Here is a 141,032-nt window from a genome sequence, read left to right on the forward strand (position 1 = left end):
CTGATCACGGGTGATGATATATTGACATTCATGCACTCCAAAGTATTATGCCCTCAATGACACAAATAGAATTCAAAATGCATAGATGATCAGAGTGAGAAGAGACTTTAGAGCACGAAAGAGAGAAAAAGAGAGACTTGTCCCTGATTTTGTGAGCAGCGAGAAGCATTGCCAAGAGTGATCTTCTCAGCACTCATGAAGGCTGGACCTCTTCCTTAGGAGTCAGCCCCTCCCGCACCACTGCTGCCTCTGCTAGTCTACTGTCTGAATTATAGATGCAAATGCTTACTAAAGCTTGAAGAAACACGCGAGGGTTTTTTTAATCTAACCCCAGGGCAATCAGGAAGGTGCTAACATTATCAGTCATTCTCACAGTCAAGTATTATTCTTTTTTTTTTTTTTTTTTGGTGTTTTCGAGACAGGGTTTCTCTGTGTAGTCCTAGCTGTCCTGGAACTCACTCTGTAGACCAGGCTGGCCTTGAACTCAGAAATTCGCCTGCCTCTGCCTCCCAAGTGCTGGGATTAAAGGCATGCACCACCATGCCCAGCCTCAAGTATTATTCTTATTTAACCCCAAATTCATTGCTGTTATACAGTGTGCCTGAAAAAAGAGACGTCCTGATATTGGATTATGTGAAAAATTCAGTTGTCCCATTCATGTCTGAGAACTCTAACTTGATTTTCTCTCATCTGTCCAGTGTTGATCAGTTTTGAACTGGGCTTGTACTTGCTGTAATCCAAGATCTTCATTAGAGTATTTAAAGATCAGTTACCTCCAAAAAATGAGTGTACAGAAAAAAATGTGGGAAATGTTAGAATTTCAGTGTCTGGGACACTAGCAGTCTGAGCTCATTAGCTGAGGGTGATAACCTTGACCTCTGTTTTTTGTTTGTGTTTGTTTATCTTGGGATTGTTTGTTTTTCAGCCTCTTATCCTGATTGTCCTTGTAATTACTTTGTAACCCAGGCTGCCCCTAACCTTGCAGTAATTCTTTTGCCTCTGTCTTCTGAGGGCTGAAATTACAGGTGTGAGACACTGTTTCCACCTTGACCTTGAACTCATTCGTTTGTTTGTCTGGAGACAGGGTTTTTCTGTGTCACCTGGCTGTCCTGGAACTCACTCTGTAGACCTGGCTGGCCTTGAACTCAAAGATCTGCCTGCCTGTGTCTCCCAGGTACTTGAGCCAGCAATGCCCTGACCTTCAACTCTTGACCCCCTTTTTTCCAGCAGCCCAGTGCTGGGAACACAGGTGTGTGCAGCACTGTGCTGGCTAGTTTTTGTCAACTTGACACCTAGGAAGCGAAAACCTCAATTGAGGGATTGCCTCCACCAGATTGTCCTATTGGTGAATTTGAGGGTCATTGTGTGACTACTGGAAGGCTTAGCCCACTGTGGGCGATGCCACCCAGCAGGTGGTCCTAACCAATAAAAGTAAGTTAGCTGGTTGAGGCCAGGGCCAGCTAGCCAGTAAGGACAGCATCTCCGCTTGGTCTCCGTTTCAGTTCCCTCCTCTAGGTTCCAGTTTGAACTCCTGTGCTGGCTTCCCTGGATAACATAACAGGTTAGGTGAAATAAACACTTCCCTTTCTAAGTTATTTTTTGTTTTTGGGTTTTTTGTTGTTGTTGTTGTTGTTTGTTTTTTTGTTTTGTTTTGTTTTGTTTTGTTGAGACAGGATTTCTCTGTATAGTCCTGGCTGTCCTGGAACTCACTTTGTAGACCAGGCTGGCCTCGAACTCAGAAATCTGCCTGCCTCTGCCTCCCGAGTGCTGGGATTAAAGGCGTGCGCCACCACGCCCGGCTTCTAAGTTATTTTGATGGTGTTTATCACAACAACAGCAACACTAGCCAGGGCTTCATGCATTCTAAGGAAACGATTTGGCAAACGAACTTCATTCCCAACTAAGTTGTTTTAAATTTCAAACCTAGGAAGAACAGACTATAATGTACATTTCACGAAGTACTGTCTTAGATACTTCATAAATGCTATTATTATTTATAATGATATTTTTGCACACACCTCCCTACTTTACAGCATAAAACAACTTTACAGGTGGCACTCTCCTGGCTAGGGACCAAAACACAGTCCAGATCCACCCAAGGCTCAGAGACTTAAGGCGGCGGCCGCCCCCTTCAGGTCTCTTTGCTTCAGACACAAGAAGACAGGATGAAGTTTTCCCCTCACAGGTTCCCGTCGCAGGACGGAAACAAGGGGTGGGACAGGAAGTGGAGCCTGGCTGAGTTCCGGGTGCAGGGCAGCCACTGGAAGAGAGCAGGCTGCCGCTCTCGCAAGCTTTGGAGGCAGAGCCGCCGCAATGTTCCGGATCGAGGGTCTCGCGCCCAAGTTGGACCCGGAGGAGATGAAGCGGAAGATGCGTGAGGATGTGGTCTCCTCCATTCGGAACTTCCTCATCTACGTGGCCCTGCTGCGAGTCAGTGAGTGTCCTTCTGGGCTGTGACCGTGAGGCCACGCGTCCACACCCAACCCTGCACGCGGTCGTGGGGCCTTGAGATGAGCATCCTGGGGAGAGTGGGGTGCTTGCACGTCCAGGACTGCCCAACTGCGCGCACTCTAGGGGTCTGCGGGTCCTGGGGATGTGCCCAGTGCACGTGGTGGCGGAGGACGCGTGGTTAAGTCACCTTTGCTCGCCCAACGTTTGTGCTTAAGAAGCTCCCACGTGTTACCCTCGGAGCAATACCCTCGTTTTGCAAACCTAGAAACGGTCCCCGGGAGGTGGCTGACCCAAGGTCATTTGGCCGTTCAGAGAACGAATACAATTCCTGCTGCGCTCTTAATAAGGTACCAGGCGCTTTCTCTCTCTGCTTGCCTTTGAAGTACAAGAGTTTAGCTTTCTTTATGTTTGTTTGTACAGAGCGTGAAGTAAATAATTGGTTTTTCTTGGAGAATATCTGAATCATTTGATCTCAACATTAACAAAAGTTGCTTTATCAGTGCCACCCCACCCCAAGTGAGAGCTTGAGTTCACAGGACACATACGCAAGGTTAAAGCCATACTGTCAATTTAAAAGTCAGGGGCTGGCTTGGTGGCTCACTGAGTTGCCTGAGCCGGATCCACACGTGGTGGCAGGAGAGAACCAGTTTCCAGAAGTTGTACTCTGACCTTCACACCTGTACCACCCCACAGAGTGCACACAAAATAAGCAATAAAAAAAAAATATATATATATATATATATATTTTTTTTTTTTTTTAAAGCACCGAGCAGTTTCTAGCTCGTTTCCCAAATAGTATAACTAGTGACAGACCCCTCACACATTCTTAGTACAGCGTACTTCCTGTTGTTCAGTGCTTGCTTGCCTGTGGGAGTCTTCTGGGCAGAGAGAGGCAGGAGCGATTCAAATAATTGAAGAACATACCAACATTTTTAGAAGACTGGAGTTAAGCTTGGCCTGGCACTCACTGAGGTGGAGGCCTCCCTCATTTGGGTGCCTCTTTTGCTGTACTCTCTGTATTGCTGGCTCCTCCAGGACAGGACATCTTGGGGAAATGGAAGCACCCAAAACATCCTGCTTACCCTTTAAACTTTCCCATCCTTCTCTTATAGGCAAGAGCTGTCAAGGAGATGTTAGCTTAGTGCACTGATTTATTCTATTTAATGATTTTTATTTAGAACCGGGCATCATGGTAGCACACACTTTTAATCCCAGCACTCGGGAGGCAGAGGTAGGCAGATTTCAGAGTTCGAGGCCAGCCTGATCTACAAAGTGAGTTCCAGGACAGCCGGGGTTATACAGAGAAACCCTGTCTCAAAAAACCAAAAAAAAAAAAAAAAAAAGACTAGCCTGGTCTGCAAATGGAGTTCCAGGACAGACAAAGCGGTTACACAGAGAAATCTGTCTTGAAACAAGAGACTTTTGTTATGTGTTTTTCTGCTTGTCTATATGTGAACTGCAGTCCAGAAGGGGGCTTTGGAACGCCTGGAACTGGAGTCACACTGGCAATTAATTGTAAGCTGCCAGGGATGGCTGGGCTGCTGGGATCTGAACTCAGGTCCTCCTGATTGACCGCAGACACTCTGAACTGCTGATTCATCTCTCTATCTCAGCAATGCCACTTTAGTACTCCAGACAGCTCTGCACGTCATTTATCACATCAGCACAGTAACTGGTGTGATGACAGAGTCATAGAGAAACCAGAGTAGGTGTCTGTTCCTCTGCTTGCCTTCCTCAGGGATACACACACACACACACACACACACACACACACACACACACAGACGCGCGCGCCGCGCGCGCGCGCCTTCTCCTGGCCCCTGTTCTCCCAGCGTTGATAATGAAACCTAATGCCCATTTGATTCCTCTTGCATTTCGTCTTGTTTGGGTTAAGAAGGAATCTGCTCCACCTCCCACCCCCCCTCAAGTGTACCTTGGGGGTAAAGTCCTTGCCTGGCCCGTGCAAGACCTGGATTTAACTTCCTGTAGTGCAAAATAGGTCAAAGATGCCCACAGTGAAGGGCTGTTGGGGTTACGTACAGCCCTGGAGGAAAGATGCCGGAGTGTGAGGTTGCTTGCTCTGTGTGTGCGATGGTTATTGAGTGACGTGGGGGTGGGCAGCTTTGCAAGGCAGCGGATCCCTTCTTGTGGTCAGACACAATTGTTGGATAACAATTTGGAAGTTTCTAGAATCGTATTTCATAAAGTCAGTGACATCCACCACCGCCACCACCTCCATTATAATTGTGCAGTATGGCCTGAGGACTTGTAGAATAAAACCTAATTCAGGGGCTGGAGAGATGGCTCAGTGGTTAAGAGCACCGACTGCTCTTCCAAAGGTCCTGACTTCAAATCCTGGCAACCACATGGTGGCTCACAACCATCTGTAATGAGATCTGATGCCCTCTTCTGGGGTGTCTGAAGACGGCTACAGTGTACTTATGTATAATAATAAATAAATCTTAAAAAAAAAAGAGCAAACCTAATCCAGGGTTTTTGTTTGTTTTTGTTTTTTTTAATTTTTAAATATTTTTATTACATATTTTTCTCAATTACATTTCCAATGCTATCCCAAAAGTCCCCCATACCCTCCCCCCGACTCCCCTACCCACCCATTCCCATTTTTTTGGCCCTGGCATTCCCCTGTACTGGGGCATATAAAGTTTGTGTGTCCAATGGGCCTCTCTTTCCAGTGATGGCTGACTAGGCCATCTTTTGATACATATGCAGCTAGAGTCAAGAGCTCCGGGGTACTGGTTAGTTCATAATGTTGTTCCACCTATAGGGTTGCAGATCCCTTTAGCTCCTTGGATACTTTCTTTAGCTCCTCCATTGGGAGCCCTGTGATCCATCCACTAGCTGACTGTGAGCATCCACTTCTGTGTTTGCTAGGCCCGGCCTAGTCTCACAAGAGACAGCTATATCTGGGTCCTTTCAGCAAACTCTTGCTAGTGTATGCAATGGTGTCAGCGTTTGGAAGCTGATTATGGGGTGGATCCCTGGATATGGCAGTCTCTAGATGGTCCATCCTTTCATCACAGCTCCAAACTTTGTCTCTGTAACACCTTCCATGGGTGTTTTGTTCCCAATTCTAAGAAGGGGCACAGTGCCCACACTTTGGTCTTCATTCTTCTTGCTAATCCAGGGTTTTTCTTTCAGCTCCATATATCTTAAAGAAGCTGGATAGCATCTGAGGACGGGCAGTCGGGTGGATGCATGGCATGAAGACCTGGTGACCGCTTCTTCTCCTGTCTGCAGCTGAATTGGCCCAGAAAGGTGTAAGGCTGATTAAACGGACATATAAACTACTTGTGGAGAACAAGTAGGACTTTGAGAACTGACCTCCATAGCTGAAATATAAAGCCACGTGGGAAGTGCAAAAAGATGTCTTGTGTTCATGACGCCTAAGGGCACCATGAACTCCACCCCTGTGAGGGTTGATGGAGTGGTTAATAATGTCAGGCTCTAAGGGGAGTCATTTCTGTTTACCACTTCTGTTCAAAGTGTTATTTGTGAAGTCTGTTTGGAAGTCAGCATACACCCACAATGACATTTAAGCACAGTCTATATTTTTAATAAACATTCTGATGAAGAAAGCGTGGTTTTGTGTTTTTATCCCACTTTGGTCATGGCCATCTTTGGTGGGACTATTACAGCACTGCGACTGTTGCTCCTGGAGTTTGGTTTGAGCTTGAGAATCTGTTAATCCTGCTATGTGGAATTATGCTTCTTGGCCAAAGTCTTCATGAACTGCAGATGACTGACTGCTTAGCGCTAGAAATACAAAGACCATGAAAGTGGGGCAGGGGAGGCTGCATTTTAAACTCAAATAGTTCTCTAAGAGTGTTGGCTGAAGGGGGCTATCAGTTCTCCAGAGCAACTGCCCATGCTCCCCTCTGTTTGGCTAATGTATATGGGTTTTGTTTCATTTGTAAGATTGTTTTTTATTTGATGTCTATATGTGTCTGCCTGCTTGTATGTATATGTACCATGTGTGTGTGTGTGTGTGTGTGTGTGTGTGTTGCTAATGGAGACCAGGGGAGGGCATTGGATTCTCTGATATCGAATGCTGGGCCTTCTGCGAGGGCAACAACCGAGCTGTCTCTCCAGCAACACCAGTGTTATCTTGTAACATGATGGTGCTGTCGTTATTCTTTGTACCCGTCGTGCAGATGTTTGTTTCTTGTCACCTGTCTTCCTGTATGCACCTAGTGTGGTTTTGGGTAGACTGATGGTCTTCTTTTCCTACATAGTCCTATCATCTCCTAGATTTTATTTCCCTATGAACTTCCCACTAAATTAACTTTTCACTGGATACCAAAATGCATCATTTGCTTTGGTCAGTCACTGCATCTTCTCGCCTTGCTGAGGGAGTGTTCCCCGGAGCCTCTGCTGGCCCCTCTGGACTGTGTGTCTGTCACCTGGGAACAGTGTTTTCCTACCCTTGGTGTTGTTTGTTTTCCTGGGGCCCTGACTGGTGGCATAGGAAGTGGACATTTTTAGATCTCACTGGTCTGAAAGTTGCTTGCTCTCTGGTCTCATGATTAATCTTTGCTGAAGTTAGAGTTCTGGTTGGAGTCCTCACCCTCCAGGGTTTTAAGACATTATGACGTTGGCTCCAGCTTTGAGTGCTGCTGAGAAATCGGAAACCTTTTGACTCCTAGTCTCGCTGAGAGGCCTAATTTTTCTTTCTGAGAAACAAGGATCTGTTGTCCTGGTATTCTCTTCTCTTCCATTATACAGTGGGGTGTGTGTGTGTGTGCGTGTGTGTGTCTGTCTGTGTCCAGGTCACTGTGTGGGTACTTGATCACTTCACTGTCTTAAAACTTGGATTGCGTGTCCATTAGGTCTCATAAATTTTGTGTTTTAATTGATGGTTTCTTTCCCTATGTTCCCTTTGTAGAATATACAACTCTTTATTTTCTTTGTCTTTCATACTGTTGCCTAAAATGGCTTTCATCCATCTTTCTTTCATGTTAGACACTTCACTTTGTGACTGGGTAAAACCTGTTGGTGTTGGACTCTCCCTAAGGGAGATCTTTGAGGCATTTAATTGGGAAAAGGGTTTGTGTCCCTATCTTTAGGTATTTTGTATTAAGCTGAACATTCTTCTAATCTTGTAAGGCCTAACTAAGAAGTCTTGCTAGGCTTCTGAGAGTCATTAACAGTGAAAGGATTTTTTTGTTTGTTTTGTTTTGCCTGTTTTAAGGTTAAAATCTAAAAGGTCAAAAGCTGAGAAGGCTGTCTGTCATTAGGCCCAGGGGAGAGGTGTGTCCATCTTGCAGAGGTTGCTTAGCCCTGTGGAGGTGCAGGCAGCATCTGAGAACTTAGACCTTCTCTAAGTAGTTCTTGGTTTGGTTTCTCCTCACTGCTCAATTGCAGAGGCACAGGGATCCACCAGTTCCTGAGACTTGGGGATTCTGTACTGTGATCTCAGCTTTTGACCTTTTAGATTTTAACCTTAAAACAGGCAAAACAAAACAAACAAAAAAATCCTTTCGCTGTTAATGAATACAATTTCAAGAGAGTTGACATACCATATTTATTCATGTGTCTATTACCCCACTATCTTTACCCAGACAGCATATATGTTTTTAACCCTGTTATTCTGTGTCGTGTGCTAATAATTTACACCCACTGCTTGGTTACAGAGACAAAAATACACACAAAGAAAATACTCACAAGCAATACATTCTTAAGATATTTAGACTGTGTGCTGTATTGCGAAGAAACCACAGCAGTGCTTGCCTATAGATGGGAAGCAGAGGGCCTCGGTGATCTTGTTTCCTATGAGAGCCGTCACTGCACGCCAGCCACCAGAACCTCCCTGCCTCCCCAGCTTAGATGCTCGTGCAGTGTGTCTCCCCGGCACAGAGCACACTTCCCTTAGGTTTCAATGACCCTGGTCCTCTTTGAGGTATTGGTTGAAAGGGTGTTTTCTCAGTGACGCATTATTACCCTTTATAGGCAATAGGGTATTTCAGTCTGTGAAGACTACACCTGTGATAGCTGTACACCTATCCCAGCTAAAGTGGTGTTACGTTTCAGATTTTTAAAAAATTACAGCAGGGGTGGGGTAGGGTTGGCTTTCGGGCTGCTGGAGAGTTGACTGGTCAGTTTAGAGCACTTGCTGCATGGTCGTGGTTTGGTTCCTAGCGTTCATGTCAGGTGGCTCACAGCAGACCGTTAATCCCAGCTCTAGAATATCAAGTACCATCTGGCTCCCCTGTGTGAGCATGGCCCACGCACACACAGTCAGATACACACATTCACATGAACTAGAACGTTTGAACAATGACAGTCTGTGCAATCTACTCCATCTTCCCCCCTCCCAGCTTTATATTTCTTGTCACTGTCACTTTGAGAACTGTCTGTCTCTCCCCATTAAGAATGTGTTCCATGAGGGCAGGGATTTCTGTCTCTTGTGTTCACTCTGTATCCCAGGACCTAGGTCTCCTGGCATCCAGCAGGCACTCAGTATTTGTCCAATAAACGAATGAAGGAGTGGGCAGGGCTAGAGAGACGACTTGGTTCAGAGCACTTGTTGCTTTTGCAGAGGACCTGGGTTCAACTCCCAGCATCCACGTGGTGGTTCACAACTGTCTTAACTCCAGTTGAGGGTAAGGGATGCCCCCTTTTGCCGGGCGTGGTGGGGCAGGCCTTTAATCCCAGCACTTGGGAGGCAGAGGCAGGCGGATTTCTGAGTTCAAGGCTAGCCTGGTCTACAGAGTGAGTTCCAGGACAGCCAGGGCTACACAGAGAAACCCTGTCTTGAAAAAACCAAAACCAAAAAAAAAAAAAAAAAAAAAAAGGGATGCCCCCTTCTGACCTCTGCAGGCACAAAGCGCATGCAGGCAGGCAAAAGACACAAAAAAAATTTTAAAGGATCCTTTAAAAAAGAGTGGAGGTGCAGAAGCATGAGGTGAGGTAGCCATGAAGGCCGGACTCTGAGGGCGCCTACGGCAGGCAGGGTTAATATCTGTCAGGAATTTGCAGTCCCTGATAACGGAGTTTTCCGTCTAGCAGAGCTCTACTGCCCAGAGGCAAACCTGTAGAAGACAGAGTTGGATTCAGCCATGACTGAGGCTGTGACAAGTGGATCCATGGATGGACAGAGGCAGAGCTCACGGGATCTCAGCCATGTGAGGAAGAAAGGGCAGGGGGAGCTGGCCAGGAAGGACCTGGCTCGCTCAGTCCTGCTCAGGCCAGCTTCAAGAGTGGGGCCGCTGGACAGCTAAGACCTGACGCCCTGAGTACCTTTGACATTCAGTACAGAGAAAAGTTCCCATTCTGATAAATGCAGGACCTATTCATTGTTTCGTTTCCCAGAGAGAACAGTTGTAGCCTTTCAGGCTATCACCAAGAGAAATGGTAACTTAGATAATCTGTTGTGTTCAGAGCTAGGTGAATATGTGGCAGTTTGGAAAGGACCTTGTCTGACCTACCACTAACACTATGCTGTTCATTTAGAGGCTGCCTCATGAAATCAAGAGCCTAGTTTTTATGAGACTACGCTGGATCAGTGGGGAGATAGGACACAGCAGTGTGGCTTCTGAGGGGCGTCTTTCCCCCTCCCTCCCCTCTGTGTTTTTATACACATAATTGTGCCCATACACACACCCGTGCCCACCCAGAGCAGGATGCTGCGTGTCTTTCTCAGCCGTTTTGTCTAGATGCAGAGTCTCGCTGAACAAGAGGTTTTTCAGTTTCAGCCCAGTTTTTTATGTGGATGCTGGGGATTTGAACTCAGGCCCTCATGTTTGCAGAGCAGGCTCTCTTACCCATCTCCAGCTTTCTCTAATGCTTTACTTACTGAGATCCAAGTATCATTGCACCTAATTGCTTGAATTGATGGCCAACAAGTCGTATGTGATCAGATGATAAAGATTGTGAAGAAAAGCTTTTGGAACTGTGGTGACTAAGAGTAAAAACCACTTTACCACTTTGATTGGCTCCTTCCCGGTTCCACAGGAAAACAACACAGCACATTTTATTTTACATCACTTAGTTGTTTTTTTGAGGCTGGTCTTGGGCATCCTAGGTTGGTCTCAAACCTACTGTGTAACCAAGGAAGATGATCATGAACTTCAGATCTACCTCTCCAGTGCTAGCTGACACTCAAGTGCAGTGTATGCCACTGCATTGTTTATGCAAGGCTGGGGGTGGAACCCAGGACTTCATGCACTCTAAGCAAACACTTTACAGGCCCAGCCCTAGTATATTTAAATACTCATGTTTCTTCGTTGATAAAGAACTCTATGGCAAATATATCTTTGCTTTGACCTACATAATGGATCTTCTGATCACATCCTGCTAACAGTAAATAGCCATCAGAGGCCATCCATATATCCGCACATCAACGGCTACATCCTCCGAGGGAGTTGGAAGGATGGCCGTGCCCTGCTGCACCTAATGGTATGCTCCCGTGAGAGGAGAGGCTCAAGTGTAACAAGGAAGATGGCACCTGTCCTGCTGTTACATAACTTTCAGACGTCATGTGCTCAGGTGCCTTCCAAAACAAACTGCACTCTAAAGTCACCTGGGCAGCTTTGTGACAAAAGGCCATTGAAGCCGAATCAGTGTAGATGAGCCCCAGATGATCTCATGGGCTGGGGATCTGCACTGGATAACTAATAAACTTATATTAGCTTAAGGTCTTTCCAATTATAAAATTACATAATTGTTTAGGAATAAGAAGCAAAAGGAAGAATGTGAGTGGTTGTAGGTTTCATAAAACCATAGCATGGCGGGGCTGGAGAGGTGGCTCAGCAGTTAAGAGCACTGACTGCTCTTCCAGAGGTCCTGAGTTCAATTCCCAGCAACCATAGCAGCCCTATTTATAATAGCCAGAAGCTGGAAAGAACCCAGATGTTCCTCAACAGAGGAATGGATACAGAAATTATGGTACATTTACACAATGGAGTACTACTCAGCTATTAAAAAGAATGAATTTATGAAATTCCTAGCCAAATGGATGGACCTGGAGGGCATCATCTTGAGTGAGGTAACACAATCACAAAAGAACTCACACAATATGTATTCACTGATAAGTGGATATTAGCCCAAAACTTAGGATACCCAAGATATAAGATACAATTTGCTAAACGCATGAAACTCAAGAAGAATGAAGACCAAAGTGTGGACACTGTGCCCCTTCTTAGAATTGGGAACAAAACACCCATGGAAGGACAAACAAATCAGTGGCCTTTCTCTACACAAAGAATAAACAGGCTGAGAAAGAAATTAGGGAAACAACACCCTTCTCAATAGTCACAAATAATATAAAATATCTTGGCGTGACTCTAACTAAGGAAGTGAAAGATCTGTATAATAAAAACTTCAAGTCTCTGAAGAAAGAAATTATAGAAGATCTCAGAAGATGGAAAGATCTCCCATGCTCATGGATTGGCAGGATCAACATTGTAAAAATGGCTATCTTGCCAAAAGCAATCTACAGATTCAATGCAATCCCCATCAAAATTCCAAATCAATTCTTCAACGAATTAGAAAGTGCAATCTGCAAATTCATCTGGAATAACAAAAAACCTAGGATAGCAAAAACTCTTCTCAAGGATAAAAGAACCTCTGGTGGAATCACCATGCCGGACCTAAAGCTTTACTACAGAGCAATTGTGATAAAAACTGCGTGGTACTGGTATAGCGACAGACAAGTAGACCAATGGAATAGAATTGAAGACCCAGAAATGAACCCACACACCTACGGTCACTTGATCTTCGACAAGGGAGCTAAAAACATCCAGTGGAAGAAAGACAGCATTCAACAAATGGTGCTGGCACAACTGGTTGTTAACATGTAGAAGAATGCGAATCGATCCATTCCTATCTCCTTGTACTAAGATACATATGCAGCTAGAGACAAGAGCTCCAGGGTACTGGTTAGTACATCATGTTGTTCCAACTATAGGGTTGCAGATCCCTTTAGCTCCTTGGGTACTTTCTCTAGCTTCTCCATTGGGAGCCCTGTGATACATCCAATAGCTGACTGTGAGCATCCACTCCTGTGTTTCTGATGACATCATTATATAAACTCCCATGAGAACCAAGTGAACCAAGGCAGAGGTGTCTGAGGAAGACAGGAGGCATTGTGACTGAAGTGAACTGTTGAGCAGACAAGCAAGGCCTTCACAGGTTTGCTGCTTTCTGGTTTCATGCTTTGCTCTGAAGGTCCCGTCTGCTGCCATCTGCTGGGTGGTCAGTGCACTGCAACCCTAGATTCCACCATACAAGCCATCCCCAGTAAACCTCCACCAGTCTTTGGCAGTCTTTATTAAAGACTGCAGCAATACATTCGTAGTGAAACAGTTTTTCAGAGTGAGATGGCTTGGGAGTAAAGACCCTTGCCACCAGGTCTGAAGGACGTGAGTTCAATTTCCAGGACCTAAATGGCGGAAGGGGAGTACTGACTCCTGGTGAGTTGTCCTCCACACACATATTACAGCACTCCCTCACATGCCCACAAACACATGAAAAGGGAAACTTAAAATGCCATACTCTCCCCCTACCCTCCTTTGTGGCCCTCCCTGGAGACTAAGTAGTCACTACTTCCATAGGATGAAGATTGTAAGTATGCTTGTGTGGTGCCAGTTGTATAGTTAGTGAAAACTCACAACAACATAAAAGGCACATAAAGGGTGCAAAGGCTCGCTACTGCAGCATTAGAACACTACAGAAGCACTCACACACCCTGTCTTTTTTTTTCTTAAGAATGTGTGTTCAGGGGCTGGAGAGATGGCTCCGTGGTTAATTGTACGACTTTCTGCTCTTGTAATGGGCAGGAGTTCAGACCCCAGCTCACAAACACCAATTCCAGCTTCAGGGGATCTGACAACCTCTTCTGGCCTCCAGAGCACCTATTCTCACAGACATAAATAAAATAAAATCTTTTTTTTTTTTTGAAGTATGTTTGTACAGCGTGCATGTGTGCGTGGTTTGTGTGTGTGTGTGTGTGTGTGTGTGCATGCTTGAGCACATGTGAGCACAGGCCTGTAGCAGGATGTCTTCAGTTGCTCTCCACCTCATATACTGAAGCAGAGTCTCACCGTCCTGGAACTCAGTGTTTAGGCTGGTTCTGTGAGCTTACTCAGGAGAGTGCACTCTAGGTCAGCAGGTGCTGCTTCACCCCTGAGCCACCTTCCTAACCCATCTTTTAGTCTGATATGATTTTCTTAAATTGTCTCTTTAGAAATAACACATGAGCTAGAGAGGTGGCCCAGCAGTCAACAGTGTTTACAGCTCTTACAGAGGACCCAGGTTTGTCATACAAACCCCATGTCATACAGTTTACAACCAGTTCCAGGGAATCCTGTGCCCTCTTCTGGACTCCACAGGCAACTGCACTCATGCACATAGTCATAATTAAAACAACAAGTCTTGAGAAATACAATATGCAAGGCCTGGCATGGTGGTGCACACCTTCAATGCCAGCAATGAGGAGGCAGAAACAGGTAGATCTCTGTGAATTTGAGACCAACCTAGTGTACAAATTCCAGGACAGCCAGGGCTACTCAGTGAAACCCTGTCAAATAAACTAAAAATTAATCAATTAAAAAAAACACACACACACAAAACAAATCCAAAAAAAAAGGGGGGGGGGCATCTGAGTCAGGTTATAGCTCGACTGTCATGCCCAAGGCCTGGCTTAATCCTCCACACTACAGAGAGGGAAAAAGCCATTTTATTCTGCTAAGGCTAAAGCTAGGCCTTAAGGTGCCTACAGTCCTACTCAATTTCTCAGTTATATTAGTAGTTTTCATACTCCACTCATGTCTTTAGAGACAAGGAATTAAAATACAAGGTTTTTTTTAGATTACATAAACGAGGGCTGAGGGATGAGTGTGAGCTGTAATGAGCACCTGAGCTCAGATTTCCCGCCATCACCTGCATAAAAGTTGGTATGAGTGGCAGCTTGCACCCTGTAGTACAGCACAGGATAGAAAGAGGCAGGAGGATGCCAGGAGGTCAAGGGTCGGGCAGCCTAAAAAACAGTAAGCCCCAGGGACAGCGATGATGCTATGTCTCAAAAAGTAAGGGTGAGGCGCTCTAGCCAGAGAGGCAGGTGGGCTGACAGCGGACCTGCACCGCCCTCTCTGCTCCTCCAACTGCTGTCTCCAAGGCTCATCCTCAACTTGGCGGCAGAACGCCTGCTGTAGCCACCCTCTTCCCCGCCCGCCCCCGCTCCACCCACCCCCGCTCATCACCAGTGGATCGCAACGGCATCCTCAACCCATTTTACTGTCTCAGCCCCCAAGTCCAGCAGCAGACTTTCTCAGGGAAACCCACAGGTTCTGCTCTCTTCATTCAGCCAAGTCCAACCCCCAGGCTCATCTCCAGGTCTATAGCAGACCACCAATTATGGCCTCTCCTCACTCTTTGCCTCCATTCCTAGGGACTAAGCAGTTAATAGTGAAACATCCTGCTTTCCTCCCTCCTGTGGAACCCCTCACCCTGCCCCAGCCCATCCCCATTCCAAAGTGTCAGCTTTCAATACCCAGAAATACATTTTACCTGGAACCCCCAGTGACCACACCTTTCAGGATCCCAGAAGAATTTTCTATCAGGCAACACACAGCCACTTCATTCTCCTGAGAGCCAGAGAGGGCAACAGAAACTAAGGAACAACACGTGGACCCAACAAAGACAAGACCAAATATCAGCACCTAAAATTACAACCTTCCCAATCCCAGGTGCTTAGATGCCATCGTAAAAACACAGTCAATAACAGCCAGGACACTATGTCTCCCTCCACTAGAGCCCAGCAACCCTACCATAGCAGGGCCTGAGTGTTCCAACATAGCTGAAGCCCAAGGAAAAGACCTTAAAGAAGCCTTATGGATATGATAGAGGCCCTTAAAGAGGACATGAGTGGGTCCCTTAAGAAATCTATACAAACACAAACAGTGGAACCATTCGAGACCTGAAAATGGAAACTGGATCAATAAAGAAAACCCAAACAGAAAACTTAAGGAACTCTAACAGGAGCCACAGAGGTAGCCCTCACAACAAAATACAAGAGATGAAAAAGAGAATTTCAGGTGCTAAAGACAGGTTAGAAGAAATGAATACATCAGTCAAAGAAAATGTTAAATCTAAAAAACTCCTGGCACAAAGCATCCAGGGACCCTGGGTCACCATAAGAAGACCAAATCTAAGAATAATGGGAACTGAGGAAAGAGAAGAAACCCAGGCCAAAGGCACAGTACATATTGTCAACAAAATCATAAGAGAATAATTTTTTTATCCTAAAGAAGGAGATGCCTTCTATCAGGATACAGGAAGCATACAGAGCACCAAGTAGACTGGGCCAGAAAAGAAAACCCCCTTACCACATAATACTCAAAACACTAAATGTGTAGAACAAAGAAAGAATATTAAAAGCTGCAAGGGAAAAAAGACCAAGTAACATATATAAAGGCAGGCCTGTTAGAGACTTGACTTCTCAGTGGAGAGTGTAAAATCCAGAAGGGTCTGGACAGATGTGCTGCCGACTCTAAGAGACCACAGGTGCTAGCCTAAACTACTATACCCAGAAATACTTTCAATCACTATAGTTGGAGGAAATAAGACATTCCACGATAAAACCAAATTTTAGAAACTTTTATATACAAATCCATCTCTACAGAAGATGCTAGAAGAAAAACTCCAACCTAAAGAGGATACCCATACTCAAGAAAACACAAGGAATAAATAATCCCAGACTAGCAAATCAAAGGGGGAGAAACACACACACACACACAATACAATAACAGGAATTAACCATCACTAATCGTTGATATCTCTCAACATCTATGGTCTCAATTCCCCAATAAAAGACACAGACTAACAGAATGGATGTAAAAGCAGAATCCATCTTTCTGCTGCATCCAAGAAATACACATTAATAGCAAGGGTAGACATTACTCCAGGGTGGATGGAAAAGGATATTACAAGCAAATGGACCTAAGAAACAAGCTGGTGTAGCCATTTTAATTTTTAAAATAACACACTTCAGACCAAAACTAATCAGAAGAGATAGGGAAGGACGCTGCATAGTCATCAAAGAAAAAGTCCACCAAGAAGACATTGCAACCTTCAAGAGCTATGCACCAAACACAAGGGTACCCAAGTTCATAAGAGAAGTACTGCTAGGGCTTAAAGCTCATATTGAGCCTCACACACTGTCAGTGGGAGACTTCAATACTCCACTCTCACCAATAGACAGGTCATCCAGACAAAAACTAAATAGAGAAATGCTGGAGCTAACTGAGGCTATAAACCATAAAGACCTAACCTATTAACAGAACCTTTTACACAAACATATACTTTTTTCTCAGCACCTGAGAACTTTCTCCAAAATTGATCATATGCTCAGACACAATGCAAGTCTCAATAGATAGAAGAAAATCCAAATAGCGCCTTGCATCCTATCTGACCACAGTGGATTTAAAGTGGGATATCACCACCAGCAGAAACCACAGAAAGTTTACAAACTTACAGACATGGAACAATTCACTACTGAATAAAAAAAAAAAAAAAAAAAAAAAAAAAAAAGGGGGCCAAGAAAGAAATGAATGTGCTGGCTAGTTTTGTGTCAACTTGACCCAAGCTACCATTGTCTGAAAGGAGAGCACCTCAGTTGAGAAAATGCCTCCACAAGATCTGGCTGTAGAGCATTTCCTTAGAAATTGGTGGACGAGGGCCCAGACCATTGTGGCTGGGGCCATGCCTGGGCAGGGGGTCGTGAGTTCTATAAGAAAGCAGGCTGAGTAAGCCACAAGGAGCAAGCCAGTAAGCAGCACCCTCCATCAGCTCTGCCTCCAGGTTCCTGCCCTGTGTGAGTTTATGTCTTGACTTCCTTCTGTAATGAGCAGAGTGTAAGTGAAATTAACCCTTTCCTCCCCGAGTTGTGTTGGTCATGGTGTTTCATCACAGCATTACTAATCCTAAGACAATTAAAGGCTATCTCAACACGAATGAAAATAAATATGCAACATACCCAAAATTATAGCATGTAAAGGAAGGCAGGCTTTTTTGTTTTGTTTTGTTTTTTCTTTGTTTGTTTGTTTTTTTCATGACAGGGTTTCTCTGTATAACTCTGGCTGTCCTGGAACTCACTCTGTAGACCAGGCTGTCCTTGAATTCAGAAATCTGCCGCCTCTGTCTCCCAAGTGCTGGGATTAAAGGGGTGCACCACCACTGCCCAGCTAGGAAGGCAGTCCTTAGAAAGCAAGTGCATAGCATTAAATGCCTACATTAAAACAAAATAAGACAAAAGAAAAGAAAAAGTTGGAGAGGTCTCATACTAGCAACTTAACAGCTCTAATACAAGAAGAAAGTGCACCCAAATGAGTAGGTGGCAAGACATAATTAAGCTCAGGGCTGAGACCAATGGAAACAAACACACAAATAAAAATGACACAAATAGTCAGCAAAACAGAGTTCCGTTTTTTGTTTTGTTTCGTTTTTTGAGAAAAACATTAAGATTGACAAGCTTTTATCCAAATTAACTAAAAGGCCTAGAGAGATGATACAATTAGCAAAGTCAAAAATGAAAAGGGGCACAACAGGAGACACTCAGAGAATCCAGAGAATCCTTATTTAAAAGACTGTACTCCACCAAGCTGGAAAGTCAAAAAGAAATGGGTAACTTTCAGGATACATGCTATTTATGAAAGTTAAATCAAGACCAGGTAAGCAATCTAAACAGACCTATAACCCCTAGAGAAATAGAAGCAGTCATTAAAAGCCTCTAAAGCAAAACAAACAAACAAACAACAACAACAACAACAACAACAAAAAAAAAACCAAAACCCAAGCCCAGAGTCAGTCATTTTAAGTGCAGAATTCTCCCAGAATTTCAAAGAAGAGTTAATGCCAACACTCATCAAATTATTTCACCAAATAGAAACAGAAGAAACGTTGCTCCATTCATTTCATGAAACAACAATTACCCTGCAGCCCAATTACACAAAACCCCAAGAAAGAAAGAGAATTACAGACCAATTCCCTGTTTGAACATAGATGTAAAATTTCTCAATAAAAATACTTGCAAAATAGATTCAAGAAAACAGTAAAGAGACCATCCACCATGATCAAGTTAGGCTTCATCCCAGAGATGCAAGGGTTGTTTAATACACTAAAACCAATAAATGTGATCCACCATATAAACAGACTAAAGACAGAACCCACACGATCACCTCATTAGATGCAGAAAAGGCCTATGACAAAACCCAGCATCTCTTCATCATACAAGTCTTGGAGAGATCAGGGATATTAGAGACAGACCTTAACTTTTTTTAAAAGGCAGTTTACAGCAAACTCATAGCCAACATCAACTTGGAGAGAAATTCAAAGCAGTTTCACCAAAATCAGGAACAAAACAAGGTTGTCCACTCTCTCTATACCTATTCAATATAGTACTTGAAGTCTTCTCTAGAACAATAAGACAATTGAAGGAGATCAAGGAGATATAAAGATACAAATTGGAAAGGAAGAAGTCAAAGTATCTTTATTTGTAGGTGATGCGATAGCATATATAGATGGCTTTAAAAATTCCCCTGGAGGAACTCCTACAACCGGCAAACACTTTCAGCAAAGGGGCTGGATGCAAAATTAACTTACCAAAGTCAGTAGCCTTCCCACATAAAATGACAAATGGACTGAGATTGAAACCAGGGAAACAATGCCCTTCTCAATAGCCTCAAATAATAGAAAATATCTCAGGGTAACTCTAGCCAAGCAAGGCAAAAACTTGTATATAAAACTTCAAGTCATTAAAGAAAGAAATTGAAGATGTGAGGAAAAATGGGGAAGATCTCCCATGCTCATTAACAGCAGGATTAATATAGTAAAATTGGCCATCCCCCCCAAAGCAATCTACAGATTCAGTGCAACCCCCATCAAAATTACAGCACAATGCTTCACAAATCTTGAAAGAACATTTTTCAGCTTAATGTGGAAACACAGAAAACCCAGGATAGGTAAAACAATCCTGAAGTACAAACAAACAAACAAACAAACAAAATAAAAACAAACTGCAGAAGGTACCACTTCCCCGATTTCAAGCTGCACTACAAAGCTACAGTAATAAAAACTGCATGGTATTGACACAAAAACAGACATGCTAATCAATGGGATTGAATTGAAGACCCAGGCATAAATCCACACATCTACGGACACATGATTTTTGATAAAGAAACCAGAAACACACACACTGGGTGGAAAAAGTGTCTTCAACAAATGGTGCTGGCAAACTGGATGACTGCAGGTAGATGAATCCAAATAGATCCACACTTCTCACCCTGCACAAAACTCAACTCCAACTGGATCAAGCACACCAACATAAAATCAGACACATTGAATCTGATAGAAGAGAAAGTGGGAAGACCCTTGAACGCATCAACATAGGAGACAACTTCCTGAACAGAACACCAATAGCACAGGCACTAAGATGATAAACAACTAATAAATGGGACCTCGTGAAACTCAGCAGTTTCTGCGTGGTACAGGACATTGTCATCCCAACAAAGTGGCACCCTACAGAATGGGAAAAGATTCCAACCAACTGCACATCCAAAGGAGGGCTAATATCATAGGTATATAGAAAGCATTTTTTTAAAAACCTAGATATAAAAAACAATCACCAAATAACCTAATTTTAAAACGGGGTAGAGACCTCAACCAATCCTCAGTAGCGGACACAAACTGCTAGAAACATCCTTAGCCGTCAGTGAAATGCAAATCAAAAGTACTTTAAGATTTAATCTTTGTTATTTTTGTTTTGCTGTATTTTGTTTCGTTTCGTTTTGTTTTTGAGACAGGGTTCCTCTGTGTAGCAAGCCTTGCCTGTCCTGGACTTGCTCTGTAGACCAGGTTGGCCTCCAACTCACAGAGAACAGCCTGCCTCTGCCTCCTGAGTGCTTAAGTTTATCAGAGTGGCTAAGATCAATAAAACAACTCATGCTGGCGAGGATGTAGAGTAAAGGGAACATTCCTCCATCGCTAGTGGGATGCCAACTTGTACAGCTACTATGGTAATCAGTGTGGCGGTTCCTCAGGAAGATGGGAATCGATCTACTTCAAGATCCAGCTACACCACTTTTGGGCATACACCCAAAGGATGCTTCATCCCACCACAGAGACACTTGCTCAACCACGTTCATTGCTGCTCTATTCATAATAGCCAGAATTGGAAACAGCCTAGCAGTCCCTCAAGAGAAGAGTGGATAAAGACAATGTGCTACATTCACACAATGGAGTACTCTTCAGCTGTTAGAAAAAATAACATGCTGAAATTTGCAGGTAAATGGGTGGAAATAGAAAGAAAAATCTCCCTAGGGAAATATAGCTAATTATGGATGCACCGGGGGAGGCGCTGGAGTGAGTGGACCAAGTGGAGAGGAGGAGAGAGGAGAGACAGAGAGACAGCTAAAATCAAGGCCCTCTGACAGGCAGAATGAAAGCCTAATGCAATAGAAGCTCCCTGAAATGTATACAGATATGGAGGTGATTAAATAATGGGGAGACAGAGCCCCAACTGTTCATATCACCACCAAACGAAGCCTCCAGTACTGGGATTGGGTTACATCTAATTGGTTGTTGGCCAAAGGGGTCTCATGGGAATCCCCAGACATCCCAGGCTGTTGCCAGGACTCTAAGGCTGCGCTCCACAAACTGACAACAAGGCCCCACGGCTGAAGACAAAACCTACACAATCCACTGGACATGGAGAAGCTGAGCTGAGACCTACAGAGCGTTCACCTCTATGTTCCAGCGGCTTTGGTTACAGGAAGGTACTCTGCCTGCCACCAAAAAAGACATACGAACAAACACCAAGCCAGCCACAAGCCCTTTGATGGCCAGTGGGATTCTGGAAGATGTGCCCGGCAGGGGTGGCACAAAGCTTATGGGAGTAACCAACCAAATAGCTGGTTTCACTTAGGGCCCGTCCCACAGAAAGGACCCATATCTGACACGGCTTGGGTGCCCAAGAACCAGAGGCTAGATATAAGGTAAAATAGAATGCTACTAGACTATTAAAAACTGTAGTCATAAAATGACTCCTGGGAACAGTCTGCTATACTTAGCTCAGTGTCTGATCCAGCCACCGGGAAAGCCTCCTTCAGCAGCAGATGGAAACACATACAGAGAGTCACAGACAGACATTATGCAGAGAGTGAAAGACCTTGGAACACTCGGCCCTGAGTGGGATGTCCCCACCAAATCCTGCCCCTCTGGTCCTTGGTCTTAGGGAACCCCTCAGAAGAGGATGCAGAAAGAGTGTAGGAGCCAGAGCAGATGCACCAGGAAAACAATGTGACCAAAGCTTCTATGAAGGCTGGAGAGATGGCTCAGTGGTTAAGAGCACTGACTGCCCTGCCAGAGGTCCTGAGTTCAATTCCCAGCATCCACATGGTGACTCACAATTATCTGTACTGGGATCCAGTGCCCTCTTCTGGTGTCTGAAGACAGCCACAGTGTACTCATGTACATAAAAATAAATAAATCTTTCCTCCTGTCCAGCTCCAATGTGATAGATAGGGTTTGTTTTTTTTAAGTTACTATATTTTATTTTGTTATATTTTATTATTGTCCCTTAGGGAGAAAAGCCTGTTTGTTGATGTTGTTGTTTATTATATAAGTGATTTATCTATTTTTATATATGTGAATACACTGTCACTGTCTTCAGACACACCAGAAGAGGGCATCAGATCCCATTACAGATGGTTGTGAGCCACCATGTGGTTGCTGGGAATTGAACTCAGGACCTCTGTCAGGGCAGTCAGTGCTCTTAACCGCTGAGCCACCTCTCCAGTCTGTTGTTGTTGTTTTTAATGAGAGACAAAAGAGAATGGATCTGGATGGTAGGGGATGTGGGAGGAATTGGGAGGAGTAGCAGGAGGGGAAACCAGAGCCAGGATATATTATATGAGAAAACAATCTACTTTCAATAAAGGGAGAAAAAAAATGAAGGCGAAGAGCTTTTGAGAAAGATGCTCAACAGTGACTTCTGGCCCTTTCCCCTCCCATGGACATGTACATACATGTACAAACAAACACGCACACATACATATACCACAGAGACATAGAGAGAAAGAAAAAAGATATAGCAGATGTACAATGATATTTCTGCTTTTGAAACTGGATGTTCTATTGGCAGCTGCCTCCCCAGGCAGCCACTCAATGTGTTTATTTTCAGCTTCCATAAAAATTCAGTTAAGAAACTGATACGGAGACATGGATACATAATGTAAATATTGTGGGTTGTTGGAACATAGAGATATGGATGTGGAAAGAACACTAAAATCTGGAGTTCACAGTCCTGAGTAACAGCTTCAGCTTCCTAATATAAATTATGGGAGTCTGAGTTTTTAGTTGTAAACATCAAAATCCAACTTTGGCAGTCGTGAGGAAAAATATTTTATTAGAAATATAAAGAGAATTTGAGGATCACCAGGAAATCTAGAGAATCAGGCTAGGATGCCAGGTAACTGGAACACCACTATTTGCTGACCATTGGATACCACTGGAGGGATGCAAGCTCACAGCTTTCAGGGTACCCAATGATGCTCTAGTCAAGCTGCTGGCGTTGCTTTGGAGCTGTTGTTACATAACATGTAGGTCTCAGTTCTGCACAGGGAATATTTATTTGTACAATTAGAGTTACGTGGGAAGACAGAACCGATCTAGAGTTTCAACTTCCATAACAAAATACCTGGTTTGGTTCTCAACAAGCTCATCATTGAAGACCCCGGTCAAGGTAGGAAGAGAGCTGAGACCCGCAGGCAGCCGAAAAGGATGACAGCTGTTGGGTTACCTGTGGCCAAATGACTCTGCCTGAGTCTAATCTCTCTATAAAGCAAAAGTCTACATGGCCGTGGAGACTGCATGTGCCCTCGTTCATTTGCTATAAATACAAATGACGTGCCAGGCTGCTAAGGTGAGCAAGCCCACTCTAGTCAAATGAAGTAGAGAAGTCAACAGACAAAAGCATTACACACAGGGTGGGATGGAGGCCTGCATCAGACAGATGAGGGTAAGAAGAGAGGAGCAACCAGTCACTTACAAATACTGTTCTTGTGCACAGACATGCATGTAGCCAAAGCACACTTACGCATAAAATAAAAATAAGTAAATCTTAAATAAGACGCCACTGTCTTGATGTTTAAATGCTTATACAAGAAATAAAATCCCCCCCCAGCCCCCGTGGCACCTTTGGACAGATGAAGAAGACAGACAGCATGCTGTGTTAGACGGCCCCACTGTTGTCCTTTGAATGTCCTAACCTTTTTAGAGAAATGCCAACACAAACAATAATGTTTGATAGCACAAATCCAGGAACTCAGGCTTTTAACTGGGTATTGAAATTCATATTCAACCTGCTGGTTTCATACAATGGGCCACTTTTCAAAGGATTAGACTTGTGATTGGTTTGCCAAACGTAAGCAACATCTAAGCATGGCCTTTCCACTACATCTGTGCGCTTGCTGAACAGCTCTCGGTCAGTCTCAATTGTTGGGTTTGGGGCTAGGTGTTTTGTTTGGGGTTTAAACAAATGAATCGTTGAAGGCTGGGATGTAGGGGGGTACAGGGGGTAGCACTTGCTCAGCATGTGCAAGACCCTGAATTGCCTCAACCACTGCATAAAACAACACCCCCCCCCCAAATTTGACTTTACTGCAAAACTGTCTCAGCTCCGTGTGTGTGCCCCCATATCCACTTCCAGTACTTCAGGCCAGTCTCTACTTCTCTTGTCTTCTCAGCACAGAGTATCGAACACCCGAATTCTCCACCCCTTCAATGGCTTCCTTTATCATGGCTTATGAAATACAGATGACCTCTAATGCCCTTTTATCTAACACCTCGGGATGGTGGGATACCGGGTCAGAGAGACAGCTTAATAGTCAGGAGGTTTATTGCTCTTGCAAAGGATCCACTTGGCGGCTCACAACTGTCTGTATTCAAGTTCCAAGGGCTCCGACTCCCTCTTCTGGCTTCCAGGGCCCCCTGCGTGCACAGGGTGCACATAAATCAGGTGCATAAAATACGCATAAAAGTTTAAAAAATCTACAAAAAAAAAAAAGAGAGATTTTTCTAAGGAGTCGTCTTGTCTCCCTCAGCGCAGGAGCTTTCTCTGGCCTCTTTCACATAGCTACTCTCATGAGGTCATCACATTCCTCAAACCCTAGTTATCAACCAAAGGGCTCTTTTCACGTACTTCATATAATTTTAAATACATATGGGCTTAAACAGCTTTTCCGGTTTAATCCTCTCCGCCACAGAGTGGATTTCAGAACAGAAGCCACCACCGCTTTGTTCTCTTGGGCCCATAACTAGTAGTTGGTGCAACAAGTAGTACACACATCATTTGCGTTGTGCCAAACGTTTTCCACACAACCCACCCATGGCCCCAAGTCCTTCCTGACTTCTAGCCGGACTCAGGGTGAATCCAGCTCCTATGTGCTCATATGCACGGAGCCCAGGGTGCTGTTAGGCTATAGTGGTGATGGGAAGGATCCACCCGCTTCCCGGCCCCTAGGAACCTCCCGCAGTTCCTGCCCACGATGCTGTTCCCACCCCTTCGCCCTCCGCTCGCCGAGCCCCGCTCGCCCCGCCCTCCTTCCAGTCTCACGGCCGCGCGCGCTCGCAGGCCAGCCCTACACCCGCGTCACGTGACAGCCACCGGGGGCGGGGCTCGCGGCGAAGTCGGACCCCGCTGTGGCCGAGCGCCGCAGTCCTCCGGCAGCCCTGCGGCTTCCAGGGCGTCGCGGCCGCGGCCGGGCAGCGCCGCTCCCTGAGGTAAGAGGCGCAGGAAGGAGGCTTCTCGGGAGCCCGGCGGATGCTCCAGGCTTACGGGCCGCTCGGTCCCTCCGTGGGCCCAGCGTTTGGCTGGGGTGCGGGGACCCGGCCTGGGGGCACTGCGGGAGGTGGGGGGCCTCGGCTACCGGAGCTCCGGGAGAGCTGTACCCCCGTCCGCCCCCACCCCGGACCCACCCGCGGTCGCCTCCAGCCCCAGGGCTTTGCGAGTGTCTGAGAAAATGAATGCGACTTTGTGGTTTGCTAGCCTTCGCCTGGGATGCAGGAGAGAGCGTGCAGTCGCGCACCCAGTGGGTCTGGTTTTAACAAGTCGCGGAGACTCGGCTTCCGCAAATCTTTGAAGGAAGAGGGATGACCCCCTGCCCGGCCTCCCTCCTGCACTGATGGCAGAGCCGTTTGGAGAGCCAGGACTCCGGAGTTGGCCCCCTTTGCCTTCTGTTTCATATTGGCATGTGAACCTGTTGTTCCTACTGAGTGAGTCAGGCAGGATGGGAACGCTAATTTACTTGAGCAGATGGGTATCAGATTCCCTCTGAGGGGGAAAGAAAACTGTCAGGCATGTGCTATCACAAAAACAACCCCCCCCCCCACACACACACACAGTAGGGTGATTGACTGTCTACTGGAAGATGCCTAGGGGCCCATGGAATCCAGCCATCTCCTGCACACAGAGAAGCTAGACCAAGAACGAGGCCAGGACTTTGATTTTGCTCAGCCATCAACACTGTTGGCCCTGGGTAGTAGAAAGAATGCTTGAGCTTGCCTATGTTCTAACTCAACTGTTCGTTTATTCTGGCTACAAGATCCAGACAATGGTGTCTGCCTCCATGGAGCTGTTTGCATAGCTAGCTATGTTAGTTATATAAAAGTCTGTATGTGCACACACAGGTGTGTGTGTGTGTGTGTGTGTGAGTCCATGTCCGTGTGTGTCCGTGCCCCTCTGCTGGTTCTCGGTATGTTTTATGATAACAATAAGCTTTCAGCTCCCAGAGAGCTGGCCTCAGAGCATCTGGCCCCAGGAGACTAGCACATAGGAGAGGCTTGAATTGTTTCATGATCCCTGTCAGGTCTCCAGTCCTGGTGGAAGCTTGCTGAGATTTGGAGACGGGAGAAAATGGCACACTTTGTCAGAGCTTTTAGGAAAGGATTTCCTCTGGCTTGGAATGCCTTGATTTCTTTGTCTCTCTGGTCTCTGGCCTCTTATTGTTTTTAGATATCTAAAGAGAGCAGCCCTCAACACGGTGCCTTCATTTTGGTTTCCATGGTTATCAGGGGAATTACGTTTACATGATGGCACCGGTAGCTATTGAGCTGTGTGGCCAACCACCAGTCACTCGTCCGTCATTCTGGCTTGTTTCATTTTTTTTTTTTTTATTTCAGTTGCAGTGCAGACATATTCTCCCTTTTCTTATTTCCTCCTTTCCTCCTGCTCTTCAACAAGTGACAGTGTGAAGAGGGATGGGATGGGAATGAGAGCCAATGAAATAATGATAGACATGGGAGAATGTAGAATCCTTTTATGGCCCATCCCATTGGTGGTGGTGATAATGGTGGCAGCAGTGGTGGTGGTGATGATGGTGGTTGATGATGCAGATGTGGTGCTGTGGCATAAGACTAAGGGTATCGTCAGGTGCGAGGGTCAGGTCCGTGGACCTCTGGAAAGATGCAGACGGTGAATCAGCCTGAGCTCACAGAGGCAGACAGACAGTGTCCTGGGCAACAAGAATGCCTCACCTGCTTTTCAAAGGAGATGCGAGAGAAACGTGTTCCTTTAATGGGCTGCAGTCACAGAGGAATTACCAGATAGCACAGTAGCATTCGTGCCCTGAGTTTCCATTAATGGATGAGCCTCCTCTTTTTGGTGGGGGGGGGGTGAGGTTTCGAGACTGGGTTTCTCTGTGTAGCCCTGACTGTCCTGGAACTCTGTAGACCAGACTGGCCTCAAACTCAGAAATCCGCCTGCCTCTGCCTCCCAAATGTTGGGGTTAAAGGTGTGCGCCACCACCGCCCCACTGATGAGCCTCCTCTTGAGTCGCCTGTCCTGGGATTCGTGTGAACGAGCTACGGAATCTCCTGTCAGCTTGGGGATTTGTTTCCCTGCTCACCTGACGTAATGGGGTTGTTAACATAAAGGGGCACTAGAGAAACACCTGTGTAAGAGCCATCTGTTTCGGGTGAGATGTTTAACCCGTGTGTCTAATCTCTCAAGTTGGCCACTGACTGACACAGTCACATATTGGTTTATTTTTTTCAAGTATTCTGCCAAGTAATCCAAGGCCTTCATTAGTAAGGATTCTAAACTCTCTGGAGGCTTCTGTAGCCCAGAGGGGTCCTTCTTGTCACTCTCGGAGTAGAGAGAGCAGTGAGGGCTGCACCCAACTGTTATCTCTGACCGCCGTGTGATGTCACTGGAAGAGCTGCCCCGCACAGTCCAAGGATGTGCAGTAATTGCTGCTCAGTGTCCTTTAGGGACCAGATCCCTGCCAGTCAGTCAGTCAGATCCCTGCCAGTCAGTCAGTCAGATCCCTGCCAGTCAGTCAGTCAGATCCCTGCCAGTCAGTCAGTCAGATCCCTGCCAGTCAGTCAGTCAGATCCCTGCCAGTCAGTCAGTCAGATCCCTGCCAGTCAGTCAGTCAGATCCCTGCCAGTCAGTCAGTCAGATCCCTGCCAGTCAGTCAGTCAGATCCCTGCCAGTCAGTCAGTCAGATCCCTGCCAGTCAGTCAGTCAGATCCCTGCCAGTCAGTCAGTCAGATCCCTGCCAGTCAGTCAGTCAGATCCCTGCCAGTCAGTCAGTCAGATCCCTGCCAGTCAGTCAGTCAGATCCCTGCCAGTCAGTCAGATCCCTGCCAGTCAGTCAGATCCCTACCAGTCAGATCCCCTCTGGACTCTCAGGTTGGAGCTTTCTTTAGTTCCCAAAGCATCACTTCCTGGGCCTTGAATTGAGCTTGCTCCTAGGCTGACTTCTTCTAGCCTTCTGGGGTCACCGCACGTCACCGAGATGTCCTCCCGCCCCTTTCAAGCCTTTTATCTGAATTTAAGGGCTCCATCGCCCTTCCTTTTCCTATGCTTAACCAGAGTGAGTCCCTTTGGTAAACTAGTTCTGCTTTGTCATGGGGTTTTACCTAAGCAGAGATCCTCAGGAATGGCAGTTTTCAACACGCCACCCAGGTCGTTAGGTACCTCTTTCAGCCTTGTTCTCCCAAGTGCAAAAAGGGTCTTCGGGTGATTCTTGGCAAAGCATACATGTGTTCCCGGCGACTTTCCACCTGCAGTCTTAGGTGAGGCAATTGCAAACATCCTCAGCTCACCCCCTGCTTTAGTGGAGGTGGGCATGCTTGCAATCTCATCACTCTTAGGGTAGCAGGAGGATCAAGAGCTTAGGTCCACCCAGGCTTCATGAGACCTTACTGAGAGAAAAATGAAAAAGAATATGCTCTACTGAAAGCAAAGTGTGTTTGGTATATGCAGTGTTAGGAGTTTGGGAACCAAGGTTTTAAATTGAAGACAAAGGATTGCATGCAGGCAAGGTGACACGATCATCCCAGCTCTTGAAAGACTGAGGCAGGAGGATTTCTTGAGCCTAGGAGATGGCAAGATCTCAATCCAGAAACAAACAAAAGCCTGGTTAGGAGGGTTTTTGTTTGTTTTGTTTTGTTTCGTTTTATTTTTAATGATGGTTTTTATGTTCTTTCAATTTTTCTAAGAATCAGTATGTTTATTTCACTATCTTTGTTTTGAACATTTTTTACTCTGAAAGATAATATATACAGATGTGGCACAGATGTATAGTTTAGCAAATAGTAGTGAGGTAAGTCACAGTGTAAACACTGCAGCCTTAAGAAATGGAGTGTGGTCAGAGCCTCCTTCCAAGCCTGCGCTCCTCCCCCAGAGGCTGCCATCTTGACCTGTGGATGGCCGTCTCTTTGTCACATGCCTTGTGCGTGTGCATCTCTACACAGTGCCATTTAGTTTAACTCCATGCGTGTGAGATCACCCTGTCTGTATCCTGGGTTCTGCTGCTTTTGCTCAGTGTGTCACTGGTGTGACTAGGTCACAGTAAATTTAGTCAGCAGTGGGTGGGCACTGGGTTACCAAGGACATTTGCAGACATAGTCTCTTTCTTTTTTAAAAGATTTATTTATTTCTATGTATTTATCTGAGTACACTGTAGCTGTCTTCAGACACCCCAGAAGAGGGCATCAGATCCTGTTACAGTTGGTTGTGAGCCACCATGTGGTTGCTGGGAATTGAACTCAGGTCCTCTGGAAGAGCAGTCAGTGCTCTTAACCACTGAGCCATCTCTCCAGCCCTAGTCTCTCTCTTTTAAATTGCATTTACTCATTTGTTTGTTTAGTGGTAGGAGACTTGCATGAGGTGGGTTCCCGGGATGGACCTCAGATCATCAGGCTTGCCTCCTGACCCCTGTCTCTGGCCTTCCTCAGGCATAGTCTGTCATGTATACCAACAAGCCTCCTAGGTTAGTCATCCAGACGGAATTGCTTTGTCTTTGATGGTGGCTGATTTTGGTTTTCCTTGTTGGTTTGCTTTTTGAGACAAGAACTAACTGTGTAGTTCAAGCTGTCCTGGAACTCAGTATATAACCAAGACTGACCTGGAGCACACAGCAGTCCTCCTGCCTCAAGCTTCTATGTGCTGGAATCTACAGGTATGAACTACTATGCCGGTTCTAAGTTTCTTCCCTACTAGCAGTTTGTGAGTTATGTTTGTTCCCAGTCTTGGGAGATACTTGCTTTGGCCAGTTGTTTTTTATTATTATTATTATTATTTTATGCCTGGAAGCTGTATGATGAGAGTCCATACAGCTTCATACAGAGATGTGTGTGTAGCTTTTTTAAAAAAAGATTTATTTATTATTATATCTAAGTACATTGTAGCTGTCTTCAGACACACCAGAAAAGGGTGTCAGATCTCATTACGGATGGTTGTGAGCCACCATGTGGTTGCTGGGACTTGAACTCAGGACCTCTGGAAGAGCAGTCAGTGATCTTAACCACTGAGCCATCTCTCCAGCCCCAGTTTATTATTTTTATGTGTATTGTGTGTCTCGAGGCTTTAACTTACTTTCCTTGGTTATTGCTGATATTGAACACTTTGCTATGGTTAATGGGATGGCCTCTGTGAAATACCCAAGTCATCAGACCTGTTTTTTAATGTGGTTCCAGGTTGGCAGGGTTGTCGGGCACTTTATCTACAGGTCCATTCAGCTGGTCCTGCAGGTACATTGTTAAGTGAAGCCCACGCTCGACTCGACACTGTGATCCACATATCAGTGAAAGCGTGCAGAGTCCGTCCGTCCGTCTAGGTCTGTGCGGCCTCACTTAGTATCTATAGTTTTCAGGCTCCTCCATTTACCTTCGTTGTATGTAGGTGCCATGCTTTCATGGTGGATGGACATCTAAGTTGTACTCATGTCTTGTGTTGTCAGCAGGGCAGCAGTGAACATGAGCAAGCAGATGTCTCCAGTAGGCTCTGGGGGTCCTCTGGGTATGCCTGGGAGTGGTCTAGCTGGGTCGTGTGGTAGACACATCTCTGGCTGTTTGAGGAACCGCCACACTGGTTTCATAGTGGCAACACCACTCTGCTCTCCCAGGAGCAGTGAATGAGGGCTTCTCTCTCCCACATCCTTGCCGAGGCATTTGCTCTCACTTGTTTTCTTATGGTTAACCATTCTGACTGGTCGAAATGAAATGTCAAAGTGGTTTTCGTTCACATTTCCCTGATGGCTAATGCAAATGTTGAGTACTTTAAAAGATAGATCTTAGACATTTGTGTTTAAGGTTTGTTTTTTTGTTTTTGTTTTTGTTTTTTTTAAAAACCGTGTGTGGGGGCTGGTGAGATGGCTCAGTGGGTAAGCTCACTGACTGCTCTTCCAGAGGTCCTGAGTTCAAATCCCAGCAACCACATGGTGGCTCACAACCATCTGTAATGAGATCTGATGCCCTCTTCTGGAGTGTCTGAAGATGGATACAGTGTACTCACATATAATAAAACAATAAATCTTAAAAAAAAAAAAAAACTGTGTGTGATCCTTTTAGGAGGTTCCCCATAATCTCAGGCCTTTGAATACTTGAGGACCAGTCAGTGGCACTGTTTGGGGGAGGTTTAGGAGGTGTGGCTTTGTTGAAAGAAGTATGTCACTGGAGGAGGGCTTCGAGAATTTAAGGTTCCTGCTCTCTGCTTTCTGCTTGTGTTTAAGATATGTGCTGTCGGGCTGGTGAGATGGCACAGTGGGTGAGAGCACCCGACTGCTCTTCCGAAGGTCCAGAGTTCAAATCCCAGCAACCACATGGTGGCTCACAACCATCTGTAACGAGATCTGGCGCCCTCTTCTGGAGTGTCTGAAGACAGCTACAGTGTACTTACATATAATAAATAAATAAATCTTTAAAAAAAAAAAAAGATATGCGCTGTCACCTTGATGTGTGTCCCTCCATCACTCTACCTCAGTGGACTCTGACCCTATGGAACTAGAAGCCCAAGCAAACTCTCTATAGTCAAGTTGGTCATGGTGTTTATCACAGCAATAGAAATGTAGCTAAGACACTGGGCTTCACTGTGTATCCCAAGCTAACCTGGAACTTGCTGTGTAGACCAGGCTGGTCACGAATTAATAGAGATCTACCTCCCTCTGCGTCTACCTCTGCGTCACATTAAAGGCACCATGCCTACTTAGTCACCATCGTCTTCTTTTTGTGTGTGTGTGTGTGTGTGTGTGTGTGTGTAGACACACGTGTGGAGGTCAGAAGACACTTTTTAGGTGAAGGTTCTCTGCTTCCGCCTGTGGGTTCCAAGGATGGAATTCAAGTTGTAAGATTTAATGGCCATTTTGCGGGCCCCCTGTCTTTCTTCTTTCGAGAAGTCTTTAGTTCCATTAGCCAGTTTTTTGGTTTTTGTTTTGTTTTGTTTTGTTTTTTGTAATTGTGTAGTGTGTTTTCTTGGTGTTTAGTTTTTCTGAGTTCTTCGTGTATTCTGGCTAGGCACCAATCCTCTGTCAGATGCAGATGGCAGAGATCCCCCCCCCACCCCGATATTCTGCAGGCTGCCTCTTCAGTGTCTTCTGCAGTTCAGAAGCCTGTTAGTTTCATGAGGTCCCACTTGTTGGTCGTTGGCCACGGGGGCCCCATTGAGAAAATCTTTACTTAAGTATATCCTGAAGCATATTCCCCACTCTCCTTGTGAATTTTCAGAGTTTCAGGTTAACATTGAGATTTTGACCCATTTGGAATTTTGCAAAGGGTGACAGATAAAGGAACAATTTTTTCCACAAGACTCAACATCTCAGAAGAGGGAACAGAAAGATTGTAAGGGCCAGAGTTTAGGGAGGACTAAGGTGAAATAGTATCTTCTGGATAGGATAGGGCTGATGAACAGCACAGGATCGAACCGGTCAGTGTCCTAGCATGGAGAGAGGGGCTTACACACCCACACTTAGCTGAGGAGCCATTGGCAGTTGATGGCTTCTGCAGGAAGTGAGTCAGTTAAGAGGATCCTCCAGTAGTTGGCCCTGCCTGCTGCAGCGGGCTGTCCCACACCCATGCATGCGTGTGCAACACAAACATCACACTATCATGCCTCTGCCTCCCCAGTGCTGGGGCTCAGTGAGTTATAAAAAATAATTGTTTGCAAAAAGACAACAAGGAGTTAGGTGGCGAGTAGAAGATGTATCTGGGAGGAGTGGGGATGGACATCACCAAGATACGTTTGTCTCAGCCACTGTTCTGTTGCTGTGAAAAGGCACATGGCCAAAGCAACTCTTGTAAGGGCCTGCTTACAGTTTCAGGGGCTCAGTCCATGATCATCATGGTGGGGAACATAGTGGCAGGCAAACGTGATGCTGGAGAGGTAGCTGGGATGATCTCCAAGCTCACATCTGATCTGCAAGTTGCAGACAGACAGACAGGCAGACAAGAGGGGGTGGGGGGAGGGAGATATCACACTGTTCTGTCTGGTATGGGCTTTTGAAACCTCAAGCTCACCCACCACCTCCTTCCACAAGGACATACCTCCTAATCCTTTTTAAACAGTTCTCCCACTAAGCAAATATATGAGTCTGTGGGGGCATTTCTCATTTAAAATATAGCAATGCTATATACATGTATTACATTCTCAAAGAACTGATAAAAGTATGAAAAGAATAAAGAAAAAAAATCCCAGGCTAGCAAGATGGACCAGCAATAAAAGGTGCTTGCTACCAAACCTAACCATCTAAGTTCAATCCCTAGGATCCACATGGTGGAGGGAGAAAACTGACTCCCACAAACTGCCCTCTGACCTCCACACAGATGCTATGACAGGTGCCTCCCTCCAAAATAAGCAAACATTAAAGAAAGAAAGAAAGAAAGAAAGAAAGAAAGAAAGAAAGAAAGAAAGAAAGAAAGAAAGAAAAGGAGAGGGGAGGGGAGAGGAGAGAAGAGGAGAGAAAAGAAAAAGAATCTCTTTGTCTCTCTGGATCCCTGTACTGCTTGCTCTAATTTGGCCATATTCCTCCATGCCTCAGGTGATCTCTCCTGAATTTCTTCTGGTCCTGACAAAGGGGCATGCATATTGTCTACTTTAGGTCAAATATCTATCCTGTGTGATATCTTTGCCCTGGCTAAGGCACTGTGAATGACATCCTATCAGGTTAAATGGACTGGGAACACAGCTCTAAGGGCAAGGAAAGTGCTAGGCTTGATGTCACGGGCCAGTAACCTCAGCTGCGTGAGAGGCTAAAGAGGAGGATCACAAGTTCAAGGCCTGCCTGGGCCTCAGAGTGAGTTCAAGAGCAACTTTGGCAATTTAGTAAGACCATATCTCAGAATAGAGCTGGGGATATAATCTAGCACAACTAGGATTGTTGCCAGTGCCAAAAACTAAGTACATAAAAATAAGGAGGAACAGACCCCACTGGGGCTTATGTGCACACAAGTAGAAAGTTTGAGGCCAGCCCAGGCACCATAGCCAGCTCCTTTGTAAAAACAAACAAAAGCAAAAGTAAAGGGCCTGGCTTATAGCTCAGTGGTAGCCAGCTTGTTTGGTGTGCACAAAGCCCTGGGTTCAATCCCCAATGCTGTGACAAAGATTGTGTAGACTGAAAGTGAGAGGGAAAGGCGCAAGTCCATGTGTGGCAGGGCCGTGGGCTTCGATGGATCCAGACCTCCCTCCTCATTCTGGAAGGACAAGCATCCGGCCCTTAAGAGCTTACCATTTGCTCCCTTGTTTGCACTTGAAATAGAAAAGCTCCCTAGAATTTGATATTTGGAACACGGAGGCCACACACCTCGTGAATTTCTGCTGCCCATGCTGTTCTAACCATCCTGTTCTGAATATAAACTTACTCTCTTTGCCAGACGGTCAGGAACCCGAACCCTGCTTACCTCTGTTACCATAAGGGCTCATCGGGGCAGGAGAAATGGGTTCCTGCGCTTCCTGAGGATCCGAGTTCAGAGGCCCTTAGAGACTCCAGCTCCAGGAGATCCGACACCCTCTTTTGACCTGTTTGGGTAATTTCACTCAAGTGCACATACTTATGAAGAGACACATAATTCAAATAAAATTCTAAAAAAAGAAAGGAAGAAAGGAAACCCTTGGCAGCCACTGCTAGTGAGCTGCCGATCATAGACCAAGGAGGTGGGCACTCCCCCACGCCCTCTGCACTTCAGACTTTTTTTTTTTTTATTCCTAAGATGCTGGGAAAAGTGGCTCAAAATTCGAAGAGGAAGAAGGGATTTGCGTCAGGAAAACATCACAGGAGAGAACCTCTTCCATTTGCTCTGTGTTTGCTGTGTGCCAAGCTCAGCGTTAACCGTTTCCCAGACAGCTCTCACCCACCTAATGAGCCTCTAAGGTAGCATTACCTCCATTTTTATAGATAAGGACGAACAGCCAGAGACCAGACTGACTCCATTGAATGCTTAATGTCACCGGTAAAGTAGCAATTCCTTGGTGTGGAAATTGCCTCAAGCTGGGTGTGATTAAAGAGAAGTGGCTGGAGCGGTTTGTGCCTAGCTGGGAGGCAGAAGGTGACAAGAAGGACGAGAAGGACGCTGTCTTGTTGATAATGCTTGGGTGGTTGGGGTTTACTTGCCAGATAAGGTGCCCTGGATTTTGTAGATTTTTTTAACTTGAAAAGCGTAAGTCTTCAGGCCTCCCAGCTGAATGCTGTCAGTCCAAATTAGACGGTTTCTGAGGCTTCATAGTAACTGCAGGACCTGGGGCTGGAGAGATGGCTCAGCGAGTAAAACTGCTCTTCTGAAGGTCCTGAGTTCAAATCCCAGAAACCACATGGCGGCTCACAAGCACCCATAATGAGATCTGACACCTTCTTCTGTGTCTGAAGACAGCAACAGTGTACCTATTTATAGTAACCTTTTAAAAAAAAGGAACTGCAGGATCAACTTCATCTTCATGGTCAGTGAGGCCAAGGGTCCTGTACCATCACCAGCTGTGAAACCTAACGCTGTAAGGAAGGACCTGGGTGGCAGGTGCTTGGTTGTACGACAGGGACTTGGGACTTAGTCCAAGTTAGGAATCCATTTTCAGATATATTACTGCCAGACCCTAGGAGTGAGGTTTGCAGTGCGGTCTGTGTTGTGAGTTCTCACTGAGGTGACACAGTAAGTCCTCAAAATACCCTCCTGGTGGGTGTGGTCATCCATGCCTTTAATCCCAACACCCAGGAGGCAGAGGCAGACAGAGCAAGAGATAGAGGTCCTTGTGTCTACTTATTGACTTTTCCAGGCCAAACAAGGCCATACAGTGAGAATCTGCCTCAAAACAAAACAAAACAAAACAAAAAACAAGCAAAAAACCAAAAAACAAAAAACCCAAACACTCCCTTCCTTAGCCTTTCATGTTTGCTTATTAAATGTGTGAAAATCGGAATTAAGGGCCAGTTCAAAGGCTTCCCTGATGCATATCCCTTCCTAGCTGAGCCTCGGTGAGCAGGCCCTGGGCTGACAGAGGAGGGCAAAGGGAGGGCCTATCTGAACCTCTCAGAGCCCCTGACATAAGCACATAGTGTCTGGATTATAGTATCGGATTTCATCGCTGACAGTACCGTCTCTCAGGCTGAAGAGGACGAAGGCTCGAAGAAACCATGGTGTGTCCAGCTGCAACATTTAAGGTTTCTCTCCTTTCCAGAGTCTGTGGATGTGTGGGTGCAGGCTTTGTGGCTCGTATTTTATTCTCTTTTACTTTAGGATGGATTTGAACTAAAACCCGCAGAAGTAGAGACAGACGCCTCCTTTCATTTGAGACGTTAAATCATTAACCTGTTAGCCTTGTTCCGCCAAACAGTGCGTTCTCGTTTCACTGGTGCCTTGTATGCTTCATGGTGTGGGTAGGGAAGCTTGTGTCCCCTCTACATGGACACTAAGAAAGGCCTGAGCTGCCCTAGATCCTTCCTTCTTTTTTTTTTTTAAAGATTTATTTATTGATTATATGTAAGTACACTGTAGCTGTCTTCAGACACTCCAGAAGAGGGCATCAGATTTCGTTACGGATGGTTGTGAGCCACCATGTGGTTGCTGGGATTTGAACTCCGGACCTTTGGAAGAGCATTCGGCACTCTTAACCACTGAGCCATCTCGCCAGCCCCAGATCCTTCCTTCTTAGTGATGTTTTAAAACTAAATCTAATCTCCCGCCACCTTGCAACTAAGATGTCCTCCTGTAAGTAGGAAGCAGTTGGTTTTTGTTGTTTGGATTTGGAGAAGACACCAGGTCTTGCTGTACAGCTCAGACTGGCCCCAGCCTCACTATCCTCCTGTTTGTCACCACCCAGGCTCTGGGATTGCAGGTGTGTGCACCACCATGGCTGTTTTGCCATTATCTGATCATAGAAGACGAAAGCAGAGTTCAGCCACCTGTGAATGCAAGCCAGTATGTCCTTCTTGCAGGAGTCCATTCACCATGACGTGTAGAACCTTTTGTGCAGCGACTCAAAGCAGCTCCCAAATGAGCTAGTAGCTCAGGTCGGGGCCCACGGGAACCGGCTGGCTTTTCTGGCTGACCCTGGAACTGTCTCAGTCTGACTAAGAATCAGCCTAAGCTTAGCTGCAGCTTCCCCTCAGAGCTTGTCCTGACACCCGCCTTACGCCTGTGCTCATCTGAGGTACTCGCTCCTCCCTGAAGCCTGCTTGCTGTTCTGATTCTCGCCTCGCTTGGGCAAGTCATTCAAGTGCTCTCAGGCAGAGCTCCTTCGTGGATCTGTGAACTGAGGACTGGACCGCCCTCATTTACTGTGTCGCAAGCTTGGAGTTCACACGCGTTCTCGGGGGGGGGGGGTCTTGTTAAAGTGCCATGTCTGGGGCTAGAAGAGATGGCTCAGCAGCAAAGAGTACTTGCGGTTCTTGGTTGGGCATGCCGGCTTATGCCTGTAATCCCAGCACCCAGGAGGCAGAGGCTAGTCTGGTCTGCAGAGCGAGTGCTCTTTTGAAGACAGAGAAACCCTGTCTCAAAAAACTAAAAATAAATAATAGGTGAAGTACTCGCTGCTCTTGCAAATCATCTGAGATTTGGTTCCCAGCACTACATGGCAGCTCACAACCACCTAGAAGTTCAGTTCCAGGGGACCTGACACCCTCTTCTGGCCTCTGTGGAAACCTTCACTCAGGAGACATATATTTACACACTCTCTCTCTCTCTCTCTCTCTCTCTCTTCTGGCCTCTGTGGAAACCTTCACTCACAAGACATATATTTACACACTCTCTCTCTCTCTCTCTCTCTCTCACACACACACACACACACACACATAAAAAAATGCCATATCTGATGGCACCGAAGACTTAGTGTTCTAACAAACTACTAAATCCTGGGATACCTGGAGCTATGTGGCTATTTCCAGTGGGAGGTAGAAGACCACGGAAACCACGTGCCACCTTCAAGAGATGTGAAGAGAAGTGATAAAATAATACATTGGAAAGTGACCTTTTTTTTTTTTTTTTTTTTTTTTTCTTGCATGCAGCCTAGGTTGGCCTGGGTCGGTCCACTGCTCCCCCTTCCCTGATGGGCTCTCAGGTGTGCCTGTCATCCCAGCAGGTTCTTATTATCTGAACAAGGGCTTTCTTCTTGAGACACTGAGTGCTTTCCCCTCCATTGTGTTTGGTTTTGGTTTTGTGATGGGTGGCATTGTTTTGGTTAGAGGGGAATATTACTATTATTTTTGGTAGCTGAATCTTTGTCTTCTGCTGTGTAGGAAAACAGGACCCGTATCTGCTCTCCCACTGAACTGTGAGGCCTACCACATGGTCTTAGACATGGCGAGTGTTGAACACATACTTAGGTTTTATTTGCTTGTTACACGGGGCTCTGCACCATAGCAGGGAGTCTGTGGTGAGGATTTGAAGTCTCAGCACTGTTAGTCCGGTAAGGATTTACTCAGTGCTAAGAACCCACAGTGTGCTGGGCAGAATTCTAGACAGACTACACACAGCAGTACAGTGTTTCTGGCTTTAAGGGGCTTACATTCTGCTCCAGAAAGATAAAGAGGGGGAGAAAGACTCTTGGCTCTCCGTTCTGGTGAGAGTCAGTCTGAGTGGGCGTGCTGGGGTCAAGCCCTGAAATCCCCCAGATTCTGAGGCTGACAAAAATCAGTTGGAAGACAGATAGACAGACAGACAACAAAACTAAACTGCAGAACCTTCATCCTAGCACGGGGAGAGGACTACAGTGCTTGAAGGATGTTATGTGCACTTTGTCCTTTGGAGGCCTGTCCTTACAGCGTGTCCTGTGCCTGTCGGGCTGGCAGAGCACGTGGTCAGCAGACTTTCTCTGTCTTCACTCTGTTGCTAGCATCTCATTGTGTGCCAGGTCTGTATTCACGGACACTTTCCTAGAGACCGTCCCTGACGGCCTGTCTAAATTGGTCCTCAGCAGTTGTTCATGCATGCATGCACACATGGATGCACACATGCACACATGGATGCATGCATGCAAGTCCTGCTTCATCTCTCTGTAGCATTTGTGGTAACATTTGCTTGCTTGCTTTCTCTTTCTTTCCTTTTCTTTTTGTTTCATTTCTTGCCTGTCTGTGAGGATAGGAACTTCGCCTTTATTGCCTTTCAGTACTTGGAACAGTGCTGGGCTCACAGTGGGCAAGCAAATATTTGTTAACTAAATGTCACTTTTCTTTAGAAATTGTTAAAAATCTGTACACTATGGCAGAAGGGCCATTTGGTGAGAGATCTTAGTCTTACTTCAGAGATGGGAATATAGACTCAGAGAGGTTTGGGGACTTGCTTTCAGCCCCAGGGCTGGGAAGCAGCAGTTCATACTTGCTGAGAGCTAACCTAGGCTCACCTCCCAGGAGGAAGCCTCTGCCCCTCTTACTGAAGTTGGGGATACCGAGTGGCCTGGAGTCATGTGACTCTCTCCAGTGGGGTGGGGGGTGGGAGACCACAGAAACGCTGCCCTCACCTCTCAGGAACATATTAAATATGGAGGTGTTGGGGCCACCTCAGCACCTACTTTCCCACACTTTGTTTTTCCAGTTCCTACTGACGTCACACTACAAGCGCACAGGCCCAGGGGATAGTTGTTACTTTTTAATTCCATGCTCAGAGGCCCCAGTGGCAAAAAGGAAAGGCAGAAGTGTAGAGTGCTCTTCTAAAAACTGTTACCTAGTTAGAGAAATCCCCGGCTGCATGGATCCCCGTGGACTAATGTGAAGATCTTGTAAATACAGCCAGATAGAACAGCAGGGGACTGGCAGGGCAATGAAGGAGGCCTTTATCTGAGCTTAGAGGAATGTTGAAGGGAGAAGGACTGGCCTCAGTCTGTCTGCACCCAGACTTCTGGAATTGGGGGCACAAGTGAATCTGGAGAAAGGGTAGAAACTAGCTGCCTCCTGACAGGCCAGAAGCTAGGACTATCTGCTTCCTGGACTCAGAACCCGAAGCCACGGTGGATTCTTTGTGAAATGTGGTCTTTGTCTTTTTTCCACTGCTGTAACAAAATATTTGAGCACAGGAAATGAAGGAAACAAACAAACAAACAAAAAAGGGCAGCCAGGCATGGTAGTGCACACTTTTAATCTCAGCACTAGGGTGGCAGAAGCAGGTGGATCTCTGAGTCGGAGGCCAGCCTGGTCTACAAAACAAGTCCAGGATAGCCAGGGCTACACAGAGAAACCCTGTCTCACAAAACCAAAACCAACCAACCAAACAAACAAACAAAATGGACTGGAAAGATGGCTCAGCAGTTAAGAGCACCGACTGCCCTTCTGAAGGTCCTGAATTCAATTCCTAGCAACCACATGGTGGCTCACAACCATCTGTAATGAGATCTGATGCCCACTTCTGGTGCGTCTGAAGACAGCTACCGTATACTTATAAATAAATAAAATAAATACATCTTAAACAAACAAACAACAATAAAAGGAAATTTTATTTAGCTTAGGTACAAGAGTATGAACGCACATGGGGTGTTCCTATAGTCCTAGCTACTTGAGAAGCTAAGACAGGAGGATCAGCTGAGCCCAAGAGTTCAAGGTTACCTTGTATAATTCAGCAAGACCCTATCTCAAAACCAAACAAACAATAAGTAAAGCTAAGAGCACGGTGGGTATCAGCATCTGCTTGGCATCTAGGAAAGGCCTCTTGTTCCATGATAAAACCGCAGAGGCCATTGCATGCTGAGACGGCCAGTGAACTGCCACTAATGGCTACATCATAGGCGTCCTGCTCTAACGTCCTCATCTAATGGTAATTAGCTCCCAAAGGCACCTTCAGATGCCCCTGACACATGACTTTGGAGATTAAGTTTCTAACACATAGATTGTTGGGAGACACACTCAAATTATTACAGATGTTTTTGCCCAAAATTTCCCAGATAACCCCACAATCTGAGGGGAAAACATTTTCACTTAATATTTGCACAGTTGTGTTGTGACTTCTTGCTTTTACTGTCCACTTAGCATGCCTCTTCTGCATCTCCATAAAACAGTTCTGGGCAGGCCACACTCCTCCTGAGAAACCTGCACCAGTGTTCCAGCTGCTGGGCCTGTCTGTCACTCAAGGTCTCTGCCAGCCTGGACTGTGTAAGGGTGTAGAACTTGAGTGGCTGATGGGAGGAGGAAGTGAGACCGACTGAGGAAGTAATTAAGAGCCAGACACCTGCTCAGCTTTGAGAGGAGCACTGTCATCACTGTGGAGCATCCATGGAATGGGCCATCTCAGGTTCCTAGAGGTATCGCCTCACGTCTTCAGAACAGTGGCTCTCACCTTCCTAACGCTGCAACCCCTTAATACAGTTCCCCATGGTGCGGTGACCCCCAACCATAGCATTATTTTGTTGCCACTTCATAGCTGTAATCTTGCTACTGTTATGAGTCATAATATAAATATCTGTGTTTCCCAGTGGTCTTTGGGGTCCCCTGTGAAAGGGTTGGGTTGTTCAACCCCCAAAGGGGTCACAACCCACAGGCTTCCTGTGCTCTGCTGGTTGGGAAGCACTGGGCTTTCCCACAGTAACAGACTAGCCCCAAGCTCTTAGCTTCTTCACTCAACTAACTGACTTCCTTCCTCCCTCCCTCCCTTTCTTTCTTTCTTTCTTTCTTTCTTTCTTTCTTTCTTTCTTTCTTTCTTTCTTTCTTTCATACAGTCTCACTGTGTAGACCAGGCTGGCTTTCAGCTCACAGAGGTCCTTCTATCTCTGCCTCCTGAGTGCTGCGACTAAAGGTGTGTGCCACCACTGCAGGATTTTTACTTTTTGACTCCTTATTTACATTATTACTGGAAGAATTTCTGTTCAGATATTTCTAGATCAGTCTCACTATGCATGGAAGGGGGTTCTGAAAGCTGTGCTTATATGGTAAATTTACATCCGGTTGAGGAAACAATTATTTACCTGAAAGCTGGGGCGGAGACTGATGGAGACTCACCTCTACCTGTTCAGTTAGTTCCAACTAGTGCGGTAAGCTTGCATTTTGTGCTCAGTTTTAGATGGGTTTTGCTGTAGTCGTTGGATTGTGGCCCAGGGCATCCTTTCTTAACGGGCTGCTATCCTAACGTTGAGAAAGCCACCTGGGACAGGTGACAGGGGGTCTGTAGTATATCACATGGTCCACACAGTGGGTGGCCTGCCTGCATCACACGCCTTTATAGTAAGCTAGGTTGAAGCTGGAATCTGGGTAGTTGTAACTAAAATGTCTTTTAACATCACTCCTAGGATGGCCTATCAGCAATAGATCTCAGGGGACTCTCATGAACAGATATGGGAGGCTCCATAAATTAGGGCTAAGTTCATACTCTGGAACATCTGCCAGTTGTCTTTTGTAGAAGTGAAGAAGGGCTTGATGGATAATGCATCGTGGGAAGTGCACTCCTGCCATGTACTGCCCCCTGAAAGAGCAGTGCACATTCACTCCGGAGGACCAGTGTGAGAAAGTGGGACACAGAGACAAGGAAAGCATGGGTGTAGAAGTAGGTCAGAGCCCTTAGGAATGATCATAAGATATCCCCTGAGCTGCAGCACTTGGTCCTGATTCAGATGAACACAGGCTCTTGGAGATGTTTGCATATTTCTTATAAGCAATTTATGGGCATGTGGTAGCTCTGGTGGTTTTAAATTGAAGTCATAGGTAATAAAGGAAAGGGAAGTGAAAAGCAGTTCGTGCAGTCTTGTAAGTGAGCCTCTCACAGGGAAGAAAGCACTGGAGAGATCAACTGGAACTGAGCTGGTGTGACAGGGAGCTGTTAAGTGGGAGGGGGAGACTCGATCTGAACAAGGAAGCAAAACTGTAGTCTGTGAGTGTCAGGGCTGGGTAGAAGAAGTGTAAAAGTGTGATCCCAGCTACAGGAGGGTGGGAGGCAAGAGGTTGCAAATTGGAGGCTTGCCTGGGCAGTTTAGTGAAACCTGTCTCAAAATGAAAAACAAAAAGGAGATTTGGATTAAAGCTCAGTAGTAGATCACTTGCCTGGATTGTGTGAAGCCCTGAGTTCGATCCCCAGGATGGGGTGGGGGGAGGAACATTTGGTATTCATAACAGAAATTGGATATGGTCAGCTTATGCCAAAAGGAGAGTATTTATTTATTTGTGTTAGAGGCCCATGCTGGCCTTGAACTCCTGATACTCCCAAGTGGTTGGATTAGAGATGTGGGTGACTACACCCAGTCAAAAGGGGAATTGGTTAGAGAGGCATGGAGATTACTGGTAACATTCAAAGGCTAAGGGTGAAGCTGAGCTTGGAGACTGGCCAGAAACTGGGATGCCCTTGCTTCCATTGCTTTTCTGATTCATTCTCTCAGTGAGGTTCATCTTCTACCTCCTCTCTGCCAGCACCTACTCCAGAGTTTATTGCTTAGGAAAGAAACCAGCAACCAGGATAGCGTGTACATCTAGAGAAGGGCTCAGTGGTCCATTTGTATCAGATGCAGCCTATGGAGGGCCGGCTGTCATGTTGCTATGTACTTCTCTACAGGGGCCCCCGTTTCTGTAATTATGTGGTATAAATTGTTGGTAAGGGGCAAGAATGTTCCCAAAGAAAGCAAGGTGGCAGACAGTGATGCAGCCAGCCCAGCAGATGGCTAGGATTACACCAGGGAGTAGCCAAGCCAGGACCAAACCCCACAGTCTTTCTTAGGGAAACAATAGTAATTAGCTGATATGAGAATGGTAAGGGGGAGACAAATAGATACTTAGTTTTCATTTGTATCTAGGACCGCTGCTGCCAAAGATGGCCTCTCTCTGTATGATCCAAACTCTTTTAGGTAGATCCCAGGGGCATTTCAGGGATCTAGATTCCATAGTCCCAGGATACATGCACCTGTCCTCACCTTTTTTTTTTCTTTTTTTTTGCCTTGACTTCATAGTACATCTCTACTCTTTTTTGCACAGTTGTTACACTTGTAGTGATTTGAATGAAAATAACCCCTCATGGCACTGCTTGGGGAGGCTTAGAAGGTGTGGCCTTGTTGGAGGAAATGTGTCATTGAAGACAGGCTTGAAAAAAAGAGTGTGGAAGACTGGAGTGCTCAGAAGGGTTCTGTCTGTGGAGGCCCAGCTCAAGAGGTTTCTGAGGGGAACGATATTGGCAACTGGGATAGCGATCTTCCTGTGACATTTTGGTGAAGAGTGGCTGGATGGCCTGTTAACCTTCACTTTTACAATGCTTAATGGCTTTTCTGGTCCAAAGTTCAAAGTCTTCCACATGCCTCAAAAAACCAACACGGTCAGGTCTGTCACAGCAGTGGTATTAATTGCTTTTCTTGCTGTGGTAAGACACCATAATAAGACAGCTGATAAAAGGAAGGGTTTATTTGAGCTATGGTCCCAGAAGGGTAAAAGATCCTCACTGTCATGGTGGGGGAGCAGGCAGGCAAGATGGCAGGGACAGCGGAGAGCTGACATCTTAGAGTGCAAGCAGGATACAGAGTGAACTCAAGATGTCCTGACTCTCTAAACTCTCAAGCCCTCTCCAGTGACACATCTTCTCCAACAAAGCCACCAACTCAAGACCAAGCATTGAAGCCTCTGAGCATACAGGACCCAATCTCATTCAAACTACCACATTCTGCTCTCTGCCCCCACCCCCACCCCCAGGCTTGAAGCCACATCAGAATATAAATGCATTCAGTCCTACTTCAAAATCCCCATAATCTTTCAGTCTCAACACTGCTTAAAAGTCCAAAGTCTCTTCTGAGACTTAAGGTGATCTCTTAATTGTAATCCTTTGTCAAAGCAAATTACCTGCTTCCAACATACTATGGCACTGAATAGACATTACCGTACTGGACCAAAGCCAGACAAACTCCAGCTCCTATAGCTCCATGCCTGGTGTCAAAGGCTTAGATGGCTTCATCCTTCCTGCTTTACTGCCTGCAACAATACCACAAGGGTTTCTCCACAGGGTTGGGGCTCTGGCTGATACCACAAGGGTTTCTCCACAGGGTTGGGACTCTGGTTAATACTACAAGGGTTTCTCCACAGGGTTGGGACTCTGGTTGCCAGGAGTCCTGGGATTGTATCCTTAGAGTCTGACTGAAGAGGGTAGAGACTAACCTATTGGGTGAAAATCCCTGAGAAGTCGGTACTAGTGACTTTTCTTGTCTTCCTGACCAAATGTGTGACAGAAATAACCTTAGAGAATTACTTATTTTGGCTCAGAATTGATAGTCCCTTTTAACTATATGTGTTTGGGCAGATACCAAACCAAGAGAGTACGTGGTAGAACAGGTTTTGTTGTAGTTTGTTTTGGGTACAGGGTCCCACCTTGTAGCTCTGGCTGCACTGGAACTCACTGTATAGACCAGACAGACTTCAAACTCAGAGATATGTCTGTCTCTGTCTCTTAAGTGCTCAGTTTAAAGGCCTGCACCACTATGCCTGCCTCATAGAAAATAGTTTTTTTTAAAAATATTTATTTTTATGTTTAAGTGCATGTATTAGTTAGAGTTTTACTGCTGTGAACAGACACCATGACCAAGGCAACTCTTATAAGGACAACATTTAATTGGGGCTGGCTTACAGGTTCAGAGGTTCAGTCCATTATCATCAAGGCAGGAGCATGGCAGCATCTAGGCAGGCATGGTGTAGGCAGAGCTGAGAGTTCTACAGCTTCATCTGAAGGCTGCTGGTGGAAGACTCACTTCCAGGCTGCTAGGATGATGGCCTTAAAGCCCACACCCACAGTGACACACCTACTCTAACAAGGCCACACCTCCTAATAGTGCCACTCCCTGGGCTAAGCATATACAAACCATGACAGTGTGTATGTATATGTATTCATGTATGTTCATGTGAATATGTTCATGTATGCCATGCCATGCCATACAGGTGCCTCTGGAAGCCAGAAGAAGGAACTGAATCACTGTGGGGCTGGGATTACAGGTGGTTGCCAGCCACCTGAGTGGCTTTATGCTTTTAATGTCTGAGCCATCTCTCCATCCCAGAACTCCATTACCTCACAACATATAGAAGCAGAGAAGAGGGTAATACCAGGTGAGACCAGGGCAGGATTCAGCTCCAAGGACAGGCCACCAGGTCCTGCTTCCTGTAGTTAGGTCCCATTTTTCATTACTTCCTGACAATGCTATCATATTATGACACATTGATTAGGCAGAGTCCTCCTGACCTTCTTATCTCTGGAACTGCAGCACAGACTCACCCAGAGGTGTGCTTCACTAATCCCCTAGGTGTTTCTTAATCTAATCATGTTAACAATCAAAATTAACTGGCACAGATTCTGATTGAGGAAATGGAGTCCTCTGATTGGCTGTGCCTTGTTCACTTGCTCATCTCTGGGGTCAGGAGGTGTTATTTTTAAAAAGGGAACAATAAAATAAAGTGAATAAAGACAATCTTCTTTTGTGTCTTTCTCCAGGTGACCATGGAAACGGGTGGCCTCCCCCTGGAGCTGTGGCGTATGATCTTAGCCTACCTACATCTCCCTGACCTGGGCCGCTGCAGCCTGGTTTGCAGGGCCTGGTATGAACTGATCCTCAGCCTGGACAGTACCCGCTGGCGGCAGCTGTGTCTGGGCTGCACTGAGTGCCGCCACCCCAACTGGCCCAACCAGCCTGATGTGGAGCCCGAGTCCTGGAGGGAGGCCTTCAAGCAACACTACCTTGCCTCTAAGACCTGGACCAAGAACGCACTGGACTTGGAGTCCTCCATCTGCTTCTCTCTGTTCCGCAGGAAGAAGGAGCGACGCACCTTGAGTGTTGGGCCAGGCCATGAGTTTGACAGCTTGGGCAGTGCCTTAGCCATGGCCAGCCTCTATGATCGAATCGTGCTTTTCCCAGGTGTGTACGAGGAGCAAGGGGAGATCATCCTGAAGGTGCCGGTGGAGATTGTGGGCCAAGGGAAGTTGGGCGAGGTGGCCCTGCTTGCCAGCATTGACCAGCACTGCTCAACCACACGTGTGTGCAATCTTGTCTTCATGCCAGCCTGGTTCTCACCAATCATGTATAAGGTGGGTGTACACCTGATACCATCCAATCCTTACCCCACGGCCTTGGTCTCAGTGCCTTTCCCTTTAGGTTAGACTTGAGAATTTAGTATTTATTCCTGTACACATACTCCTGAGAGCTGAACTAACTGAGAAGTGGGCACACAGGTCAGTATGGTCCAGAGTTATGCTTGGTGCCTTAATTCCTTCAAAGCTGCCTTAGAAATGAGAGGTGGGCTAAGGACAACATTTTGTGCCTCTTCTATTCCTAACAAGATCAGCAAGAGCACCAGGTTGAGTGGTGAGGTGGCGGTCATGCAGTGTCACGGTGACAGGACATTAGCTGAGCAGCATGTGGGGGTGGGGGAGGCAGAAACCCTCAGTATCTGAACCCTCATCCTGTGCAGGAGTCACTGCTTCTCAAGACTACCTGGAGGGAAGTCAGGAAATACCAGTCCAGCACAGTACTCATTAGCACAGAGCTGGTGGCCCTGTAAAACACAGAGCCTATGCATTGGCTGGAAGTGGTCCTGTTACTGCCAGCAGCAAGTCCTTGTCTTTATTGGTTTTGTTTGTTTGTTTGTTTGTTTTTGTTTTGTTTTTCGAGACAGGGTTTCTCTGTGTAGTCAAGGCTGTCCTGGAACTCACTCTGTAGCCCAGGCTGGCCTCGAACTCAGAAATCCGCCTGCCTCTGTCTCCCAGAGTGCTGGGATTAAAGGCGTGTGCCACCATGCCCGGCTCCTTGTCTTTATTGTAACGATCAGTACCTCACTGGCCATTCGAGACACTCAGTATGTGCCCAGTGTGTGCTTTACGGCCACACCTGAGTTCCTCTCCCCTGGAGCTCTCAGAGGATGTTGTGTCACCTGGTTTTATAGATGAGAGACACTGAGGCCCAACAACAGCAGCATAGGCAAGGTTTCAGGCTTATGGGCAGAGCTTGGATCCAAAGCCTAAATAATCAGGATAACCTCCGTCTAAGCAGACATCTGTGGTGGTCAGTAGCTGTGGTTCCCTTGGGCAGATGAGGGGCATTGAAAGTCAGAGATGCTAGTAAGTTTCTCAGATGGGTAATTAGTGAGGTTAGAGCTCAAATCCAGGCCCTCTGATTTATAAAATTACATCATACCAAAGTCGTTGGGAGCCCGAAAGGCTGTTTCTTAGTTCGAGAATGTTTTATAAGGACTAATGGATGTCCCCGTGCTGGTCTACAGACCTGGAAGTAAAGTTTGCTTCTAGAAACAAGGCTCCAGACCTTCTGTGCCTTGAGTAAGTGCTCACTGGGCCTCTGCTGCTGCCTCAGAAGCACAGCTGTAGCTCCTCAGGAGACAAGCCTGACCACAGGCTTCTTTGTCCTCAGACATCTGGTTTAGTGCTTCACGTATTCGAGTGCTAAATCCACGATGGCCTTTCAACTAAAAAGGCACAGAGATCTGACAATGTCCCAGAAGTTTTCAGTGACCTCCTAAAAGAACTCTAGCGTAGACTGCATCTCCAAGAAACTGAAAGGGCCAAGAGGGCAGATGGGCTTCACTGGCAGCAGGAAAGTAGTGGAGCTGTAAGGTGGCACCTGCAGCAGCTGGGGCCCCTGTTCACCCTCCTCTGAAAGCCATCAAGGCTGGCCACTGGTAGAGAACGGTTTAATTGCTCAAGGACAGGTCTGTTGGATTTGACTCCTGAGGTGCTCCTTTGTGTTATGGTGGAGATACGTCTGGTGGAGTTCACCTGTCACTCAGGCCTAGGGTCTCAGTGGACTTAGCAGGTTCAGCACGTTCCCATCCTACCCCAGACTCCCGAGGCCCTTGTGTCTTTGACCTCAGATAATAATAGCTGTCTGAGTCTGACTCAGGTACCACTGAGCCTGAGAACCAGCTTTGTGATTTATAAACTAGCAAGCCTCATGCTACAGACGGGGAAAGTGGGGTTTAGAGAGATGAAGCCATTTGTCCTAGGTAATGCACTTGGAAGAGGCAGAGCCGTGGTGAGCCATCAGAGCCTACCCCCAACCACTGACAGCATCCCCTGTCTTTTCTCTTTGAAGATGAGACCTGTCCTTTGCATTGCAAACCCTCACACCAGTAGCTGCACAGACTGGGCTCTCCTAATGCCTGGCTGGGCCATAACCTGTCCTGGTCACAGAAGTCTTAAATCTCTTCTTGCCTGTCCTTTACTGTGCCAGCAATCTGGGCCCTAGCATGGCCTAGCTCTTTTGGGTACTGCAGGCCAGCAGGCTCAGGTAGAGAACACACCTGTAGGCACAAGAAAGTGTGTGGATGAAGGAAGAGTGCTTTTTAAAAGGTACGATCAGGAGAGACTTGTGCATGGTAATCATATGACCCAGACACAAGCAAGGACTCTCCTCCTTTCAGAGGCCTGGTGAAGTCCAGCTCAGACCCCACGCAATGCCCTTGGGATTGCACTAGCTCCTATGTTTGTGAAATCCAAAGCATCCCCTAGGTTAGAGTGGCCCTCCTCCACGCTCCCCTTCTCCAAAGTTGTATCAGTTCCATCTCCCCGGCCTCCCCGTGCTGCAGCTTCTTCCTGCCTGCGTGCCAGGCCAGCACTGTACTGCTGAGCTGTGTCTCCAGCCCTTCCTCCTTCCTAGTCCACCAAAACCAAAAGGGAGCAGAGAGTGAGGTTGGGGGAACGACAGTAATTCTCACTTAGCGTTTCATGAGTATCAGAGAACTTATTTAAGACTTGAAATACACACTGGGCCCCGCTGTAGCATGTGGGCTTTTCTTCCTTATCTTTTAGAATTGGAAGGATGCAGTGGTTGGCAGCTTTTCTTGTGCTTCTTTGATGCGGACCTACTTCCCAGTTCCTTTGAGTGACATTCTGGCCTTCCAAGGAAAGGGAAGAAGTCAAACCAAGGGCCCTTCTGTCTCTGCCCTCCTTGAAGAGCAGCTCGGGTGATAACCATCAAAACAAAGTGTAGGCTCCTGACTGAGTCTCCTCTTTCTTGTCCCCAGACCACATCTGGTCACATCCAGTTTGACAACTGCAACTTCGAGAACGGACACATCCAGGTCCATGGCCCGGGCACCTGCCAAGTGAAGTTTTGTACCTTCAAAAACACTCATGTCTTTTTGCACAACGTGCCCTTATGCATGTTGGAAAACTGTGAATTTGTGGGCAGCGAAAACAACTGTGTGACTGTGGAGGGTCACCCGTCGGCGGATAAGAACTGGGCCTACAAGTACCTGCTGGGCCTTATCAAGTCCTCACCCATCTTTCTCCCCGCAGAGGACCATGACTTTTTAATGTCCTTGGATTTAGAGAGCCGGGACCAGGCCTGGAGCCCAAGGACCTGTGACATTGTGATCGAGGGCAGCCAGAGTCCTACAAGCCCAGTCTGTAGCTCTCCCAAGCCAGGCTCCAAGGAGGCAGAGGTGGGCAGCGATGGGGAGAGAGTGGCCCAGACTCCAGACAGCAGCGATGGTGGCCTGAGCCCCAGCGGGGAGGATGAGGACGACGAACAGCTCACATACAGACTGTCCTACCAGGTGCAGGGCCCACGCCCAGTCCTGGGGGGCTCATTTCTGGGCCCTCCACTACCTGGAGCATCGATTCAGCTGCCCAGCTGTCTAGTGCTGAACTCACTGCATCAGGAGCTGCAGAAAGACAAGGAAGCCATGGCGCTAGCCAGCTCTGTGCAGGGCTGCCTTATCCGCAAGTGCCTCTTCCGGGATGGGAAGGGCGGCGTCTTCGTCTGCTCTTATGGCCGTGCCAAGATGGAAGGAAACGTCTTTCGGAACCTGACTTATGCAGTGCGGTGTATACACAATAGCAAGGTACTGTCCCAGGGACTTATACTCTAGACTGAGGCCTCACTGGGTGGTCATTGCCAAGAGCATAAGCCTTGCTTTTGAGAGGGCTTCTGTGGCTATGTGTGGAAAGGGTGTAATGAGCTATTTGCATTTTTAAAAGATTTTTCCTTTCCATCATCTGACTTGGATAAGACAATCTCTTCCCATTTCCCAGAAAAAAAAAAAAGAAAAATAGAGACCCAGAGCGGGAAAGAGTCTTACTTGGGGTCACTGAGCAAGTTGGAGGCAGAACCCAGGTCTTGTACCCCGACTCACGTGTGTCATTCTGCTTCTCTTACCTGTTACGTAGGTGTGCTTAGAAGAAAGACATGATCACTGCCTTCATTTTAGACTCCAGTGGGATAGTTGGGAAGGGTTTCTGCAGAAGCTGGTTTCTGAGCTGAGGGTGAATAGAGGGTACAGGGCAGGCGGAGCATACATGGTTGGAAAAGAGGGTGTATCCTAGAAGCAAGTACATCCCACACTGAGCTGTTTGCGAGGCTGAGTCACCCACGCAGCTGGAACACATTTAGAGGCTGTGGGACTGGGGAGATGGCTCAGAAGTTAAGAGCACTGTTGCTCTTCCAGGGGACCCAGGTTGGTTTTCAGCACCTACATGGTGGCTTACAACCATCTGTAACTCCAGTTCCAGGGGATCCAAAGCCCTCTTCTGAACCCCATGGGCAACAGGCAAGCATATATATATATATATATACACAAGCATATATACAGGTAAAATACTCATACACATAGAGGAAAATAAATCTTAATTTTTTTTTAAAAGACAGAGCTATAGGTAGTAATCAGGAGCCATGCCCAGAGTCTAAAAAGGTGGGCATCGCACGGAGAGAGCTCCCCAGCCGCTGATGAAATTACTCTCTTGCAGGAGAAGTCTTACTGAGCGCTGTGGAACAATCCCCATATCCATCACGGTTGGTGCCACAGAGGGCTCTGAAGGGTGAGCAGGCCTTGCAGAAGAGAGCATAGCCCTACCGTGGCCTTGGGTCTCAGCTCTCCATCATTCCCTGTAGTTACCTGTACTTCTATACCGTGAGAGAGTGTCCAGTGTGGCTTCTCTCACTGAGGTCTGAGGGCCTGCTGCCTCGACCATAGCAGAAGTGCTCAGTAAGCTAATAGGCATTGCAGAGACTGCTGTGGGTCTTCAAGGCATCTAGCATGGTTAATTACAATTGTATTTAATTGTATATAACATGCCTACATTTTGTTTGTTTGTGTTTGTTTGGTTGGTTGGTTTTGGTTCTTCCAGGGTTTCTCCATGTAACAGAGCCCTGTGGGGCTGAAACTTGCTTTGTAGACTACACTGGCCTTGAACCCAGCTGAGATCTGTCTGGCTCTCAAGTGCTGGGATTAAAAGTTAAAAGTGTGTGCCACCACACTCAGCTTCCAGGCCCATTTCTAAGGACAATTTTAGGTGCTGTTACCATGAAAACACAAGACTATACTATATTGTAAGGAGAAAATAGAATTTTTTTTTTTAAAGGAAGAGGCCTAGCTTGGTGGTGCCTATCAAGAATCTTTGTACATGAGAGGCTGATGCAGGAGGATCACTACAAAGCTCAGGCCAGCCTGGGCTAGTGAAACCTTGTCTCAGAAGGAAACAACATGGAAGGAGGCTACTTAGTAAAGTGTGTGGGTATTTATGTGGGTACCACAGTGAAAGGGTCAGGTCTGGCCCCTGCAGAGGACTTTTCTCTTCACACAGTTATCATAGGCATGGCTGTTGAGCAAACTTCTGCCTCTGCTGCCCTGCCCGTGGGTCTTTAAGGGATGGTGAAGGTGATTAGCAAAGGTTCCATATGGAAGTACTAGGTTGGTCATGATGGTATATGCCTGTAAGTCAAGCACTCAGGAGGTTAAGGCATATCACAAATTCAAGTCCAGATTAAGATAGGAATCTAGACCTTAATCTGGGGTGGGGGTGGGGGCGGAGGGAAGGGAAGGGAAGAGGAGCTTCATAGTGCATCTGGTATATAGCAGGCGCTTAGTTATTAGCCTCTGTGAAGGTGGTGACAGTCTACCCGAGAGGTTCTCTGATAGATGTGCCAAGGGTATGGCACACGAACCCATAAATGAGGGCAACTGACAAGGAGCCAGGACAGTCTCCTAAAGTAATGCCCTTGGCTCAAACCATGCAGGAGGAATAAGAGTTGGCAGGTGAAGACTCCCAGTACAAGAGGTGAGAGGACCTGGAGTCAGAGAGGACACAGCACACACAGGGAGTTGTGAGGTCCTCAGCAGCCATAGTGAGAGGGGAAAAGGCAGGAGGAGTTGGGGAGGGGTCAGTGGAGCTGCAGAGGGTGGAATTCTGGAACGTGACTAAGAAGCACAGAGAGCTCTCATGGTCAGATCTGCCTCAGAAAGCTCAGTCTGAGGTCCCAGGGATGGAGAGGGGAACACGGGGCGACCTGGGAGAGAAGGGCCAGGGCGGGGAATAATCAGGCCCTCGAGGCTTCCATCTCTAGCCTGAGTGCATGAGGCAGTGGAGGAAACATGGAGGTTACTGTGTGAAGAGAGATGAGCTTAGCCCTGGGCATGCTGGTTTAGAACACTGACACTCAGCGGAGCCGCCATCTTCTCAGGCTGCAACGTGGAAAGGTGTGTGCTCACACGCTGGGTGCACACGGGGACTGTCATCATGCAGGCCAACAAGGACCAACAAGAACTTGCACAGCCTGAACTGTAGCCGTATTGGACAGTTGCCTCAGGAGATGTTTGGCAGGAGTTATGTGGCCAGAAATGCATGGTGGTTAGTTTCCAGCAAAGAACCTGGGTAAGTGATTTTCAGGGATTTTGACAATAAGGAAAAGAAATAACATGCGTTTGGAAGTCGCCATTATGAGTGCTGAGTGTCATGAACACAAGCCAGGGTTTTATGTAGGTGGGAGTGTGGAGCTTGCTGGGCAAGTTCCTTAGGTGAGGGTCAAGGTCTTGGTCTCTGGCCAGAGGGCTCCTACTTCCCAGGTCCTAAAATATCCCAGCTGACAGAAGCAGCCTGGTTCCTTGGGGCTCCAAGAAGCCTGGTGTTTTCGCGTGGGTTGTAATTCCTAGCTGGAAGTTAGGTGCACTGGGTTTAGAAATGGGCACTCCCCTGTGGTCGTTCAGGGGTCAGACCTGGCAGGACTTGAGCTGGTATAGATGATGGTGGCATTATGATTAGCCTCAGTTTCCTTCATCTTTGCCTTCTGCTACTATTCTGTCTGGATCTTCTTTGCGCCTGCTCCTCTGAGAGGCCCCTCTCTCAGCTTTCAGCCTCCCTCTACTGTACATGACTGGTATTTGTCAAGCTGTGCAGGAGAGCCTGGCAGTGACACAGTTCTCCAGCCCTGTGCTTCCTCCTTGGTCTGGGCAGGTATTATGTCCCTGGGTCCTTGGGGAGATCTGTCCAATTCACAGAGATCCTCCTGCCTCTGCCTCCCAAGTGCTGGAATCACATGGGTGATTCCTCCCACATTCCTCCATACTCAAATATGCTGGAATTTTACTATGATGAATAATTTATCTTAATATACAGTTCTTTAAAACAATATGTGTGTGTTTATACTTATTACATATAAGAAGCTAAAGCAGAAAGCGCACTCCTTTAACATGTATGAGTTGTATTGTGCTACCCTGTTTGAAGAGACTTCTTAGCGCACAAACTCCTGACACTCTTGTTGGAGTATTAGTAGCCTTTGCACACTAGTGACTACACCAAGAAAGATTCACAGTTTAAAAAAACAGGCTTTTTCAAAACTAAACAAGCAAGATTGTGTGTGCACGGGTGTGCAGGTATATGTGTGTGCACGAGTGTGCAGGTATATGTGTGCGCACGTGTGTGCGGGTATATGTGCACCTGAAGACTGAGCTCACTCAGGTCCTTTTTTTCATGCACTTCACTGACAAAGCCATTTCCACATCAGATAACTATTTTGTTTTGTCTTGTTTTAAATATTTTTTTCTTAACTAATGGTTGTTTCCTGCTTTTCTTTTGTTTGAGACAGGATCTCAGCACATAGCCCAGGCTAACCTCTGTTCTCCCACTTTCCTGCCCTGTCTCTCCAGTGCTGGACTAGAGGCATGTGTCACCATACTCCAGATTTAACTATAGTTTTTAAATTAAGAATTGGCCTTGGGCCAGAAGTTGTAGCCCATAGCTGTGACTCCTGGCACCTGAGAGGCAGGAGAGACCATGAGTTCCAGATAAGGCTGGGGGTGTGTCTCAATGTTAGAGTACCTGCCTAACAGGTGCAAGGTCCTGAGTTTGAGGCCCAGCACTGCAAGGTCTTGATTTTTATAGTGGAGGGAAGCTGGGGAGGAGAACCTTTAGCTCTTAGCACTGGCTGTGTGACCAGCACGTGCTTGGGCTTAGCACTGGCTGTGTGACCAGCACGTGCTTGGGCTTAGCACTGGCTGTGTGACCAGCACATGCTTGGGCAGGTGGATTTGATGAAGGGCCAGTGAAAGGGACAGATCTGGAATTGCATTGGAAGGAAGTTGCTGTGGGCTAGGGCTATGCTTGGAATGCCGGGTTCGGAACCCAGCACTGTACAGTGCATGGTGCAGCAGCTCAGAATTCAGGACTAGGGAGGCAGACATAGGTGGGTCCCTGGAGCGCAAGGTCATTGCTGGCTACACAGTGAGGCTGAGGTGAGCCGGGGCCACCTCACACTTTTTTGAACACAAGCTCTAGAACATGAAGTTTGAAGACCTGTCTGTAAGCATCTCTCCATCCCATCATCTCTGGATTCTAGTAGAGAGGCTTGAGCCCAAGACCAGGCTTCTGAGTTTCAGTAAGGCCCTGGCATGAAGTAAAGAGCCCACAGGGCAGGGTCACGCTGGGTACGGGAGACTGTGTCCTCTGAAGGGTGCACAGAGAGGTGCCCCCTCCAACTGTGAACTGCTGGGACTACATGGCAGGGAAAGATGTGCATGCTTTTCTTGTAGGGTTTATTATTATTATTACACATTGTGTGTGTCTGTCTGTGTATCTGTATGTGTGTATGTGGTGTGTGTATGTCTATGTGTGATGTGTATGTGTGTGATGTGTATGTAAGTGTACGAGTGTGTGTGTGTGGTATGGATGTGTGTGTGTGGTGTATGTGTGGTGTGTATGCGTGCGTGTGTGTGGAATGTGTGTATATGGATGTGTGTGTGTGTGTGGAGTGTGTGTATGTATGTTTATGTGGTGTGTGTATGTGTGTGTGTGTACATGCACCACAGCCTGGGTATGAGGTCAGAGGACAACCATGGGGGTTTGGTTCTCTCCTTCCATTGGGCCCTGGGAATTGACCTTAAGCTGTCAGGCTCGTCAGCAAGTGTCTTTGCCCTCTAAACCATCTCCCCTGGTAGTTTTTGAATATCCTTTGACCAAAAAAAAATTTCCCCCCTCTGTTCTGTTTAGATCGTCATGCTCAGGAATGATATTTACCGCTGCCGGGCATCAGGCATCTTTCTTCGACTGGAGGGTGGAGGCTTGATTGCTGGCAACAACATTTACCACAATGCAGAGGCCGGTGTGGACATTCGGAAGAAATCTAATCCACTCATCCTGGTAATTCTCTCAACGTCCTTTTGCCGTTCCGTTTGGCTGTCCTGTTCCTTTGTAGAAACTTTGTAAGGAGATGTTTAAGTACTGCAAGTTAGTTCTTGCCCATTTTTGTGTGTCCTCAAGACTCTCTTCCTAGGTGATTAGTGGACAAGTCGTATCCTGAAACTTTCACACCAACAGAAAAAAGTGGGACCTGGACAGGGACATTTCTCAGGGTCCCTCAGAACTCATATATGTCTTGCTTTGAAATTAATTCTAGTAAAGAGATATTATTGTCTTCCCTATATAACAGGGCAATCTAACAACAAAAATCTCGTCAGTCCATTCCTTTGAGAAAAGGACAGGAATAAATTGCCCTCAGGTGGTTTTGTAGACATGGGAACATAAGGAGTTTGGTTTTGTTTTATTCTTATTGAAAGATACAGTTTTCTTGCAATATAAACTGACCTCAAACTTTTAAACCTGAAACTGGCCTTGAAGTCTTAATCCTCCTGCCCTGGGGATTACAAACCTGGCTTGCAGTTTGTGTTTTATCAGCATGAAAATGACATACAGTGCTTGACTATGGGTCTGGGGAGATGGATCAGTTGATAACACGCATGCTTGCCATTCAGGCATGAAGTCCTCTAAGTTCAGGCTCCCAGCATAAAAAAATAGGCATGGGGGCCTGAAGAGAAGGCTCAGCAGTTAAGAGCACTTACTACTCTTTCAGTTCCTAGCTGCTCATACAATGTCTGTAATTCTACTTTCAGGGAATACGCATGCATGCATATGGTATACACACACATGCACACACATATACACATACCTCCCATATACACACCACACACACACACACATACACACACACTCACACTTAAAAGAGGCATGGTGGCACACACTGTAATCCTAGTGCAGGAGGTAGAGACAGGAAGATTCCTGGGGTTTACTGGAGAGCAGGTCTAGCACAGTTGGTGAGTTCCAGGTCACATCAGAGGCCAGGCCTCAAGAGATAATGTATAGAGTGATTGGGGAAGACACTCAACGTTTGCCTCGGCCTTCATACACACATGCATATTTATACATATACACACACAAACACATGTATACTACATACACAAAACCCTTGCATATGTGACTAGTATATGAGATACTGACTCCCTCTGTTTGGCTTTTCCTGAGATTTCCAGAAACTGGGGAATGGTGAATTTAGAAAAGTGGTGGCCATCCTTAGGTGTAATAAGCATTTATATGCCAGTGCTTCTAAAGCCCTCTGTGGGTTGTCCTTAGTCATCCTGGGAAGCACAGTGATTTCCCAAGTGAAGACATGGGGCACAAAGGGGTAAAGGACTGCAGTGTGGCCCGTGCTTGATGTTCTTAGAGCTCACTGTATCCCAACTAGCCATGATCATCTAGAGAAGAGAGTTCTTAACTGTTTAAAAAGACACACCCAGCCAGTGAGTCCCACCCATCCCTTCCCTCCCTGGGCCTCTGCTGTGCAGCTGGTGGGCGATACACAGCCTCACTAGGAAGTTCCCAACACTGTTGCCAGAGAGACATGAGGAGTGCTGGCAGTGGGCAGGCTAATTCTGCAGGCAGATCTCTGTGAAATGTGTCATGGCTACCCATGTCCCTAAGCGTTTCAGTCTTTTCAGGGGTGCCTCCTGCATCTCACGAGCTAGCCAGCCCCCTCAGAGATCTCAAGAGAGAGTGAGACTTATGGCAACTTGTAGCTCTGTAACCTGCTGTGGTGGTTACCTCTCAGTGTACAAGGTCAAAACAAATGCAGCCAGGGCACATGGGTAGAGAGGGGCTGAGTGTGGCAGGCCTGGAGTGAGCTTAGGGCTTTACTCAGGACAGTGCACATGCACGGTCATGGAGAAGGCACTAAGGGATGGGCATGCTCTTGGGCATGCTCAGTTAGGATGCATTTTGGCTCAAGGTCATAAGAAAAAAAATGGTGAGCACACTTGGACACACTTAGGTCAGGGTCATAGACCACATGTTCAGAAGGTCAAAATGATGGAGAGGAGCTCCTGGGCATGCTTTGGTTTTGTCATAGCTGCAGTTGGAGAGAAAGGGTAGAGTACTTTGAAGGTGCATTAATTAATATAGGAATTTCCCTGCCTCAATTAACGGCTAATAACAAAAGAGGTTTCGAGTCTCTGTGACATCATTGTTTTGTTGATTTCTTTGGTTGGTTTGGGTTTTTTTTGGGGGGGGTTGTTTGTTTGTTTGTTTTAAATAGGGGTTTATTATATAGCTCAAGCTATCCTTGAACTTGGGATCCTTCTGCCTTAGTGCTCGGATTACTGCTATGGCCAAACTGGGCAACCTGGCATTATTTGGAAGATTGTATAATCTCAGCACTGGGGAGGCAGAATCAGGCAGATCCCTGAGGCTCGCTGGCCAGCCGGCCTCACCTGCTTACAGAGTTTAAATCGAGTGAGAGACTCTGTCTCAAAAAACCAGGGTTGGTGCTCCTGACAAGTGACACCTGCAGTTGTCCTCTAGCCTCTGTGCTCACATGCACACACACATGCACACACACAAACAGAATGAGAAAATTTTACCAAAATCTTTGTGATCTCAAACTATTAAGTCTCTAACTACCATAGGAAACAGAAACACTAGGTTTCGGATCGGCTCTGGCATACATTCTGTACAGGCTCGTGCCTGTTCCCCATCTGTACAGAGGTGACAGAGTGACTCTCCTAAGCACCCTGCTCTCATAAACCTCCTCTGGTCTTTCCCAGTGAAGCAGGCCGCCCCCCAGTACCTATAACCTTTCACAGGCCTCCCTTGGAAGAGGACCAGAAGCCAAGTGGTCCTTACCCTCTGTGGAGGCAGCTTCCACAGGCCTGTCATTGGCCCACACTATCTTGTACTGCATTGATGCCTTCCCTGAGGAGTGGGCACACAGGGCCAGGTTTGTGTGGCCTGGTTAGATAATTTTATACTCGGAGGTGGGAGCTTGAGAGAGACTCAGACACTTTCCATAGCTTCCTGCTTTGGAAAAAAGGCACAAAACCCCTTAACATCAAAGGCCACTGTCTTAGTCAGGGTTTCTATTCCTGCACAAACATCATGACCAAGAAGCAAGTTGGGGAGGAAAGGGTTTATTCGGCTTACACTTCCATGCTGCTGTTCATCACCAAAGGAAGTCAGGACTGGAACTCAAGCAGGTCAGGGAGCAGGAGCTGATGCAGAAGGCCATGGAGGGATGTTCCTTACTGGCTTGCCTCCCCTGGCTTGCTCAGCCTGCTCTCTTATAGAACCCAAGACTACCAGCCCAGAGATGGTCCCACCCACAAGGGGCCTTTCCCCCTTGATCACTAATTGAGAAAATGCCTTACAGTTAGATCTCATGGAGGCATTTCCCCAACTGAAGCTCCTTTCTCTGTGATAACTCCAGCTGTGTCAAGTTGACACAAAACTAGCCAGTACAGTCCCATAGCCAGGTCCCAAGGCTGCAGGGAGGGCTTATTCATCTTCATATCCTGTCTACTATTTTACACACACACACACACACACACACACTTATGCAAGGAAGGCAGCTGCATAGCTTAGTCCCTGTGCTGTGTGCTCAGGAATGGCTGGTGGTGTTTTGTCCTGGCTGTGTCCGTCTTGGTACAGCTGTGAGGCAGGACTCAAGCACTCTGCTCCCCACGTTTGCTGTCTCCCACCTCTCCCTTTTGCTTGCAGTGTAACCAGATCCACCACGGTCTTCGATCTGGCATTGTTGTCCTTGGCAATGGGAAAGGCGTCATCAGGAACAACCAAATCTTTTCAAATAAGGAGGCTGGCATTTATATCCTGTACCATGGAAATCCAATTGTGAGGTAGGCACTGCCCTGCCCAGACTATCTGGCACTTCCACGGTCCCTTACACCCCTTCTCTGTGTCTCTCTTCTATTTAAAAGCCTTTGTTTGCTATAGCTGTGTTGCTCCCAGCAAGAGAAAGAGTCTCCTCCTGTAATCCCACCCCAGGAACACCTGCCCGGTCTCCTGTCTTCTCTTCCAGTTAGCTGTGTGTGTGCGGGCATCCCGTTTGGCAGACACTACTGTGCACTTCTAACAGAGACAACAAAGGCAACCACGTGCCTCCTGCTCCTCAGGAGATTACTCTAGTCTAGGATGAGGGAAGGCACTTGCTACCAAGCCTGACGAACTGAATTTGTTCCCAGGACTCCCAGGGTAGGAGGAGAGAACCAACTGGTGCAGGCTGTCCTCTGACCTTTACAAGTATGTTGTGCATATGCCTAGACACACAATGAATGAATATATAAAATAAGCGACCCAGGCCTCTGAGTGAATGCACGCTATGCTCTTTATGCACTGTAGGTCTCAGTGGGAAGAGAAGGGCAGTACTGGGCAGATCTGCAGCAGTATGGGCAGACTGTGATAGGCACCAACCATGCTGTCAGGAGGAAAGAGCCATTCTGACTGAGAGCATGTAGGAAGGCCTTTCACTGAAAGTACCATTCGAGTTGCCTTTGAGGGCCAGGGGAGCTCATGGAAGACTTGCCCAGCATGCACCGGCCCTAGAAGGTTCAGTCTACCACACTAAAGAAGAGGGGGAGGAAGAGGAAATAGCTGAGCCTTTAAATGTGGGTAAGGCATGGAACTCTCTTGGAGCTGTAGCAGCCGTTCCTAGCAACAAGAACAGCAAGAGGAGAAGTGCCAGAGCAACGAAAAGCCAGGGGTCCTGGTGCTTTCAAATTGAGGCTGTCTCAGGAAATCATTGCCCAGTGGGCACTGTAGCATGACTCTCTATACCCACAGGTAGGCCTGCCGTTTTTGAGTGAAAAGAAATGGCTGAAAGCTTCAGGCTGCCGGAGACAGGCCTGTGCCAGCCAAGCCAAGGAGAGTGGCCTCTAAGGTTTGGGGCAGAAGCCTCAGTTACGTCTGAGCTTTAGAAAAGCAGCTGGCATCAGTGTGCAGCAGATGCGCCCGCTCTAGGGAGCTTGGCCCTGCACTTTTCCTTAGGAGTTTTTCTAAGTGTTTTTGTGTGGTGCTTACCTATGCCTGGAGAAGTCCCAGGTCATTCCATATCACTCTTCTCCATGTTTTATCTAGTCTACTACTTTTAGGCATAACACTCATTGCTAAAGATGCTACATAAGCATAACATGTAGTCATGGTACACCTTGTGTGTGCTAGGAAAACATTAAAGAGCTTTGAATGAAGGCTGACAAGTCTGTGTTGCTATTTAAAAAAAAAAAAAAAACAAAAAACAGCCATCCTGAGAGGATTGGCAGTGCTTTTATTCCTCTGTGTTTCTATGATTTAGGAAGGAGGTGGGGGCAAGAAATGACACAGAAAAAAATCTGAGATTCCTGACTGAGACACCACAACACCGAGAGCGCAGAGCTCTTATTATTCTAAAAAAGCTTGGTACAGCATCTTAGGAATTCTTCATGCTGCCAAGACTTGCCCCATGACGCATGCGCCTTGGTGACATTTGTGTAAATGTCTCTGTGTTGACTGATACAGTCCAGAAAAGCCATAGAGAGTTGGATAGTGTTGTGCTTATGTCCCAGTGTTGTGAGTTCCAGGGACAGCCAAGGGTTTCCAAGTGCCTAGATTATGGGATTTCAGAAGGTGGCTGTTCCCCGTGAACTTGGGCTACTGGGAAGCTTACTAAGGAAGGCAGTGGGGGCCAGCGTGATGGGTCTGTGGGTAAAAGTACTTGCTTTGTAAGCCTGACAACCTGAGCTTGATCCCTGGAACCCGTAGTGGAAGGACAGGACCAACTCCCGACAGTTGTGCTCTGACCTTCACATGTATGCTGTAGCACATGTCACACACACACACACACACACCATTTTTAAATGTTTTAAAGGAAGATACCTAAACCATGACATAGGTGCCTCGGTCTCATGTCTTTCCCTGTCTCTTCTGTCTTAGTGGAAACCACATCTTCAAGGGGCGCGCAGCTGGCATAGCAGTGAACGAGAATGGCAAAGGCCTCATCACAGGTATATGATAGGGACTGCTGGAGCCACAGCCAGCCAAGGCAGGTGGCAGCCAAGCCACCATCCCCTGGCATCAGGCCCTTATGCCACCCTTTTACTTACCCTAGACCTGCTGCTGTGGTTAGCAGGTGGGCATTCAGGGTGCTGGTTCTATGGGTGAGCCATGCTTTTCATAGGAGGGCCCAGTATCGCACAGTGGAGCCTCTGGCTGGCCAGATCACACTTCCAGCTGCACCATTTAAACAAGTGTCTGAGCTTCTCCATACTTTTGTGTGGGCTTCTGCTGCTCTGCAAATCTGTCTGCTCAATTCTTATGTATCTTTTATCCTTACTCCACTTCCTGAGGGAAGCCTGCCCTAACTCCCCCGAATACAGACAATGCCCACAGTGCACAGGACACCTCCTCTGCTGAACATTGTACAGAGTTTCTTAGCACTTTCTTTTGTCTGTCTCCTCTGGTACCTCCTCAGGCAAGGTTCACATCTGCCTGGCACATTCTTGCAGCCTGGGATCTTGAGTACATATAACCATCATTAGCCAAGTATCTGTAGCTCAGCCGCAGGCCACTTGCGCAGCATGTATGTGGCCCTAGGTTAGATCCTAGTGTTGAGAAGAAGAAGAAAAACCAAAACACTTACTGAGCACCAGCCGTGGGCAGCCCGTGTCTCAGGAACTGGTCATGTAGCGATACAGGAAACAGACACCAGCTCTGCTCTCAGGGCCTGACAGTGTAGAAGAGAAAGCATGGAAAGAAATAAAAGCAAAACCTGCCTGGCTGAGAGTGATACGGCCATTTGCAGAAGGTGAGCTCCTGAGGCCCTATGATCCTGATAGATTCTCCCTCAGGGATACTCGTAATCCAGACCCTGAGAGGTGGAAGTAGTCCGTGAGTCAGCTCTGCAGGGAAACCTGTGAGAACAGACGTCCATACCTGAGCAGGACTGCTTGTAGGGTGGACTCTGCAGGCAAGGGGGGGAATATATGAGATAGGGTTGCAGAGGCAGGAAGGGCCCATCGCACAGGGCCTTGTCAGTACCCCAGCCCCTGGAACCAAGTCTGCCTTGCCACTCACTGGGCTGAGGCAGAAGTGCCTAGGACCACCCACCCTTCTGATGTGAGACTCTTACACTAGGCATGGAGCAGGGCAATGAGGTCAGAGGGCAGGGCAGTGAGGTCAGAGGGCAGGGCTGAGGCTGAGGGCAAGCATATGGGAAGGAGAAGTTCTGCCTCATAGGTCTCAAGGCTGCTGGATATAGTGGGTGTGGAGACACAGGAGTGTACCACACGGACACAGACTTTGTCCTTGGGAAAAGAGATGAGTCCCTGAAAAAGCCAGTGGGTGAGCATCAGGGTGCTAGCTGCCAGCAGCATGGGTGCTGGTGTCCTGGTCTGAGCGAGTGTTGGGAGTGCCTTCTACTTGCTGTTCTAGTCATCATGGCCTGCACTGGAGGTGGCTCTTGGGTACTGACCTCTCCACATCTCCCCATAGAAAACGTCATCCGTGAGAATCAATGGGGAGGTGTAGACATCCGCCGCGGTGGTGTCCCGATCCTCAGGAGCAACCTCATCTGCTTTGGCTACTCCGATGGCGTGGTCGTGGGGGATGAAGGCAAAGGACTGATAGAGGGGAACACCATCTATGGTGAGGACAATGCTCCTGGGCAGGGACCTGCAGCCCAGCCTACCTGGGGACAGAGAGCCCAGGTGTCAGCTCTGACTAGTGGGTTCTCACAAGATCTCATCTCCTCTAGGCCTCAAAGACTTCCATTTGTAGAACAGACACAGTCTCAGGCCTCCTCTTCACCTCTGGACCCACTCTGAGCCCAGAGGTCAGCAGGTAGTGCTCTGGTTCCATGGAAGATAGTAAAAGGCAGGGTGCTGTCTGCTGCAGGCGGCCCCACCTCAGGGCCACCTTAACCCATCCTGTCCCTTCTCTTCCCATACAAACAGTGGAAAAATATGATAATTATGGAAAATACTGTTCTTGCTGTGTGACTTTAATCAAAGCCTTCCCCTTTCTGGACGTATCTAATGATGTCTGGGGCTTGGGCTACTCAAGCCTACCTCTGCACGTTGTCACATTTAACCTTCAAGACTGCCTTGTGCAGTAGTCACTGACCCCATCTTCATGCTGAGGACACCGAGGCACTCACTCTGGGTCACAACTAGGATATGGTAGGGCTGGGGAATCACACTGAGCCTGCTCCCCTGCAGAGAGGCAATGGTGCCCCCTTCGCACTGCCAGGTGGGGCTCTGCGGACCTCAGAGCACTTCAGACCCTGAGAAAGATCTAGCTGATGAGGTGAATTGGTCATTGTCCCTGTGTGCGAAGGAGAAGCCCATAGCCAGAACTGCGGGGTGACTTGTCTAATAGTTTTTACATTTTGGGGTAACACTGGGTGCTGCTTCACCTATTCATGGGTGTCGGTGACAGGCTCTTTGTCACTGTCCCAGCTAACAAAGGATGTGGCGTGTGGATGATGTCCTCTAGCCTGCCCCACGTCACCAGCAACCATGTGAGCTACAATGGCCTGTATGGAGTGGCAGTGTTCAGCCAGAAAGATGGCGAGTTCCCTGGAGGCCACGGGGCCCAGGAGAACTTCAGTGAGGACGGAGATGCCATCCTCTGGGAGGCGGAGCTGGAGAAGGAAGATGACCCACTGCGCCGGCCCATCACCGTAGCGCTCGTGGAGTCCAACAGTATTAACCACAATGGAGGTGAGTGTGCCCACCCTCATTGGCACCCCACATGTCTCCCACTGCCCCAACTCTCTGTCCCAGCCTGTCCTTCCGGCCTCATTGGATGCTCTGTCCACTTACTGAATAACTAAGCCCCAAACATTTCCCATTTCTTCTTACCTCTGCCCCACTGACTTCACTAACGTTTCCTTTGCCTGGAATTCACTTCCTTTATATTGCACACCGAGGAGGACTTTCTAAGTTACTATAAACACAGCCCCTCATCCTTTCCTCCTTGGATTTGCGCCCTGAGTCAGACCCAGGGACACGGCGTTGTTAGAGGTCCTAGTTGGCTTTCCTTTCTGAATCGTTTTTAGATGCATTTATTTTATATGTATGAGTGTCTTGCCTGCATGTATATCTGTGTACCACATTCATGCCTGATGCCCATGGATGTCAGAAGAGGGCATTGGCTCCCTCTGGAACTGCAATCACAGATGGTTGTGGGCTGACATGTGGGCATGTCAGCTCTAACCACTGGCCCATCTCTCCCACCCCATCCAATGACATGTTTTATGGGATATGACTCTCAAGTTCTGTTGGAGTAAAAAAATAGATTCATGGGCCCTGGGGACTCTTTCCTCTGGAGTGATGTTGGGCAGTGAGCTCAGGATCAGCATCCCTGCCCAGGGTTGGGGGGGATGGGGGTGGGGATGAGTTCCGCCAGCACACTCCAGTAGCAGACTTCCTTTTTTGTTTTTTTAAAGATTTATTTAATTATTTTATGTACATGAGTACACACTGTAGCTGCACAGATAGTTGTGAGTCTTCATCTGGTTGCTGGGAATTGATTAGGACCTCTGCCCACTCTGGTCAACCACGCTCGCTCTGGCCCAAAGATTTATCATTATTATTATAAATAAGTACACTGTAGCTGTCTTCAAATGTGCCAGAAGAGGGTGTCAGATCTCATTATGGATGGTTGTGAGCCACCATGTGGTTGCTGGGATTTGAACTCGGGACCTTCAAAAGGGCAGTCAGTGCTCTTACCTGCTGAGCCATCTCACCAGCCCAAGTGGAGGACTTCTTTATGAGGCCCTGCTGCCTGATAGCACAGGCCAAGGCATGAAAAGTGGCTCACCCTTGCCGGGCGTGGTGGCGCATGCCTTTAATCCCAGCACTCGGGAGGCAGAGGAAGGCGGGTTTCTGAGTTTGAGGCCAGCCTGGTCTACAAAGTGCGTTCCAGGACAGCCAGGGCTACACAGAGAAACCCTGTCTCGAAAAAAAAAAAAAAAAAAAAAAAAAAAAAAACAGAAAAGTGGTTCACCCAAGCTAGGGAAAACAGCATGGGCACTGCCAAGAGGCTGGCTCCAACCACTCTTGAGGCAGCCTGGGGCCTGTCTTCACACTGTTGCTCCTAGAACCCTTTCAGTCTTTACTTTACTGCTGCTCTCCTGCCACTGAATAGGATGAGGCTATGAGAGACCTGGGGTGGAAGTTTGGGCCAGAGGACTAAGACTAAGCCTTACAGCTGTGTCCCTGGCCACATCAGCAGAGACTTGGTGCCTCTTCCCTACCACCCTGGAGTGCACACTTGTGGTGAGGCTGTTTCTCCCAACTGGCATTGTCAGAGTTGACCTGTGCCCTCCCATCCCCACCCTGTAGCATCAGGAATCTTTGTCCAGAGCAGCGAGGCACTTCAGGTCGTCGCCAATGTGATCCACGCCAATGGGGACAGAGGCATCACCATTGTTCAGAGCAGCCAGCTCACACGGGTGGCCAACAACAGCATCTCCTGCAATCGCCAGAGTGGGGTCAAGGTGGAATTTCAGTGCAAGGTGGAGCTCCGGGGCAATGGTATATATGACAACAGAGGCCATGGCATCATTACCAAGGGTGATGGTACCGCCGTTGTGGAGAATGACATCATTGGCAACCGCGGTAGTGGACTGCAGTTGCTGCCCAGGTCTGACACTAAGGTAAGTGTATAAAGTGCTTGATGTTGGTGGGGCTCAGGCCTGGCTTGCACACTCTGCTGAGAAGCAGCTGTCAGCACTCAGAGCTATATATAAGGAGAATCAGAACTCTGTACAACATGGCTATGCTTCACGCAGGGGGAATATATAAACTGGGCCCCAAAGGATGAACAAGAGTTCCTCAGCAGGAGGCCAAGAGTGAGAGAGTGTTACATAGATTCATGGCGCTGGGAGCCCTTGGGTGCCTTCTTGGTCTCTAGCTAGGTCCTGGCTATTTCAGCTTTTTCACTGGCAGAATAAGCTTGCACTGGGCCATTATATAGCAGATACTTGACAGGAGAGAGCACCAGGGCCTTAGCACCCACCATGGTCTGTTAGGCAGACTCCCTGAGTCCCCCGTACTATTTGAGGTGCTCTCTTTGGACCTTTGGGGCACGACCACCACCCTACTGCCCTGCTTGGCCTTCTGAGTGCATCTCTTGCTTCCTTGCCTGTCCTGGGGCCATAAGCTTTGAGCAGCTCCTAGGTAAAGCAGTACATGCTGCTAGGACTTCACAGGCGCCACCCAGACACAGCCACTGCATGCGGGCTATCCCAGAGGTCCTCGGCTCCAAGCATCACAAGTCAGCCATGTCCGTGAGAAAAACCTGGACTCTCCCGAGTCCTTAGGAACAGGGACAAGAAGGGCACACCATGGGCTCAGCTGGGCTGCAAAAAGGCGTGGCTCTGGCACAGCATCCCTTTCTGTTCCTTCTTCCAGGAAGAACTGTCCCCAGCTCGGCACCTGCTGACCTCCTGCAGCCTGCCCATCAGCTCTAGGACACCTGTGGGTCCCCCAGGGTGCCCTCTGTGCCCCACCCAGAGCTCCTCTTGCTCTGTAATGACCTCTCCAACACACTCAGACTTTATGGTTTTAAAACAGTCACTCGCTAGCCTGACTTGCACCAGCCTGTGGGTCTCTGAGCTATGACAAGCCCTCGCTGCTTCTCCTAGGTACTGAAGAACCGGATCCACTCCTTCCGGGCCTATGGCATTGCAGTGCGGGGCCGTGTTAAGGCCCTGGTACAGGAGAACATCATCTTCCAGGGCAAGACCAACAAGACCATCTTCCAGCAGATCACAAACAACAGAGAGTGCATCATGCAAAACAACAAGTTCCTTGTCTTCAAGAAGAAGTGAGTGGGCTATGGAGGCGGTCCCTGGGTAACGCACTTCCTGTGTGAGCACAGGGACCTGAGTCTAGATCCCAGCATCCACACAGGTGCTGGTCCTATTGTCCATTGAGTCTGGTCTTTCATTTAGGCACGTGCCGTTGTAGTTGGCCTGGAACTTGCTTGTGAGTGGCTCGTTCTTCTTGTTCGGTCTTTTAGGTTAGCATATCAAGCTGTGGGTTTACTGTGGCATTTTCACACTTGTGTGATTAGTACAGTGTTCTTCCCACTGCCCATCCTTATTCTTCAGCATCTCTCTTGCTGGCTGTCCTCTGTCATCCAAAGTAGTCCCCTTCCTTCCTTCTTTTTTTCCTGGATAATTTATTTAGTCATTTAAGTCCTCTAGTGCCACGGACCACCCCAGTCAGGTATGGGGATCCCTGGAATGAGGGTCCTCAAAGCTAGGTGGGTAAGGATTCAGCGGTGACAAACAGAAACAAACACAGAGGCAGTTTGAATCTTAGTGTATTTTGCAGCTCTCAAGTAGGGGGGGTTATACATTAAAAACCAAACATTACATCTCTTAGCAACTATATCCAGTGAAACAATCACAGATACCAACAAAAATCACTTGACACAGTAAAGCACAAAAATCATCCAAGCATTATAACTCTGAAACTATGCATTCAGTGCATCACAAACAGAACAGATAACATCATTATAAATCATCAAAATATAACAATTCTAAAAGGATGTATTCAGTGGGGGCTGTCGTCCAAGGCTAGTTGCATATTTCCAAGAGCAGGTTAATAAATCTTTAACGGTCAGTACTCTTAACCGCTGAGCTAACTCTCCAGCCCCATGCGGTCAATTATTATTCAACATCTAATTTTTTATAAATCTTCAATGCATAAATTTAAACTATTTTAATTCTTTCTAATTAAGGGTTTCTTTACCATATACCAAAACCCACCTCTGATGACACACGTGCAGCCATATGAAATTTTATTGTTGGGAAAGTTTTTATCTGTCATAATAGTTTTGTAAATGATTTAAAAAGTAAAGCATCAGCCGGGCATGGTGGCGCACGCCTTTAATCCCAGCACTTGGGAGGCAGAGGCAGGTGGATTTCTGAGTTCGAGGCCAGCCTGGTCTACAAAGTGAGTTCCAGGACAGCCAGGGCTATACAGAGAAACCCTGTCTCAAACCCCCCCACCAAAAAAAAAATGTAAAGCGTTGGTTTCCCCAGGGATAAGGTTGTGTTAGTGACCTCATATCTAGGGGTTTCTTACCCATTATTCTCGCTTAAGATCTTGGCCTAGGCTATCAGGAACATGTAAATAAGAAAAGGAATAAGAGAAAACGAAACAGGTAGATTGCCAGGAGAACAATATTTTTTCTCCGGCAAAGAGTTCCACAACCGATTCCAGGAGGCCTCCCCACTTTGAGGTCAATCGTCTCAGTCTGTGGAACTTGTCACACAGATGCTACTGGAGGTGGTGTGGCACTCTAGATGAGGAACATAAAAGCGTATGGTTGATGGCTTTAGCGAGCATTTGGGAGCTACTTCAGGATGATCACCCAGTTTGAGGTCATTTTGGTACTGTGACTAATGCTGTCTAGTTCTCAAGGCCTGAAGTAGATCCGAAGGGTGGCATTGTTACTGATTCTCTTCTGTTGCCACTGTGTGAATGGCCTCTGAGAAACAGTAATTATTTTAACCTTATAAATGTTTGCGACTATGTCGACCCTGCACATTTTAGTGATATCCCAAGTTCATCATTCATCAGTAAGTTTTATTGGAATATAGCCATGTTCATTTGCTGATACATTGTCAAAGTCTGTCACACACAAGTGCAACACACTTGTAAAAACACACACTATAAACCTAACATATTTACTATCTGGGCCCTTATAGGGACTTCATAGACTTAAATAGCAATGTTGTAAACTTTCTGGAATGTTCTGAGCTATTCCAGGATGGCTGCTATCCGAAAAACTGCTTTTATTTTTTAATTAACAAGTATCTAGCCATAAGTAGTACACAGCTATCATCTAACACCTCTAAAAATAATAGCTGGAGGTGTAGCTCCGTGACCCTTGGCATGAGTCCATTGCTGCCCTATCCCCCAAAGTGTAAGTGACCTTTACAAGCATTCTCTAGCACTGCATCATAGCTCTCCGTAATTCTCTACAACAGTTTTAACTTTTCCTTTCCATCTGAGCTAAACTATTTTAATTAGGACTGCACATGAAAGGGACTTTGTACATTACTCAACAGAACATGCTGTTGTCAGAAACCTCAAGTCCTCATGGAGCAGTTTTCTCCTTGAGATCTGAAGAGCACACGTGCACACTGCTGTGGACTAGTGCGTCCTCCAGGGGTGTGATGAGCACTGTCCTTGAAGTCATCCTGGGCTGGCATGCGTGGGAGTTCCACAGGGCACAATCGCCCAGGCAGAGGCCACCAACGAAAGGCCCCTGTTTGAGTTCACCTGTATCTCTTCCTCCTACCCCCTTCACATGGTTTCTTTCCTTGTTGATGTGCAAAGTGCCTAATGAAAGCCACTCAAGGAAGGAGAGGGGTATTTCACCTCACAGTTTAAGCATGTGGCACACCACGGCGGGGAAGGCATGGCAGTGAGGTCAGCTCTAGCTGTGGCAGCAGGAGTGGGAGACAGCCGGTCACATCGTGTCGGCAGTCGGAAGCCAAGGATGCTGGTGCTGTCTTTGCTTTCTCCCTTTTCCAATCCAGAACCTCAGCCCTTAGGATGGCGCTGCCCACAACCAACCTGTCTTCCTTACACCTCAGACTTGTCTGGGAACATGCCCCTCGTCGATACACTCAGAGATAGGTCTGTTTCCTAGGTATGGTGGCTAGTCTTGGCTGTCAACTTGACTATATCTTGAATTAACTAAGACCCAAATGGCCAGGTACGCCTGTGGGGTCTTTCGAAGTGGGAGGATAAACTATGAATCTGTCCTGTGCGCAGCTTACCGAGGACATGGAGAAGGAAGCAAGCGTTTGCTCTCTGCCTGCTTGCTCTCGCTCTCCAGCAAGTCCATCCTCACTGGCATTAGAGATTCCTTTGGGATCTGGCATATACTGAAGACCAGCTGAGGCATCCATCCCCATGGACTGACCAACACTGAGTTTTAGAATTTCTGGTAGTAAATAGACTAGCCGGACTAGCTGGACCACAGCCTGTAAGCCAGTCTAACAAATCCGCTTTATATATAGAGAGGCCACAGAGGAAATGAATATATATTCAGTCTATTAAGTTCTGTTCTTCTAGAGAACCTGAATACACTAAATCGTTCTAATCTAGTCAAGCTGACAATGAAGGAGTCTCACAGTCTCTTTTCTACTTTCATGACATCATCCCCCATACACACAGATGCACTTTCAGTCTGAATCTAGATTCTGCACACGAAATGTGCCGAGTCTGCACTTAATCACCTTCCTGCACTCAGTGATTCTCTCCAGGTTCCATCCATTTTCTACAAGTGTCAGGGCTGACTCATGTGTTGACGGAGGTCAAGGCTGGTTGTCTTCCCTGGCTTTTGTTCTCAGTGTGGCAGGGAGCACGGGTGTGCGAATGTCCTGTGGGGTGGCGAGGAGTGCTGTGGCAGTTCTGGTCTTAGTTGTTTTATTTTATGCATATGCATGAGTGCTGACGCGTACATCATGTGTGTGCCTGGTGCCTGCAGAGGTCGGAAGAGTGGTTGGTTCCCAAGAAGTCAGTTGCTCTTTCTTTTTGTTGTTTTTGTTTGTTTTATTCCGACGGGGTTTTCCTGTGTAGCCCTGGCTATCCTGGAACTCGGTAGACCAGGCTAGGCAGAGCGCTGGATTAAAAGCATGTGCCACCACGCCCCATGCATTCATTCCTTTCCACGGCCACAGCTGCAGCAGCTTGTCTGTCTGCTCTTCACTTCAGGTGCTTTCAGGTCCACGGCCACAGCTGCAGCAGCAGCTTGTCTGTCTACTCTTCACCTCAGGTGCTTTCAGGTCCACAGCCACAGCTGCAGCAGCTTGTCTGTCTGCTCTTCACCTCAGGTGCTTTCAGGTCCACGGCCACAGCTGCAGCAGCAGCTTGTCTGTCTGCTCTTCACCTCAGGTGCTTTCAGGTCCACGGCCACAGCTGCAGCAGCAGCTTGTCTGTCTGCTCTTCACCTCAGGTGCTTTCAGGTCCACGGCCACAGCTGCAGCAGCAGCTTGTCTGTCTGCTCTTCACCTCAGGTGCTTTCAGGTCGTTTCTAGTTCGGGATGGTGACAGGTGAGGCTATCCATGCTCACAAAAAGCTGCTGTGGCGGTGGGGGGAGGAAGGCCCCTGATTCATAGCCAAATCTAGGAAGAGGAGGAAGTTGAGGGCCTAAGAGGAAATGTGACTGTTGCTTAGCCTCATCAGCAGTCACTGATTCAGGAGATAAACCCACACCTAGATTTGAACTCTGAGATCCAGAGAACTAGAACCAAAGGTGAGACGCAGCCACTCACAAGCACCGTCTCCATATTCATGGCTTTCCTTTGCATCCACAGGTCTGACACCTGGCGCCTGGTGAACCCACCGGCACGGCCCCACCTTGAAAACTCACTCAGGGGCTCCTCTGCAGCCCACAGTGGGCATAAGGTGGCAGCCATGGCGACCAGGATCACAGCCCGTGTGGAAGGTGGCTACCATAGCAACCGCAGCATCTTCTGTACCATCCTGTAAGCAAGAAGGCCTGCCTCAGGCCCAAGCCCCGGTGGGTGCTCAGAAGAGCTACAGGCTGACTGTTGAGGTGGAAGTTATGCCTGGGAACATCCCAGACCCATCCCCACGTTACACACCTGAAACCCTAGGCTGCCTGGGGACTAAGAACCAGGTTCCCCTAGAACCCTTTAGCTCCACAGCCCCAACAGGAAGGACCTTGGGAACATTTCCCCAGGAGAAAGGGAACAGTAATTGGAGTGCTCTAGTCACTCCGGCACTTAGAGGTTATTAAGAGCCGCGGAGGCTCAGACAGTACATGCAGTTTTTAGGTCACTTGTTCCAAGCTACAGAGAACCTCACTTCACGCAGACCAAAATCAGACTCTTCTCAGGGAAGAGAGCACTTCTGAGCAAGGGAAGTGACTGTGGTGAGGTGGAGACAGCCGCCCCTTTCCTGGATCTTGACCCTCTGGTCCCTCTTGGGCCCGTACCAGCCTCCCAGCTGCCCCTGGGAGCTGCAGGGTTTCTATTAAAGACAGTTCTCCCGGACTAGCTCATGGCCCTGTGAGCAAGGAAGGGGCTTGGAACAAGGACTTCTTCCTGAAAAGCTGCCCCAGGAATGACAAGTGGACATGCTATAAATAAGAGGGGCAGGGGACTGCCTTCAGGTGTGAGGCAGGTGCTGGCCTGGGCCCCGTGAGAATGAACAAAGTTCCACTGTCCCCAAGGGGAAGTTCAGCCCCCGTCACAGGATTCTGACTGTGTGAACACACACATTCCAGCTGCCCCTACAGAGTCCAGCCTGTCTGGATGGAGGCGCCCTGACCCCACCTCACCCCACCCTACCCAACCCGATCCGATGTGCCCACGTCCTTGTGGACGATCAGCTGCCTTGACCAGCCCTACCAGATCCCCCACTCTGTGCCTTGGCTTGAGCTTGTTTTTCTCCCTGGCATGCCCTTCCCGGACAACTCCATCCGTGCAGATCTCACCCTTTCCTCGAGGGTTAGCTCAGACACTGCCGTCTCCACGTGACTCTCCCCCGGCTCCAGGTGATTGTGTTGCTCCCCACCCTCAGCCTTGCCCGCCCTCTTGCTCCCTCAGGCTACTGAGCACTTTCTGCCTTGCTTTGGAACTCTGGGTCCTTACATACCCTGTCCTGCCCATTTACCTGTGAACTCTGGGAAGGTAGAGCCACCTGTCTGTGTCCTTTTGTCCCAGCCCAGAGTCAGAGTGGAGTTAGCAGCCAGCTCCCAAAGGGCTTCACTAGACTGTACTAGAGTGTGGCAGGCTCTGAGAGCCAGGTGGGCTTGGGTCTGCATGCAGGGCCAGCTCTGCCTGGACGAGCCCGTTCCCACTGGCCTTTACTGCAGGGCCCTCACCAGCCTTTGGGGTCACTGTCCTACACTGGGCCATATCCCCTGCTGGTTCTGTGGAGCCCTAGGTGCTGCTCTGTTAGGTGGGTGGGAGGGGGAGCTCTGATTTCTCCCTAAGCACTCTGGGGAAAAGAACACTGGCCCTTCCCATGTGTAGCACTGTTCACTGCACTTGTTTGGTGGCCCCAATGTGAGTCGCTGTATAAAAATGCTGCCTTTGTTATTTTGTAAGAAATGACTTTTCTGTGAACCAAGTACTTACAAAAATCTCAGTAACCAAAATAAAGTTCTATATTTTAAAGGAGGTGCTTCTGGGGTCATAATTTGGTCCACACATTTGCTGGAGGTTCAGTGACCAGTAGGCCTCCCCACTGGTACCACCACTTGCACCGTGAGACTGCAGAACTCAAGACTCTCATCAGCTTGCTCCTGCTATGGCTCAGAATTCAAAGTTGAAGGGCTCCCTCTCAGGGTCTCCATCTCATTCAGAGGCTGTTCCTCTAGCCCTGCCCAGGGGCCTCTCTGAAGACAGTGACACTCCTTCATTGAGGTCACCTGCTGAGCAAAGGGTCTTGAGATACAAGAGCACACCTTCCTGGGTGTGGGTTACTCGCTCAGCATCTTGGTTTTTGCTGTACTCACCTGAGGGTTAGTCCTGTTTTAGTATTTAGACTTTTTACATTCATTTTGTGTGTGTACATGCAGGGGGCAGAGGACAGAGGGCAGGGGGCAGAGGACAACCTTTGGGGAAGTTGGCTCTTCTCCCATGTCGTCGGTTCCAGGGACTGAACTCAAGTTGTCAGGCTTGGTGGCAAGGGCCTTTACTGAACACTGACCCATCTCCTGGCCCTAGTATAAATATTTCTGTCAGTATTCTTAGTCTTAAATTGATTTCCATAGAAAATAGTTTGGGCTGGGCGTGGTGGCGCACACCTTTAATCCCAGCACTTGGGAGGCAGAGGCAGGTGGATTTCTGAGTTCGAGGCCAGCCTGGTCTACAGAGTGAGTTTCAGGACAGCCAGGGCTATACAAAGAAACTGTCTTGAAAAACCAAAAAAAAAAAAAAAAAAAGTAAAAGTCTGGTTTAACCCTCAGCAGCCCACCCCTAGGCTAAGGTAAACTTGCCTTTTAAACTCCTTCTTCTGGACAAGGGACGTTCAGGGACAGTTGCCTCTTGCTAACTTATCTTGTGGGCTTCTTGCTGCTTTTTCAAGTGATCATGTTTAGCCGAGGCCAGCCTTGAGCTTTGTCTCTCCTTCCTCTCCCTACCAAATGCTGGGATTGCAGGCATGTGCCACCATTCAGCTTAGATTGCAGTCTGTTGCCACGGGCTGTTTTATGTTTCTCATCATCCAATGTGGCGCTATTTCCTCGGTGGCGTGGGCTGTGTGTAGAGAGACCAGAGTATCAGGTGTCTTCTAGTGCTCCCTGCCATTTTCCTTTGAGGCAAGGCTTCTCCTGTAATCTAGCCCGGCTGGCGGCCAGGAAGCCTGGATGGCATTCCCGCCTTGGCTTCCCAGTGTTGGGAATGTGGATGCTGGTGTTTGTGGGACCTTTAACCTCAGAGCTCTCTCCAGCCCTAAAAGGACAGTTTTTGTTGTTGTTGAGCCTGTTGATATGTATGTGTACATGCCACAGCTCTCTAGTGGAAAAGGGACCTACTAGTAGGCGCCAGGTCTCCACGTTCACATTTTGGACCTATGAGAGGCTTCTTGTCGACTTCTGTCTTAACCTCCCTTGCAGAACCATGGCCACAGATCATTTGGTACTGTTAAAACCTCCAGCCTCTATCTGCAGTTCCCCTTCCAGATTCCAGAAACTTTATTACCAGCAGTGGGTCTGTCAAGGCCTGAATCCAAAGCCAAGTGAGGTGCCAAGCTGACGGTTTGTGCTCGCCACATGCACTCATCCCCAGTCCCCACTCACTTGGCCAACGTGCCTCTCCACGTGGTCTAAACAAGGAGGAAAAGCCGTGGTTATCACTTCCTGACTTGGCCATGCCATATCAGAGTAGGCTGTTAAGTTAGATGGTGCTGCCAACCCAACAGAGCTGTAGCCTCCTCCTCTCCCTACTAGGCCTTCAAGGTCCTCCCTTTTGTTGTTTCGAGACAGGGTTTCTCTGTAGCCCTGGCTGTCCTGGAACTCACTCTGTAGCCCAGGCTGGCCTTGAACACAGAAATTCACCTGCCTCTGCCTCCTGAGTGCTGGGATTAAAGGCGTGCACCAACACTGCCTGGGTTCCAGGTCCTGTTTATAAACTTTTGGCTCCAAGTTCAGTCTGATAAGATCTTTTGGCTTTAACTTCCACAAGACCTTCCCAATCCTGCACATGACTCCCAAGGAGAAACATCTACCACTTCTAACCACTGCAACATGAAAGGAGGGAGATGAAGTCAAACCTGGGCCATCACTTTAATTTCTGCATAAGAGACGCACAGCTGGAATGCTGGCTTCTGGCATGATAACCATGCTAAAGTAAGGCCTCAGGGGTGTGGTGGAGCATGATGGAGTCCCAGAGAGGCTCAGAATTCACAATCCTCCTGCCTCAGTCTCCTGAGTACTTTGGGTTATAGGTTTGTACCACAAGGTCCAGTCTACTTTCTTTTTAAAAATAAAAATAAAAATAAAAATAAAAATGGAAGTGAACAGAAGTGGCTGTGGAAAACATCTAGTTCATTTTCTTCCGCTTTGACTGTCGATCAGAGTTCTGGGCCGGAGGCAGTGGGACAGACAGAGTGCCCAGTCTGTGACTCTCTTCCCTGCCATCTGCCAGGGACACCTTTTGTTTGGAGATCTTCAGCCTCAGGGCTTTCGCTATCTCAATCATCCTAAGGAAGAAACAGAACAAGTGGAGAGAGCGCTGTGTGCCACTCGGGGCTGCAGGGCAGAGGACATACTGCCCCAGACCATGAAGCGGGATTCTCTGTGTCCACCCGCACTTCACCCTAGGCCCATGGAGAATCCTGCCCTAGTCACAGCCATTCAAGGCCCACAGGGTTATTGATAATAGAAAGCTGCAGGAGGCTCAGGCCTAAAGCCCGGGCACCATTTTTTGGGAGTGAGATCTTGAGAAGGTCATTACTCTTCCAGACCTTTGATTCTTCAGTTATTTAGGAAATAACAGTGTGGGACACTGAAGGAATCCAGTACCATGCCTTTCAAAGAGAAGTCATTCAAACTGTCCTCAAGCATTCCTTCCTTCCTTGAGAACTGTCTTCTGGTCCCAAGATTTTCCCATGAGTCACCCATCCCTGTCCCTTCAGCACCTTCAGCAGAGCCACATGCTCTGGGCAGGAGTAGGGACCCGCGCGGGCTGCGGCAGGGAGCCCCGTGCTCTGCTGAGCTCACCTTTTCTCACTCAGCTTCAAGTCCCTCTGCAACGCGGTCAGGTCAACCTGGAAGTTATTTATGTGCAGGGCAAGTATGATCACATACGAAGTGATCTTGGCCTTCACAGAACTTGAAATTAAGTTCTGTAACCTGCAGAGTCAGGGAAGGAGAACTGAAGTTAAGTTCCACGTGCACAGTAAGGACACTGGAGCCTCTCTCTCTGTGGTTAGTGTTCCTAGTTTGGGGGTGGGGGGGCAAGCCACACAGCCTGTTCCTTCCAATGTGCCCAAGTCTCACACGATTTTCCCCACGCAGTGTGGTAACACAGCTTTCCTGAGCCTGTTACTGTCTGCTCAGCAGGCCTGCAGGAGATCCTCCACCCCAAACTCAGCGCTGGCCTTGCTGCCTCCAAGCACAGTCCAGTCCAGCGGCTTCAGGCAAGGCTGGGAGTCCTAAATCCCCACACTGGCCGCCCTTCTCTGCAGCCCTGCAGCCATCAGGGTGCACTTCACTGCAGGGGTCACAGCCAGATAAAATGAACACTTCTGAGGGGCACAGTGCATGTGACATATATGTGTCCCTAGAAGCCGACCGGTGGCAGTGAGCTCTTTGGCACTGTATCTTTGTGGACATGAAACTGCACGTGAGCCCCCACCCTTCACGGCCACCTCCCGACTGCTTTCTTCTTCATACAGGCAGCCCCTGACCTGCCGTTGTTGTAGGTCATGCAGGTGAACTGTTTCAGCAGCTTGGTGTTGATAATGTGCGGGATTCCAGTCCCTAAGGCTCCTAGAACACAGAGTTGCACTGCATCACTGTCCTGGGAGGTGCAAGGGTCACACATCCACAGAGGGAGGTTGGGGGTGGGTAGTGTTAGAATGGCAGAGCCACAGGGTAAGAGGAACAGGGGCCCAAGACCCAAGGCAGCCACTCTGAGGTCAGATACACGGAGAGGTGTTTGTGAAGGGCGGGTGAAGAGACAGAACCACACACTGAGGAACACTAAGAGCTCAATACAATACTGGACAATAAAGCAGACTGCAGTCTGAACCAGTGAGATGATGCCGTGGGGGAAGATGTGTGCCACCAAGTTCCAGGAGTCACACAGTAGAGAGGACAGATTCCCTGGCTGCACTCTAACCACGGAGACACTAGGTAGGCACCCCCAACAGCTACCCACAAATAAATAAGAGTATGAAGGGTGCAAGGGACAGGAATATGAAACCTGGGAATTGAGCAGGTAGGTGGCACATAGAAACAGTGGACAGACACACCTGTGCTGAAAACCCCAGGCGTGGTCTCTAACTCTAGGTGGGTGTGAGTGTACGACCACCTGGAAACAGGTGGGACTGGGTTTGTTTGTTTGTTTGTCTGTTTTCAAGCCAGTTTCTCTGTGTGGGCTATCCTGGAACTCACCCTGTAGACCAGGCTGGTCTCAAACTCAGGGATCTGCCTGCCTCTGTTTCCCAAGTGATCAGAGGTAGACGCAGATGCCTCTGTGTGAGTTCCATTCCAGCCAGGAATACAAAGCGAGACTGTCCTACAAAACAAAAGCAACCTGCCCAAGCTTGAGGAACAAAGCTCTGAGTGCTGTCCCTGTTGTTTCTTCTAACCCAGCCTCCCTAAACTAACTCATTCTCTTTGACCTGGATACGGTGATTTTCCCTAAGAAAACAAAAGCGGTGAAGCCCCATCCACCCTGTGCCCATTTCCAGAACAGAAGAAAGAAATTCAAAGAGAAGAGAGCCCTGTGCAGCTCAGGCAGGCAGTGGTCAGGAGCAGGAGGAAGGACGGGCTGCACGGAGGGCCAGGACAGACATCCATGGAGGTGATATGAGAATGACAGATGAGTCTGCAGCTGGAAACAGCTGGGTAAGAAAATGCCGGTGGGCCTTACTTTTCCCCTTTATCACTTTCTGAGCTCGGAATCTGATGAGGGCATCTAGGAACCAGATGCTCCGGGCTTGCCGGTTCCGGTGGACCTCATCTGCGGGCAGAGACTTCAGCATTTCTATGACGTAGGAGCAGTGACTAAAACAAGGAAGGGACACAGCAGCATGTGAGGGAAAACAGGCTGTGAGGAGTCACACACCCTCCCCAGCACAGAGTCTGTACTCTACACCCGGAGCAAGACAGAGCAAGACCCGCCCTAGCAGGGTGCACACGGTTTGATTGACAGACTCCACCACACCACACGGAAGGTAGAACAGCAATAGTGGACGACTCCTAAAATCAACCTCAGGCCTCCACATGCACTCACACAAACATGTACACACATACACAAATACATATGCACATACACACACAAAATCCACAAAAAGTTGAAGCGTAGGGTTGAGAGATGGCTCAGCAGAGTACTGCTGCTCTTGCAGAGGACCCTGGTTTATTTCCTAGCACTCCCTTGGGCCGTTCACGACTGCAGTATTTATAGAGCTAAAAGATCCAATAACATCTGTTGGCCCCCATACTGCCATGTCATATGCACACACACAAAATCTCAGAAAAGAAAGGAATAATTAGAAGAAAAGGCTTGGTTGGAGAGATGGCTCAGCGGTTAAGAGCACTGACTACTCTTCCAGAGGTCCTGAGTTCAATTCCCAGCAACCACATGGTGGCTCACAACCACCTGTAGTGAGATCTGATGCCCTCTTCTGGTGTGTCTGAAGACAGCGACAGTGTACTCACATACATAAAATAAATAAATAGATAATTTTTAAAAAAGGCTCAGAACTAAGAAATATTCTGACCATCATTTTAAAAAAGGAAAAGTTGTTTTAATGGCAAAAGACAAGAGGGATACACTCTGTTATTTAAACTCGATATACAATATTTAGAGTGTACACATTTAATTTTAGTTGTGTTTGTCACCATGCTGTCAGAGAAGCTTTGCTTTGGGTAGTGCCAGGCCCATGCCAGCCTCTGGGCACTGACAGTGACAATCAGCATCAACAGACAGTGGGGGCTGGGGCTAGCTTTGATTGACAGACTCCACCACACCACACGGAAGGTAAGATGACAGCACCTTACCACCACCTCCCAGCTACGGGCTCTACGCACATAACCACTCCTCTTCCTTGAGTCCACACAGCTCCCAAAAGCCTAGCATCAAAGCCTGCACCTTCATTCCAAGGCTGAGCAGACACCGCCCGTGCTACTTCAAGGGGCTACTTTCTGCGAGTATCAGCACGGTCCTGCTTTATACCTGACCTTTTTCCCATTATGACTCACCAAAACCCCCATCTGCCCATGAGTACCTGTTTTCTTCAATCATCTTCAGTATGTCTTCCGATGTGACCTTTCTGAAGGCTTCGGATGGGCTCTCAAGAGCATCATACTCGGCCGGGGACAGAACTGGTTGTGGGTCAAGAACACGACTGACCAAAATGGAAAGCTATGGAGCTAAGTCATCCCAGGGCCTAATTTCCCAGGTAGGAGATCGAAGGCTCAGAGAAGGCACTCGCAGAGGAAGCAGGGCAGAGCTCAGGGACCTAAGTGTCAGACCCCAGCTTAGGGGGTCACTTCCTCCCTGGACCACTCGCCCTTCTCTTCCTTATCAGAGCATCTGTCAACATTTTCCACTAAACCAGATGCTGAACAGTGAAGTTCTAGGTTCCAACTCTTTCTTCAGTATGTTTGGGAGCTGTTTGTGCAGAATGACCTCCCCCCCGGGGGGGCTAAGCTGTGTCCCTTTGTCCCATGGGCCCCTCAGTGCTGAGGAAACCTAACTGCCCAACCTCTTGCTAACAGCTCTAGGACATGGGAGAAGATCTGGATATCACATTTATTGATGTCACAGGACGATGGCCACCCTTACACAGCCTGGCTCTGCCAATGTGTACAAACATCATAGCCTGCAAATCAGACACCCGCTCATCAGCAAGGATACTGTCTTCAAATCTATACACGTCTTCGGGCTTGGCTGCATCAGCGTAGCAGGGAGGAAGGTAGAGGGCGTCATCTTGTAAGTCATCCTGCATGGCATCGCTGACCAGAGCTTTCAAGGAAGGAAAAGGAATGTCAGCGTCAGCCTGTCTGGCTTCAGGCTCCCCAGCACTCCACTGTGCAGTGGGGACCACATGTTCTGAAACTCGAATCTGAACACCTGCCGAGATCTGAGCTCCCCATCGGACCGATGCAGAAGGTGAGTACAACGTGTTTGCCCTCAATTAACTCAGAACAGAGTCAAAGAGATGTGCACTCGTATGTCATTACTGCACAACACCAGAGAACCCTGACCAAGAGCAGGGCCTGCTCACCACCCTTCCCATGCCTGTCTCCTCTCCTTGACTGAGGACAGGATGGTGTCGCATGTCTCTCCTGCTCCCAGAGTCACTCCTGAGGAGGCCTTCAGCAAGCAGCAGGAAGGAGCCCAGCCTTAAGGCCCACCATTTGCATCTGTGGCCGCTCTCAAGTCTTTGCAGGCCCAGTCTCCAGCCCAAGCTCCAGTTGCTTACCATTCACACCCTTTGTATCAATGATACTCTCTGCGGCTTTAGCCACACTGAGATTCAGAGACTCGCTGCCAACTTTGTTCATCCTCCTGGAGTTCAGGGACCGCTTCTGCTTGGTGCTTCCAAAGGCTTCAATGCAAGAATCCAACTGTGGAGGAAACAAACCCAATTACTAACGGATCAGCTGGGCAGCATGGTTGTCCCCAGCTGTGTGAGCACAGGCAAGCTCTGGGCTGCCTGAGCCAGCATTACATCACCTGCCAATCAGGCTGAGTCTTCTTGTCATGCTTGTCCATCTCAACTGTGCCACAGCAGCCCCGAGGTTTGCTGTACAGACTCCCATTTACAAACCAATAGTTTCCCATCACTACAGAATGAAGACTTTACTAGACTCAGGGTTGGCTACGGATCTCCTATCCTGTGCCAGTAGCGGACATTGTTAACACACCACTGGCTCTCCCCAAGTCATACTTTAGTGTGTTCTCTATCAGTGGTCCACAAGAAGCACTGCAAATTCAATCTACCACCCTGCAGTGAGAGGCTCCTCTAAGAAACCTCTAGAGTGACAAACTCAAAGAACTGACTTTGTTTACGGGAGTTTCCAGGCACAACCACTTTCTACACTGTGAACCACAACTTTAATAAAAGTTTTCTACCCAGGGCTGGAGAGATGACACAGTGGTTAAGAGCACTGACTGCTCTTCTGAAGGTCCTGAGTTCAAATCCCAGCAACCACATGGTGGCTCACAACCATCTGTAATGAGATCTTCTGGTGTGTCTGAAGACAGCTACAATGTACTTACATACGATAATAAGCAAATCTTTAAAAAATAAAATACAAGTTTTCTACCTATCAGCCCAGAGAACAGGGTGCAATTGCTAACATTAGCTCCATTCACAGGGCTAAGGCAGCAGCTGGTCTGCTCCCTGGGAGACTGGAAGGCCTCTGCAGGTAGCAGCCATGCAGAGACCCACCGACCAATCGAGCTGGAGCAGCCGGTGAGTTCCTGGGAAACCAGGACCGGCAGGAGCCTCCTAAACTGTCACTCACCTTGTCCCTGAAAGTCTTGTTCTGATTCTCCAGAGGCTCACGCTCAATAACATCGTCTATGGAAACACAGAACAGGCAGAGAACACAGCATGAGGCTTGCAGATGTGTAGTCTACTATTTCTTAAATGGGGTCTCACTATGCTGCCCACGCTGGTCTTCAAAACTTGCGAGTTCCACTGATGCCCTGGTCTCAAACCCCACAAGCAGGGGCACTGCAGCCATCAGCTGCTGTGCTCAGCTCTGCAAGGCCCAAAAATCTTAAATGTGCTTAGTGACAATTTAACATGAATCAAAGAGAAACAGATTTCCTTATTCCAAGATTCCCCTAATATGAATGTACTACACTGTGAACCCTAAATGTCCACCTCAGTACACAAGTAGGAGAACTGGAGAATAGGTGTCCTCTGCACCAGCCTCTTAATTCATAATCAAGGAGACTTGAGGCCTGTGGACACAGTGACCAGCCCTGTCACTTTTCCAGGCAAGCCAGAGGGGATCAGAAACCAAGCCCTTGGCTCTTCCCATATTTGCTTTATTGGTCAAAGACCTAAAGGCGGGCATGAACGTGAAGCAGATTTTCCCAGGCCACTTTCCAACCTTCTACAAAGGACTCAAGTAGACAGCAGAGGGCAGTACCATCCAGCAGGACTGCAATGCAATGGCCTTGCTGGTGTCAGCTCAGCAGCAGGTCACCTGCCTCAGCCAGGTTCTGACAGTGGTTTAGAAAAAAAAAAAAGAGTAACAGTAAGGATGACGTAATTATGTGATACTTATGAAAGGTGTTTGGTGACAAGTGCACAAAGACCCTAAATTAAAGTTGTGCATGTGCTAGCCAGAACAAGCCAGTATTATAAACTATTTATGCACAACACAAATGTGTCTCATCAAAAGATTAAACAAGGCTGGGCGTGGTGGCGCACGCCTTTAATCCCAGCACTTGGGAGGCAGAGGCAGGCGGATTTCTGAGTTCGAGGCCAGCCTGGTCTACAAAGTGAGTTCCAAGACAGCCAGGGCTATACAGAGAAACCCTGTCTCAAAAAACCAAAAAGAAAAAAGAAAAAGAAAAAGATTAAACAACTTCAGAGCCTGCAGAGTGAGCAGCTAGGATAAAAACATTTGGTGCTCTTGCAAGAGGACCCAAGCTCAGTTCCCAGCATTCACATGGTGCCTAACAACCAGGATAACTTCAGTCCCAGGGGCTCCAATGCCCTCTTCTGCACAGACACACATGCAGACAATAGACCCATACACATAAAATAAATAAACGTTAAAAAAAAAAAAAAAAACCAACTTAAAATAATTTCAGGGGCTGGAGAGATGGCTCAGTGGGTAAGAGCACCCGACTGCTCTTCCGAAGGTCCAGAGTTCTAATCCCAGCAACCACATGGTGGCTCACAACCATCCGTAACGAGATCTGGCGCCCTCTTCTGGAGTGTCTGAAGACAGTTACAGTGTACTTACATGTAATAAATAAATAAATCTTAAAAAAAAATAAGTAAATAATTTCACCTTGGAGGGCTGGCAGAAGGCCAGCAGGTAAAAGTGTTGGCCACCAAGTTTGATGACTTCAGTTCCCATTCCTGAATCCACATGTTGGAAGGAGAAAAATCACAGGCTTGCGTTGGCCTGTGACCTCCACACATACACTGTGGCATGCATACACACGTAAAATAATGAAGACATTTAATATAAAATCTAAATTCCCACTGGAATTTACAAAGTCTATAGAACTGTTGTGTGTGTAGCGAGCTTGCTGTCCAAACGCAAACACTTCCGTGTGAGTCCGCAGACCCACGGGATGCTGGGCATGGTGGCATGCATGTGGGATCCCAGTATTCCTACGGTAAGATGGGAAGCAGAGACAAGAGAACCCTAGATTGCCAGCCTACTCGGAGCCAGCAAGACACACTGTCTCACACAGCAGGTTAGGACTGACAGCAGGGGTTCCGCTCTGACCCCGTGTGTGTGCTGGGGTGGGTGCACACCTGCGCTCACACACATGAAGAATTAAGAAGAACCTGCAAAGGGAAAGAATGTACTGCCACCTCTCCCTTCACGCTCTGTACTGATGCCTGGCTGACTAGTCATCTCGCTTTAAAGGCTGGCTTCTGATCCCACATCTGTAATTGCTGAAGAGACAAGACTCTTACTTGCCATCACAATCCTTAGCCTGGAACCTGAAGCACAGTGGGAAATCAATAAATGATTCATTTAAAAATATATACCTGGGGCTGGAGAGATGGCTCAGTGGTCAAGAGCATCGACTGCTCTTCTGAAGGTCCAGAGTTCAAATCCCAGCAACCACATGGTGGCTCACAACCATCCACAATGAGATCTGACGCCCTCTTCTGGTGCGTCTGAAGACAACTACAGTGTACTTAGATATAATAATAAATAAATTTCTTTAAAAAAATATATACCTATAACTTTTCTAATTAAAAAAAAAGGAAACTGAAAACAGCCGGCAAGGAGGCTTCCTGTTACGGCTGAGGATTGTCTGTGTCTGTGTTTGCCAGGGAGACACAAAGTTGTGAGTCCACAGCCCTCACCATATAAGCCTGCACGGTGGTACCCATCTGTGACGTCAGCACTCATGCAAAGGTAAAGGCAGGACTGTCCTCAGCTACTCAGCAGATTCATGGCGGCTTGGACTTCATGAGACCTTGTCTTAAAAAGGTGTATGGGGCAACCCATTTAAGAAAAAAACTAAGCCGGGCATGGTGGCGCACGCCTTTAATCCCAGCACTCGGGAGGCAGAGGCAGGTGGATTTCTGAGTTCGAGGCCAGCCTGGTCTACAAAGTGAGTTCCAGGACAGCCGGGGCTACACAGAGAAACCCTGTCTCGAAAAAAACCAAAAAAAAAAAAAAAAAAGAAAAAAACTACAAGCACATTTTAGAAAACAAAAATAAATTCAGGGGCTGGCAAGATGGCTCAGAGGGTAAGAGCACCCGACTGCTCTTCCGAAGGTCCAGAGTTCAAATCCCAGCAACCACATGGTGGCTCACAACCATCCGTAATGAGATCTGATGCCCTCTTCTGGTGCATCTGAAGACAGCTACAGTGTACTTACATATAATAATAAATAAATAAATCTTTAAAATAAATAAATAAATAAATAAATAAATAAATAAATAAATTCATCCAACAAATTTAAACTGAACTGCCGTGTCGGAACCTACCAGCAAACAGCGGCTGCATGTTGAACAGTTCGGCATCGTAGACTTCCATCTGGCCAGAGGTCTTATTCAGAATTCCCACAAAGTGTCTGTGCCAGAAAGGAATAACACCGTGACAGGCTATTCAAAAGGTACTAGTTACACAATTCCCTTTTCCCCTGCACAAGGTCCCGGCTTCTCCTGTCAGAGGAAGGCATCCAATTGCTCACATGTAACAGTGATCCCTGCATGAAGAGGAGGGAACAGAAGATGGCTGTGGACTGAAAAGGCCACCAGCTAGTTCTTTTAACCAATCACATTCAGAGCCACTGCTGTTAAGTGCGACCCTTCTAAGGTATTAAGAATCCAGAATTAAATTAGAATTTTGGCATGCATAAACATTATGGAGACAGACCCAAGCAAATCCTAGTTCCTCCTGGGGAGATGGATATGAATAAGGGCCTCTTTCTAAGTGCTGATGAGCAGGGTTAGGAGTTAGCACATGTGTGTTAGTCTGCTCCGGGCAGAGGCCCAGCAGGCCTCTGAAAGGCTTTCCTGCGGTTCACTGTTGTGTCCTGAGACCCCATTCACACTGTGTCAGCCCTGTGATGGACTCTTCAGGCTGGACATGCTGTTTATATGGAAGACACCAGATGTGAGTGGAGAGCAAAGCTACCAAGGCCATTCACCTCACACTGCTGTGCCCCAGAGCCTCGAAGATCCCAAAGTCTCTTGTCCCAAGGCTAATTTGAGGCAAGCTTTGATCTATTGGTGACACTAAGTTAGCAGACATGGCTATCTTTTAGGATAGGACAGTCACAAATGATGTCATAAATAAATGAGGTCTTTAGGAACTAAACAGAGGCAAGTCATCTTTTCCTCGCCAGGGTTTCCACACCTTGTAACACAGGGTCCTGGTATCCCTTTAACTACCCCCCAAACAGACACTGACGATAGCAATGGCGTGGTCACCACCACAACCTCCTTTTACCTCTGTCACTGCCCAGCTGTCCATTACCTGCAAAGAGTGTTGCATTTGAGGGCACTAGTCTCAAAATTGTTTCCGACATAGGAGAGCCTGTCTGTTTCAGCTGCCTGAAAAACAGGGAGGGCATAACGAACAATCAGCACCGAAAGGCACCGAGGATGTGCAGAAGGGAGGGCACTGTGAACTATCAGCACCGAAAGGCACTGCGCACGTGCAGAAGCCTTACACTAAAACGCACCAGCCCAAGCGACCCGGCCCCATCACATCTACATCATATCTAAAGTTCTTGGGGGGAGCAGCACATGACACTGCATGGAATTAAAAAGCTTCCGCACAGCAAACCAAATACTTCCCAAAGTAAAGAGGCAGGCCACAGAGTGGGATAAATCTCTGCCTCGTATCAATAGTGTTAATCAAACCAAGGCATAGAGATGAGGATATACAAAGAACTGTATAAATTAAACATCTAAAATCTCTCAAGTTATCTAGTCAACAAGTGGGCTGATGGTCAGAATGGGCATTTCCCAATGGAAGTAACACAAGCCACCAATAATACCTGAAATACATGTATTCAACACCCTTAACCATCAGGGAAATGCAAATTAAAAGTGCTTTGATAACTGTTGAGTCGGCTTCGTGGGTAAAGCCCAGAGGATGACCTGAGATAGATCCCCAGAGCCACATGGGAAAAGGGCAGAAACAATCTCCTAAGTTGTCCTCTGACTTACACACATGCAGACACACACACACACAAACACACACGTGCGCATTCTCATGCAGTGATTAATCCCAGCACTCAGGAGGCAGAGACAGGTGGATCTCTGCGAGTTCGAGACCAGCCTGGTGTAAAAAGTAAGTCCTGACTTGGGAGGCAGAGGCAGGCGGATTTCTGAGTTCGAGGCCAGCCTGGTCTACAAAGTGAGTTCCAGGACAGCCAGGGCTACACAGAGAAACCCTGTCTCGAAAAAAACAAAACAAAAAAAAAAAAAAAAAAAAAGTAAGTCCTGGAGAGCCAGGGCTATTCCACAGAGAAACATCAACAAAACACACAAGCAAGCAAACAATGCTTTGCAATTCCATCACGCCCCAGTCAGAATAGCTATCACCGAGAAAACAAGTTACAACAAATGCTGGCAGAGATGTGGGAAAAGAACCGTTATTCACTGCTGGTGGGAGTGCAAGCTATTGCTGCCACAGTGGAAGTCAGTGTGGAGGGGTTTCAAAAACTACAAGTGGAACTGCCGTAGGAGGCAGCTGGACCACTCTTAGGCACACACCCAGAGGACTCTTCAGTTAGCACACTGTACACGTACTTCTACAATCATGGTTACTGCTGCACGATTCACAACAGCCAGGAAATGGAACCAGCTTAGATGCGCATCAATGACAAAAACAGATAAAGAAAATACGTTTTTCCTCTCCTATGCAGAATCTAGATTTAGATTGTGTGTATGTGTGTGTGAATGTGCACATAATCAAGGCATGAGAGTAGAAAGGAACCATCAGAAAGAGTTGTAAAAGAAGGGAAACAAGAGAGGCCGATATAGTATGTATGTAATGAGATGTAATGTTTATGTGTTAAGGGTGCTTTGCCTTCATGCCCACATGCATGTTTTTTCTATGACGCGCCCACGGGAACCAGAAGCGGGTGTTGTGTCCTCAGGAACTGGAATTATAGACAGTTGTTACCTCCATGTGGGTGCAGGGAATTGAACCCCGGTCCCCTGGAAGTGCTCTTTACTGCTGAGGCACCTCTCCAGCCCAGTATGTATGTCATGAAAGAGTGACTTAGAGCCGGGCGTGGTGGCGTACGCCTTTAATCCCAGCACTCGGGAGGCAGAGGCAGGCGGATTTCTGAGCTCAAGGCCAGCCTGGTCTACAGAGTGAGTTCCAGGACAGCCAGGGCTATACAGAGAAACCCTGTCTCGGAAAACCGAAAGAGCGACTTATTTGGGAGGGAGGCAAGGGACCAGCAAGAGGCGGGTACGGGGGAGGGCAGTGGGCAGAAGGCAGTGGGAATACAGATGAAAATAGCAGTTCTCGAATAAGCAGCACAACAAACTATACTGTGAGGTCTTGGTCTCCTAGCACTTATAGATACCTAACTGATCCTGTACATAACTGCCTTGTGACCTTTCTGATGTTAACTCGTCCTATATGGGCTGGCTTCCCATCGCAGCCAAGCTTTTCTTCTCCCTCGTTCACTATGGACACCAAACATTGGCTATCAAACCATCCCTCATTCCCATTCACCCTTCTCAGGAAGGCATTCAGGCAAGCAGAGACTTCATTTCCTACAGAGTTCCCTCCCTAGGCCCTCAACACTCCCTTAGACCCCAAGCTAGCTCTACTGTATGCCTGTACTACTTGGTGAATTTGAGTCTCTGGAAAGCAGATCATTCTTAACCCTGGCATCTACCCGGGAGAGAGAGACCAGAGATGCTACTAAGCATCCTATGGAGCTGGTGGTGCTGGCACAGGCCTTTAATCCCAGATCCCTGCACTCAGGAGGCAGAGACAGGTAGATCTCTGAGTTCAAGGCCAACCCGAGCTATACAAAGAAACCTTTGAAAAAACAAGCAAGCAAACAAAAAAAACATCGCTCTGCGGTCACATTTGATTCCCAGCATACACAAGGTGGGTCACAAGCATCTCTAACCCCAGTTCTAGAGGATCCAATGCCCACTTCTGGCTTCCACTAGCTACACACACATTGTACATAGACAAAAATGAAACACCCATACACATAAAATAGGGTTGAAGCTGAGCTCTGAACAGTGACCTCCCTAAGAGGTGCAAATCCCATGAAGTTGCTTTCTTAGCCTGCAACATGAGGACATGGTGAACGTTCAATAAGGTCATGTAGGGGGACAACTTATGAAGCCAGGGGTGGGTGGTGCTGCACACCTTTAATCCCAGCACTACGGAGTCAGAGACAGGTGATTCTCTGAGTTCAAAGCCAGACAGGTCTATATAGTAATTTCCAGGATAGCCAGGGCTACACGAAGAAACCCTGTCTGGAAAGATAAAGCCCATATAAGTGAAAAGCCATCAGTTCACCCAAAATTTTGCTCCTCAGTGGGGCCAGAGTATCATTTGCTACTCCTCCTTTCCTCCCCTCAGGCCAGGTCTCCCATGTCTGCCCACACCAAGGACCTTTTGAGGTCTGCAGAGCCCAGACCATCTGCACCAGCAAGCTTACCACGATCCGGTGACTCCTGTGCCTGGGGTTTACTAAGTCGGTGCTGTTGTACAAGGTGAAGCGCATGTCGCCCGGATTCTGCAGCTTCCCATTGGAGAACTGGACTGTAAGAGTGTAAGCCAAGAATGAGAGGCGAGGACCAGCTGGGTATGGATGGGGGAAGACCTGCACTGTGGCTGGACGCCGGCAAGGGAGCTCAAGTCCGACTTTCGGGGGGCAGGGGGAGGGGTGAAGAAAGTCCTGGTCCAGTTCTAAAGAGGGAGATGGAGGAGGGAAGGGGAAGTGACCTCTGGGCAGGGGATGTGACAAAAGAGAACGACTGAGGAAATGCCATTAACTGGCAAGAGAGGAAACTCTGCTCCGTAGAGGGGGAAAAGGGCAAATGAGAGACCTGTGGAGATGTCAGGTCCCTGGTCACTGCCCTGAGACGTGTCCGAAGTGGTGACAGATGAATGCGGGGAAAGGGTGATGGTGGCAGGGGCCCTGTCCCAGTTCCAGGCAGGGGGCTACCGTGGTACCCAGACAGAAGGGGAAAGGATTACGCGGAACTCCGCTCCGGGTCGGCGGTCTTTACCCAGCACAGCTTTCTGCCTGTCGTCGGGCTCTCCACAGTACAGCCACTTTGCACTCTGTAGCGCCTCTGTCTCCGTGTCTCCAGCCTGGTCATCCATCCCAGGAGACTCCAGAGTAGCCATGAGCTCGCTGGTTCACACGCGGACCCAAAAACCGGAAGTGACATTCTAGGCCCCGCCCAGGGTAGGCCAGCAGTAAGACCACGCCCCTCACTGGCTCGCGTCCCCGCCCACTCTTTGGTTCTTTCCTTTGAAGATCACACCCTCCCCCTTGCAGGAGGATGCAGTTTTCGTCTCGGACCCTTTCGTCTCGGACCTCCAGGAGAGCAGCTTTGCTTTTGTGATGTTTTGCTCACCGCAGGCTCTAAGCTGTGGGACCAGTCAGACCAAAATCTCCAGAAATGTGAACCAAAATAAAAGAAACCGTTCCACTTTATGAGCTGTCTTCATTTTGTGTTGTTATTGTCGTTTAAGGCCAGCTATCACCATGTGTGTAATTCTGGTTGGTCTGGAACTCATTCTGTGAAACAGAATGGCCTCAAATTCACGGAGATTAGACCACCAGCTTTGTCTCACATATTTTGTTAAGGTAATAGAAAAAAAACTGACTAATGTAGGGTTTCTCCCTGAGTAATTTCAATACAGCCACCCAAATAAGAGAACTAACAGTGATTCAACCATGTAATCTTGTAGTATTCAATTTCCCCAACTGCCTTGATACTGCCTTTTCAGCTAAAAGATCCTGTCAGAAATCGTGTTACAGCCTTACACTTGTAATCCCAGCATTTAAGAGGAGGGCTGCCGTGAATTTGAGGCCAGCTTGGGAATATAAAAGGACGTAGTTAACTAATTAGCCCCTTTTCTGTCAGATTCTTTTCCATACTCAGTTTATTTGAGGTTAGTAATGAATGGTAGAGCCTATTAGAAACATTTCACTTTTTAAATTATTAATCTATTTGGGTCCCAAGAGGGAATGTATGGTAAAGCAAAACTGCTCATCTGGTGGTCAAGGATGAAAGGAGGAAGAAGGGGCTGAGGTCTCTGTTCCTTTTAGGCTCAGGTTGTCTTCAAACTCCACTTGCTCTGTGCCTGAGGGTGACTCCCCATCCTCCTGCCAAGTGCTGGGATTACATAAACACACCATCACACCCAGCCAGAAAGAAAGTTTATTTCATTTCTTTCACTTCTGCACCTCCAACTCCTGAAAGGTCCTGTAAAAAAAAAAAGGGGGGGGGGCGAGGGGGAAATCTCAGCAAATGTTGAGTGAGAGGTCTGGAAAAATAGCTCAGCGGATAAAGGCACTTGCTACCAAGTTTGATGGTCGTTAGGACCCACCTGGTGGAAGAAGAGAGCTTCCTCGGTAGCATACATCTGCACGCACACACAAAATAAATCAATGTGAAATAAAATTTAAAAATGAGCGAATGAAGGAAAGGGTAGGTAATAGAGCAGACCAGGTCATCAGTCCTAAATCAGGGAGCGCATCTCAGAGATGCTTACTAACACTCTTGCAACAAGTTAGCATAGGGTTTATACATAATAGATACTATGTATGTGTTCACTGGTTACATAAAAATGGACAGTTGTATCGAAGTTAGGAGGTGCCAAAGAAGAGTGCAGTATAAAGAATCAGATGCAGATCTTGAGGTAAGTGTCTCGACCCCTCTCTAGCATAGGGACACTATGGCTTTGCTATTCAAAGTGCCATGGTCCTTGAAACAGCAACATCACTACCTGGGGTTGCTCTGTGCCTGAGGGTGACTCTGCACTCCCCACCCTCCTGCCAAGTGCTGGGATTACATAAATGCGCCATCACACCCAGCCAGAAAGTTTATTTCTTTTCTTTCACTTCTGAATCCATCAGATCTTCTGACTGGAAATCAGCATGTGAGGTGGGTATAGTTGAAAGTCGGGAAGCTCTGTTACACCAGAGTGATTCCCTTTTGGGGCACCTCTTTGCCAGGATGGCATAGTCACAGGAAGTCCTCTGCACTGGCTGCTTTCTTACTGGTAGGAGAATGAGGAGGATTCCCAGAATTACCACAGGCAAGGATGCAAAAGAGAGAGATTCTGTCTGGGAAAAAGAAGGGTTACCCATGGGCCAGCTGGGTCAGAATTGTAGTGCATCCCAATGTTGCTCAATTAGTTGACAGTCGCCAAAAATACACGGACAACATACATATTTGTATACATTAAATAATAACTGAATTGGGACAGAAAGAATGTTAGGAACCTTTTTCAAGTAGCAATCTAAAGTCAAAAATTTACAGTGGCCTACTTTGGGATTAAAAGCATGAATTATTAAAAGTATGTATGTAAAATTAGACCGGCGTGGTGGCGCACGCCTTTGATCCCAGAACTCGGGAGGCAGAGGCAGGCGGATTTCTGAGTTCGAGGCCAGCCTGGTCTACAAAGTGAGTTCCAGAACAGCCAGGGCTATACAGAGAAACCCTGTCTCAAAAAACCAACAAAACAAAACAAAACAAAACAAACAAAGTGTGTAAATTTTACCATAAGAATCTTTGCTTCTTGAATTTAGTTTGGAAATTCAGAAACATCTTGCATTGTCTTTGAGTGTGTTTTTAAGAAAAGGAAAATTTGAATTTTAAGTTGGGGGTGGGGCTGAAAATTTTCCTGTTTTCCAGGGCAATATCTCCATCTGCTGGTGTTTCAGGATATCGCTGATGAAGGAGGAAATGCAAGGGAGAGCCTGGTTTGCAGGGATCACCCAGAGCTCCCAAACCAACCATTTTTCATTTTATTTCTCTGCTTCCTTTCTTGCACCAACATCTCTCTCTCTCCCATTCTCCTCTTCTGTGTCACCTTGATCTTCCGCCTTCTCCTCTCTTCTTCCCTTTCTCTTCTTTCCCAGTCGATGCAGGCTGCCTGAGCAAGTCTTTGTAAGGCTAACTTCAGAGTGGATGGATTTTTGTTTGTTTCCTTTGCACGGAGCTAAATCTGCTGCAGCTTCAATCAATAACTGAAGCTCTGATCTTTGGGGTCATGGAGAGATTAACCATGTTCCTGTGCCAGAGGCTTGCAGAAATCCCTCCTCTTCCTCCTCTTCTGCTTTTTCTTTCTAGCACACCAGGCTGGTTTTATTTTGTATGAATGTAGGCTCCTTAGTCAAGAAGACATTTTATGCATATACCAATATTTAAAAGCTCTTTCTTGTACACACACATTTAGATTGTATTTTTTTCCTTCTCATTGCTGCGGAGAACAGCCTCAGCTGTACTTTACCCATTGTCCACGGCTCAGTTGCATACATTTTCAGAAAGAAATCGGCAGCAAAAAGAGAATGTATATTTTGAAATGAGAGCTCTTTCTTCAAAGAGAACATCTGATAGTGAAAGGAAATAAAGCTTGAGACCTGTGATTCATGCAATGTATGTCAAATAGCCCAAAGAGTTGTTTGTGAGCTTTAAAACCTGGGGCTGAGAACATAGCAGGACAGGCCAGGACATGCCCAGGCAGGACTCTTACATGTCTGGACTGGCCCGGTACCTCCCTATCTCCCACCCTTCTGACCTAAGTTAAATATTTGTTAACAGGCTGCTGATGTTTAAATGAACCAATCATGTGAAACCGCACCAATTCCTCCCCCAGCCCCACTCCTTTTCTAGAAAAACCCCTAGCTTCCAAGCCTTGTGGTCGAATCCACTGTCTCCTGTGTGAGATACGTATTGACCCGGAGCTCCGCCATTAAACTACCTCGTGTTGTTACATCAAGGTGTTGTGTTCTGTTCGTGATTCTTGGGTGCACGCCAAATCGGGAGTTGAATGGGGTTTTCCCCGCTAGGTTCTTTCATTTGGAGGTCCCACCGAGATCTGCGTGCTTAGATGTACTGGTGTCTTTTTTTTTTTCTCTGTTGCTATCTTGTTTTTTTTTTTAATTAGGTATTTTCCTCATTTACATTTCCAATGTTATCCCAAAAGTCCTCCATAACTCCTCCCCAGTCCCCTACCCACCCACTCCCACTTTTTGGCCCTGGTGTTCCCCTATACTGGGGCATATAAAGTTTGCAAGACCAAGGGGTCTCTCTTTCCCGTGATGGCTTACTAGGCCATCTTTTGATACAAATGAAGCTAGAGTCAAGAGCTCTGGGGTACTGGTTAGTTCATAATGTTGTTCCACCTATAGGGTTGCAGACCTCTTCAGCTCCTTGGGTACTTTCTCTAGCTCCTCCATTGGGGGCCCTGTGATCCATCCAATAGCTGACTGTGAGCATCCACTTCTGTGTTTGCTAGGCCCCGGCGTAGTCTCACAAGAGACAGCTATATCAGGGTCCTTTCAGCAAAATCTTGCTAGTGTATGCAATGGTGTCAGCGTTTGGAGGCTGATTATGGGATGGATCCCTGGATATGGCAGTCTCTAGATGGTCCATCCTTTCATCACAGCTCCAAACTTTGTCTATGTAACTCCTTCCATGGGTGTTTTCTTCCCAATTCTAAGAAGGGGCAAAGTGTCCACACTTTGGTCTTCATTCTTCTTGAGTTTCATGTGTTTTGCTATCTTGTCTTTGTTTGTGGTTTTTGTCGTGAGACACAGACACTGTACATTGAAGGTAAAGTGGAATCCCTCCCCCCTGTCTGTCTGTCTGTCTGTCTGTGTGTCTGTCTGTCTTGTTCATTTGTGTGTCCTCCATTGGACCACCTTCTGATTCTGTTTTGTTTTTGGTTTGTCTGGTTTCAAGTCTGGTTTGGGTCCCAAGGAGTTGACTGATTATCTTGGTTTGGTTTTAGGCCGGTCTCAGGTTCAGGGAGCCTTCCCATGGAGAGAGGTCCATTTGGGTTGGTCGTGGTGACAGTGAGCTTCTCTGGAAATTGTGTATAAGACTCCCTGTATTGGTCTTGCTTATGTTTGTCATTTCTATGGTACTGTGATTCTATGGTGGTTGCCTGAAAACGGTTTCTGTGTGTGTCTCGTGTGTCTCTTTGTGTTCGAGACTTGGACTAGCGACTGACGACTGTTTTTGAGTTATGCCTTCTGGAATAAGCTCAAGAATCCTGTCAGATCCCTATGCTGACCACTTCCTTTCAGATCCTCAGCTGCCCTGCCTCCCACTCCAACTCCAGGGAGCAGCCAGCGGGTCACAGTGGTCCTACCCATGGACCTGGAGCCTAGGGAGAAATGAGCTCGGTGCAGAATAGCGCATAAACCTTCTGGTAGCCTGCTGTTCACTTCTGGGTTCTGCAGGCACCAAGGCGGCAGAGGCCCGCTGGGGCCCCGCGTGGGCCCGCCTGGCTCCCTAGAGCGGCCACAATGCCTGCCACAGCTGGGGAGGGGCCGATGAGAGTCCACGCACAGGTGCACACCTGCGCATCCCCTGAGCCTGCCTGGCTGCTTTCTCCCTTGCCGCCGCTGTCGCCGCTGCCACTTGGGGCACCACCCTGGCGGGCGGACAGTGCAGCGAGCACTGGGCGTCTGTCAAGTGGTTGAGTCACTTTCCCCCTCTCCGCCAGTGTCTGCCCCTCCCCTGGGGGCCTGCTAGTTTCTCCTGCTCCCAGGAGCCTGCACTGAGGGTTCCCTGGCAGCTCCTCATTCCCCTGTCCCCTGCATCCTGTCTCTTGTTAACAGAAAAAAGTGCTCTCATTTTGAGATGTCAGTGGTCCGATGCAGCCAGCTGTGAGAGCTGCCGTCCCTTTCCCTGCTCCACGTGTTTTCTCTTCTAGGGTGGCCCCGCCCTAAGCTGCTAACCACCGAGGGAGACATCTGCCCACTTAAAACTTCTTTCCCAGGTAAGGAGCACCTATGAGTCTAATCACCAGGCTCTGACAAATGGGTATAGAGGTCTAGAAAAAGGTGAGCTTAGACTGTAAGGAAGAGCAAAGCTCCAGCAGACTCAGGAGAGACAGTGAAAATAGAGATGAAGGAGATTAGAGAGGTCTGAGATGAGAGAGATACTCCGAATGAGAAATATTTAGAGTAGAACCAGTAAGTAAGAGGCAGAGAAGGCATATTATGAGACAGGGAGAGAGAGGAGAGAGGGGCGAGAGGCAGAAGAGAGAAAAAACAGGAGGGATCTTAGACAAGAAAGACATTTGACTAGAAACTTGGCCAGAGTGGTAGGAGAGAAAGAAAAGACAGGATCTAGACAGAAAACCTGGGCAACAGAAGACCGAGCCTCAGCTAAAAAGGCTCAGCTGTGTCAGACTCAAGTTATATATTTGAGATACACCCTTCGAGGTGGAAAACAGTGGCTAAAAGAAGCCAGAAAAAAAGCTGTAACTACACCAAGGCAAGTAAAAAAAATCTTGCGTACCGCTGGTTTCTGCAGGCTCTGGATACCTGGGTTGGTGACTTTAACTGCCCATTGTACCCCCTAACCAAAGAAGGGGAAGTGTTTGTGTGGACCCCAGATCACCAGAAAGCCTTTAGAGAAATGAAAAAGGTCCCTACTGATGGCCAGCTTTTGCCTGACCTAACCAAGCCTTTCACTCTTTGTGTGAAAGAGAGATCAGGGGTCGCCAGAGGAGTCCTTACTCGGACTTTAGGACTTTGAAAAAGGCCAGTGGCTTACCTATCCAAGAAGTTAGACCCTGTTGCCAGCAGGTGGTTTTCTTGCCTAAAAGCTATTGCTGCCATAGCTCTGCTTGTCAAGGATGCTGATAAGCTCACTCTGGGACAGCAAATAACTGTAGTGGCACCCCACACTCTTGAGAGCATTATCCGAAAGCCCCCTGACTGATGGATAATGACCAACGCTCCTGCGACACATTATCAGAGCTTTTTGTTGACTGAACGAGTGACCTTCGCTCCCCCACTATCCTCAGCAACCCTACTGTATGAGACTTCACCTACTCATCACTGCGCTGACATTCTGACAGAAGAAACTGGTACTCGAAATGATCTAAAGGATCAGATCAGCCTTGGCCTGAGGGTTCGAGCTGGTACACGGATGGCAGTAGCCTCGCAGTTAAAGGTAAGCAGAAGGCGGGGACAGCAGTACAGTGGTGGCCAGAAAGCAAGTGATCCAGGCCAGCACCCTCCCTGAAGGGACGTCGGCCCAGAAAGCTGAACTTGTGACTTTGATATAAGCTCTAAAAATGGCAAAAGAAAAGTCTACACTGACAGCAGATAATGCTTTTGCCACTGTATGGAGCAATATACAGACAAAGAGGGTTGTTGACATCTGCAGAGAAAGATCTAAGATGCTGTGGCTAAAGGAAATCAGATGGCAAATCTAACTGCCAAACAGGCGGCCCAAGGAGCAATGATCCTGGCAGTCAAGGAGCCTAAAGATTATTATGATGCCAGAGAGACCGGCTTTAGATACACCCCTGAGCACTATCAAGTTATGGACAGTATTTGACCCGCCTGGGGACCAAGAAATTCAAAGGTGTGGTTAGGTCCTTTGACTACTATGTTACAGGACTCTCTGACTTGGCAGAAGAAATAGCCAAAAGCTGCAAGGCCTGTGCTATGACGAGGTAGAATTTACAGAAATTAAGCCAGCTAGATATGGCAACAAGTACTTATTAGTGTTCATAGACACCTTTCCAAGGTGGATAGAAGCTTTCCTACCAGGACTGAGACGGCCAATGTGATAGCCAAGAAGATCCTAGAAGAAATCTTCCCGAGGTTTGGGATACCCAAGGTAATCAGGTCCAATAATGGACCTGCCTTTGTTGCCCAGGTAAATCAGGGACTGGCCAAGATATTAGAGATTGGTTAGAAGTTACATTGTGCATACAGGCTCCAAAGCTCAGGACAGGTAGAAAAGATGAATAGAATTCTAAAAGAGACTGGTGCAGACTCGGTACTCCTTCCCCTTGTCCTATTTAGAACTAGAAATACTCCCTCTTACTCTTTTTAAGATCCTTTATGGGGCTCCCATGTCCATCACTGTCATAAATGATGTGTTTAAACCTACATGTTGTTATAATAATAATCTGTATGCTAAGTTAAAAGGCTTGCAGGTGGTACAGAAAGAAGGCTGGTCACAATTGGCTACAGCGAACGATCCGGGTACCCCAAAAGACATCTCACCAGTTTCAGCCAGAGATCTGATCCACGTACACCTACATCATGCCCAGACCCTCAGCCTCACTAGAAGGGTCCCTGCCTAGTTCTGTTTACTATCCCTTCTTATTCTGTTGATTTCTATTCTCCACATAGAGATATAGACTTCTAAAATTCTAAGATTAGAATTACTTAGTAGAAGAGGGGAATGAAAGGAAATAAAGCTTGAGACCTGTGATTCATGCAATGTATGTCAAATAGCCCAAAGAGTTGTTTGTGAGCTTTGAAACCTGGGGCTGAGAACATAGCAGGACAGGCCAGGACATGCCCAGGCAGGACTCTTACATGTCTGGACTGGCCCGGTACCTCCCTATCTCCCACCCTTCTGACCTAAGTTAAATATTTGTTAACAGGCTGCAGATGTTTAAATGACCAGTCATGTGAAACCGCACCAATTCCTCCCCCAGCCCCACTCCTTTTCTATAAAACCCCCTAGCTTCCAAGCCTCGTGGTCGAATCCACTGTCTCCTGTGTAAGATACTTATCGACCCGGAGCTCCACCATTAAACTACCTCATGTTGTTACATCAAGGTGTTGTGTTCTGTTCGTGATTCTTGGGTGCACGCCGAATCGGGAGTTGAGTGGGGGTTTCCCCACTAGGTTCTTTCAATAGTTCCACCAAAAAATGGGAAGGGTGCTGTTTTGTAAGCTTTGTTGTTTTTTACTAGTTGCATGATATGAAATATTATCTAGGTTACAGAGTACCGTAAGATCTACATACATGAAAGGGTTTCTCACTAGTGCTTGGCTTATTGTCAGAATTTTATACTATCCTCGTAGTCACTTGGGAAGAGGGATTGCTTGCTAATTAATTGATTTAGTAGGGCTCATCCCTTGTGGCCTGTCCATCCTCACGCAGGTGTGACCTGAGCACAAGGACAGCCGAGCCCAAGTCAGGTGGCAGCTTTAGTCTACAGTTTCTGTTCTTCCCAGGACTTCCCGAAACCGTGGTGACAAGCCCAGTAAACACTTCCTCTTTCAAACTGCTTTGTTCAGTTTTATCAAAGGAACAGAAAAGCTATCTTAGAACACATAATCTTGATTTTTCTGCTCGGTGGTATACCACAAGAGGCCAAGGCTGCAGCCGGGCCTTCCTCTTTCCCACCCGGTCCAGCAGACTCTTTTGCGGCATTGATAAGAGGGGTAAGCCCCGAAGTTTTAAGGTGGTGGCGACTGTAAACTTGATTCTGGAGTCCATGGCTTGGTGGGCACACGACGGACTGAGTTCCGACTCTCCCGTTGCTATGCTGGACGTCTGGGCATCTGAGACGCGATGCGGGCGACGATCCACCCAACCACCATTTGACCGACGGCATTTCCTACTCATTGTGAAGCTCGCCTTTGGGTTCCATTCGTCTCATTCGGCTTCTTGGGGTTTCGTTTTCATCTTTTCTCAAACCTACAAGTTAGAAGTAATCTCCAGCTCACAGCGAGAGGAAGTCCCCCGTCCTTCAGACTCCAGGTCACTACGAAGGTAGGAAAGCCGTCAGCGCGAGCCATTGGAGGGACTCAGGGCTGGCAGTCGTCATTGCGATTGGCTCAAGTAGACGGAAAACACTAGCTTTCCTTATTCATGCTGAGTTCTGATTGGGCGTGACATAAAATAGCTTTTCTACAGGCCAAACCTGGTGTTGCTAAGTGATAAGTCCCGCCTTCAAAGATCTTTGAGAACAGTTTTACGGGCTGTAAGGCAAATTGTGATTGGTCAGAGCGCTCACGGATGCTGTGGTAGTAAACACAGCCGGGGTCCTGGGATTGCGGATTGGTCAGATTTTCAGGACGTCACTCCTACCGTGGGCCCGCCCTCCTGATGATTGGCCATTGGAGGCCTGTGGGGGCGGTGACATGGGTACCTCACATCCGTTTACCGTAGGCCTCCGCAGGGTTCTCAAAGAACCGCGCGAACGGGCTGAAGGAGCCGGGAGCGAGGGGCGGGGCGGGCGGAAGTCACAGCCGGGGAAGCCAGTCTGGACCTTCCCGCCTCCTTCCTCAGGGTCGGTCCGAGCGGAGGAGGGCCAACCGCCTCCTCCTGCGAGGAGAAGGGGGGCGGAGCCCGGCTCAGGTGAGGCGACCCTATCAGCTAGAGTGACCTGGGCGCGCGCGCGCAGGGCGCGCTCACGTGCAGGCGGTTGTGCACCGGGAGCGCGCGGAGGCATCGGGGAGCGCGCAGCCGTTCCGGGGCCGTCTGTCCGCCCTGTCTTACTGCTGAGGGGTATTGTTACCCTTCGCCTCGGTGGGGCCAGGAGGGTGGTAGCTCAGTTCTTGTGCGCAGGCGTCCCCTGTGTCCCGACGCCTGGCTGTCGGCGCGGGGTGGGGCAGGGACTGGTGCCCTGCAGATCTGCTGCTGGACATGGAGCCTCTCGGGATGCTGTGGGGACCCGCGCTCGGGATCTGCATCCTGGCGGGATGAACCGAGGAGCGGCTGCCCTGCGGGATGGAGGCGAGTGGCTCGCTTGCTCCTGCCCTGGGTCCTCCTGAGCGATGAGGTTTCGTTTCATCAGAGCAAGGCCATAAGCTGTCTGGATTCGGGAGCCAGCGGCCGACAACAGGGGTGGAGTCAGCGTTTGGGAATGTCCCAACTTGTTAGACAAAAGTGTTTAGTAGGCATTTATTGAATGGCCACTTCTTCCAGGCTTCTTGCGAGGAGCTGTGGGGCGCGGTGGTAAGAGACAGCGGTCTCATCTTCCCCTGGAGGACCGACTGCTTTGCACATAAACAACAGTAGAAATAAGGGAGCGGATTAAGGGTTTCTGCTCTTTGTTTTGTTTTCCTAAAGTGCCACTTAGTATGGTCAGTCTGCGTCCGAGCATCGTGGCGAACACTGTAGGAACCACATTCTGCTTATTTTTATTTTTGGAGGAAAATTTTTGGGTCAAAGACTCAGCAAGGTCTTGATTACCTTAGTAGTGTCATCTGAGTCTAGGTAATTGAAATTAATAAAACTCGCAATTTTCAAGGACTGAAAGAAAAATATTTCCAAAATATGTTCTTGTACTGTTGAGTTGAATTTACATACATTTAAGTTTTTAGAGATTGAAGGGAATACTGTGCCTTACTCGTTCGTGATTTGTCTTTGTATGACATGTGTGCTTTATATGGTTTTAAAAAGTGGACCGGGCACTTCGTAAGTTTGCTAAAGATTTTTGCTTTCATTTGCTGAAAAGTCTCATGGTTGGCAATAAGCTAAAGGCTTACTGGGTAGGGGAAAGGAGATGGGCAAAAGAGAGTGTTAACAGAAAGAAAAGCTTGCAAGCTAAAGGAAGGCCACTTTAACCCTTCTGGAAATCTCAGCGAGCTTGGGAAGACAAGAGACAGAGCTGGCCTCTGCTGCAGCCTTGGTGACCCGCCAGGTAAGGTCAATAGATCGAGGGCTCATTCTGGGCTCTGGGGTTTTGCTAAGTAAATGGACTAGGACTTTGTGAGAAGTCTGTTTTCGGAAGTTTTTCTTTTTTCTTTTTTTTTTCCTTCCCTAAAAGTTGGATGAAAACAAAACTTTTTTTGTCTGCTGGGGTGCTGGCCGTTTTTATTCTAGGTAGTTAGTGTGTTTCCAGCAGAATTCTGCTGAATTGATGAGTAATGAGATTTTGGGGGAAAGCATTTTAAAGAAGGGGTCTTTTCCCCAATTTTAAGGGTCAGTGTGTTCAGAAGAGACGACTCTAGACTATCCAATTAGAATTAAATTTAATTAGAATTTTTTAAAAAAATTATTTGGACAGCAAAATTCACTTTTTAGTATTTAAAGTTCTTAACATTAGTTCTGTCCTATTAAAAATCCTGTGTTGAGTGAGCAGCAGACGGTGCGTCTGTGCTGACAGACTCCTGAGTCAGCCTCCAGTTTTCCTAAGGAAGGGGAAAAAAGAACCCAAAATACAGCTTCCATGTCAACTTGCAACTCAGCTGATTTCTCAGAATGTAAATTAGCTGTAAATGCATTTTCCTTGTGTTAATTGTGAGCATGTGCGCCGACTGCACCTGCCCTTTATTAACAGGGATGCTTTCTGCTGACTCCCTCAGTGTGGCAGGTGGGATGGGGTGCGCGCAGCACCACACTGTCTGGCTAAGGCGACCTTCTCCTATGCTTAAAGATCAGACACTTAGAATTCCTGCTCCTTACAGTTTCCTGGGCATGCATGCCTGGTGGGTTTTAGTTATCATTCTCGTGGCTAAAAAGTTTTTATTATGGCAACTGGAGAGATGGCTCAGTGGTTAAGAGCAGTACCTGGTAGCTCACACTTGTAACTCCAGTTCCAAGGGATCCCACACCCTCTTCTGGCCTCCCCATGCACATGGTGCATAGACAGATTTGCAGGCAGCTGAACGATCAAGCCAGCTCAGTCAGTCGGCGAGGCTGAAGCGGCTTTATCTTTTTCCCAGCCTGCTTTTATATCATTCTAGGTACATGCAGACACGTGGTCAGTTCTTAGATCAAAGACAAAGTAATCAAGCGAAGTAGTAAGCAAAGCCCCGTGGTCAGTGTTTCTGAAATTCTTATCTGAGCCTACTTCCTGGTCGGATACCAGTGAAAAATGCCAAATTCCTAGAAGTGGCACCAAAAGCTCTCAACAACTGAAGGAAATGTTTTCAAAAGCTTTTGTTACTGGCCCAAACAGACTAGGAATTATATTGGAGAACTGACTTGATTGTAACATAGAAGAGATGATAGGATCTTAGTATTAAAGTTTATTTTATCTGTAGATAACTTTCCTTTTGATCTCCTATCATACTTGAATCCATTATGGTTCTAGTAGTTCAATTCTAAAACTAAGTTTAAAAAATAATTTGTTTATATTTGTGATGGTTTGTATATTCTCAGACCAAGGAGTGGCACCATCTGGAGGTGTGGCCTGGTTGGAGTAGGTGTGTCACTGTGGGTGTGGGCTTAAGACTCTCATCCTAGTTGCCTGGAAGTCAGTCTTCCACTAGCAGCCTTTGGATGAAGACATAGAACTCTCAGCTCTGCCTTGTGCCATGCCTGCCTGGATGCTGACATGCTCCCACCTTGATAATAATGGACTGAACCTTTGAACCCATAAGACAGCCCCAATTAAATGTTGTTTTTTATAAGACTTGCCTTGGTCATGGTGTCTGTTCACAGCAGTAAAACCCTAACTAAGAAAGAAGTTGGTACTGGGAGTGGGGTATTGTTGTGATAGGCCTGACCATGCTTTTATTTGAAAGAATGTGGATTTGGGGACTTTGGATTTAGAAAGCAATAGAATGCTTTAAATGGGGCTTAATGAGTTATCCTAGTAGGAATATGGAAGATTTTGTTGCTGGGAGTAATTTGAACTGAGTTGACCTGGCCCAAGAGATTTCAAAGGAGAAGAATTTCAGAATGTGGCATAAAAACTGTTTTTGTGGTATTTTGGTGAAGAATGTGGCTACTTTTTGCCCTTGTCTGAAAAGTCTGCCTGAGGCTAAGGTGAAGAGACTCAGATTAATTTCATTGACAAAGGAAGTTTCAAAGAAGTCCAGCAGAGACTTTGTTCTCTGGGTTAAGTCTTATGAAGAGAAGTTTGAACAAACATAGCAAGCTTAGAAAGGAAAAAATATAAAATATATGGTTCAAGTATTAAAGGGGTACCAGGAAGTGAAATGGAGCAAAATCCTGTGTTCTAGGAGATAACAGATTAAGGGAGTGGGACTTTGGGGCAAGATCCTACCCAGCTAAATTTAGATCCAGGCATGGTGGTCACACCTTTAATCCCAGTAGACAGGCATGCTGATCTCTGTGTTCAAGGCCAATCTACAGAGTAAGACCCAGGACAGCCAAGCTTAGGCAGTGAAGGATTTGGAAAACAGAAAGCCAGTGACAATGTAATAGTACAAGTGGGTCATGTTCTGATTCCTGTAAGCCGCAGAATTCGGCAGCTTCAGCATGTGGCTCTGGCTGTAGAGTTAAGAATGGAAGGAACTACTGGTACAATTGATGCTGGTTAGCTGGAGCTAAGGAATTAGCAGTGATTAAGAAGAGACCAGCATTACTGAGGTGAAATCTTCCTGGAAGTGTTTTCTGGGAGCACAAAGAAGCTGTGTTCCAGAGATAGCCAAGGTTGTATCTCGTGCTGCAGCTGGACTTGATAATGTGTAAGAGTCACCCAGGTGGTACTGGTTTTGAAGGCATGATGGTGTCATGAAGAACAGCTGAGGCTTGGCGCTGTGAGAGGTCATGGAAGGCCATTGGAGAAGGTATAGCCTCAGCTGTAGTTGATGGCCCAGGACTGAAGGGGTCATGCAAAGGATTTGAGGCTTGGCACCATGAAGAGAGCCTACGAGAGGCTATTGGTGAAGCCTAGTTGGAGTGGAACATCCTAGTGTATTGGAGATGTCAGTACCATGGGATGATCACCAAGAACAACAGCCGTAGTGGAGTGGATCAACCTGAGCTTAGAGTGCTACAGAGGGCAGAGCTGGAAAAGTGATGCCAGCCCTTAGGAGGAGTCCAAAAGATCAAGTGGAATCCCAGACATTGAAATAAGCTGTAACATTGAAATTGCCTTGGAGACTCAAAGATGTTAAAGATGGCAGAGCCATGAGATACATGCTGAGGAAAGCTGCTAACAGGGAGTGGAACCAGCCCAGGAGAAAGCAGTTTGTTGCAGTCAACAAAGATGAAAAAGGAGTGGAGATCTGAAGACTGCTTTGACATCCATGGAGATGCAGAGTTTGGAGTTTGCCCAGCTGGTTTCCTGCCTTGCTTTGGGGATTACAGTTAATTAGTTGGATGAATCTCAGAAGAGACCTTGAACTTTGAACTTTTAACATTGCTGAGACTGCTATAGACTATGAGGACTTTGAAAACTGGACTAAATGCATTTTGCATTATGCTATGTTTAAGTGTGGCCCCCATAGACTCATGTTTTTGAACAAGTCTATGAGGGCCAGGGAGTGGAATGTGATGGTTTGTATATTCTTGGACCAGGGAGTGGCACCATCTGAACGTGTGGCCTGGTTGGAATAGGTGTGTCACTGTGGGTGTGGGTATAAGATCCTCACCCTAGTTGCCTGGACTTCAGTCTTCCACTAGCAGCCTTTGGATGAAGACGTAGAACTCCCAGCTCTGCCTTGTGCCATGCCTGCCTGGATGCTGCCATGCTCCCACCTTGATGATAATAGACTGAACCTCTGAACCTGTAAGCCAGCCCCAATTAAATGTTGTTTTTTATAAGACTTGCCTTGGTCATGGTGTCTGTTCACAGCAGTAAAACCCTAACTAAGACAATATTTTAAGTGCATTAATGTTTTGCCTGCATATATGTCTGTGTGAAGGTGTGGGGTCCCTTGAAACTGGAGTTACAGGCAGTCATGAGCTGCCATGCTGGGATTTGATCCTGGGTCCTCTGGAAGAGCAGTCAATGCTCTTTAACTGCTGAAACATCTCTCTAGCCCTGAAACTAATTTTATTACATTCTTTTGAAGATGGATGGCGTAAGTAAGCACATTATAGCTTAATTGATAAATTTATATTCAGGCTTACACCTTCAATTCCATCACTCTCTCTTTTTTTTTTTTTTTTTTTTTGAGTTTTTTTGAGACAGGGTTTCTTGTATAGCTCTGGCTGTCCTGGAACTCACTTTGTAGACCAGGCTGGCCTCGAACTCAGAAATCCACCTGCCTCTGCCTCCCGAGTGCTGGGATTAAAGGCATGTGCCACCACGACCGGCAAGCGAGACCCTGTCTCAAAACAAACAAAAATGACAGCTTTCTTTCCATCTTTTCTTGTGTTACACAAAATAATTGAGCTTATAACCACTGGCATTTTAGACTTAATAAAATGTGGTGCAATTCGAAGACCCATCCTCAGTTACCTCACTCCGATTGTAATGAGTGAGTTTTACAGATTTGCCTGTATGCTCCTGAGGAAGTTTGTTACTGAGAAGAACTGATTAGGAGTGAGGCTCTTCCTTATATAAATGGAAATTAACAAACTATTTGTTTTGCCAACTTTAATGAATGATTAAATGGTGGTGTGCCTTTTGGAAATTATACATGATAATCTGTTACTTTTTATATTCAGTAAGTGGGTTTACAAATCCTTTATAGTCAGCTTTTCAAATTAAAATGATTAGAGTGAATTGCTTCCTGTTTTGCCCCTGTATATGATATTGTTAACATGGTATAATTGATTTTTCAGTGCATCTTAATTATTCAGTCATAATTTTAAATTAGCTCAACATCATCTTTCTCTAAAATTGCAAGGCCTTTTGTTATACCGTTTTAGTTTCTACTACAAGGAGGTCAAGGAAGGATGACAAGGAGATGAAGCCTGCTGTTTCTTCCTCCCAAAAAGACTAAACACATACACACACACACACACACACACATAACACATCTACTTCGACATACATTGTATTCTTTATTGAATAGAAAGAAGGTCAAAAGCAGCCCAGCATGGTCAAATCCTGATCATTGTCAATTTTAAGTGGCTCATACTGCTTTAAAAGCAAACTCAGTATAAGAAATTACCTTTTTCTCTCCTATCTTTTCTACTGGTAAGAGACTATTACTAGAGATTTAGGGCAAAGGTCCTTTAGAAGTCCCAGTAGGCCAGTCCCAGCTGGCCCAACCTGCCAACCAAGCAGAGCCTTGTTGAAGGGTGGAAAAGCAGCTTTAATCAGTGCAACCACATCAGGGAGGGCAGCCAGGCTCAGTAATCTCAGATGTGTCTTGGATCAGCTGACAAGAACTTGAGATTTTGTAGGAAAGGGAAACAGGAAGAGACAAAAGTTTGCTCAGCTGACAGAGCAGGTCACCTTGGTCAGGCCAGTAGTCTGGCTGGCCATTGTCCTTGTTCTGATTCTTGGAAGTGGGTCTAGAACAGCGGCTGCCCCGTCAGCATGCACATCTGCTTCCCATAAGCTTTAGGAGAGAGCCTCTGTTCTAATCTCAGGGTGGTTTGTTCCCATTTGGGAGACCTTTTCCAGCTAGGTTTAGCATGGATAGGATTAGTTCCATTTCTCTGTCCTAAAGACAATTTTTTCCTCTCTGTCATATTATTCCTAGAATCCAAGGTAACTGCAGAACAGGAACCTAGGAGGACAAAAGTTAGAGAGGGACAGAATGGAACCACTTAAGCCTATTTGTCAGCTTTATAAATATCCTTGCCCCCAGTGCTTAGACATTATTTTCTTTGTCAGAAAATGTCACCCCAACCCCCATTCAGAAATAATATTCTAGCAAGGGGAAGTGATACACACCTTTAATCCCAGCACTTGGGAACTAGGCAGGCAGATCTCTGAGTTCAAGGCCAGCCCGGTCTACAGAGTGAGCGGGGCCTAAGGAGGGAAGAAGTTGTATCCCCCTGGAATTGGATATACAGGAGATTGATGGGCCACCATGTGGGTGCTGGGAATCAAGTCCAGGTCCTCTGGTAATCACTGAGCCAGTTCCTCAGCCCTACTTCTTCTTAGTAGTAGTTTAGACTTGTTTTTATTTTATATTGCTTATATGTATGTCTATGTACTACATTACATGTTTGAAGAGGGCAGGAAAGGGTGTTGGGCCCACTGGAACTTGAGAGTTAGACACTTTTGAGTCTGAGGCTGCTGGGAATGGAACCTTTATTCTTTCCTTTTTTTTTTTTTTGTTTTTTCGAGACAGGGTTTCTCTGTGTAGCCCTGGCTGTCCTAGAACTCACTCTGTAGACCAGGCTGGCCTCGAACTCAGAAATCTGCCTGCCTCTGCCTCCCAAGTGCTGGGATTAAAGTCATGCTCTGCCTCTTTTCAATCTCACACCTAGGTCACTTTTTGACGCTAAATATTGGTAACTTCAGGTAACGTTGGAAGGTAGCATACTCATATCTGTTTATATAAATTCATACCATTGTCCATGTTGTGAGAAACTGGAGGTCACCTTTGTGTTTTCCAGTTTTACCTGTTACACATACGCCTCCCACTTTGTCAAGCACCCAGTTATATGTCTCATTCTCACTACTCGCCTGTGACTTGACTATTAGCACTCTACTGTGTAAATCTGGGTTCCACAACATACTATCTTGAACATGTTAAACAGTGAAAAAATAATTTGGTGGTACTAGGCATATAGCTCTGTCTGTACAGTGCTTGCCATGCAAGTGTTGGACTTAGTCTCAACCCAAGAACTGACATTAAAACAAAAGCCAGTGTGACAGCACATGGCTGTCACCCAGCACTGGAGAGACGGAGACAGGAGTCACTGGCTAGCCAGCACTGGTGGCGCATGCCTTTAGTCCCAGCACCCTGAAGGCAGAGTAAGGCAGCTCTCTGAGTTTAGAGGCCAGCCTGTCAATAGAGTGAGTTCCAGGACAGCCAGGGCCACAGAGAAATCCCATCTCAAAACCCCACCTCTACTCCCTATTGCAAAAAAAAAAAAAAAAAAAAAAAAAAAAAAGCCTGTCTGCCCCAGTGAAACTTCCCTGGTTTTCTTCTCTAACAATGATTTGCACCTATATCTTTTCTATAAAAATGGAGGAAAGGTGCTCTTTAGTTCTTTTCCTGACAGGATTTTGCCCATCTCTACAGTAAATGTTAAGAATTCCTTGGTGTTGGCTTGGTTAATCTCAGCACTATGGAGGCAGACGCAGGCAGATCTCTTGAGATCGAGGCCAGCCAGGGTGCTACATAGAGAAACCCTATCTCAAAAAGCAAACTAAATTGCTTAGAATGTTAAGACGCATCCTGTACATAACTTGGCTGGCAGACAGCAGGAGGTCACTTGCCATGGCGGTAGATGATATTTGAATGTGGGTGTGCTCTTCTTTATGGATTAGGTAGGTTATTGAAAAGCTTGTATGCCACTATATAAATGAAATAGTTTTAAGTGTATCACTAGCTGGCTTGTTCTCTTAAGATATAGCAAATATTTTATTGGACTAAGTAGAACATTATTAAGGAAGTCAATCTGAAGAGAAAATGGCCAGTTTTTTTTAGTATGCACACTGATATCCTGAGCAGTGGTGTTAATGTGTTTTCTTCATTATACGTAGTTTAGACATTACTGAAAATCTGTTTTTTAGATAATAATTGTGCTGTACACCTACTGTGGGTTAGAGGTACCAAGCAATAGATTGTTTGCTATACCTCCAGCCATATAGACCCATAGCGGATCATTTTTAAAAGTCTATTTAGGAAACATTAGCCCCCGCCCCCTTACACACACCTTATTTGAAGGTTTTAGATAGGCCTCTTGGGGGTAAAACTCCTGCCTTCTCAGTGAGAGCTCACATACAACTTTTATTTTTTATTTGTACTTTTTTTTTAAATTTTTTTAAGATTTATTTATTTATTATATGTAAGTACACTGTAGCTGTCTTCAGACACTCCAGAAGAGGGCGCCAGATCTCATTACGGATGGTTGTGAGCCACCATGTGGTTGCTGGGATTTGAACTCTGGACCTTTGGAAGAGCAGTCGGGTGCTCTTACCCACTGAGCCATCTCACCAGCCCCTTATTTGTACTTTTTAAGATTTACTTTTATTCATATGTATGCGTATTCAGTCCTGCTAAGCTCAAAGAAGGCATGATTCCCCTGGAGCTGGAGGTTCAGGTGGCTGTGAGCTGCCCAGTGTGATGCGAGGAACAAGCTTCGGTCCTCTGTAAAAGCAACAAGCACTCTTAACCGCTGAGCTACCAGCCAGTCCCTTAAAGCTTTTAGACTGGACCTCAGATTCTCGTAGAGCTGCTTAATAGTTTTAAATAACAATGACCTTGATATCCAGTTGTCTTCTATTAGAATAGAGTAGCAAATTTTATATCTTACAAACTAAGGGGATTTTAAGAATACCTCTTTTATCCAAAAAGTTATGCTCATATGATTATCGAGTCAGTGTCTTGCTCTGTAGGCCAGGCTGGTCTGAAACTCACTTTTTCGTGTACTCTGGCTTCAAACTTGGTGTCCATCTGTCTCATCCTCCTGAGAGTTGCGATTACAGATGTGCTCCATTGCACCTGGCTTTAAAAAGAGTTTTTGAATTGATTTATATTTATCTGTATACTCATGTATTCCCTTTATGTCCATCTGTGTACCATGTGTGTTGCCTGGTTCCCAAGAAGGCTAGAGGAGGCACGAGGCTCCTGGAACTGGAATTACAAAGGGTTGCTACAAGCTGCTATGTGGGTACTAGGAATCACATTGGGGTCCTATGGAGGATCGAGCAGCTTGTGATTGATCTTTAACTGCTGAGCCATCTTTCTGGGAAATGTAATTTGAACCTCATCATAGCAAAGATCTAACATAAGCCAAGTACTGTAGTTTGGCTGTGGCTTAAATATGTTGCCTAGAGATTCGTATTTTGGAAGCTTGGTCCCCAGAGTTGTCATGTTAAGATGTTGAGCTCTCTGGCTTCCTATGATCTCTTCCTCTTGCTTTATTCTTACCGTTGTGATGCCATCTGTCATGAGGTGAGATAGCTGGCAGAGCGTTGACCAGAGGTGTTTTATACGTAAGTTTGTATATTTCATTCTAGTTATGAAAAAGGCACATTGATAGGCTAAGGTAAAAGGAGAAGTCATTGGCTCCTGAAATCAAGACGTTCTATGATGATACTAGCTTTAGTCATGATTGGGTCTTGGGGTTTTGATATCTTTAGGATGTATTCTTTGAACACTGCTTTTTCTTGCTTTGGTCTCATTCTCCAGTTGTTAAAAATGGCTACCTTCAATGATAGACTTAACCTGGGTACAAACAGCATCCTTGGTAGCATCAATTAAAAGTCCATAGAGCAGGCTTTAACTAGTGTGGCTTGGGTTGTTGTGTGCGGAGGGTATCAAGTTGGTCAGGCCGCTCTCCATCGCCTGTCAGAACCTTGGGCAGTATGACCTTTACAACTTGGATCACGAGTGGGTAGGAAAGGGCTGGGTGTAGCTCAATCGGTAGAGTACTTGCATAGCATCCACAGAGCCCCAGGTTTGAGTCCTGAAATCATGTACCTTAATCCCAGCATTCTGGAGGTAGAGGCAGGAGTGGCAGAAGTTTGAGGTCATTCTTGGGTGAGAAGATAGCTACATGAAACTGTCCAAAAAGGGGGGTGGGTAGTAGGTAGAAACCAGTTTCCTCCAAAGATATAGTAGACAGACAGACTGACTGACTAATTGACTGACTGACTGACCAAAAGAGCCTTTTAGAGATACTAGTTGAATGTTGATGTGGGACAAAATGTTAACATGTTTCCTACCATTTGGCATACTCACCTCAGAGATTTATTTCGGCTCAAAATGATCCTTGGGGTGTGACCGTCAGAGTCAGACGGTTGCTGGGGCTGAACTCACCTTGAAGTCAAGCTTACATGTCTGGAAGGATTCTATCAGCTGACCTTCTGGCCTGCCTGTATGTATGCCTGTAGGCCAGAAGAGGGCACCAGATCTCATTATAGATGATTATGAGCCACCATGTGGTTGCTGGGAATCAAACTTGAGTCCTCTGGAAGAGCAGTCGGTGCTCTTAACCACTGAGCCATCTCCAGCCCCTGAGGCTTTTTTTTTTTTTTTTTTTTTTTAAATATTCCAGCGCTCCGCTGTTAGAAAAGACCAAGGTTGAATCTGCCATAAAGTTGGACCTTGCTTGGCTGCTGTTGTTTTCTTCTATTTCTCGGTTCCAGCTTCTCCCAGTAGCATAAATCTCTTGCATGTGAGTCCCCGTGTGGTCTGCTGAGGGGGTTACAGACAAAGGCAGCATGAGGCAAAGCCTCCTTCATACTCATACGCTTTATGTATAGGTGCTTGCTTGTTTGTTTTTTGAGACAGGATCTTTCTGTAATTCTGGCTGCCCTGGAACTCACTATGTAGAGCAGGCTACCTCAAACTCAATAAAAGCCTCCTGCTTCTGCCTCCAGAGTGCTGGGACTAAAAGCATGCATATTATTATTGTGTATATGTTGTTTTTAATCCCATAGTTCCACTAGGCTTGTAGCTAGGAGATAAAATACCAGCAGTCCCTTGTTCTACCCTTTTTCCTCCAAAGTTCTGACTCCTCAGAGGCAGCTGTTTTCAGATGTTTGCGCTGTCTTCCCCCGTTGACTTCTGAACGTGATTTCAGTGATTTTGAGACAGGCCATCACATGGCATTCTTACAGGGAGGACCTTTATCACAGTGCTTCTCTCCCTACTTCCCATGCACATTTGGCACCCTCACTCTCCCAGGCTCAGATAAGTTATGACTACAAATACTGTCCACAGTTGAGCAGCATGGTGTGATGCACTGAGCAGCCGCCTTTCCCCCAGAATAGCCTCAATTTGAAAATACTTGTATTTTCTTTTCTTTTTTTTAAGTAAGGAGAATTGTTTTTATTATCTTGTAACGAGGAATAAAATAAAATTAGGTATAAACTATTTATGCTTATGGCTCATTTGCACCTATAAACCCCAAAGCAAACTTCAGTGAGAAGCAAGGGGAAGCACAGAGGCACCTTAGATAGTCAGAAGACTGTCAGGGTCTCTGGGGCCATAGGTACAGGCAGCTGTGAGCTGCCACGTGGGTGCAGAACCTGACTAGACAGTCAGAAGACTGTGTCAGGGTCTCTGGGGCCATAGGTACAGGCAGCTGTGAGCTGCCACGTGGGTGCAGAAACTGACTTTGGGTCCTCTGGAAGAGCAGCAAATATTCTTAGCAGAGTCTGCTCTGCAGCCCGCTGCCTACATACTTCCCCCCCACCCCCAATGATGTATCTTCTTTGGTGAAACTGCTCAGTTCTTGACATTCGGCCACATCAGAGCTATGCATTCCCCGTTACCCCTTGGAGAGATTACCTAACTTACTGCTCTAGACTGAACTACCTGGCTTGCCATGTGGAGGTTCATCCTTTTTAGACTTCTCTTTGTTATTGTGTTTATTATCCACATTGAAGGGTCAGAGCCTGGGACCTGGCAGTCTTTTTTTTTTTTTATGTTTGAGTTCAGTTTTTTTTTATTTTTAATATTTTTATTACATATTTTCCTCAGTTACATTTCCAATGCTATCCCAAAAGTCCCCCATAGCGCCCCCCACTTCCCTACCCACCCATTCCCATTCTTTTGGCCCTGGCATTCCCCTATATTGGGGCATATAAAGTTTGCAAGTCCAATGGGCCTCTCTTTCCATTGATGGCCGACTAGGCCATCTTTCGATACATATGCAGCTAGAGACAAGAGCTCCGGGGTTCTGGTTAGTACATCATGTTGTTCCAACAATAGGGTTGCAGATCCCTTTAGCTCCTTGGGTACTTTCTCTAGCTTCTCCATTGGGAGCCCTGTGATACATCCAATAGCTGACTGTGAACATCCACTCCTGTGTTTGCTAGGCCCCGGCATCGTCTCACAAGAGACAGCTATATTTGGGTCCTTTCAGCAAAATCTTGCTAGTGTATGCAATGGTGTCAGCGTTTAGAAGCTGATTATGGGATGGATCCCTGGATACGGCAGTCTCTAAATGGGGACCTGGCAGTCTTATCAAGCTAGTCTCTGCCACTTGTCCCCAATAAGCCAATTAAAGAGAAAAGTAATACAGAAAAACAGACAGGAGATGCATCTACTGTGACCACACTGGAAGAGGAACCGATAGAGGTTAAAGAGGTCCAGTGACTTCCAAGGCCATGTTAGGAACCCTAGCATGGGGGTTAGGTATAAACATAGCAAGTGTGGTATCCATAATTGAACAGCCCCAGGGCTAATTGTAATTGTTGGCACCATTGATCCATCTTTTGGGGACTCTAGTCTATAATTCTTGGGCTCTGTTGTTTCAGTGCCTCTCTCTATGGCTTCTCTCCTGCCAAGGTATTACAGCTCTTCTGTTTCCTTTGTTGTTTGTTGGTTTTTGTTTTCTCAGCTTGCTTAAAATCTGTTAGTAATTTTCTGAGATGTGAGAGATAACAGATACCCTGTGAGTCCTTGTTTCTCTGAAATGCCTTAGTTTACCATCATAATTGATTAGTAGGCTAAGAGTGGAGTTCTCTGTTGGAAATCATCATTTTATTGGAGAATTTTGAAGGAGTTATCTTTTAACCTTTAGTATTGCTTTGAAAGAGTCTAATGCTAATTTTATCCTAATTCTTTATAAATCTGTCACTGCTACTCCACCACTGGATCCCAAACTCTTTTTTTTTTTTTTTTAAATTTAAGGTTCCATAACATTGCTTGATGATTTGTGTGTTTGTGCATACACAGTTGAGAGGACAACTTGCAGTTATCATTTCTCTCCCAGGACTGAACTCTTGGCAGGAAGTGCCTTAGCTTCTGAGCCACGCCACACCAGACCCTGCATTATTTTCTGAATCACTGTCCTCTTCCATTTTCTGTCTTTGAGTTCTGAGGTTAGAGTTAGGCTTCATTAGCTAATCTTCTGTTTGCTGTTCAGTTTTGTTTCTCATTTGTCTTAATCTGGGAGATTTGCTCAATCATTTTCTTCCAGTTCTATTAACTTAATATTCTTTGTCACTTTGAATTTCCAGTAATTTTTCTTTCTCTCCCTTTCCTGCTTTTTTCCCTTTCTTTCCTCTCTTTTCCTTCTCTCCCCTCCCCCACGGCTAGCTTTGAACTCTCAGCATACCTGCTTCAGCCTCCCAAGTGCTAGGATGACAGTCATATGCCATCACAGGCATTCAGTAAGAGCACTAGTTGGTCTTAGAAAAGATCCGGGTTCAATGCCCAGCACCCATATGGAGGCTTACAACCAGTTCAGGCCATCCAATGACTTCTTCTGCCTCAGCAAGCACCAGGCATGCATGTGGTTCATAGATGCCCGTGCAGACAGAACACTTTTACACATAAGACAAATAAATCATCTTTTAAAAAAGAAAGAAAAATACTTTTATTTCATGGATGTGCTATCTTATCTGAGGCTATTGACCATAGACGTTTGTTTTGTTTTGACCTCAATTTCCCCTTAAATCATTTGTTTGTTCCAAATGTTCCCGGGCACTGTTCTGTTTATTTTGTACTCTGCGATCATCAGAACTATTCTTGCATTTTATGTGTTATGAATATTTCCCCTGCATGTATGTTTGTGTATCACATGTGTGCCTGGTGTTAGTGGAGTCCAGAAAAGGCTGTCAGATCCCCTGGAGCTGAAGCTACAGACTGTTGTGAGAGCTGCCACCTAGGAGTCACCTGTGTCCCCTGAAGAGTGACCAGTGCTTTAACCAGGGAGCCATCATCTCTCCAGCCTCTGGTGCTTGGCCTTGTGTTAAGAGCGTTGTTTTCTTCTCAGTGTGGGCTGCTCCTTCACATTTCCAGTAGGAAGGAAGCCTTGACTGATTGGAAGCGGAGTGAATGGGTTGTCCTTGGAGATGAATGTGTTTTGCCACATGGGACCTAAGTATTTTATTGGGCTTTCCAGTTATCCTACATATACAAAAGTCCAGTCTCCCCGGGAAGTCTGAACCTGGCCATTCATACTGTCAGTCCTTGAGCAGGTAGAGGTGGGTGGGAGTGGTGGAGGTCAGGTGTGCAGACTTTAACTCAGAGCTTCTCTTCCACTCATCACTCTCTGGGGGCCCTCGGGAGGGTCTGCTTCAGCACCCCAACCCTAGAAGAGCTCTTCCCCAGCAAGCCTTCAGTACCCCTTTCCCGGCTGTCAGAGGCAGGAGCCCCATGCTTGTGCCTGTTGTGGCGTCTTATCATGGCAGTACCTTAGAGTTGTTTATTAGTCTTTTCTCCCCGAGGGTGTGGATCTGTCTGGTTGGTCCTTTTATCTATAGTACTCGGCATGCTAGGTGTTCTGTGTGCGTCTGTGCCCCAGGCTTAGCAGTTAATTCCTTCAGACCCCTGTCCTCGAGGCCAGGGTTTCTCCCCTGGAGAGGACGAAATGGACTGTGTTTCTGTGGAGGGCACAGAAGTGCCTCATTGGGGTTATTGATCCCCACCCTAGTCAGGCAGACTGACCTGAAATGAATGTTCCTAGGAGATGTAGTCATTTCTTAGATAAAAGTAAGCAAGTTTTTATTTCACATAATTTGAAGAAATATGCAGATATTTATTGGGTCGAGACTCAGCATTAAGACCATGTGGGCCCTTCTTTTTCTCCTTGAACTTGTTATAATAAAAACTTCGCAGTATATTTAAAGTAAATTTACTGTTCTGTTGGTAAATATTTCCCTGTCTTTTAAAAATACTGCTTTTCAAAAGAAACAACACGCTACCTAGAGGAAGAATGATCTGATGTTATCAGCTGTTAGTGACACTGTGAGCAGTCCTTTTGCTTAGTGCTGTGGGTGCCCTGTCATTTCTGAAAGCGTGACTTTGGGTCAAGCTCATTGTGGCCTCACTTCTTTCTTTATTATTTTCTGTTATTTTTAAGGTACAGTCTATTGGTTTTGGAGCTATAATGTATAATTTATTACTGTAAACATTCTATCCATGTAATCCATGTCCTTGTAGCAGTTTGTAAGTTAGGATACTGGGACACAACTGTCACACTCTGGGTCCCGCCATCCCAGCTCCAGTTCAGTATTAACCGCTGTACATTTACCTTTGTGTGCCCTGATTTTATTTTATTTTTTAGCTTTTATTTATATATTTTTATTTCATGCATATGAGTGTTTACCTCTACATATGTCTTTGTACCATGTGTACAGTAGCCAAAGAGGCCAGAGGAGGTCATCAATTCCCCTGAAACTGGAGTTAGGGGTTGTGAGTCACCATGTAGGTGCTGGGAATTGAACCTGGGTCCTCTGGAAGAGCAGTCAGTGCTCTTAACTGCTGAGCATCTCTCCCAGCCCTGCTTTATACCTTAAAAAAAAAAAAAAAAGCCGGGCTTGGTGGCGCACGCCTTTAATCCCAGCACTCGGGAGGCAGAGGCAGGCGGATTTCTGAGTTCGAGGCCAGCCTGGTCTACAAAGTAAGTTCCAGGACAGCCAGAGCTATACAGAGAAACCCTGTCTCGAAAAACCAAAAAAAAAAAAAAAAAAAACCACCTCCAAGAGAGTGCTGGCTTCAGGGCTGCAGTGCAGGGTGTGGGAGGGGAGTGCAGGTTTGCAGTCTGTTCCCGTCTCTAGCTAGTAATCTTCTCTGCTATCGATTTGCCCTTTTCACTAAGGTTGCTAAGGCTGCTGGAATTCACTGTTCTAGGAAATGCTGAATGCTAACAAATTTCAGTGGAGCAATTCAGCCTTTCAGTGGGGCTTTTTTAACAGAGACCTCAGTGTTCTAAGCAAGTTCCATGAAGGGCTAATGGATCTGGAGCTTGAGCTGAACTGACTTTTGCTCCATAGTTGACAGGTCTTATATTCGGGCCCATTATTAGATGTCACAAGCTTTAAAAGCTCCAAATGTGGCCGGCCATTCTTTAAAATTGCACTTATTTGTGTGTGTACATATGTCGATGTCCCCTGATGGGTGTTTAGTGGTCACAGCACAGCTTTTGGGAGTTGGTTCTTCTCCTCTTCCTCTATGTGGGACTCAGGGATGGAACTTAAGTTTGTTAAGCTTGGTATAGGAATATTAACTGGCTGAACCTTCTTGTCAGCCCTGACCCGCCCCACCAAGCCCCCTTTTTTTCGAGACAGGGTTTCTCTGTGAAGCCCTGGCTGTCCTGGAACTTACTTTGTAGATCAGGCTGGCCTTGAACTCAGAGATTAAAGGCTTACACCTCCATGGCCCGGCTTCCACACCTCTCTTAGTGCATTCTATGTTCTGGTTCTGAGTTAAGCTTTGTTAGGTCTTAACCCTTTTTCCTTTGTGTCTTGTATAGGACAATGGATTTTCCTGGTCACTTTGAGCAGATCTTTCAGCAGCTGAACTACCAGAGACTTCATGGGCAGCTGTGTGACTGTGTCATTGTAGTGGGGAACAGGCATTTCAAAGCCCACCGCTCCGTGCTGGCAGCATGCAGTACGCATTTCCGAGCACTGTTCTCGGTGGCGGAAGGAGATCAGACCATGAACATGATCCAGCTAGATAGTGAGGTGGTGACAGCCGAGGCCTTCGCCGCCCTGATTGACATGATGTATACCTCCACCCTCATGCTAGGGGAGAGCAACGTTATGGATGTCTTATTGGCAGCCTCTCACCTGCATCTGAACTCTGTTGTTAAGGCATGTAAACATTACCTGACGACAAGGACGCTCCCCATGTCTCCCTCTAGTGAGCGTGCTCAGGAGCAGAGTGCCCGCATGCAGCGCTCTTTTATGCTGCAGCAGCTGGGACTCAGCATTGTGAGCTCAGCCCTCAGTTCCAGCCAGAGTGCGGAGGAGCCGACAGCCCCTATGAGCTCATCCATGCGCAGTAGCCTGGACCAGCGGACCCCCTTCCCCATGAGACGCCTTCACAAGCGCAAACAGTCCGTAGAGGAGCGGGCCCGGCAGCGCCTGCGACCCTCCATGGAGGAATCTGCCATTTCAGATGTTGCTCCAGAGAGCGGGCCTGCGGGAGTTCATTCCCGGGAGGAATTCTTCTCACCGGATTCTCTGAAAATTGTGGATAATCCTAAACCCGATGGGATGGCTGACAACCAGGAAGACAGTGCCATGATGTTTGATCGGCCTTTTGGTGCCCAAGAAGATGCTCAAGTGCCCAGCCAGTCAGATGGCAGTGCTGGCAACATGGCCTCTCGTGCAACTCAGGTTGAAACGAGTTTTGAACAAGAGGCTGTGGCTGAGAAAGGCAGTTTCCAGTGTGAAAATCCTGAGGTTGGCCTCGGGGAGAAGGAGCACATGAGAGTGGTGGTGAAATCGGAGCCCCTGAGCTCTCCTGAGCCGCAGGATGAAGTGAGTGACGTGACCTCCCAAGCAGAGGGCAGTGAGTCTGTGGAGGTGGAAGGAGTGGTGGTCAGTGCCGAGAAGATAGACCTCAGCCCTGAAAGCAGTGACCGGAGCTTTTCCGATCCCCAGTCCAGCACCGACAGGGTCGGGGACATCCACATCTTGGAAGTCACGAATAATCTAGAACATAAGACCTCTTTTAGTATTTCCAATTTTCTCAACAAGAGCAGGGGGAGTAACTTCAGTGCAAGTCAGAGCACTGACGACAACCTCCCAAACACCACCAGTGACTGTAGGCTCGAGGGCGAGGCCCCTTACCTGTTGAGTCCAGAGGCTGGGCCAGCAAGTGGGCCTTCCTCTGCCCCTGGTTCCCATGTAGAGAACCCGTTCAGTGAGCCTGCAGACTCCCACTTCGTCAGACCTATGCAGGAGGTGATGGGCCTGCCCTGTGTGCAGACCTCAGGCTACCAAGGAGAACAATTCGGGATGGATTTTTCCAGGTCTGGCTTGGGTCTCCACTCTTCCTTCTCCAGGGCCATGATGGGTTCCCCACGAGGAGGGGCCAGTAACTTTCCATATTACCGACGAATAGCTCCAAAAATGCCAGTGGTAACTTCTGTCAGGAGCTCACAGATCTCTGAAAACTCAGCCAGTTCCCAGCTAATGATGAACGGGGCCACCTCATTTGAAAATGGCCACACCTCCCAGCCTGGCCCTCCGCAGTTGACCAGGGCGTCTGCTGATGTCTTGTCAAAGTGCAAGAAGGCCTTATCGGAGCACAATGTCTTGGTTGTGGAGGGAGCTCGAAAGTATGCCTGCAAAATCTGCTGTAAAACCTTCCTGACTCTGACGGACTGCAAGAAGCACATCCGGGTCCACACGGGAGAAAAGCCGTACGCCTGCCTCAAGTGTGGCAAACGGTTCAGTCAGTCCAGCCACCTGTACAAACACTCGAAAACGACCTGCCTGCGCTGGCAGAGCAGCAACCTCCCGAGCACCCTGCTCTGATCGCTCCTCGCCACAGCGCACAGGCCAGTCTGCACTGAAACTAAAACCGCTGTAGGCAGGCAGCTCTTGTCACTGGACTCGGTCTCACTGCCCAGTGGCTCTCATGAATTTCAGCCGAGAGTAAGCAGAGAACTGTTAGGTGTAGCCCTTACTAACCTGCACATTTCTTAGGGTGGAGGAATGCAGTCCTAAAGTAGGTTGTCACTGTTGTTAAGAATATCGAATTTAAAAATGAAAGTGCAGAAAACATTTTAACACTATTTTAAAGCTCTGTGAAGCATTTAATTAAATGTCCTGTATCCTGTGATGGGAGTATTCCATCCCTGTACAGCAATGCAGAACATACCGTGTGTAACCAGGTGACTTGGTGCTATCTGGAAAAAAAAAAAAAAAAAAGGTCCTGGAGGACAAGGCTGTCTGCCACAGATGCTTAAAGTGTACCCTGAGCTAGCCCAGGCCTCTGAAAGTCCTGTGGATTTTTTATTTCTATCTGAGTCGCAGTCACAGACACTGCCCTCTGATGGTGCTCACACTGAGTCCAGGGAAATATGCCCTTGGACTACCAGGTGTATAGACTTTTGAATACATCTCTATGGCATAGGTGTTTTTAGTAACTTTTCTGTTTGTTTTAAGAACTAAAGTTGTAATGGAGTGTGTACTTGTAGGAGTGACAGTGAGGTGTTTCTGTCCGTGCTGTGTTAGCAGGGTTTTAACCAACGTGTATTTCTGATACTGTACTTGTCTGATGTAAGTGGGAAGCTAGTGTCCGTCTTTCCTCTGGTGATACGGAGTCCTGTGTATGGGTTCTCACGGCGCATTTGCCTTTCACGCCATCTGGATGCCCAAGGCCACCCAAGATCAGCTGCCCTTGACCTTGTCACTTCTCACTCCCAAGCGCCATAGAACACCTCTCCTGGGCGTAACCAGTTAGACTAACCACAGCAGCGCTGCTGTAGTTTTCTTCCTGTTGTGTATGCTCTCACAGCTACACCTCAGCTTTCAGTGGTGTCCCTCCTCTAACTCAATGTTGAATCAGACTTAACTGTAGGAGTGTTCATGTCTCCTCAGTTCTTCACAGGCTCTGGAAGAGTCAGGCAGCCTACAGCATAGAATTCACCAAAAATACCCAAGATTCTCGGGGTGGCATTCAGTTCTCTGTCCCCTGATAACCATGCTGCCAGGGCTGCTGCATCCTGACATGCACCCAGGAGAATAGCACAGGTTCATGCATATCTGTAAGCTAAAGATGAACAAGAATGTTTTTCATACTTTTTTCAGAGATACCAAACCATTGTACACAATTCAGAGAAATTCATTAACTTTAGAGAGCCACTTATTTCTGTATATCCTAAAACAAAAATGAGCATGTGTCTTCTCTTAAGCTGGTGTGACCATGAATCTGTGGCTTGACCTGTAATGCTCTGAGAGGGCATGACATCTGAGCTGATTCCCAGGGAAGCAAGCCCGAATGGCAGGCTGGACTCCTGCTGCTGAGCAGCTGTGGGAAAGACCACTGAAGGCACTGGGGTCACTTGAGAAGATGCTGTGCGGCTGATGGTCAGCAGTCCTGTTGAGACACCATGGGGTGGGTCTCTATATATCACCTTTATAGGGACCAGTGGGAGTCAGGTGGGTCAGCATGGAGAACCAGAGCGGCCCTGCTGGGTGAGGAGCCAATATCACAGGCATAGACTAGCAGTTGTCCTTCCTGTCTTAGGGACGTGGTGCTTCAAGTCTGCCCCTCACCTTGGCTTCGATACAAGTGGACTTTGCTCTGGGGCCTGTCCCTGGCGCTCGACGGAGCTTGCCTCTCTGCTGCTGGGTGGACCTGGAATCTCATCTACCTCGTAGTCAGTCTCCATGGGAGAAGCAAGCTTGAGGCCAGTGTCCTCCGACATGCCGTAGCACTTAAAGATTTCCAAGGGTCCCTGGGAAACAAGCCCAGGGTCGCTGCAACCTGGAGTTTCACTGGGATTCTAACTGGGACTGGGGACCTGACTTTTGATTTTTAGCCTTAATTCTAGCCCGGCATAATCATGTACAATTTTTTGGAGGTGGCATCAAGTGTAGGGGAACCCTATCAGGTGCTAACGCTGGCCAAAACAGATTTTAAAATTAAAAATTTGTCATATCCATGCCTCTAAACACGGTCTCCTTTGCTTCCGTTTGGGTTGAAACAGAACAGGGATGCACTTCTGTACTGTACTGCTGCAGTTCGAGCCTCCAAGATAGGACCGCTCCCATCCTTGAGTTAGTCCTGCCTCTCTGCAGTACCCGTGCTGTGGCTGTGTGGGAAGTCCTGCAGTGCAGTGCTTACGGCCTGGCCTTGGGGAGAGTGAAGGTGATTTAAAAGGAGTGCCTACCCGGAGCACAGAGGGAGCAGCAGGTAGACACAGACACAGATCAAAACTGGGAATCCTGCCGTCACTACTGCTGACCTACTGGGCTGACCTGCTGCCTCCTCCCTTGCAGTTTTCCCCCCTGGTAGTGTGCTCTTTCGCCGTGGTTACGGTATTGGGTTCAGGCCCTGTGTTTTTCTGGTTATGGTTGTCCCTCCTCAGGGAGAGGAAAGGGAGGGAATTTGGTGGAGGGCAGTGCGGAAAGCAGAGCCAAGCAGATCCCAGATGCCGAGTCAGCGAACACAAAAGATGCTCCTGGTTAGTGCCCCAAGTCATAGGCCTAGACGCTGTGTCAGAAGCTGTTTAATGCTGGACTCACAGGCGTGGGGCAAGTATGTGGCAAGCCCACCTGCCCATTTCCAGGTCCCCTGAAAACGCAGTAGAGGAGGCCTGCCCCAGGCTCTCACCAAAGTCCGAAGTCCAGCTTGGCTCTGTCCGGCAAGATGTCTCCAGCCCATGAAAGCCCATCTGGTTACAGCTCGAGTTCGCTGGGCATGGCCTCCCCTCTTAGGCCAGCCAGCAAGTTGTTAGCCGCCAGCAAGGACATGGTGTTGCGAGTTTTGTAGGTGGCACTGCCAATGTGGGGCAGGATCACTGAAGGGAGAAGGAAGCATTGGTCCCAGGCCACCAGGACAAAGGCTCTGCCTTAGACTCCTACCATTGCACCCTCTGCCTGTGTCCTACACTTAGGGAGGGTAGATGTTCCCTGTGAACCCCATTTCTGTAGATTGGGGGTCAGAGGAACAAATTCTAAGACCCATTTGGGTCTCCCATCTCCCCCCCAAACACCTCCCCGCAAACACAAGATTTGAACTCTTAAAAAGTATGGTAGGCAATAGGGAGTCACTTGTAGATGATGAAACTAGCCACCAGCTTGGGAGCCTAGCAGCTACCATACCCTGCACCCTTGAAAGTGATGGCATAAGGCTACAGAAGTAGCCCACGATGGAAGGCTGGGTAATACTGTAGGTGCCTCTGGTTTCAATACAAAGCAAATGAAATGATCTCTAAAGAGCTGCCTGCCTTCAAAAGCTGTGTGGGGAGCTATGCAATGGAGATATGGCTAGCTTTCCTGAATGTGGACAGTAGCCCTCACACCACAGTCGATGTTCTTGTAGGCTGGCCACAGCAATCAGGTCAGGATTGCTAAGGACTGCAATAATGTCTTCACTAAAGAGGCAGCAAAGGGGGCTGGTGAGATGGCTCAGTGGGTAAGAGCACCCGACTGCTCTTCTGAAGGTCCAGAGATCAAATCCCAGCAACCACATGGTGGCTCACAACCATCCGTAACAGGATCTGGCGCCCTCTTCTGGAATATCTGAAGAAAGCTACAGTGTACTTACATATAATAAATAAATAAATAAATCTTTAAAAAAAAAAAAAAAAAAAAAAAAGAGGCAGCAAAGACATGTCCAGAATTCAGAGGAACATCCATGGCTCCAGTGCCTCTCGGGAGGCTGGAGACAGAAAAAGAGAGAAAAGGCAAGCGCTGGGGCCAGAGTCGCAGACTGCTCCCAGGGCACCAGCATCCTCAGGACCTGTTAAGTGCACAGTCTCAGGCTGTGGTCCAGACCTGCAGAAGCCCTTAGGGCAGGACCTGACAATCAGTGACTGTCCCTCCAGGAGACTAGAAACAGAAAACTAGAGCAACTGCACTTGCTGACAAGTAGCAATATGGCATGCCTAAGGCTGAAGAGGGGTCCAGACTCAGGAGATGCCTGGGGGGTCTGGTGGCTGGTGAGCCCATGTGCTGGAAAACCTAAACCTGGACTCTCCAGCCACAACACGAGTGAGTTGTTGCTAGAAACTTCCAGATGGTGCCATTACTTTCCCATACACTGCCAACAGGCATTTAGACCGACGTGTTTTCCCCATGAGTAGCTACAGGAGTACGGTCAGCCTCCGTCTAACAAACGCATCCACTTCTTGGATCTGTCTGAGCATGGCATGCCTGTTAAACAGCCCTCACTGTTTATTATTCTGCACACTCCAGTCCCTGGCCGGGTTAGCATTGCCTCAGCGAGCTCCACAGCCAGGCCTGCTCCACAGCGCTGCTATGCACTTGGACTGGAAACAGTACTTACCGCAGTTCTTGAGGGTCAGCAGGGGGTGGCTAGGAGGCAGTGGTTCAGGGGTGGTCACATCCAGTCCTGCTGCTGCAATCTGACCACTGGCTAGTGCCTGGTACAGGTCTTCCTGGTTTACCACATCTCCTCTGGAGGGGACAGTGGTGATGGAGGAAAGGCTCAGATACCCCCTCCACCCAAGCCACCTTTACAACTCACAGAATGCATTTTTTTCACTCACCAAGTACCTACACCAACTTCTAAGGCAGGAACATCTTAGAAAACTACAGGGAGCCTGCCTAAGAGTGACTGTCTTGAGCAGAGCCCTGCCACTTACCAGCTTGTGACAGAGCTAAAAATGTCTTATGGGGCCAAGAAAACCCTATTTCCAGGAATTCTTGGGGGATGGGAGTGCAACACAAGCCCTCTCCACGCTCAGGGCCTAGGAGGCTGCAGTTGTGTTGGGCCTACACAGGCACTTCTGATCTAGCTGGCCCCTAGACCGTGGCCAAGAACCACAGAATACCATCACGTATTTGGCCAAACAAGAGCAGAGAAACCTACCTGCATCCACGAGAGCCACCAATGAAATCAAGAACTAGCTTTCTGGAAACTTCATAGATCGTACACTCAGTACTTTTTGAACAATGGACTATCACCATGCAGAGCCCTATATAGCCTGAAGGCATCCTGGTGCAGGCAGGTGGAAGCTAAGGCTGCCATGGGCATGAACCCTTCTCTGCCTTTCTTTTCTTTTTTCTTTCTTGTTTACTTGTTTGTTTGTTTGGTTGGTTGGTTTGTTGAGACAGGGTTTCTCTGTATAGCCCTGGCTGTCCTGGAACTTACTCTGTAGACCAGGCTGGCCTCGAACTCAGAAATCCACCTGCTTCTGCCTCCCAAGTGTTGGGATTAAAGGCGCGCGCCATCACTTTTTAATCTCACACCCAGGTCACTCTTAGCTGCTAAATGTTGGTAACTTCAAGTAACATTAGAAGTAGGCAGACACTTGAGAAGCACATGAACCCTTGAGGTGGTTTCACCTAGTCTTTCTCAAACCCAATTTAAGGTTCTAAGGAGCTAGATATGGTGGCACACACCTATAATCCCAGCCCTTGGGAGGCTGAGGCAAAAAGATGACAAGTTCAATCCAGCCTTGGCTGGAGTGAGGCTGTCTCAAAAGCAAGGGTCATGGGTGCCAACCAGAAAAGATGGTGGAGGCAAGGATGGGGGCATTGCTCCATCACAGGATCACTGCCCTGAAGTCACTCGTGACAGTGAGTGTTAGGGCTTGTGTCCCCAAGCCCACACAGGCTCAGAACATCAATGAGGTTAGGCCAGGCTCAATAACATGGAAGACTGGCCTCTGAAGGACCGTACAAAGGCCCCACTCTGTAGCAGAGGGAAGCGGGCCTGCTGGGGGCCCCTGGTGACTGGCTCCCAGGGTCACACTCTTGGGAGCCAAGCCCTGAGCAGGTTGGGCTACTGCAGGGAACCAGAAGGCTGGGCCCTGTGCTGACCCATCTTCCTCCCCTGTTTCTCAAAGGGGCTTTCCTGTATTAGAACTGTTAGTTTACAGAGGTTGATAAGACATCCCAAGCTCCCTTGTCACCAACCAATAGAGAGAGAGAGAAACTTCCGATCACTGCAGTAGGCACACCCCTCTCCAGTGCTAGGGAACTCGGGGATGAGGACAACCCTCAGCTACCTGCTGATATTGATGAAGATAGCTGTGTTCTTCATCTTCTGGAAGAAATCCTTGTTGCAGAGCCCCATGGTAGCGGGTGTTAAGGAGCAGGACACAACGATGAAGTCTGACTCTGCGGCCAGCTGAGCAATAGGCACTGAGGGAAGAGAGGTTCATCAGAGACTGACCATCAGGGAGGGGAGGCAAGATGGCAGAGACTAATGTCATGGAGCAGCTCCCATCGCCCACAAAAGAAACCCCCAGGATTCCAGGCAATTCCAGGGCTCTAGAGACTGGGGCAGGAAGGCTACCTTGACTTTTGAGGCCAACCAGAACTCTATAGTGACAGTATCTCAAGAAACAGAATCAGAGGGCTAAGGAGGTGTCTCTCTCTGTAAAGTGCCCATTGCATAAGCAGGAAAGCCTGAGTTTGGATTCCCAACACCCACCTAAAAACCTGGCCAAGTCTGTAATCCCATCCCAGGAGAGATGGAGACAGGTGGTTCCCTGGAGCTCCCGGCCTGCCATGCTAGCCACATCAGTGAGTTCTAGGTCCAGTGAGAGACCATGTCTCAAAAACTATGATGGAGGGGCTGTAGAGCTGGTTCAGCAGTGAAAACGATCATGAGAGTCAGAGTTGGGTCTCAACGGCCATATAACAAGCCACACATCCTGAGTATGCCTGCAGTATTACCTCTCAGATGGGCAGAGACAGACCATTGCCAGGACTTCCCACCCAGATGAGGAAACTTCAGGTCTAGGACCCATGATGGAAGTCTGTGCCCCTGACTGGCCCTCCATGTCTCAAGCAGGTAGACTGCATAACACTTAAGGATCACAGAAACCCCCAGACACGTCAAGGTCATGCATCCTTTCTGTAAAATCCTGTCTGTAAACATCTACACACACACATACACACACATACACACACACTACACAGCACAGACAGAATCCAGGAGAAGTCAGGGTTTTTTTCTTACCAAACTCTGCCTGAAACTCGGCTGCTTCCTGAGGCCTGGGCTGGCGCCCCGTGTAAAGAAATCTCTGAACACCGAATGGTTTCAGTCGTCGAGCGATGGCCTGACCTGGAAGCAAGGATTGCATGACTCGCTCCCACCTCCCAGAGGCCAAGTGCAGCTGACCGTAGCGCTGGGTCCCTTTTTTGTCTTAGTGGGGCTTAGTGACCAGTCCCCAGCCAGTGCACCACCCTCAGGGATGTAGAGTGCCACACTCTAGCAGTGTCACACTCTGGAGGACTGGCTTACACTGGCTTCATATGGTCCCAGTCATCATGACGGCCACTTACTGACCTCCAAGAACCGGATGTGGCATCTCTGAAGATAGGGCTCCAAGAGGTCCCCTCACTCCTTCTGAGCCCTCTACTGGGAAAGCAGCCCTACCTGATTTGACTTTTGGTGGCATTGCCAGCTGCCAACTTGCCCCACAAGACCTGCCAGAGTTTTCCATGCATGCATACAGGTGTGGGCACTTGGGTTCTCAGACTTGTACGCACCCCAGGTGACTGAACTCCTCCATGCTTGGAGGATTGCTGGTTGTCCAGACAGGTAAGCCTCAGTCCCCACCCCCAGGCTGCCTCTGTATACAGGCAAGATGACAGCAGCCTAACTCCCACCAGGCTTCTGCAGGGACAGCACTGAAGGAGGGGGGATCCTCAGCTGCCAACTCTAGAGTGGGACGTAGCCTGCTTTCCAGAACTGGGGTCCAAGGCTGGGGCAGGCTTTCCCACAGAAGCCTGATTCCCATGGCTAGCCCAGCATCTTACAGCCTTTGTGCTAATTAGTAGATGAACTCTGGCTCTCAGCAGGCTGCTCCGGCAAACCAGAGTTCTGGGGAATTCTTGAGCTTGCCTTTTTATTTATTTAGCTACGTACACAGCCTCTCCAGAGGACACCCATTGACCAGCCCTTGGGGTCTCAACCAAAAGGGAAAGCCGGGAGCGGGCAGCGGAAGCCTTACCTATGCGCCCCAGCCCCACAATGCCAACAGTGCTCTGCGAGAGTCCGTAGCCGCACATCCATAAGGGGCTCCAGGAGCTCCAGCCGCCACTGTGGGGAGAAGGACGGTGAGCAGCCAGACCTCAGCAAGAGATGAGGGATAAGGGGCCCATGCCCGGAGCACTCCTGGCCTTGTCTGAAGCTAAATCTGCTTCCAGGTCATAGGGCAAAGGTGGCTGACAAAAGAATGGTTCTTTTAAAGCCAACAGGGATACAGGAAGTGAAGCCATAGGGGAGCTGGGAAATGTGGGGCAGAAGGGTGACCTGCCTGAGGCTGCGCCACCAGGGAGTGCAGAGCAAACTTAGACCTGGGGTTTTAGAACAAGTTCTAGAATCACACAAACAAAAGCTGACCTTTAGGGTGCATCCTGCGGCCGTGCATGGGCCAGACGGGCTTCTCACCTAGAACCCTTGCACCTGATGGGAAAATGCTTTCTCTGTTTCTCTGGTGCCCCACCCCCCCCCATGATGTCCCTGGGCATTATCAAGACAGATCCCTGTTCCTCACACTGAAGAGCCATGCTAGTGTGGTGTGGCCGCCTTGACTCTCAAAGCTAGCCCTCTCACTTGTCAACTTCAGCATCAGGGTGTGCGGCACTACGCTGCTCCCAGCTCTGGGATCCACTCCACTGCTCTCCGGTCAGCAGACTTTGTTTCTCCCTTAGCCTCATCTCTCATGGCTTCCCTTCCCGACCCCTTTAATGAAGCTCTGCCTGTGATTTAGTTTAGCTGATTCCGTCTCCCTACCTCAGAGACAAGGCCTCTGCACCGGGCTGCGGAGCGAGCGCTGCAGAGCACACCTGACTTGCCCAGGCATCCACTTACTTCTTTACTTCCTCTATGGCCTCCGGCAACCGGCGGCAGGTGGTGAGGAGGAGGGAGACGGCGAGTTCTGCAGTGGCATCTGTCAGGACACCTGGCGTGTAGCCCACCCGGATCCCGCTAGGAAGCAAACATCTGGTTGTAACATTGGCCTTGAGCCCCTTCACCAGTGTCTCCCAACAGGTCATTTCCACGACATTCCCGCTGACTGCCAGGAAGCTCAGAACAGTAATGGCCCTCGATCCCATCCCATCCCCCACTGGGGAGTATATGAAAATAGAAGATCAGGGCTCACAGTCTGGAGCGAGGGACGACCTAATTGTCCTGAATTTCTTCATTGGAAAAGGAAATAATAACACTGGCCTTTTCTTCTTCCAGGATATCTCAGAGATCAGAAAGGATAGCGACCATGTCAGGGTATGGTCCTGGGTCACCATGGCTTCTGACCTTCTGGGTTTAAGTGGCTTGTGCCCATGTGGATATTTAGCATTGGCCACCTGGCGCTCTCATGGAGGCAGCAGAGAGCTCCTCTCGCCCGCTCTGCTCATCCCAGCCTCATCCTGGGCAGGCTCTGTCTGGAGTCTCAGTTGTACTCACCGCTTCTTGATTTCATCCAAAGCCAAGTGGTCGACCCCCACAGACAGGGTGCTGATGACTCTGAGGTTGGCTCCTGTTGTGCAGAAAACACGTGTCTGTCCTTGTGGAATTCAAAGCCATGCACTGGGTCGATCCCAGGAATACCTACTTCTCATGTCTTAGATGAAGGGAAGAAGCTGCTATCTCTGTCCCTAGTACTAAGCTGATCCCCCTCTGCCACCTACAACAGACACTCAAGGAGTGTCCCGTCCCAGTTGCAGGACATTCCTCGGGTCATTTCAGGGCTCTTACCCTCACCCACCAGTGGCCTTGGGTCCCCTTTAGCCACATCAAAGGCCTCTCCCCATGGATACTCCAGAAGTGCTGAGGTGGCTGGGTGTGGCCTTCTCATGCACTCTCTTCCACTAAAGTCAAGGCCAGGGTGAGAGTGTCTCTGCACCGAATCTGGCGGCCTTGGGTCTGAAGTGCTCCTTAAACTGCCACTGTATAATCCATAGAATGATGTTCACCCTATCCAGGAATGAGGCCTGGGCCACAGCTGCGTGCACACTCCATGGGTACCCATCGGTGCTAAGCACAGACAGTGCTGGGCCCTCTGCCCTGCAGCACACAGGCCCAGAGAGATCTCAAGGTCACAAAACAAGGCTCTGGCACAGCAGAGAGGTTCAGAGCCCAGGATACCCTCCTCCACTCCCTACCCCATCCCCACTCCCACACAGGCAACACAAGGTCTTTGCCCTCTTGGAGCCTCCCGGAAACTTAAAAGCCAGATTGGGGACAGCATCTGCCAGGTAGAGCTACTGTTGGGGACACCCTCAGAAAACAGGAAAATACTACAGACCAGTTCAAAGGCCGGCTGCAGTGAGCTGAAGTGCTCGCCCCGACAAGACCCCCCCCCCCCCCCCCGACCTCAGAACTTTGCTCAGGCTGACTCAGGACATACCTGCGGCATCCAGAAGTTTCTTGTCCACACGGTCAGAGAGGCGGCAGAGCAAGCCATGGGCCCCCACCACACCTTGCTCCAGATCCTTTCTGGGGATGGGATCATCCGAATTCCACTGTTCCACCTCACAGCTGGAAGCAAAAGGAAGCCACTCAAAGGATGCAGGGAGCCTCCTAGGTCCTACAGCATGCACAGCTAGCAAACATGGCCTTCCACCTGCTATGGCTTTAGGCTAGCCATTGTTAAGGTCATTCGTGGGGAGCCTCAGAACTGTCTGGAGTGTAGTTGGAGGAGGGGGTGAAGGGCTGCCAAAGTGGGGAACGCTGACAAGAGCTGAAGGCTCCTCTGGTCACGGGATCACTTGAGTGTGCTTCCTTAGTAGCCTCAAATGTGAGGTGCTCCTCCACACCGTTCCATTGCATTCAGAGCGCAGTCCAGGTGTGTGACACAGGAGACACCGGTGGCTGGCAGGTCCCCAGGTCCATCTGTCTCTGCTCCTCAACACCAAAAGTACCAACAAAACAAGTCTTTGGGAAAAACTGTACTGTGCTAGAAAAAATTTCAAAACAAGTCACAGTCCCCAAACCATCAGAATGTAATCCCAGCATTCAAAAGGCAGAGGCAGACGGACCTCTATAAGTTCAAGGGCGGCCTGATCTACAAAGCCAGTTCCCCGACAGGCAGGGCTGCTACACAGAGAAATCCTGTCTTGAAAAAAAAATCAGAAAGCAAACAAAGAAAAACTGACTGCTGAGTGCTCTCACCTCCTCCCAAACTGGCATGGTAATGCAAAGCCGTCAAGACAAAGTGACTAGCCTGCAGCGGGTGAGGACTAAGCATAAGGACCAGGCCTGCCACCTGGAGCTGAGTGACCCCAGGGCAAGGTACAAGCCCATCCAGCCTGTTTTCAAGTGAAGCAGAAATTCTAAAGCTGACTTCACAGTCTGTGTTCACAGCTCCTGGCAAGGCTACCCACTAAACAAGGTTCAATAGGAAGAGAACAGTCATCAAATGGCCCCATCGAGTATCCAAGGAGGCAAGCCAATGACTGTCATAGTCCCTGAACTTCTGCCTGCCAGCTAACCTCAGAGGGTAAAATTCACGGCCTGCACCTTGCCCCATAGGCAATCTCACTTCACTGAAACATGGAGACCAATAAATAGCCTGGGGCCCGGAGCAAGCTGCCACCCGGAGAACTACGGCCCCAAACTCCAAGCCAGCCCCTTGGGGACACAGCTGGCAACACCTGAGCAAAGTCCCCATGCGCCAGAGCCACTCTCTCGGGTCCTGGCTCCGCTTCGCCTGCCTGCCAGGCACCCGGCTCTTGAGAGGTGGCCCCCAGCCCTGGGACAGCTCTGGAAGCCCTAGCGGCGTGTCTGGAGACAGACGGTCCACCCTGCATGGGTGCAGGGGTGTCTGAGGTTAGGTGGACAGGACAGCGTGCCAGGTGCACGGCTGCAGTCCCCGTACCGACGCGGGTGCTTACTCTGCGGCCTGGGCGAGCGCAGCCCTGCCCTCGGCAGGCAACGGGCCAGTGACGAACACCTTCATGAGTCGCGCCGGTTTCATAAGACCCGCAGCAGCAAACACGTACCAGGCTGGCCTTGCAGGAGACGACGGAAGTGTGGGCGGGGCCGGGGTTAGGGGCGGGGCCGGAGCTGGGGGCGGGGCCGAGTCCGGGTCCTCTACGGACTGGTATAGCTGTGGCTGTAGCTTTGCAGACCAAGTGTCCGGGATAGAGGCTCTGTGTTAGTGTGAGTTGAGTGTAGGACTTGGAGAGCCTTCTTTGGTGTGTGTGCTTTCAAGAGTAACATGGCCTCGAGACTGTCGAACACCACTAGGAGCCTGGAGTGAGGGGCATTATGAGGAGGGACCTGTGAGAAAGACCTCTCTGACTATGCTGTGGGAATTAGCAAAGGAGAAAGCCCTGTGAGGCCTATCTTAGCCAAGCTATCGCAGAGGCTTCTGGTTAAACACGCGGAATTCTAAGCCGAGCCTGACCTGCATGCTGAGGGAGGAGGCTGAGGGAGAGGGTCTGAATCTAGTCATTATAGCTTTCATACTTAGAATGATTCCTTACTGGGACTTTACAATTGTGATGATATTTTAGCCCATTACTGGCCACCCAGGCGAGCTGGACACACGTGTTAACTGTCTGGAAGTGGGTCCTGAACAAGGCAGGGACCAGGTATGCTGAGCCACGGGTAGATCCAGGGTTTGCAGGTAAATGGGACTGAGTCTGGATCTTGGCTTTAACCCTTTCCAGTTGTTTGACCTTGAGATGATATCGGAGCCCTAATCTGCATTCCCACCCCTGTTTCTTCAGGTACATCGTGAGGTTAGCGTTTCCTTTGAAGGTTGTTTTAGTGAACAGGGATGCTTAGCCTGAGGGTGGCAGAGCTCAAGCTGCAATGCCCAGATGCCTGGGACTAAATGCCCGATTCACCACCGCGAGCAATTATTCAACATTGTGTGCCTCCATGTCTTCCTTATCTGTCCCATGGGGATTGTAGTAATGCTTGCCTTGGCTTGTTGAGAGATGAAGTGTGTACTGTGCTTGTAATAGACTAAGGCAGGCATGGCGATTATGCTTATAATCCAGCATTCAAGAGGTAGAGGCAGGACTGCAAGTTCAAGGCCAGCCCAGACTTCACGGCAAATGATGCAAATCCTGAAGGCGGTTTAGGACTAGTTCAGGGCCCCAGGCCTGTCCTTCAGCTCCGCAACCTCATTTCAGGCCAAGGGCTGCTCAGTGACTTGCTCTCTGGTCTGGGAGGGTGCCAAGGACAACACAGTGAACTCTTCACTGATTTTAGAGTCCCATGAGGACTCTAGTACAACACACACACAGTGTTGACAGATGTCAACTAGGCCATTTGGGATGTTTACTTATTTATTTGAAACACATAGTCCCCACCAGCCTCCAGCTAGCAAGAGACGACCTTGAACTTGCCGGAATTACATGTACCTAGCGCACTTCCTGTTCCTATCTGGGTCCATGCCAAGGCTTTGCACAACCCTTCCAGTCCTAAGTAATACATTAATGTCTCCCCTACTGACCGATGTGCTAGGTCACTGAGGGGAAAGGAAAGGTCCTGAAATTTGTCAAACATTGACACAAGGAGGTGTTTTCATGTCCCCAGGCCAGGCCTGCTGGGCTCGGCTCAGCTCTCTCCACATACCCAGGACAGGCAAGGACAGTAGGGCACTGGACACGCATGTCAACAGGGGCCGTGGGTCACTCCCTCAAGGCAAATCATCAGCTGACATTCAGAGGGTACTATAGGTTGGAAAGAATGTAAAAAGAGACCACAGAGCCAGCCAAAGGGCCTACAGCCTGCCCTCCACGTCAGAGGCTGAAGCCAAAGAACATCGGGCATTGACAATGTTTATGGAGGCCTTAGTAAGCTCAGAAGACTGCTGTACCAAACACTTTTCCTGGGAACTCCCCAGTGGCCATGTTTCCCCAATCTACAGACGCTGAGGATGAGAGTGGGACAAGAAGCTGCTTAAAGTCACACAGCCACTAAGAGGCAGTGCTTGGACTCGAGCCCCAACCTTGGCTCTATTCCTCAGTCTTTCACCACCCAGAACTTGTTGTCGGAGGTGGGTACAGGGCACCAGGGAAGAACAGCTTTTGGCACCGGCTTGGGAGAACTTCCAGAGAGGCAGCACTGTGATTAGAAGTGGGCACTGGGGGCTGGTGAGATGGCTCAGTGGGTAAGAGCACCCGACTGCTCTTCCGAAGGTCCAGAGTTCAAATCCCAGCAACCACATGGTGGCTCACAACCATCCGTAACGAGATCTGGCGCCCTCTTCTGGAGTGTCTGAAGACAGCTACAGTGTACTTAGATATAATAAATAAATAAATCTTTAAAAAAAAAAAAAAGAAGTGGGCACCGGGAGAGGACGGGGAATGATAAGCGCTTGGGTGTGTGGGTGACAGAAGAGACCCCGAAGCTCAGTGTATGGTGGGTTGAAGCTGAGGAGTCCAAGGTCCTGGGTTCAGAAGCAGGAGCCTGGGGAGACCTGGCCACGGAGATTATGGACCACCAAGGCAGGAGGAGGAAACAAATTAAAAAATAACTGTAAGAAAGGTTTAACAGTTACCACCATCGGCCAGCAGCAGGAGTGGGTGATCAGCCAGCAGTAAATGTATCAAAATTATCAGAAACACCGGGCACATGAGCGAGACTAAGAAGGACCCAAGACTGAAATGTGGCCGGCATACTGACTAGCCACTGGTCACTTATCATGAGCCTCATCCAGGAAACTGTCCCAGTGGAAGACTCTGTCTCTGTCCCTGGACATCAGTTTGAATACAATTTCTCTTTCTCACAATACCCAAGCTGCCTCAAAATGGCTTTCAAAATGGTCTGCCACCGGACTTTCATTTTACATCCTGATTAGCTGAAGTCCCTAAACTTTTTCTGGCAGCTATGTCAGCTGTTTGCCTCCAGCTTCCGGTCAGCCAGTATGGCCTCTATAGTCGCTTCAACCCTTTTCTAGCCACCTGCCCAGATAATTTTGTGTAATGTGTTAATATTAGAAAGACCAGGCTACCCAGTGTGGTGATGCATATTTGGAAGCTCAACTCAGAAGGCTGAGGCAGAACTGTCATGAGTTTGAGGCTAGCCTGGGCTACAGAGTGAGTTTGTGGCCAGCCTGAGATACAAGGTGGGACCCTGCTTCAAGAAAAAAAGATGGGAGTTGGCAAGCTGGCTCAGCAGGTAAGAGCACTGACTGCTCTTCCCAAGGTCCTGAGTTCAAATCCCAGCAACCAAATGGTGGCTTACAACCACCCTTAATGAGATCTGACACCCTCTTCTGGTGCGTCTGAAGACAGCTACAGTGTACCCATTAATAATAATAAATAAATCTTTAAAAAGAGGAAAAAGGAAAGATTAGACTAAAAGAATTTATCATCATCAGTAGCCAACTATTCAGCAAAATGGGGGATAATTGGCAACATGAAGTCAATAAAACTGACACAGCTTATAAATTTGTTGTTAATCAGTAAATGTGGACAAAGCCATGGCTCTATGCTTCTTCTCTAACATCCTGGAAGTGCTCCATCCATTTAGACCATGTTGTATCCATGGTTCAACATGGGACCTTTCCCAAACGGCTACCAAGTTACTCAACAACAGCAAAGGTTGTGTAAACACAAAACGAATGTCTATGATGAAAATGACCCATGGTACAGGGGCATGGAGAAAGCAGCATCTCTCCGCAACCTTCCGCCAATCTCCCTCATACCTGTGGTCTCTTCTCAGAGGTGGGCACTACTCCTAGTTCCTTCTAAAGTTTTTTTTGAAGTGTTCATATCAGGCAGTGGTGGCACATGTATTTAATCCCAGCACTTGGGAGGCAGGATCAGGCGGATCTCTGTGAGTTCAAGGCCAGCCTGGTCTACAGAGTTCCAGGAATAGCCAGGGCTATGCAGAGAAACCCTGTCTCAAAAATACCACCAGCACCACCACCACCAAGATAGATAGATAGATAGATAGATAGATAGATAGATAGATAGATAGATAGGAAAGAAACTCCATTTTATCCTAGGCATTCATCTTGGTACCCTCTAGCCTCTGACTCCAGTCCCTGGAAGATAAGTTTCCAGTAACCCTGACTCAATGACTCCCACCCAGAAATGTACAGCCTTGATCATCTACTTGCTATGATATGTCTAACTGCTTTTTGTTTGTTTGTTTCTGAAGCTGCTTGTGCAGTCAAAGGCTATTTTGAGGTTGCTTTGCCTAATCGCTGCGGTGCAGAACAGCTCCTGGCTAGCTTGTGCTGATACTCAAGGTCTTCTTGTGGTTTCTCCTTTAAAAACCCTTCCCCTCACCCCATTCTCACAACAGTCTCAGGTTGGGCTTGGAGATCGTTGTCCTGCTAGCAGTAATCAATACATCTTTTTTTTTTTAAAGATTTATTTATTTTTTATATGTAAGTACACTGTAGCTGTCTTCAGACACTCCAGAAGAAGAGGGCGCCAGATCTCGTTACGGATGGTTGTGAGCCACCATGTGGTTGCTGGGATTTGAACTCTGGACCTTCGGAAGAGCAGTCGGGTGCTCTTACCTGCTGAGCCATCTCACCAGCCCTCAATACATCTTTTAATTATAATTTGATCAAGTCTTTGATGGACTTTCCCAGGGATCAGGAACTCTGTACCGGTTTGCACTTATGTGACAGTATCTGCATACATTCCTAGAAGCAGAGTTTGCTGAGTCAAAAATTTGTACACAGCAGAAAAGGAAAGAAAAGTGTAAGCACTAGAAGTTTTGATAGATCCTGCCAAATGCACTTCATGAAAACAGTTCAGTTTAAGTTCCAAAAAAAGCAATGTACGAACACACCCATTTCCCAGGGTACTAGTTTTAAATGGTAATTCATTATGATTTTAATTTTCAGCTCTTTCTTGAGCACAGATGAGACTTTTTGTACCTTTAGGAGAAAATTCTGGGGCCTGTGAGATGACTCAGGGGTCCCAGGCTTGGTTCCCAGTACCCACATGGAGGCTCACAACCACATATTGACTCCAGTTCCAGGGAGCTGATGCCCTTTTGTGGCTAACCATGGTGCACATACATGCGTGCAGGCAAACACTCACATACTTGAAAAATAAACCTTTTCTTCTGTCAAAAGAACCACTTCATTTTCCAGAACCTGTCGACGCTCTTGGCTTCTTCAGACGGCCTGGCTGTCTTTGTCTCAGGACACTGAGGAAATTAGACATTCGTCTATAATAGGGTCGCCAATATACAATACGTCTCCCAGTTTGCTGTTTATCTTGTGATTTTATCCCTTCTCCTTGCCTCCCCTCCAAAGGAGGGGGTAGTGGTGATAGGGATGGACTCCAGGCCCCCCAAAGTCTTAGGAAAGTACCACAGAGCCAGCCAGACTGCCCCATGCCTGATTTTATTAATTTGTTTGAGACGAGTTTTGTGTAGCACTAGCTTCCTCTACCTTCTTCATTCTGGGATCACACGCGTGTTCTACTATACGTGGCTCTTTACAAGAAAAATGAAGAATGTTTTTTATTTCTATGACTCCTAGACTTTGCCACTATCTATGTTGCAAATGAATGATCTCCCAAACATGGTGGCTTAACGCAACAGCCACCATCTTACTGTGGTTGCTTAAACAGTTTCTGGGTGTTTGGGCTCAACTGCTGTGTCTTAGGTTGCACACAGCTGCAGGCAGGTAGTAGCTGAGCTGAGGCAACTGAAGGTTTTCCACATTCCTGTCTGGTTGCTGAGGCCAGCCAGGCGCTGAACTGTTGTATCAGCGTTTACACAGGACCTTACTGTGCCAACTTGGACATCCATAGGGCTCAGAGACTGGGTTCTGAGCATGGGCTGTGTTGAGAGACTGGAAATAGAAGTTTTCCGTTTCTGAGGCTTGAGCCTGGAAACTACCAGGCCAGTATCGGCTCTGAGCATGCCCAGCTATAGGACTCTCTTCTGATGGAAGAGGGTCAGAGACCCAGGGCACGTGCCAACACTGCCATTGCACTCCCAAGACAGACAATACAGTTTTTGTTGTTTGTTTGTTTTGTTTTGTTTTGTTTTGTTTTGTTTTGTTTTTCAAGACAGGGTTTCTCTGTGTAGTCCTGGCTTTCTTGGAACTCACTCTGTAGACCAGGCTGTCGTTGAGCTCACAGAGATCTGACTACCTCTGCCTCCCAAGAGCTGGGATTTAAGGTGTGCTCCCCCCCCAACCCCTGCCACCAAACTGAGTTTAGTTTTTAAAAAACAAATCTCATTCTTTCTTCCTCTGGAACTTTTGTGAGTTATTTTTGTTGCTGCTGCTGCTGTTGCTGTTGTTGTTTTCTGAGACAGCACTGGCTGTGTAAGTCTGGTTGGTGTAGAACTATATGGACCAGGCAGGCCTTAAACTAACAGATACCTTTGCTTCCCCCATCAACTTTTATGGCTCTGGAGTTTTGGAATTTTGTTATATATATTTTTCAGACAGATATCAATTGTTTAACCTGTTTGTCGGACCTGATTTTATTCATTTATTATGAAATAATGCTTTTTTTCTGTCTAATTTAAAAATTTGGAGATGGAGATGGAGATGGAGATGGACAGGTAGAATGCTTGCCTGGCATTCAGACAGCCCCAGATATAATCCCCAGAATTTATAAACCAGGTGTGGTGGTACATGCTGGCAAGTTCAGCACCGTGGAGATGGAGCCTCAAGGAAGTTTTAGTAAATTAGAGGCCAGCCTGGGTTACTTGGTACCCTGTCTCTAAATAAACACATAATGAAAGTTTGCCACCGTATCCACACCGAATCCACATCCCCTGTGATATATCTAAACGTTAGGTTCCTTTCTGCAAAGCTCCCAGTCTGTCATAGGTGTTGGTGCCACACCAGGTAAATTATTGTACACTTGTATTACACTGAAGATATCAAGATTACTAATTGAGTAATCTGTCCTCTGCAGGCTAAATCCCAAACTCTGCTTGTGTTCCCTCTGTTTGTTGGACCGGACTTTACTCATGTTTGCTTAGCCCACTAGCATTTTAAGCTATAAAATACATTTTATTGACAACAGAGTTTTGCTATGTACCCCAGGCTGATCCAAATGCCCCCCTTTCTGGCATGTTAGAATTACAGGCCTGCACTATCATATCCAGCTTAACATTCATTTTTAATGTCAAGTACAGTAAGTCCCTATGGAAGAAATGTTAAATGCTGTGAACACCTTCTCCCTTCACAGTAAATCCCTGGGTTTGTTTTTTGTTTTTTGTTTTTTGTTTTTTTTCCGGACGCAGCCTCCTGTGGAAAGCCATGTTAAATTGAAGGTCCCTTCTCAGTGCCCACAGACCTCTAAGATGCCTGAGGTTGGGGCTTCCTGTACCCCACACTGGGCCATGAGTTTCTTGAGTTCAAACCTCTTGGCCACAGTCTTTGGCAAGCAACATAGTATCAAGCTTGCCAAAGGACCAGGTTTGTCTGTGATGGCAGGGCTAAGGCTCAGATCTAAGGAATACCCAGGCCTGGTCACCGCCCAGCCAGCATTGAGGTTGGACAACGAAGAGGAGGAGGGGCAGGATTCTTCAGGATCAGAATTTGCTGAGGCAGAGGTTAGGAGTCAGTCTTCTAGGGCCTCGTGTGGTTCCTCGCGGAGTTTTAAAGTCAGAAGCACGGGGCAAGCGGCTGTTAGTTGGGGCAGGAGGAGCCGTCTTACAGCCATAGGCTGGACAACAGGGGCATGATAGGTCCATGGAGTCTGAGTGGGGAGGTGCGATTCCAGGGTGGCCTCGGGATGAAAGCCTCACCCTCTCACTTGTGCCTGTGATGGGCGGGCATCTAGAGGCCGCGGGGTGGTTTATCTCCAGCAAGTCCACCCTATTACATCACCTTCAAAAGGTGCAGCTTCAGAAGCCCTCCTGTCGACTGTGAGGAAGTGACCCTCTGTGTGGTGGGGAGAGCCATGGAAGGGCGCTGCTGGGACCTCTACTGCGGGGCCTCGGTCCTCTAGCCACAGAGAGTGTATTGTGCTGACAGTGGGCTCTTTCTGGGAGAACAAACCTGGCCAGTGCCAGACTCAGATGCAAACCCGAGACCTGAATAGACCCAGGCTCCTGACTGTGCAGGTGAAAGGCAGATGAGAAGTCTGTCATTCTAGCGATGCCACGACAGGATTTACAGATAACGTGGTGGGATATGTGTGTGAATGTGCGGGGGTGGGGTGGGGCGTGGGGGTGTTGCTCTG

General features: G+C 47.6%; 5 protein-coding genes and 1 long non-coding RNA gene across 11 annotated transcripts in view; 4 read left to right on the plus strand and 2 right to left on the minus strand.

The window, feature by feature from the left end:
* The first annotated feature begins 2,224 nt into the window (after positions 1-2,224).
* On the plus strand, positions 2,225-6,041 carry Tomm5 (translocase of outer mitochondrial membrane 5). The gene is made up of 2 exons (XM_021161006.2): positions 2,225-2,434; positions 5,611-6,041. The coding sequence occupies exons 1-2, from the start codon at positions 2,314-2,316 to the stop codon at positions 5,643-5,645; spliced, it is 156 nt and encodes a 51-aa protein (XP_021016665.1). The 5' UTR covers positions 2,225-2,313; the 3' UTR covers positions 5,646-6,041.
* A 19,091-nt stretch (positions 6,042-25,132) lies between these two features.
* Positions 25,133-74,648, plus strand: Fbxo10 (F-box protein 10). Its single transcript, XM_021159923.2, has 11 exons — positions 25,133-25,245; positions 46,588-47,178; positions 50,127-50,948; positions 56,365-56,514; positions 60,196-60,332; positions 62,401-62,471; positions 63,958-64,110; positions 64,923-65,186; positions 66,813-67,126; positions 68,117-68,298; positions 72,816-74,648. The coding sequence occupies exons 2-11, from the start codon at positions 46,594-46,596 to the stop codon at positions 72,988-72,990; spliced, it is 2,853 nt and encodes a 950-aa protein (XP_021015582.1). The 5' UTR covers positions 25,133-25,245; positions 46,588-46,593; the 3' UTR covers positions 72,991-74,648.
* A 2,084-nt stretch (positions 74,649-76,732) lies between these two features.
* Positions 76,733-91,254, minus strand: Polr1e (RNA polymerase I subunit E). The gene is made up of 12 exons (XM_021160157.2): positions 91,097-91,254; positions 90,523-90,626; positions 87,351-87,427; positions 86,357-86,442; positions 83,177-83,232; positions 82,129-82,273; positions 81,561-81,668; positions 80,929-81,025; positions 79,572-79,705; positions 78,382-78,463; positions 77,693-77,824; positions 76,733-77,172 (listed from the first exon to the last, which is right to left on the minus strand). The coding sequence occupies exons 1-12, from the start codon at positions 91,215-91,217 to the stop codon at positions 77,013-77,015; spliced, it is 1,302 nt and encodes a 433-aa protein (XP_021015816.1). The 5' UTR covers positions 91,218-91,254; the 3' UTR covers positions 76,733-77,012.
* A 5,015-nt stretch (positions 91,255-96,269) lies between these two features.
* On the plus strand, positions 96,270-121,045 carry Zbtb5 (zinc finger and BTB domain containing 5). 3 transcript variants are annotated; one of them, XM_029475869.2, is made up of 3 exons: positions 96,270-96,836; positions 97,872-98,020; positions 118,757-121,045. In XM_029475869.2, the coding sequence occupies exon 3, from the start codon at positions 118,761-118,763 to the stop codon at positions 120,771-120,773; it is 2,013 nt and encodes a 670-aa protein (XP_029331729.1). In that variant the 5' UTR covers positions 96,270-96,836; positions 97,872-98,020; positions 118,757-118,760; the 3' UTR covers positions 120,774-121,045. The 3 variants fall into 3 exon arrangements, with proteins under 3 accessions (XP_029331729.1, XP_021015421.1, XP_021015420.1); XM_021159762.3 differs by lacking the exons at positions 96,270-96,836; positions 97,872-98,020 and adding an exon at positions 101,057-101,182; XM_021159761.3 differs by lacking the exons at positions 96,270-96,836; positions 97,872-98,020 and adding an exon at positions 101,204-102,470.
* On the minus strand, positions 116,978-132,925 carry Grhpr (glyoxylate and hydroxypyruvate reductase). Of its 4 annotated transcripts, XR_003836414.2 has the most exons (11): positions 132,786-132,925; positions 131,300-131,430; positions 130,357-130,429; positions 129,763-129,879; positions 128,900-128,988; positions 127,903-128,007; positions 126,944-127,079; positions 125,257-125,387; positions 123,580-123,766; positions 120,084-121,147; positions 116,978-119,945 (listed from the first exon to the last, which is right to left on the minus strand). XR_003836414.2 is itself a non-coding variant. In XM_021159763.3 (9 exons), the coding sequence occupies exons 1-9, from the start codon at positions 132,866-132,868 to the stop codon at positions 123,645-123,647; spliced, it is 987 nt and encodes a 328-aa protein (XP_021015422.1). In that variant the 5' UTR covers positions 132,869-132,925; the 3' UTR covers positions 123,460-123,644. The 4 variants fall into 4 exon arrangements, 2 of the variants coding, with proteins under 2 accessions (XP_021015422.1, XP_029331731.1); XR_002377715.3 differs by lacking the exons at positions 116,978-119,945; positions 120,084-121,147 and adding an exon at positions 121,156-122,013; XM_021159763.3 differs by lacking the exons at positions 116,978-119,945; positions 120,084-121,147 and having other exon boundaries at positions 123,460-123,766.
* A 3,579-nt stretch (positions 132,926-136,504) lies between these two features.
* The window catches only part of LOC147004330 (uncharacterized), an 8,008-nt gene continuing 3,480 nt past the window's right edge, over positions 136,505-141,032 (plus strand). The window contains exon 1 of the long non-coding RNA XR_015047250.1: positions 136,505-136,577. This is a non-coding gene — a long non-coding RNA (uncharacterized LOC147004330). The remainder of the gene's footprint in view (positions 136,578-141,032) is intronic.

Source organism: Mus caroli, unplaced genomic scaffold, assembly GCF_978045245.1.
Source record: "Mus caroli unplaced genomic scaffold, Mus_caroli_1 scaffold_6, whole genome shotgun sequence".
NCBI lineage: Eukaryota > Metazoa > Chordata > Mammalia > Rodentia > Muridae > Mus > Mus caroli.

Excerpts from the sequence above, each read along its gene's own strand:
- Tomm5 (XM_021161006.2), top strand. The coding sequence starts at position 2,314 with ATGTTCCGGATCGAGGGTCTCGCGCCCAAGTTGGACCCGGAGGAGATG. Across the intron at positions 2,435-5,610 it reads CGTGGCCCTGCTGCGAGTCA|CTCCATATATCTTAAAGAAG; the intron begins GTGAGTGTCCTT and ends TTTTTCTTTCAG.
- Fbxo10 (XM_021159923.2), top strand. The coding sequence starts at position 46,594 with ATGGAAACGGGTGGCCTCCCCCTGGAGCTGTGGCGTATGATCTTAGCC. Across the intron at positions 47,179-50,126 it reads TCTCACCAATCATGTATAAG|ACCACATCTGGTCACATCCA; the intron begins GTGGGTGTACAC and ends TCTTGTCCCCAG. Across the intron at positions 62,472-63,957 it reads TGGCAAAGGCCTCATCACAG|AAAACGTCATCCGTGAGAAT; the intron begins GTATATGATAGG and ends ATCTCCCCATAG.
- Polr1e (XM_021160157.2), bottom strand. The coding sequence starts at position 91,217 with ATGGCTACTCTGGAGTCTCCTGGGATGGATGACCAGGCTGGAGACACG. Across the intron at positions 83,233-86,356 it reads CATGCAGCCGCTGTTTGCTG|ACGATGTTATTGAGCGTGAG; the intron begins GTAGGTTCCGAC and ends GTGTTTCCATAG. Across the intron at positions 81,669-82,128 it reads TGATACAAAGGGTGTGAATG|CTCTGGTCAGCGATGCCATG; the intron begins GTAAGCAACTGG and ends CTTCCTTGAAAG.
- Zbtb5 (XM_029475869.2), top strand. The coding sequence starts at position 118,761 with ATGGATTTTCCTGGTCACTTTGAGCAGATCTTTCAGCAGCTGAACTAC.
- Grhpr (XM_021159763.3), bottom strand. The coding sequence starts at position 132,868 with ATGAAACCGGCGCGACTCATGAAGGTGTTCGTCACTGGCCCGTTGCCT. Across the intron at positions 130,430-131,299 it reads GAAACTTCTGGATGCCGCAG|GAGCCAACCTCAGAGTCATC; the intron begins GTATGTCCTGAG and ends TCTGCACAACAG. Across the intron at positions 128,989-129,762 it reads GCCATAGAGGAAGTAAAGAA|TGGCGGCTGGAGCTCCTGGA; the intron begins GTAAGTGGATGC and ends TTCTCCCCACAG.